Source organism: Manis pentadactyla, chromosome 12 (assembly GCF_030020395.1).
Source record: "Manis pentadactyla isolate mManPen7 chromosome 12, mManPen7.hap1, whole genome shotgun sequence".
Classification (NCBI taxonomy): Eukaryota; Metazoa; Chordata; class Mammalia; order Pholidota; family Manidae; genus Manis; species Manis pentadactyla.
The window spans coordinates 3,933,467-4,061,927 of NC_080030.1; the positions used below are offsets into that span (position 1 = coordinate 3,933,467).

Consider the following 128,461-nt stretch of genomic DNA (forward strand, 5'->3'; position numbering starts at 1 on the left):
GAGATGAAAGGTGGGGACTAGGGCCAGGTTTCCTTCCAAAGGCGTCTAGGGGCCTTGGGAGTTTGGGAAAAGGGGAGCGCCCTTGGGGCCTCACTGCCTGTTCTCAGTGGTGGTGGCTGTGCCCAGGTGACACAGAATCAGGGAAGAGCTTGGAACTGGTCCTGGCTGGGCAGGGCTCAGCCAACTTACCCTCCCAGCCTCACCTTACCTGTTTGTAAAATGGGCCACTTGACCCTGCCACTTGCCTCCCTGCCTACTTGAGGGGGTTGGGGCAGCCACCACCAGTGTGGGGCCCAGAAGTGTGTGAGTCACTGGAAAGGATTTCCCGCACCCCCACCTTCTCTAGTCCCTTTGGGTCCTGACACCCCCCGAGGACCAGGAGGGTGCCATGTGAGGAGGCTGAGTCTTCCCTCACATGAAGGGTTGCACAGTTGTGCCAAGGCTTCTGGCTTAGGAGAGTGCTGAGTGACAGTCGCCTTGGCAGGGGCCTGGAGGTGCTGGTGGGATGGACACCTGGCCTGAGGCACCTGAGCCTTGGCTGCCTCTCTATCAAGGACATCACAGCCCTGAACCCTGCGAGGCCCCAAGTTCAGCTATGAGGAGGCCAGGGAGGTATGCCCCTGGGAGGGGTGGGGAAGCTGAAGAGCGGACCTTGTGGGCTACTAGCAGAGCAGGGTCTTTACCCAGTGAACTGTGGGAGCTACCGAAGGGTACTAGTTGGGGCAGGAACATAACCCCAAGAGACAGGTTTCCAGGGGTGTTCAGGCAGGGTGGGGAGGGCAGCAGGTGAAACGTACTGAGGGCTGGCTACCAACACCATATGGGGCTTCCACACCCAGGGGGCTTGGCCTGCTGGCTCCTGGTGACAGTAGGACTGGGACAACAGTGTGGCACGAGATTTCGAGCCCTTACCCTGGCCCTACTGCCCATGAAGGAAGACTGAGATGGGAGAGGGGTGAGGATGGGGGGAGCCCAGGCTTGGCAGGGCTGGCCTTGAACCCTGTCTTCCACAGAATGGGGACAGCAGGAGAAGCCCAAGCAGGCAGCTGACAATGAGGCCTGAGCTCTCAACCTGCCCTGGCACCACCCAACTGCTGGGGCTGTCCCACCATCCTGTCACCCTGTGAGTCGGCACCGGCCCCAGGACCTGGGGGACCCCAGCCTGGCCAGCCCCAGCACGGTCAGGCTGGACTCCTTAAAACACTAAGTTTTAAGGAACTTTAACATACATTTCTCCTCCCATCTGGCTTCTGAGACAGGACAGTAGATGCCAGCTGACCCGCCCACAGCTGAGTGGGGTGGCACCGAGCTGAAGACCCAACTGGGCCCCAGTGTCGAGGTGACAGGGGAGGTGGCATACAGGTGCAGTGAAGGGAGGCCCGGCGCCCTCTGCGTGGGAGCGTCCCAGGACTGCTAGAGCGCCCGCTACGCACAGGAGGGGCGAGGGATCCAGACACAGCTCAGGCTGGCTCATGGCGCCTCCTTTATTGACCCCCGCCCCTCAATCTCAGGACCCCCTAAAATTACAAAACTACTCACACCCCCACACACACCCTCCCCCAGCGCGCCGGGGTTCAGAGTGGCGAGAAAACCGGACAGTCCCCATCTGACAGCAGCGACGACACCGTAGGTGCAAGCGGGGCCGGGTCTGCGAAGGGCAGAGGAGGGGGCGCCTGAGCCTCGGCCCCGCCCCCCGCCTCGGGCCACCCCCCCCCTGCCCGTGCGCTGCTCGGCCTTACCCGCCGGCGCGTCGCGGCGCGGCTGCGCCAGCACCGGGGCCACGGGGGCGCCAGGGCGGTGGTCCTCCAGGTGGAGTGTCATGGCGGGCCGCGAAGCCGTGGAGAAGGCGCACTGCATGCACGAGTAGCGGCCGCGCGTGTGCTCCCACACGATGCGGCTCGGGGCCGCGTGCCCTGTGGGCAGGCGGGACCCCGTCAGTGTCGGGCCGCAGGCCGGAGGGTGCTGGGCGAGGTAGGGGCGGCCCCTTCCCCGCCTCCCCTTGAGCTCCTGGGCGCCGGTGTTCCGGCCGGGCTGATCCGCTCCCTCAGGCGCGGTCCCCCTTGTAACTGCGGGCACTAAACGGTTCTCATCTCCCACTCCCAGTCCTGCAGCCACCGCAGGGGTTAGACCTCGCCAACCGGGCGCGAGTTTTATGCGGAAACGCCGGCGCAGACGAAGGCGCAGGGGCCAGTAAGTTTTAAGGCAAAATCCTGTATTTCGGGCATGGCGTTTCTGGCCATCTGCGAAGGAGGCGGGCACCGCTGTTGCCAGCATCCCGGGCCCGGCTGGGCGCAGGACGGAAATCCCCTCCATCCCTCCCTGGTGGTCACCTGCACGCACCTGAGGGCGCGTCGGAGCCGCCCTGGGGTCTTCGAGGGCTGCCGCCGGCACCTGCGGCAAACCGGCGGTCAAGGCCAGAGTCGAAGGCAGCCCAGCCTCTCCGCCAGAGGCCCCGGCCCCGCACTCACCGTGGCTCTTCTTCCAGACGGCGGCGCTGGAGGCGGGTGGCCCGGGCGCGGCAGCCAGGAAGGGGCGCAGGCGTGGGGGGCTGAGGCCAAAGGGCGCGGGGTTCAAGTACGGCAGGAAAGGCCCGCTGGGGGCGGGGGCTGGGGTCGTGAAGGGCTCGAGCAGCGGGAACTGCAGGCCGGACGCCGACGCAGGGTCGGACTCCGGGGGGCGCTCGGGCGCAGGAGGCTCCTTGTAGAGGGCGGGGGGTGGCGGCGGGGCTGGGCTCTGCGCATGCTCGGCGCAAACATGCAGATGCTTGAAGAGCGAGCGGTGCGTGCGGAAGCGCAGGAGGCAGTTCTCACACCTGGGGGCAGGTACAGAGCTGGGCTGGTCTTTCCGGGGACCAGGGCGGGGTCTATCTGACGCCAATTGGGGAGCCGCCGCGCGGGGGTTGTAAGGGAGCCTGGGCCCAAATCACAGCTCACCCCTACCGTGGCCGCGACCCTTACAGACCCCAACGGGGCGAACCCTGGGAAAACGAGGAAGAGGTCTCAATTTTGACTTGGGCGGTCTGTTTTCCTCTTGGGAGGTAAGGAGGGGCTGGGAGGGGCCGCCACGTGTGCCCCGCCCCCTTTGAGCTCCTCTCCATGGGTCCCTAGGACTTGTTCCAGCAACCAGCCCCTCTTCCGGGCAGTTAAAGGCAGGGCTTGCCCGAGGCCACGCCCACGTCCCAGACTGGGAAAGGAGAAAGGCCCGGACCCCAGTTAGTGGCTATCAAACCAGAGCCTGGCAGAGCTGCTCTGGGGCCTGTTCACCGAACACCGGTGGAGGTCAGAGTGCTCAGGGTCTCACTTGAAGTAGCGATTGGGTTTGTAGTGCAGCTTGCCGTGTGCCACCAGCTCCTGCATGCTGGGGAAGGTCTCCGTGCAGCTCAGGGTGGAGCATCGGAAGAGCTTGCCTGACAGGTCGGGGATGAAGGGCGGAGCAGTGGAGTGGCCAAGGCTGGCCCGGAGGCTCTGCCTGCCTTCCACCCTAACCGGCCTCGCCACCACCTACCCTGGCCCTACCTTCCAGGGACTGTGTGGGTGGGCAGTGGGTACGCAGATGCTGCGCCAGGTCGCGAACGCTGGGGAAACTGAGGCAGCAGCCAGGGCTGGAGCAGGGTATCTGTTTCCCTGCAGGACACACAGAAGGGGGGTCACCTGTCCCTTTCCCATCCACACTGTCCAGAACTCTGCCCCAGAAAGGCATATATATAGGAGGCTGGAATTACTCCGGTAGTCTCCCTCTGCCTCCCCCATCAGCCTGAGCTGCCAGAGGGCAGGGGCTGAGCTGGGCTCGTCAGTGTAGTCATAGCCTGGAATACATCTGGTAGTCAGTGACTGGTGATTCTCTTTAGATGGGACTCTACTTTGGAAATACTCTGTACACCTCCTTGCTATTGTTCTAAGGCCTGTGACTGCCTTACCAGAGCCCCCTACCCTCGCCTAGAAGGCCCCATCATAGGTCACCTGGTGGTAGGCGTCGTCTGGGAGGCCTCAGGTCCTCGCTGGTCCCGGAGACTGTGCTGGTTGGGCGAATGCTGGGTCCAGGGCCGGGCTGGCCACTATCTGGGGCTATGGGTGTGGCTGCCCGGGCAGGGCCTGGTTCCTCCGCCATGGAAGAGAAGGTCGCTGCAGCAGCCGTAACAGGAGAGAACACCTCCTTGTCCGTGTCACTGAAGCTGGGCTCTGCAGAGGCCGGCATGTCCGGGTTGGGCAAAGGGGGTTCCTCCTCCTGGTGGAAGGAAGTGGTGGGGAGAACTCTGGGCCCACGGTCTGCCTGGGCCAGCCAGGGGAACCCCTCCCACCCTGCCAAGGCCACTGGGCATTCCTGAAGCATCAATCACGTGGCAACCCCCATCCTAAGGAGTCACCATCAAGGGAAGGCAGGGGGTGAGGGCCGACTGAGCTCGGCCTCCGGTGTTTCCATGCTCTGGGAGGGAGGGAGGTGTCCCAAACGCATAAAGAGCTACCTGCCGGATTACCCATATGAAAGAAGTATCCTCCCGGTAAGGTGGGCGGCCCCCAACGCGGCAGGGCGTGGCCTAAGGAGAGTGGGCAGGACAAAGGCTACGAAGGCGGGGCTCTGAATAAGGCGCGGCCAGGAAAATGCTGGAGGGGCCTGAAGCAGCCAAGTGGACTGTTTGCAGACGGAGATAGACACCCGCCCGGCTCCAATGGCGCAGGCAAACCCGGAGGCGCTGGGTGCCCGGATGTGTAAGGATCAGGGGCGGGACTCGAGTCCTATGGGCGGGGCCTAGTCGTAGCCAGGCCCGGAAGTGCGGGATAGGGAGCTCCCCGAGTGACAGCCAGCGGCAGGCGAGGACCCGGATATGGGGGCGGGGCCGACCGGAGGGTGTGTGCGCGACAGAGCTGCTCCCTGCCAGTTCCCGTTGGTTCGCCGCGTCCGCGCTCCCGGCGCCGCACTCACCATCCTCGCCACAGCTCGGCCTTTTGCTCCCACGGTTCCGACGGCTCCTGCTGAGTTTGCGGCAACTCCCTGAGCAGCCGCGGGCTCGCGCTCACGTCGTCGCCATTTTCCGTCTCCCAGCTCTCGCGAGAGCAGGGACGGGGCCTGAGCGCGGGGCTCCGCGAGGGGGCGGGGCCTAAGATCTCGCGGCCTCCTGGACCCCCCCGGGCAGAAGCGGATACAGGTTTAGGAGCGCGTGTCTGTGCGTAGAGATCCGGGATTAAAATATTCCCGGGCTTCTGTGTTCTCGTCTGCAAAATGGGCATCTTCACCCATCTCGTCCCGTCCCATCACCAGCCCTCTAAGGGGGATAAACCACGCTTCTCCTTTTTGAAGAGGTCGTGTTTATTGGACAGCCTCTCTTTGGAGGAAAATTGGCAATGATAGTCAAAATTTTCAGTGCACTTAGTTCTGAAGTTGAAATGGGTCTGTTGTGATAGCCAAGGGCAGGAAGCAAGTTAAATAATAAAAGGGTGTAGACCAAGGTTGGAGAGAGGAGTGTCTCCAGGAGGATGGATGGCTTGGAATGAGTCACCTATCCAACACCTATTGCTCGAGTGTCTACTGGGTGCTAGACGCACAGAACCCAGAAGTGGAGAGGGCAGACTGCCCTCAGGGGCCACTCACATTTTAAAATGGGGAAACCCAATGAATCAAACGCAGAAAACTATCTTAGGTTAAGCCTCTCTGTGAGGTGACTTCTGAGCTGTCACCTGATGGTCAGGAAAGAAAGTGAACGGAAGGTCAGCAGGTGCAAATGTCCTGAGGCCCAGAGGGACAAGCTTGTCTCTTTCGAGAAACAGCAAGGAGATGAGCGCATTGCTGGAGCAGAGTGGAGGTGGGGGGCTGAGATCAGAAAGTGAACATGGCACAGGGGGGTCATGCAGTGCCTCGTGAACCATGGAGAGAGGGAGTATGGTTTCTGTTCTAGCACTGATGAGGTTTTAGCAAGGCAAGGTCCACCATCAGGTCCCTGGTTGTCGCTCAGAGGACAGGCTATTGTGGGGACAGCTCTTTGCTCTCAGATCTCTATAATACATCATTTAACCATCTGAGAGGTGTTTGTTGAATTCTGGGCAAGTGTAGACTTTTGTGTGTAATATATTTCCATCTGTGTGCTTAAGATGTTTCTATGTGTCTTTATATGCAGACAATACCATAAGAAGGAGACAATGAAAAACTGAGCGGAACAGGGATTTTCGAGTGAGGGAGAGCCAGACTTTTCACTTTTCTGCCGTTTACTTAAAGAAATTTTCTCTTGATTATCATTAATACAGTTAAAAACTCATTAATTTAAAAAACAAAAAGATTATGTTGATGCAGCGTGGAGAGTAGGTGCGTGTGTGCTGGGAGGTCAGTGCAGCTCGGGGCAGGGTGAGGCGAGGCCTCAGAAATGACAGGGACCCAAGGAAGGGCCAGACTTAAGAAATTTTGTAAGAGTCAACAGGATGTGGGCTGTGGAGCGGGCAGAGCCAAGGTGACTCTCAAGTTTGCCGTCTGAGGTCGCCGTAACCTAGATGTGAAGCGCAGAAGGCCCTACTTCCTGAAAATGGGGTGCCTGCTACAGTCACAGGGCTGTACCCCAAAGGGTCAGGAGGGGGGCGGCAGGCTGGTTGGTGAGTTCAGGGACAGAGAAGGGAGACAGAAGCCCTCCCTGGTTACTCTTGAGCACCAGGAAATACCTGGCTGATGAGGCTGGTGGCCCATGTCGACCTACAGAGCCTGGCCTCACATCTGTCTTGCAGAGAGAGACGCGCCCAGTGGTGGCTGGGCAGTGAAGTGGCAAAAATCGGAGACAGGTGGGAACCAGCAACAGTCAAAGGACTGGGTAAATGCTTTTGTATAATGACTGGCTAATAAAAGGGCCAGTTGAGACCCAGTTGCAACCTTGGGATTTTCTTTCCGGCCACACTCAGCTTCCTAAATTAGGTGCAGAAGAGACGGTATGGGTCCTGCAGCAGGCTTTGCTGGCCAGTGTTTCTTTGACTCCTCACCTCCCATCCTCCAGTTGGGTAGGTGTCCTCTTGCCTAGAGGGCTCCAGTCACAGCACAGATCACTCTATCTGCATCGAGACCCGCTGACACAGGCACATCTCATTCTCAGCTCCTCTCGCAATGCGCTCGCCCTCTCTCTGTATCTTCTCCCCTGCCCCAGGCCCTGTTCCTTCTCTGTCCCCAAGTGCTGACCCCGGCAGTCTGGCTGATCTTTGAGGGACTGAGCACGGAGGGATATTTATTTGGAACGTCTTAGACCATGGCAGGACTCCCATCCAGTTCCAGGTGCACCTGCAGGGCATTCCGAAAGGCTCAGACTATAGCACCGGTTTGGAGACAGCCGGGGAGACCAGTAGTCAGGCTGACGCGTTTCAGTAGGGACAATAAACTCAGAAAGCCAGGGCCCTCGAAGTATGAGAACCAGTTCTGAGCCCAGGTGAGTAAATGCTAAGAAGGTCAGACATGCTGTGGTGAGCAGGGGCTGGGGGTGGCCCAGGGTGGATTGTGGGAGGCCATGTGGGCTTTGACTCCTTCTTAGTGTCTAGTTAGGTTTCTGATGGGTTTGGGGGCTGCAGATTCAAAGCTGACAGGACCTACTGGCCTATTTTCTGCAGGAAAGCTAGGATGCAAATGGCTAGGAGTGGGTGAGCTGTCAAGTGAGACAAACTGACTCTTTGGGTGACATGGGGCGGGGGCAAAAATGGTTCTGTGGAATCTTGGGCAAGTAACAAAACTCCTCCGAGCCTCTAGTTTTCTACCTGTGAAATGGGGCATTTGCCGCCCCTACATCGCAGGGTTTTGAGAAGCTAGTCCTTGTTTGCTCTCAGTAAAGTCATCCATGCCTTCACCCGGCAAACATTTATTGCCTCGGTGATGTGAGAAGGAGGGAAGTCATGCTTGTCAAGCCCCCCACCCCCACCCTCTACTGTGCCCACACTCTGTCGACAGGACACGATTCATGTTGTATTCACAAGGCATCTGGGAGGTAGGTTCTGCTGTTAGCCCTGTCTGATACAGGAGGAAATGGGTATGGCATGAGGGACACCAGAGCCCCGGGGTGGCTGCAGTGGTGACTCCCAGACCCAGGGCCTGGGCTGGGCAGGGCTGGAGGCCCCGGGACTGGACCTCTGGGCCAATGCAACCAAGGAAAGAGAGACCCCCCCCCCCCACCAGCAGGGCCAGGCTGCCCGGCAGAGTCAGGCAGGCGGGCAGAATCCTGTGTCCCCCTCAGATCTTCTCCACGTAGTTTCCCGGGAAGAGGCCCTCTTGGCCATGCAGCCGGCCTTTCCACCAGCCTGAGGAATCTGCAGGAGAGACGGGAGTGTGAGGCAGCACCTCGTACTGGCTCTGTATCTGACTCATCACCACCAGCCTGGCAGATGGCAGAGGCTAAGAGATGTCAGCAAGTGGAAGGGAGGATGGACAGACGGACACTTGGCTTTTTCTTGCCACAGACTAATACTTTGTGACTTTCTAGACCATTTTCTTGTGCTCTTCTCTCAACATGTCCTAAAGGCACCTCTCCACTGTCCCCAGGAATGACCCCTTTGGGGCACCCCCATCCACCTGCAGAAGGTGCTGTTGATCCCAGACCCCTCTGGGGGCAGCCCAGGGGACTAAGGTAGGAGGTGGTCTGGGCTATGCCGATGTGACCCATTTCCTACTCACAAAGTGTCCCTGGGGTAGGTTCTGTTATTAGCCCCGTGCTTGACTGGGGAGCAAAATGGGGTACTCTGCATGAGGCTGGGAGGCCAGGCCCCCGGGGTGGCTTAGGAGGTGACCTCCACACCCAAGGCTTCCAGCCTGTGTAGCCACTGGCAAGGAAGAGGGTCTCTCTGGTGGGGTCTGGGAGCGGGTTGCCTGGGCTCTCTTCTGCAAGTGTTGGGGGCTGGGTTGCTGGGCCGCGGCTGGGTCTGACTCCTCCCACCTCTGCCCTGGACACACACCTTCCAGGAGGATCTCAATGACCTCGTTCACATTGAAGCTCAGCTCGTCCACATCTTGGCCCACATACTGGTACAGTGCCCGGCACCGTGGGCCATGCATTCGAGGCTGGGGTTTGGGTCGGCCCACCCCGGGCACAGGTCGCTGCCCCACGCTGCGCTTCCTCTGCATGCTGTGGGTATGGGGGCAGTTGTCACAGCCCTGGACGCTACCCCCCACACACCCCCACCCCGTGCGCCTCCTGGGGCTGTCCTCTTTTCCCTGCCTACCCTGCTGCGCCCTGGTCTGGCACGTTGAGGAATTCTGTGTTGTGCTCTGAAGGGGGCCGTGCCCGCGGACGTCTGCTGGCCCTTAGGGCAGAGGATGGAGGGCCTTGGGGGGGCCTCTGTGAGCGCCCTCCAGATATGATCTCCATGGGCAGGGGCCCCTTTCTGGCAGAGGGGGGCACCCCATTGCGGTCCAGGCCTGGGGCAGGAACAAAGATGGGGTCATTTCTCGGTGATGTTAAGAGGATTGGAGGGAAGCCTTGGCTCAAGTTCGTGGTCTGAGGTAGGAGGCAGGCACACGCTCAACCCAGTATATAAGAACTGGCCCAGAGGGAGCAAACCGGCCGCTAGAAGGGCCTAGAGGGAGGCTCTACAGGGGTAAGATTTTCCCCTAGTCTCTTCTATAGGAGGGCTTTTGTGGGTAGGTCTTGGAGGATGAATAGGAGCTTGAATTTGGGAATTTGGGAGACCAGAGGAGCAAACAGCCCAAGCAAAGGTGCTGAGGTAAGAACAAATTTGGTAAGCTGGCAAAATAAGATGTAGTTTGCATGAGAGGAGTGTAAGATGCAGGGAGAGAAGAGGGTAGTGGTTAGCTAGGGTGGGATTCTGGATGGCTTTGAATACTAAACTAAGATTAGCCTGTATTCTGCAGGACATGGGGAGCTACAGAGAGTTCTGGGCAGAGAAGGGGAAAGTGTGGTCAACACTGCTTGTTAGATTCGGCAGACAGGAGGCCTGGCTTAGGTCATGGAGCCCACAGGAGGCAAGGGAAGACGTGTCTCCTCACCTCTGGGCACCCCGGGGAGTGCTCGGGTGGGGGCCTGGGGTGACCTTCGAGGTTTTCCGTGGGGCTTTCCCTTCCGTGTAGGCTCTGAAACGGGCAAGGAGGTAGGGATTTGAGTGGCGGCCCCGCCCGACCAGGTCATTGGCCCCGCCCCTAATTAAACTTGGCTCCGCCCAGGCCCCCCGCCCCCCGCGCCAGGCTCACTGGCTCTGCCATCAGCACCGCCCCCTAGTTGCCGGAACTCCGGCAGTTCTGCCCAGTAATTGGCCCCGCCCCTCAAGGGCCCACCTCTCATTGGCCCGGCTCTCTGGGCCTGCCCATTCCACGGCTCGCGCTCATTCCTTGGCCAGCACACGGTTGGCCTGCCTGACCACGCCCCCTCCACATTCAGGCCCATTCATTGGTCGCCTTGTGGCCTTGCCCTCTTCTTGGCCTTGTCTTCTACTCTCCAGGCCCACCCACTAGGGACCTCACTCATCTACTCTTGGCCCTCCTCACTGGCTGCGCTCCCCGAGCCTTGATTGGTCCCCCTCTCAAGGGATTCCACAGGGCCCGCCCCTTCCCGGACGTCTTGGCCCCGCCCTCCGTTCTGCGCAGACTCACTGGAACTTTTGGGCATCCCGTCGCCCACGCTGACGGTGAGGGTCCGACCCGTAGCCTTGAGCACCGCCACCTCGCCGGAGCCACGGGAGAAAGTGACGCTGCGGGTACCACCTCCGCCCCAGCCCTCCTTCTTCACCCGGAACTGTAGTCTGTGGGGAGGGGAGGAAGCTGTGCGGGCGCCCATACCCCCAGCGGGGGTGCCCTCCCCGCTGCATCCTTGCCGGCCCGGCAGGGGTGGGGAGGAGCCCGTGGTCGGCCCCGCGGGAGACGGCGGGGCGGCCGTACGTGTCGCCGAAGGTGAGGGGCAGGGGCCTCCGCGTTGCCTCCTCGAAGCGCTTGCACAGGAGGCTGACGAACTCGGTCTTGAAGACGCTCTCCAGGAAGCTGTCGGCCACGTCCTCTTGGAGAATGAAAAAGTCGTCCTGCCGCGTGCTGTGGGGGCGGGAGGGGGGGACAGGTGAGGGAGGCCGAGGACTGACACGTGGGTGCGACAGGGGAGGCGGGGAGGCTGGGGAGGGGTGAGGCGCGGGGGGCCGGGGGAGGCGGAACGGAGAAGGCTAGGGAGATAGCGGGGGCCCCTGGCAACCAAGGATCCCGAGTGTTGGGCAGGGCAGGTGTCAGGCAGGGCCAAGAGAGGGCCCAGGCAGAGCAACAGGGGTGACCGATGGGGCACAAGCGCGAGGGCAGCCGAACAGGACCAGGGGCAGGGAGGGGCCTGGCCTCACCTGAGGGAAACTCCCCGCAAGGTCTGGATCTCCAACTGCTTCTTCAGGACCTCCCGAACCTGGCCCTTCTCGGGCCCCTTCTTCACCTTCTCCCGCCCGATCACGTACACACGCTTGGGCGTCAGGATCAAGTCCCTCTTGATGGGCTGTGGGGATGCGGGACTGGAACTGGTGGCCGGTGCCCTGGGCGTAGGCAGCCTGGCCCCAGGGGATCGGCCCGAGGCAGAGAGGGGTGCTGCTGGCAGCTCAGGTCCAGGACGGGTGGGGGAGTTCTCCCACATGAAGGTACAGGAGTGGTCATATTATATAAAACATAAGGGTTTATTGGCTAGAAAAGGGTGTCTGGGCCAGTGAACCGGTTTGGACATGGGTGCCCAGGCCAGTTGAGACTTTACCTGTGTACAGGTGTATCTGGGCCAGGTGAACCTGTCTAATTGGCAGGTCTATCTAGACCGGGTGACGGTGTACCTAACACATAGGTGTGTCCAGGACAACAGGGTAGCCCTATGGTCAGGGCTTCTGGGTGAGTTAAGTGTGTGATTGTAGGCAGATGTGTCTGGCCAGTTGATGTATGGGATGGACAGGTGTGTCTAGGTCAGGTGAGGTTGTACCTATGATGGGACAGGTGTGTCCAGGCTGGGTGAATATATACCTGTGGACAGGTGTGTGGGCCAGGTGAGGGTGTATGGTCCGGCCGTGCCCACCTGCTAGGCGCTCACCTTGAAGCGGCGGTCGTACTTGGTGACCGAGTCGGCAAAGTCCACGCGCTCCCTCTTGCCCAGGAACTGACGCAGCTCCGGCCGCTCCTCCAGCCCCAGGTAGTCGCCGACGAAGTTCCGATTGATGCTGTTCCGTCTCCGCTCCTTCTTGTTCAGCAGGATGTTGGACGCTGTGGGGACACGGGGTGGGGGGCAGAGGTAGTGACTTGGCCCCACCAGGCCCATCTCCACTCTGAGCCTCCCGCTCGCAGCCTCTCACCTTCCTCCCGCATCTCCTCGTACTTCCGGACCGCCACGTGGCGCCGCCAGGCCTTCTGGATGGTGCGGGCAAAGCCATCGAACTTGCGCTCTCGCATTTCCTCCAGGAGGAAGAGCTGGGCGAGAGGAAGGGTGGTGGGTCCTGGGTCTCCCCGGGGGCCGCAGTCTCTGGTTTTCCCCCGCCCCGACCCCACAGACATCCTCCTGTTTACAGGCATCTGCACACATGCACATACACCGTAGCAAAAACATATTTCCTCCTTTCTAATAGGACCCAGAGTTCCCTTCCAGTATGGGGCACAAGCCCGACATTAAATTATAACTGTGGGTTTGCCTTGTGTTCAAATCTCAGCTCAGCCTCCTACCAGCTGTGTGATCTTGCCAGAAATGGTCGAACGTCACGATTTCTCACACTACTAATTAAGCTATGATGTGTCCTGCATGTGAGACACAGAGATGTTAGAAACGTGAATTGATGTACAGCTTAGAAAACCAACAAAATACGGTATCTATGGAAACCTGTTGTGGAGGACTGTGATGTGACTGGCCACTGTGTAGTTGTGTAGTGGTCGACCTGCACAGCCGTCCATGGTAGCCCTGGAGAGGAAGCTTTTGCAGAGAGCAATCTTCTTTTAGGAGTCTCAGCTAGAGGGGACTTAGCAAATAAATCTGCTAAAGCAAGTTAGAGGGGAAATGCTACGGACGTCTCTTCATTTGGAATAGTAAGTGAAGGTATCCAGGGGAATAACCCACCAGATACGAAAAGTTGTAAATTGGCAGTAATAAAAACAATGGGGTTCTGGTCAAAGAATAAAACAGCCAGTTGGAACTGGACACATGTGTTTGCATGGCTGGGAAACTTCATCATTCGAACAAATTTAGTGATAAAAGGGACCTCATTATCAATCAGTGAAGACGGGGAAATACTGCAAATAAAATTGGGCTTTATTTAGAAAAATAATTAGCACTTCACCCAGAGAGGCTTCTCAAATGCACAAATAATTGCCTCACTGCTAAAATCCTGGCTGCCCGAGGTGGCTGACGTCTCCTAGAAGCCGCAGTGTTCCCTGTGAGGACTAGAAGGATTTTGTGGATACTTGGTTCAAACACATTTTAAAACGTGTGTTGGAGGACTTTGGAACTGTTCATAATAGGTGGGAGGTCTTCTCTCCAGGAAGAAAAAAACCCCAACATTAGTAGTTTCACAGGCTGCAGGATTTAATTGCTTAATTTTTGGTGCAGCACAGTTAGGCTGTCCCATGTTTTCTCTGTTTCCATTTTACTAAAATTCTCATCAGAATCAGTTTTTCTTCTGTACAAATTTTCAGGTTTTTTTTCTTAGAAAATGTTCCCACCAAACTTTTGCCTTGGTGAGTTTCCAACCACCGCAAAATGTGCAGGTTGAAAATTTTTTTTTGGCCAAAATCTGATTTCACCTCACAGAGTCTCAGCTAGTGCTAGCTTTCTTTTGCCTGTTTGTTTTTTTTTCCAGTGTCAATTTGTGTCTGTTTCAAAATCACATTTTGCAGTCTGCCAGTAACCAGCCAGAAGGATTCCCTTTCTCTTTTTTCCTCCCAGTCCTCTTTTTTCTTTATTAACTGTTGCAAATCAAATGGTTCTGGGTGCAGTTTTAGCCAGGGACAATTTTGGTTTGTGATGAATTTCTGTCAGGAAAAATACCTACTTCAAATGCAATTCCCAACTGTTTTTCTTTGTTGGAGCAAAGTGCACCAATAGGAAAAAGCTGTAGAGGCAGATGCAGACAAATTTGGGGCCGGGGGTTGGGTGGGTAGAAGAATCTTGATTTCCCCAAAGACTATTTTGATAGCTGTACAATCTCCATAGAGTCTCCACCCCACTGCGTTGTGTGTCTGGTTGGTGAGGCAAGTTGCTTGTAAGTTACAGTAATGTCAAGGGAATCACCTCAACAGTCTCCTTGTTGTCCCAAGTCCCTGAGCTGCTATTAGAGCAGAGGCCCCGATTCTGCAGGTGATGAGGCCCCGTCCCCAGCACCTTTCCCCAGTTCCTCAGCTGGTCCTGGGCTGGGAGGCCAGGAATTGCCTGGAGTCTGGGGCCCTAGCATAGTTCCTTGAGCCGGCCGCCTCCCTCCGGTATGCTTCCCATTCACCGAATAGAAGCAGGTGGCCGGGCAGGCGCTCTGGGGATTCCTTGCCTTGGCTTTTTGTTCTTGTCATTGTTGCTTTTTAAACATAACCCCCCGCCGTGCCCTCCACCCCCGCGCCCCGCCCACTGCACCTGCCAGCTTTATTGAGCTCTAATTGACATAACATTGTGTAAGTTTAAGGTGCCCACCAGTTGATTTGATACCCGGATGTATTGCAAAATGCTAACAACCAGAGCTTCAGCGAACACCGCCATCTCCTCATGTAATTACCATTTCTTTTTTGGGGTGGAAACATTTAAGATCTACTGGCTTAGCAGCTTTCGAGTACATAATAGAGTTGTCAACTGTGGTCATCACGCTGTGCTTTTGGTCCCCAGAACGTATTTGTCCCTGTCACTTGTTTTTGTTTTGTTTGCCCCCAAAACAGAGGCAATATAAAGTAGGGGATGTTTCCAGCCTTTTGATTTAAAGGCCAAGAGCTGATGTTAGCCTGTCAGGAGGGACGATTTGTACGTAGGAGGACGTGGAATGAGGCTTGGCCTTGATGTATCAGGGGCAGGTCTTGGAAAAAGGAAATCGCTGCTTTGGCATGAGTTTCAGGCCCGGGGATTCAGTGCATTTGTGAATGAAGGGATGAAGGCAGAAAAGAGGAAAGAGGAAGGACAGAAAGAAAAAAACATGGGACAAAAGTTGTTCTGGGTAAGCTGGGAGTCCTGATCCCTCGGAAGGGGTTTGTTCCCACAGGCAGCATTCGATTCTCCACTTGCTTCCTGGCCACCCAGGGTTGTCCGGCTAAGTCAGGTGTTTCTGGCACCTGCTACGTGCCAGGCCCTGTGCCCTGGACTCCCTCTTGCGGCTCACCCTCTCCCCGTCCTGCAGGGTGGCCACTGCTCCCGGATGGAGAAACAGCCTCCGGAGGTGGGGAGGACACGCGCCCAAGGTCACACGGGGTCTGAGGAGCAGGACCCGCGTGCACTGGGATGCAGGCGTCTTTCTCTGTCACACCCACACTTACCGACTCGGGGTTCTTGACGAAGACTTTTGTGCTCCCCATCTGGTACTGGTCTGGCTCCATGTTGACCGCCCGGAGCAGGTGCTGGACCCCCTGACGCTCGTCCCCACGCCACTGTGGCCACGTCTCGGGGGTCAGGATGGCGTATCTGGAGGCAGCGTGGCAGGGTTTGGAGGGGCTGGCTGGGCTGGGGGTGCTTCTGCAGGGTGGCGGTCAGGGTGGGGCCGATGGGGTGTCTCACCTCTGCAGGAACTTGGCGAACTGGCGGCGGTAGGCGAAACCCGCCCGGCGCACTCGAATGTTCTCCTTCAGGCCCAGGTACTCCACCTGGTGCTTGACCCTAGGGGGAAGGCAGTGTGAGTCCCCTGGGGCTTGTGGGCACTGCCCAGGGGGCCAGGAAGGGAGGCCCGGGCCTGGGGGGTCTGGTCTGGTGAGGTCTGGGAAGGGGGCCAGTTCTGGAGGGTGGGGAGCAGGTCTGGGTGCTGTGGTCAGTTTCAGGTCGCTCCTAGAGGGAATGGTGCTGCCCCCTGGGTCATGCGGCAGCCAGTCTGGGGTCCTCCCGGCGAGCCCGGGTGTCTTGGTCAGCTCTCGGTGTAACCCCAGTGCCCTGAGGAGTTCTGTGCTGGTCCTAGGGGTCAGCCTGGGTGGGCTCTGGAGGGAGGGTCAGCTGGGCACGGGCCGTGGGGTTGGGGCCAGCCGGGAAGGGCACGGGCACCTGCTCTCCTCCCAGTCCCGGGGCCTCTTGGTCTCGTTGGGTTTGATGCAGCGGATGTAGTGGGGTGTGCATCGCTTCAGCGTGGCCACCAGGTCGTTGGCCTGTTTCTGAGGTGGAGGAGAAAGCAGGGCGGGGCGCACAGATGGGACTCCGGGGCCAGCCCCTCCTGCCCTGATCCAGACCCGAGAGGGACGCTAGGGGTGGGGGTGGGCGTGCCTGGTCCTGCACACCTGCGCCTGCCCCACCCTGGAACCCGAGATTAGAAGCTCGGTCTGCAGCCCTCACCACTTAGCCTGGCACAGAGGAGGTGCTCAGCAAATGTTTGTTGACGGAGTAATGGAGCCCTGGGGAGAACTCATTGCCCAGATCACTTCTGCCTGGCCTTTGGGGGTCCGGGGCTTTTTAAGTAGGGAACCCACGTGTGTGCCTGAGAGGCCAGCCTTGGATTGTGCATCTCAGACCCTCAGGGGAGACTAGAAAGGCAGTGGTTCCGCAGGGGGCTTGGAGGGGGCAGCAGGAGAGACCCCATCGTGGGTGGTGGCTCTGCTGTGTGACCTGGACCAGTGACCCTGCCCCTGTGAGCCTTGCTGTCTGTCCGCACCTGCCAAGTAGGACTAGTCTCACTGGTAAAGAAACCTGTGTTTGCTGCTGGCATTGACACGGTTATTAAAATATTATCAGGACAAGACACCCATGTTCACAGCAGCATTATTTGCAACAGCCAAAAGGTAAAAACAACCCAAATGTCCATCCAAGGAGGAAGGGATAAGAGAAAGTGGTCCACACACACACTGGAATATTAGCCTTAAAAGGGAGGGACACCTTGACACCTGCCACAGTGTGAGTGGACCTTGAGGACATGGTGCTCAGTGACACAAGCCAGACACAAAGGACAGATCCTGTCTAATCCCACTCCCAGGAGGTTCCTACAGAAGCCCCAACCACAGAGACAGGGGACGGTGGGCCAGGGGCTGGGGGAGGGCATGGGTGTTAGTGTTTCGCAGGAACAGAGCTTCAGTTTGAGAAGATGGAACGTTCTGGAGATGGAGGGTGGGGACGGCTGCAGAATACTGCGAATATGGGTAATGCCAATGAACTGTACACTTAACAAGGGCTAAGGTGGTGCATTTTATGTTATGTGTATTTTACCACGATTTTTAAGAAAGGGCAAATGACCAAAAGACCAAAAAAATAATAAATTGTTAGGATGGTGGTTCCCTCCTGCATTTAGGGAGTTAGGGGGACATCAAAGAAGCTGGTCCAAGCCCCTAATAATGAAGAGCTGGAAGAAGCCCCCGTGGTCACAGGACGCAGAGCGAGGGGTAGGGGCCCTGGGAGGGGCCAGATCCCCCGGTGCCCAGCCCCTGCTCACCTGCCCCAAACCCACCTTGATCTTGGAACCAGCGGTGCTGGGCCGGCCCTTCTTGTCTACATCCAGCTTCTCGGGAAAGAGCATCCGGAGAAAGGCCCTGGGCAGGGGAATTGCCCAGGTCAGAGGTGCAGCTGGACCTCAGGAGACCCCTCCCAGAGGCGGGGTGCCTAGGTGCCTGGGACCTTGCATAGCTCTAGATTCAGGAAACTCAAACTCTAAAGTGTACACGGGCCCTGGGGAGGGGTGGGAGGGAGATTTTGGTAAAATGCAGATCCGGGTCCCTCTGGGCTGTGAGGACCTGGGGAGTGTGCATTAGGCGCCAGCCCAGAGGACACCCGCTGCTGGCCCAGGAATTGTGTCCCCCCCCCGCCCTCTCAGGACTAACTGTTGGTGACTTTCACCCGATGCTATATTCTTTCTGCCTTATTTTCTCTAGCTCAACACATTTTTGAGGTTCAAAAGGCAAAAGATGGAACTGGTGTGCAGCTGTGGCCACGGAGATGGATGTGTGCATCTTAACATGGAAACATGCAGAGAGGAGTGCGTTTTCACGGTGTCAAAAAGAAACTGTCCCCATCCTGTGCGATGGCGGTTTTGCAGAGGGCAGCGCCAGAGGGGCGGTGAGAACGGCCCTCTTAGGGGTTTCCTTTATTCTCCCTGTGGACCCAAGGCTACCCTTCAATCAGAACCAGTCACTAGAGACACCGTCTGGGCCACACAGCCACAGCTGCAAAATCCAGGTGTGGTGGGGGCTCTGGGGGAACACGGGGCCTCCCCCACCCCATTGGGGGGGCCTTCCCGGAGGCGCCCAAGCCCGGGGCCACTCACTGCTCACTGGTCTGCATCAGCTCTATGAGGTCAGTGAAGAGGACATCGCGGTTCCGCTCGCAGAAGCCATTGACGTCGTAGGAGACCTGGAGGGAGGTGGTATTGGGGGAGTGAGGGGCTGAGGCCTGCGTGGGGGTGCAGACAGCTGAGTGCCCAGGGGCCCTGGGGGGCCTGCTCTGGGGTGAGAGGAGAGTGGAGTAGCTATGGTCCAGAACAGGGAGTGGGAGGCTGTGGTCTGGACCCGTGCCCTCCGGAGGTTTGCTATTTAATTTGGAGTCAAAGGCAAGACTGAGTGTCTGTATTGTGGCTGATGGGGGCCCAGGGGGCCGTGAGGGGCTTCAGCCAGCTTGTGGGTGGGTCTGCCATCCGAGGTAGGGGTTCTGCGTCATCCTGGTCAGGTCTGTTTCCTGGCTGAGGGCGCCCAGGAGCTCCAGTCACCTTAGGGGCCCGCGGTCTGCTGCATGGCCAGGAGGTCTCTGGGGACATCTGCGGCCCGTGTTAAGGTCAAGGGGAGAGTCTGTGGCCCTGTCAACTGGGGAAGGGGCCCTGGCCAGTGGACCTCTCTAGCCTTGGGCAGGGGCCTGAGGGGGCGCTCCAGCTCATTTTGGAGGGTGGTGGCCTGCAGCATGGCCTGGGGGTCTCTACATCAGGGTCAGAAGGTGGGGGGGCTGTGTTCTGGGCCAAGGAGTTGGTGGGGCATAATAGCTTGGATTGGTCTGGGGGTTTGCTGCCCAACGCGTGGCCAGTGGGAGGTAGTTCCTGTCCTGTTGGGGGGAGCTGTGGCCTTGATCAGGGGTCAGTGGGTTTCTGCAGCCCTGGCTGACAGGGTAGGGGGCCCGGGCCAGTTCCTGGGGGTCAGTGGGTGGGGGTCCATGGGTCTGGCCGGTAGGAGGAGGCCTGGAGACGGGGGTCGGTGGAGTTCAGCAGCCCTGGCTGGGGGGCCCAGGGTGGGGGGTGGGCTCCTTCCCTTAGGAGGTCGGGAGGCTGTGACCTGGAGTCCCCGGGGCCTGTGAGGGGGTGCGCACCTTGCCAGCATAGTGGTGGATGACAAAGCCGGCACTCCAGCTGTTGAAGTGCTCGTGGGCGCCCACGGCCGCCTGCAGCTTCTGCAGCAGCGTCTGGTCTGCGCCTCCGCCCGTGGCGTGCATGGTGGCGCACACATCGTCCAGGACGCTCATGATGCCTGGGGGGCTCTGTGGACGGGTGAGGCGCAGTGGCTCAAAGGGGAGGGATGGGGGGCCTCCAAATGCAAGAGCAAAAGATGGTGATGGGGGCCAGGTATGTGTGGGATGCTGTGGGGTGCTGGCTGGGGTGAGGCCCCCTGCCCTGAGGGATCCATGCCTCTTTCCCTTCCCGGGACAGAAACGGCTGTCAGCATGGACCCTGCTGTCCCTGCCTGGGGGAATGTTTGTTGAGTGAATAAGTGAAAGACAAGCAGTGGGGAAGACTGAACGGACGAGGTGGCTGATGGGATATTTCAGCCATGCTCCATCTGCCCCAAGCAGAAGCACGACTAGAAAAAGGCCCCCTCCCAACCCTGCCAGGTTTCCCAGGACCAGCCGAGACCACCCGTGAATGCTGGCTCGGCCCTCACCAGCTTGTTTTCGATGAGGTCACAGACGATTTTGTTGTTGAAGTACTGGATGGGGGTCCAGCGAATGCCCTCCTGCACATACTCCTCCTGGGGGCATCAAAGGCAGCCAAGAATGCACACCCCACAAGGGTGGATGAAGGAGGTGCGGTGGGTGTCCCTCTTATCTGCTCATCTCATCACTTAGGACTGTTTTCAGTAACAAAACAGTGCAGGGCAGCCAGGAAATGCCACCCCTAAGCCACAGCCACCTCTGAGGTCAGCTCTGGGAAGTTCCCCCTGGGGCCACCCCCAGAATAGAGCCCCAGTTGCCTACAGCAAAACCTGCTCAGCAACACACCCTGTTTGGGCTCTTTTTTTAAAATCCCTCTCTCACTTCTTCACCCTTCTCCTAGTATTTGTCCTGAATCCTTGCCTCAGGCTCTGCTTCTGAAGGACAGGGGAGACAGAAAACAGAAGGGGTTTTTGTCCATCTTGTTCATGGCCAGGTGGCCTCCCCAGCACCAGAAACAATGCCTGGCACATAGCAGGTGCTCAATAAATAATCATTGGAGGAATTAACAAAATGGCTATGCCTCAGCCCTTGTCAAATCTTTAGAGGTGGAAAACCTCTTCTGAAGGAAATCTCACAGTGCAGCCTGGACAGGTCAGCAGAGAGCAGTGAGGCTGGGGGGCTGAGAAGCCCCCCTGGTTGCTCAGTGACCTTTGTGGTCCTGCCCCAGACCCCAGTGTCCCTTGTCCCCTGGCCACTTGGCTGACCCTGCGTACCTGCTCAGCCTTCAGGGTGAGTTCGATAAAGATCTGCTGCAGCTTCTCATTGACGAAGTTGATGCAGAACTGCTCAAAGCCATTTTTCTGAAGAGAGAGGAGGGTGCTGCCCTCAGTGGGCTGATGCTGGAGGCTCCTGGGGCCACTGGGGCACCCCACGGGGCACAGGGAGGGCAGGGCATGGGCTGGGGAGAAGCCAAACCTGGAAGATCTCAAAGCCGTAGATGTCAAGCACACCAATACTGTAGTCCTCCTGGGGCTTCTGCATGGCACGGTTGATGGCCTGTGATGCGAGTGGGGACAGCCATGCTCTTACCCGTTCCCAGGCGGTGTCCCCTCCTGCCAGGTTCTCTCCTGCCTGCCTCAGCTCTGTGCACCACCACCCCTGCTCCCTCGTCACCCACATGAGAAGCCCACGCGTTAGAAGGTCAGAGCTCCTGCTTCGGGATCTGGCTCGACCCCTTCACCACACCACACCTCTCTTTTCTCATCTTTAAAATGGGTTCATAATGACAACTACCTTACAGAGCCTTGGAAAGGAATGAAATAAGTTAATGCATATAAAACACCTGGAACAGTACCTGGCACACACAGGTGCCACACCCTGTTGGCTATTCTTGGCATCCTTCCCGGCCTTGACACATCCTGTTCCCGTCAGGGCCGTCACTTTGTCCTCTGACAGCCTCTCCATCCCCACAGCCCCATCCTAGCCCAGGCCTGGATGGTTCCAGCAGCTCCACGCCACAGCCAGAGGGACTGAGTCTTCCGTCTGACCACTTCCTGCCCTGCTTGATGTCCCCCCAGGCTGGGAATTATGATGGTCTTGCTTGCATCCCTGCTTGGCTTGTCCAAGCCCAGGGCCTTTGCCGCCCCCAACCCTCACCCCGGCCCAGGCCCCACTCACCTCCACAAGAAAGTCAAAGAGGCGGGCATAGAGCCCCTTGGCCAGGGCGTCGCGGGTGTAGGCCGCCTGCTCCACGTTGAGGGTCACGTCGATGGACTCGGTGCGCCCGCCCCAGCGGCTGTCCATCTTGCGGCTGGTCAGCTTCTCCTGCAGCCGCCTGCTGTCAATGCCCAGAAGGTAGGCAGGAAAGGCCAGGACTGCAAGGCCAGGGAGAGGGGTTAGCTGGTTAAGTTCGGGGGCCCCCCGTAGACCTTCCATCAGTCCCTGCTTTTCCCAGCGATGCCAGTGTTACCTCCCGGGTCTGCACTTGGAGGAAGCAGTTCACATGCATGCACGCCGGCCTCCACCTGGCCCTCCCCAGCCCCACACTCACGGTCCACACTTTCCACCCGGGCATAGTTGCTGTCTTCACAGAAGCTGATGTTCCCCAAGTGCAAGATTCCCGCCACGAGCTGCAGGACCAGTTGTTGGATGTTGGGCGGGATTCCGATGATCTGCATGGCACTCTGTGGGCACAGCAGGCACAGAGCCTGCACAATGGGTCCCGACCTCCACCCTGTCCCTCCGGGCACACAGCATGGACACGGAATCAGAACACTTTGGTCCCTGTCCTTCCTCTTCCACCTGCTTGCTGTGTGACCTTGGGCAAGTCCCTGCCCCTTTCTGGGCCTCTGTTTCCTGATTGGTAACACGAGAGAGTTCCCGGGGCTGCTGCTCACCAGGGTCTCACTGAAATCGCTGCTGTCATCAGTGCCATCCACCTTGTAGGTGTCTGATTGGAGGTAGTAGTAGTAGTCGGGGGTCATGAGTCCCAGGTTCTGCCGCTGCTCCTGGGAGGCCCCTTCCAGCAGCTGCAGGGCGAGCGATACTCATGCTCCTGGCCCTTGTGGTCCCCCGGTCCTCACTGTCCTGGGCTCCTGGACACCGACCCTCCCATCAGCTCCCCTTGGGCTCCCCTGCCCCGGCCTCACAGCCCCTTTCCTTGCACCTGGTAGTAGATGTGGAAATTCCTCTCGTTTTCGTTCTGCATGACCACGCGGGATTTCTCCAGCAGGAAGTTGGAGATCTTGCCCCCGTCTGGCTCCCCGCCTCGGCTGAACTGGATCTCGAAGTACTTGCCCTGAACCCAAGAGCATCATGTCAACCCCCAGGCTCCCAGGGGTGCAGCTCGGGGAAGGATTGGAGTTGGGTCCTGCGAGCCTGACCTCTTTCCCCTTCTTCCCCAGGTGACCTTAGCTCGCTTTTCTCTCCCCGTCTTGTTGACTGCCTGCCCTTTCCAGCAGCTTCTTCCCGCCAGCCTTTGCCTAAGCTGTGTCCTGAGCCAGGAACGCCTTTTCCTCCCTCTCTGATGACTCAAGCCCTCACTTGGGCGTCCAGCCCTGTGCCTGGCACACAGGAGTGTCCCATCTTATTGAGAAGTCCCCCAGTGCCTCCAAAACAACATGGAGGCCTCCTTGTCCCTGTGGATGCTACTGGTTCCAGTGATCCTGGGTGTCTCCCACAGGTCCCCGAGCCCAAAGCAAAGGCCCCACGAGCCCCCTCTTGGGTCTCTGACACATGTGCGTCCTGCTCTGGCTGGAGGCTGAAGGGCAGAGAAGCCTCCTTCCTTCTCTTCCTGCCACTTCCATCTAATAACAACACAAATGACATCCTCTTACTACACAAATGCCTGTAATACATGACATTCTATTGCACAATAAAATTATATGAAGTAAAATGTCTTCGTAGGTTTTAAAAATCCACATGTTTGTGTGTATCAATAGTCCAAAAACACAGTGTGATTCCATTTATATAAAGTTCTAGAACAGCTGAGACTAATCTATGATAAAAAAACAGAGGAGTGGTTGTTTCTGAGGCAAGGTGGGAGTAAGACTGACTAGAAAGGGACAAAGGGAAACTTTCTGGAATGATGGTAATGTCCTCATAGGGGTTTGGTTTCCACAAGTGTCTGCATTTCCCCAAACTCAGTCAATGACCCGCCTTGGATGCATGCACTTTGCTCTTTGCAAACTTGACTTTTAAAGAAATAAAAGAATTGCAAATTTGTATTGGGCTATAACGAATGATCTATATGCTGAAATGTTTTGAGGAGGGAAAAGCATAGTATCTGTCGCTGACTTTTTAGTGCATCAGAAAAATTAGAGGGGTGGATGAAGAGGCAATAAAGCAAGAATCGTAAAACGTTAGTGATAGAGTTTAGGACATGGGTGTGCTGGTGTGCACTGTGCTGTTCTTCCAACGATTCTGTGTACTTGAAACTTTTAAAAATAAATGTTGGGGAGAATACTTAAAATATAATTATGTGATAAAATATATTAGACTATTAAAATATGACTAATAATATTTAGGGAAACAACATTTTATTAGTGTATGGAATTTATTCAGCCATTTCCACACACAGGCATTGTACTGAATGGTTCAGGTCTGCAAGATGGATATTGATATTATCCCCATTTTATGGATGAGAAAATAGGCGCCTGAGGAGGTTACATCACTTTTTGTTGTTGTTGTTCAAGCCACAAATCTAAATAGTGACAGAATCAGACCATAAATTCAGATCTGCTTATCTAGTCTGTCTTACATTAGGGCCAGCATAGCACCTGACACAACAGAAATGAAGAACTATTAGTGGAGCGAAAGAATGAATGAGGGGCTAGACAGGACCTCACATGTGACTAGGAACTGATGTAATGTGGTTGCAGCTAGGGGAATACTTAAGAAGGTTACACACACATATCATGGCCTCCACAGTTCTGCTGAAGGGGGACTCTTTTTCAGATGGACCAAAAGCAGGAAGTGAGTCTCCCAGCTAGGAACAGGTGTTCCCTGTATTTTTGGAAATACAGGTGTGCATGTGTGTGTGTATGTATAGGTCAGTGTAGAAGGAGCAATTGCTCTAAAGCAGTGCTGTAGACTCACAAAGCGACTGGAGTTGTTGTTGCGCACAGTCTTGGCATTGCCGAAGGCCTCGAGCAGTGGGTTGGATTGTAGGATGATATCCTTCACGTGCTGGGGGGAGAGGCAGGTGGGGGTGGGAAGGGGTCAGACTGAGGCAGGCGGTGGGGGGTGAAATACCACGTAGTCGGGGTGACCCAGTCCATCCTTCTGTTCTTGCCTCACCTGGACCTTCTCTCCGCCACCGGACACTTTGGAGATGTAGCCCATGATGTACTTGGCCGCCACTGTCTTCCCGGCCCCACTCTCGCCACTGGGGGCAGGTGAGGGAAGGAGTGATCAGCAGCCAGGGGTCAGGGGACGTGCCCTTTTGAGTGCCTGATCATTCATTCATTCATTCGTTCAGTACATGCTGTTCACCAGGCAATGGGGCCTGGGCAGGAGGGTCTGGGGTCCCCCCTTGGTACCTGAGGATCATTCATTCATTCGTTAGATACATGTTGTGTGCCAGGCAATGGGGCCTGGGCAGGAGGGTCTGAGGCCACCCCTTGGTACCTGAGGATCATTCATTCATTCGTTAGGTACATGCTGTGCACCAGGCAATGGGGCCTGGGCAGGAGGGTCTGAGGCCCCCCCTTGGTACCTGAGGATCATTCATTCATTCGTTAGGTACATGCTGTGCGCCAGGCAATGGGGCCTGGGCAGGAGGGTCTGGGGCCCCCCCTTGGTACCTGAGGATCATTCATTCATTCGTTAGGTACACTGTGTGCCAGGCAATGGGGCCTGGGCAGGAGGGTCTGGGGCCCCCCCTTGGTACCTGAGGATCATTCATTCATTCGTTCAGTACATGCTGTGTGCCAGGCAAACCTCCCTGGGGTGGTGATGCTGTTGGAATGGGGCCTGGGCAGGACAGTCTGGGGCCCCCACTTGGTACCTGATGATGACACACTGGTTCTCACAGTCGATGAGCATGTTCCGGTACATGTTGTCCGTGAGGGCGTAGATGTGGGGGGGATTCTCGTACTGGGCCTGATTGGGGAGGTGAGGTCTCAGCCCAGAGCTGGGACCTGGGGGTCCTAGGGCTCTACCTCCCACCCAGCCCTGGTCTCACCGCGCCCTGGTAGAGGTCGATCTCGCGGTCAGTGAAGTAAGGCATCTGCTTGAAGGGGTTCACGGAGATGAGCACAGAGCCGATGTAGGTCTGGGAGGCGGTTAAGGGCCGTGTGGTGTCCTGGCTAGCCTTGTTCCTCAGGGGCCCTGCCCTCTCATCCCACTCCCTGGGGGCCCCCAGTGCCCCACTGCTCAGGGGGAAGAGTTGGAGATACTGAAATGTGTTCCAGGTCCCTTGGGGAAAGGCGGGGCTGGGGCAAGAGTTGGGGAGATGGGGTGCATGGTGGCTGAGCCACTCCAGAGCAGAGGGAGCCGCGAGGGCCAGTCACCCGCAGCCAGAGCCCTGCTGCCCCTGCCTCTGTCCCCTGTCCTGCCTCTGGCTCTCCCTGCCCATCCCTCCCTCCGTCCACTTGATCGGATATCTGTCTGTCCCGTCTGTGCTGCAGGCCCTCTGCCGTCTCCCCTGCATTCACCCACACCCTCCCAACATCGGTGGGTATCATCCGCCTGTCCCTCTGTCCACCCGCCTGCCCCTGCCCGTGCCCAGGGTACGAAGATGTAGTCGTCCATGAAGCGCTTGCGTAGGTTGCCCACGATGGCATCTTCGGTGATCTGGGGCAGCAGCACCATGTCGTCCACACCACTCTGCTTCACGTTGTGGCTCTGCCAGTGGAAGCGCTCCTTGCTGCCCTGGGGGGATGGCAGGATGAGGAGGTCAGCCCCTGCGGGAGGCGGCAGAACTGGTGCCTCAGGGCCCCCACCTGGCTCCCCTGTCACCTGCTTCTGATTCTGCCCTGCTTCCAGCACCTCCCTGTCTCCTTCCCCACTGGGGACACCGGGAGAGGTGGGCGAGGTCCAGTCCAGGCTCCCCGCTCTAAAGGAGGAGGCACTGCCCCCCCATCCCTCCCCTTTGCACCCCGCCACCGTGAAGGATGCAGTGATGCCAGGCCGTGAGGGCGGAGTATGCAGGGGTGGCAGGCTGTGAGAGGGGACGAGGGAGCTGGGGCAGGCTTGCTGGGGACCCGCCGCCCTCCTCACTTCCTGTTCAGGCTCCCTGCCCCTCACCTCCCCTTGACCCTGCCCAGGCCCAGGCTGAGTCCCTGACTTTTCTGTGGCATTTGACCCACTGCCTGCCCCTTCCACTTTGAGTTGGCCTCCGTCATTCAGCTCTCCTCCTCTGAGGGCACTATGCATCCAGCCCATTCGTCTGAGACCCTCTCAGCCGCCACACGGCTGTGACCTCAGCAATCCTGCCCGCTGTGCTCCTGACCCTCTGCTCCCCCGGCCTTCCTGCCACCGTGCCATGGTCTTCTCCGTCCTCAGAGCCTTTGCCCTTCTCCTCACCAGCTCTGGCACCTTCCCAGATGACACTTTCCTTAGGACCCGAAAGACTTAGACTTTCCTTAGGCCACTTAGATTCAGACATAGGCTTCCCCAAAAGACCCCCTCCTCCAGGAAGCCTGCTTAGCATGTTTGCTCCTTTGAGCCTGACTCAACTTGTGCAGTGCCATAGTCACTAAAACACACTGGCTTTCTCAGGCCCACCCTGACTCCATCCGGGGTACCCCTGCCACAGAGGGTCTGGCAAATGGGAGTAATGGCGGCCTGGAGTGCCCCCTTGCGCAAAGAAGGAAACACACTTTAGAGGAAACCCCCCCAGAGCAAACAAAGGATGCTGGAACCCAACTCATGTCTTCCAAGATAACCAGAGTCAGCCGGGCCGATTCCCAGGAACAGAGATGCACTGCTGGGCAGAGGGGATTCCTGCAGGGATCAAGCTGGGGGCCCCCAAAAAGCCACGGGAAGCTCCTGAGCAGAGGAGGTGTCAGGCCAGATTCCAGACACGCCGACAACCAGTGGGGGCTCACTGGGGACTGCCTGTGGGTGTTAAATGAGCCCAGGTTTTTGTGCGTGACTAGATCCGGGCTCTAATCCTGGCTGGGTGACCTAACACTGCTTCAAGCCTCGGGCTTAATCTGTAAAATGGGAGAATCGACGTTTGCCAAGCATCTATGATGTGCCTGGTGCTGGTGGGAAGGGGTGTTGCCAGTATCATCAGCCCACATGTGGGCTTGGAGGGAAACTGAGGCTCAAGAAGTGCTCACACTTGACTAAGGACACAGCTAAGTTATCTGCAAGGGTGTGGGATTCGAGTCTGGGTCCGTTAAAGGCCAGGCTCTCGCATCTACGTGCACAGTGACCGGGACTCAGGGGTGTCTGGGCTGGGACTTGAAAGCAGAGGGGGGGTTTGATCCGGAACAGGGAGAACAGGCTCACCCAGGCTGAGTGAGCTCCCTGGGAAAGATGCAGCACGGTGGCTGAAGCGGGAACAGAGAACGGGGGAGGGAGTGTGGGGGCAGAGGGCTGAGCCCCTCGAACTGCTTCCAACCTGAGTAGCCAGAGCGTTTCCGGTGGCAAATCCGATCTCCTCTGTGCTGAAGCCGTGGCTTCCTATCACCCTCCCGTTCGTCCATTCCACAAAAAATTCTTAAGCACCTGCTATGTGCCAGGAACGTCGGCCTTCAGGAAGAACTCTTTCAGTTCCAAACTGTGTGGCTTCTAAGGCCCTGTGGCTCAGAACACCCTTCCTGCCTGGCTAATGCCCACCTATGCCTTAAGACTCAGGGGACACCCCCTCCGAGAAGCTGTCCCTGACTCCTCCCTTTGGGTCCCCACTGACCCGTCTACATCCAGGACATTGTACATATTTGGTGGTCCCAGAGATGGGGACCTGGTTGGCATTTTAAGGGAGTCACTGGCACCAAATCTGCGCACAAATAAACATCCTGCTGCAGCCCCCCCACCCTAACTGGCAGATGTCCATTGAAGGGGCAAAGTTGTTTATCATCCCTGGAATCTAGAATCAAATCCTATTTTATGTATCAACAGAAAAGCTGTGTGTTTTTTGCAAGGCTGACACCCACTGCATTTTCCAGAATGTGACTCCCCTGTGTCAAGGGACAGTTTAGTTTCTTTCCGATCTGACTGATGTGTTCAGCATTTGGAAGCTCCCTGCTCAGCTGACGGTGTTAACTGTGGTCTACGCTTTGCACAGCCTCAGTCTGTGCGTGCTGTCGGCTCACGGGGACACACCCGTGTCCAGGTGTGAGCACCTGGCGGCTCTGGTGCCCTTCCTGGGCCTCAGCTTTGCACACACATTTATTCGTGATGACTTTCTCCTCCCCGTCACAGGGGGGTCACAGTGATTACATTACACGGTGGGAGCCTGTGCCTGTCAACGTCTGTGAATTTCATTTCAGGCTCTCGAGGGGCCTGCCAAGATGGGTGCTGGGTGTGATGCGCTAGGAGCCCCAGAATTCATGGGAAGGGCAGTGGGTGGGGGACAAATTTGTGGGACCAGCATCGTGGAGAGGTGGGAGAGGGTGCCCACAGCAGAGGCTCCACAGGGGTTCAGCTGGGAGGTGGGAGGCAGCCGGGCCTGGGGGTGGCCTGGAGGTGACAAGGGCCAGCTGGGAGAAGCAGGAAGCCATCCATCCACCCGACCCCACACCACTGAAGTGTCAGAGCTCACCAGAGACCTAGAGGGACTCTGGAGAGCGTTGGTGGCCCTAGGGTCAGAAGTAGGATCGGGAGGTCAGGAGGTGTAGACAGGCATTGAGGACACCGTGCACAGAGTCTGGCCCAGACCGGGGAGGAAGGAAGGAGGTTGCAGAAGAGGGGGTTGGGGGCATATTTCCTGTTCTCCAGATGGGAAGGCCGGGCTGTGTTGGTTAGAAAAGGCAACGGAATTTAGGGTCATTTCTGGACCCATGGGTCAGGAGTGGGGTTGGGAGGGAAGCCCTCTGGGCACTCGGGGGGCTGGGGGGTAGAGGGGATACAGGAAGTGGATCCTCTCTCTGTAAGTCCTGGAGGGGTGCGGCTTTGGGCGTAACTATGGTAACCACCCCCAACAACGGCAGTAATTAACACCCTTGCCCTTAAACCGTGCCAGACCCTGGTCTCAGCTTTTCCCGTGAATTACCCCCTTGAATCCTTTCCACACGCTGAGGTCAGTACCATGATTAGGGCCACTTTGTGGAAGAGAAAAGGCGTGGGTTGGAGGCGGCTGGGCTTGGTGCTTCAGGCCAGGGGAGGACGGGGCGGAGACGAGACTGGTCCTGTCCCGGGTTCCCCCTTTGGGGTCAGCTGGGTCTCCGCGCTCTTGGGCCCCTCAGGCTGAGCTGAGACTTCCTTTCTCTGAGGTTGGAGGCCTCCAGGCTGGCTGAGCCCAGCTGTTCTCCTGGCCCCAAGGACTTGGTTCCTCTTCCTGTCCCTGCCCTCCTCCTGCGCCCAGCGGCGAGACCCCCTGCCTCGGGCAGCCCCTGGCATTCGCGCCCTCTGTGTCCCGCCCGTCTTCCAAATGCACTCCTAGCTCCACGCCGGGGAGAGGGCTATGCCCAAGTGGGCACGGTGGGTAGAAGGGCAGTCAAGTGTTTTGGCATGGGCCCCGGCCTTGGTTGTGAGGCCTGACTCGACGGTTGACTGTGTAACCCCGAGTAGGCCATTTCACTCCTCCACGGGTTTGCAGAGAGCAGTGAATGATCCGGGGCAGAGACAAGATGCACTGGGGTGCCTCAGGAAATGGCAGACCCCAAGGGCACTTAGTGGAAGCCATGACAGAGGATGTGTGAGCCGCTGAGTATGTACTGGTCAGGAATGAATGAAGTGCCACAGGGATGGAACTGCTCCCTGCCTGTGTCATGGGTACCCATCTCTGTGGCCCTCAAGTGTCCATGGGTCAAGGTGAAGCTGTTTCTAAGTCCTTTCCTTGGGGGTGGGGGTGCAATGAAGAGGTTGTGGTCACAGTTGACCACAGGCCGAGTATGACTCAATCTGCTAGGGTTCTTGGGAAAGACAGTCAGGGCTGGGCTGGGAGGAGGAGGTAACTTCTAACTTTAGGTCTCCACAGAGGCACCCAAGGCAGAGGGCATGGGGGTGGGGCTTCCCTGGTGCCCAAGGAGGGAGATGATCTTCCTGTAGAGCCGGGGCCTTGAGCCCTGTAGTGAACACACTTCCTGAACCCCTCCTGTGAAAGGAGGTAGGTGGGGACCAGGCCTAGACTGTGCTCTTAGGAAGCTCCCTGTACCCAGAGTGGGTGAAGCAAGTTGCTCCAAGGAGACTGTGGGTCCATGTCGGATGGTGCTAAGGAGAGGCAGGGTGATCACTGAGGGCTTCCTGTAGGAGGCAGGCCTTGCAACATGAACTTTGCAAGCAGAGTTTGGTGGTAGCAGCAAGAGCCAGGGGCCAGAAGGCGTTGGGTGGGGGGGGACATCAGGATGCCAGTTTCTACCCCAGGTGGCTTCTCACCTTGTAAGAGGAGAGGGAGGTTGTAGGTCAAAGTGACTGTTTAAGTATATGGTGTCTGGGCTCTCCGAGTTGAAATCCTTTGCCGCTTCTGGGTTGTATAGCAGCTCACTTAACCTTCCTGCCTCAGTTTCTTCATCTGGAACATGGGAACATCTAGGGTTCCCGACTTCAGGGGGCAGTAGTGCAGATTCAAGGAGGCGAAGCCTGTCAAGCGGGGACCCTAGCCTTCGTCAGCTCAAGCTGGCCTGGAACTGGCCCGTCCTACAGGTGTGGGTGCAGGGCCAGCAGGAAGGGCTGGACTAGGGGGCTTTTGCAATTTGCCAACTGCTGTGGCCTTCCTGCTCCTGGGTGGCGACGAGCAGAGCCCCAGACGGGGCAGAGCAATGAAACAGCCACTTCCTTCCCCCGTCGGGTCCTGTGAGCTGCGGTTGCCCACTGGGAGACAAATGTGAAGCTGCTGCGCGGCCGCCGGAGCCAAGCCCCCAGCCCCCGCCCGCGGCCCCGGAGCCCCGGGAGCCTCCTCCACCTCTCCCAGCTCAGTGAGGTTCTGCGGCCAGCCCCCGCAGCCCTACACCGTGCAAACAACATCCTCGCCCCCAGTCTCCCGAGGTCTCCCCCTCTCTGGGGAGGGGACTCAATTTTCTGCCCTCCGACTTGGCTTTTCTGAGGGCCCCTCCTAAGTCTTTCCCGTCCATCCCCGTGGCAGCTGCCCGTGGACCAAGCAGCCGCGTCGCTGGTCTTCCTGGCTTATGTCTGTACATTACCAACAGCCACCGCTGTTCTCACGTCACCACCACCCGAGGACAGCCAGTCGCTGCCTTCACCGCCCCGCCACCAGAGTCAAACAAAAACTACTGATAACCTCAACGTCGCCCCGCCAGCCAACATCAAACAGAAAGACAGCAGGGGACCCCAGCCCACAGCTCCCTCCCATTACCGGCCGCACACGCCCCACTGAGGAGCAGTCAGCCACACCTCTTTCAAAAGCCTCTTCCCGAGACTGTCACCAGAAACCCAGGGACAGCCAACAGCAAATGAATGCCACCGTCACCCCCCAGCTCTGACAGCGACCACCCCTGGCCCCCAAGCCGGGGTCCCACCTCCAGCCGAAACCAACCACCGATGCTTCACACGCAGCCCACCCACAGACCCACGGCTGCCTCCTGCCCGCAGCCTGCACAGGGACTGGCAGCGCCACGCCACAGCCAGGGATGTCACTGCCGCCGTCCATCACCAGCCCTGGCCTCGAAGGCGCGTCTCTCACAGCGCTGGCTGCTGTGTACTGAGCGTATGGTACATGCTCCGTAAAGCACTCTACAAACATGGATCGGTTGAATCCTCCACCACTGCTCCTGGCGCCCATCGCCCCTCCAGGAGGAGGCCAGGGCCCCTAGACAGAGGGGTTGGCCTCATGGGTGGCTTCCACTCTGTTTTCCCTCCACGGTCCTCCTGGGTGAGTCTCCCCTTTCCCACCCGCACTCCACTAAGCACTTCTCAGGGCTTCTCGGAGGAGTTGCTCCCCTCTCCACTTGCATATCACTTCCTGTGTCCTTCTGATCAAATCTGCCCAGCTGAGCTCCCGAGCCTTCCTGGCCTGGCACCTTGGACGCATTGCCACCCTGAGCCCAGAGCTCCAGCTGATGGCCTGGTGTGTGAATCACACAGAGGGGGCCCGGTTTATCCCTGGGTGTGTAAGGGGTTCCCTCAGACTAACACGCTCTCTGTGCCTGACCCCCCGCCCGGCCTCTGCTTCGGTCGGCCGTCCGCTGCAGCTGTAAGGAACACTGCAGTTGTCACCACCGGCTAGGTGACAGTCCCAGCTGCACACACTCATTGACAGAATGACAAAAAATGAAAGCTGGAGTGGCCTGCAGAAGCACAGAGCTGCGAGGATTACTTTTGCAGCCCGCCCAGCGACTCCCTTGTGTGTGTTACGATGCTGCTGGGTGTAGACCCACGAAGGGGACAGTCTTCCTAACCCTGTCACACAGACGTCATCACACCTCAACCTCAGCAGGTGGGGACGTCCCTGGCCGCAGTGTCCCCCCTGCCGTCCTTGCACTGAAGGGGGCCACTGAAGCTGGGTCTTACCATCTCCTCCTTCTGTGATTATTGTAGCCAGACCACCGGTCACCCGCACAGGCATGCAGCCGCTGTACTGTCCCCGCACCCCGCATCTGCTTGTTTGACATGGCGTCCCCTCCCCTCCCAGCTGGCCAAACCCACAGACACCTCTGAAGTTCCGACGGAGAGGTCCCCGAAACACCTTCCACATCTTGACCGACATCCAAATATGACATGTGAGAACTGAGGCCCAGAGAGGGGAAGTGACTTGCCCAAGGCCACACGGGGAGACGAGGGACCAAGCTGGGCTGGGAAGTGGGTTTTCTAAGCCCCAAGGGAGGCATATGTCCCTGTCCCCACATGGCGACCCTCAGGGCTTCCTCCTGCCCTCAAGTTACTGCTACACCTTTGGCCCCCACAATCTGGCATCCTGTCCACCATCAGATAGGGGAGCTTGGTCCCTGGTGAGGGGTGCGGGGACACCTGAGCTGCACTGCGGGACCCCAAAGGGTCCACCGGGCTTCTCCCCATTGCCCCATCTTTCGATGGTGGCCACAGGGCTGGTGCCCTCCACCCCTGCACGCCAGGGCTGGCCCTTGAAGGACTTACCATGGTGGGGTGACGTCAGGACCTCTGGGGGTGCCCAAATGGGTCGTGGCAGGGGTGCAGGTCAGGGGGCCCTGGGGGACAGCTCGGGCATGGCCCTGCTCCCGCTCCTTCACCGGACTCCCAGCCCTAGTTCCTCTTGCAAACAGCCCCCCTCCCACTTCCTTTGGCGGGAGGGGCCGCTGCAACGGGGGAGGGAAGCTGAGCCAGGGGGGCGGGGAGAGGCCCGCAGCTGAGGCAGGGCTGAGGGAACTGGCTGTTCGGGGCTCCGAGCCTGCAGGATTGATGGTGGCAGCTGCCAGACCCCAAAAGGCCCCTTCTCCAACTCCTCTGGGACGGGGCTGCAGCACACCGCACGCAGGTCAGCTGGCTGCAGGACTGACGGCTCTTCTCAGGGTGACCCCAGGAAGCATCTGGGCTGCTCAGGTCTTTTCAAAACCGCTTCAGATGTGTGTCCGCTCCAGGCATGGCAGAGCATGTGTGTGCGTGTGGGGAGGGCTATGGGAGTGGAGGTTGCCAGGAGCCAGGGACTTCTGGAAGGTTCCAGACCTTGGATGTCAGCTCCAGATTTAAGCACCCCCAGGGCTGCTACCTCCGGGGTCCCCCATTTTCACAGTAAAACTGGTGCGGGCCCTCTCAGCAGCATCTGGCACCCCTAGCATCCACCAAGTATGGGCCTGTGGCCTGATCTTTGGGAGCCCAGGAGGCCACGCCCTGGTCTCTTGACATTGGAAGTAATGGCAGCTCCAAGAGGCTGTCACCTCCCTGAGGCACACAGCGGGGAGGTGGCCGAGGCACCTGAGAGGGTCTCCCCTGCGCTCCCGGCGGGCACACAGCACCCCGGCCGAGGGGTTGGCGGGACGCGGCGCCCCCTAGTGGCCACATCTGGGGAGGGCCCGTCTCCGCCCCGTCCCCCGACGGCGGAATTTGGCGCCTTTGCCCAAAGGACTGGCTTGGGGCCTGCAAGGCCTCCAGGCACTGAGCGAATGGGCAGGCAGGACCCCCACCTTACGGAGGGCGACAGGGAAGGCTTCTGGGAGGAGGCGACGTTCATGCTGAGACTGAAGTGTGAGCTGGAGGTAGCCTGGTGGACAAGAAGCGGAGGGCGCACCTGGCAGAGGAAGCCGCTCTAGCAAAGGCCCCAAAATGGAAACGTGGGCGAGACTACCGGAGTTCCAGGAGGCGGGAGGCTGGAGCCCACGGAGAGCCCGGAGTGTGGCGGCCGGGGGATGGCAGGTGCCAGGCCGTGTGGCTTTGAGAGCCTCCTTTGAGAACCTGTAAAATCCCCGGGCTCTGGCCTGTGTCAGTAAAAGCCCCCTTCAGGCTGCTGGGGGGCCACCCGCGGGGAGCAGGAGGCTGAGGCTGCATCCACTCGGGGGTGGGGGATAAATGTGACGCAGGCTCCCTGGCACAGCCACAGCCACGCGCGGAAATCTACACAAGGCAGAACTTTATTGATGTCGGGCTTCCTGGCGAGGGGTGTATGGCCCCCAGGGCAGAGCCTGTAGCATCATGATGGGGGCAGCCTGGACGTTGGGGTCCCCCTGGGGCAGGCAGGGCAGAGGCTGGGCTGGATCTGCCCAGCTCTGCCTCACCCCTGTAGCTGGTCTGGTCCGGGGCAGGGTGTCAGGGAAGTGGTGCTAACCCCCCTCCCCCATAGCGGCGTGAGGCCCCCGCCCCAGCTCAGAGCGGAGGGACAGGGCAGTGCTGGGGGCAGGGCACCGGCATCCCCGCTCTTCACAGTACGTATTCCGATCAAAGTGGGGGCAGTGTTGGGACTCCCTTGGGGGTGGGTGGGTAAAAAGGGCACTAGGGCGAGCAGTTGTCCCCTCCTCAAACCCACCCTGGAGGGGTTCTCCCCATTAACTGGGAGAAGGGATGATGATGAGCCCTGGGGGCGGCCAGCCCCTCTCCATCCCCCGGTCAGAGGCCCTGCAGGGGTTCCCAATAAATAACTCTCGGCTCCATCTCACCCTTTACTGCCAGCTCCCGCCCGCTCGACTCCTGAAGCCTGGCGGGCGGCAGGCCGGGGCACCCCGCCCCCCAGCCGGCGCCCAGCTGTGATTCCGGGGGCACTGCGCGCCCCCTAGCGGCCCTGGCATGTTTTGCAGCACATCTGGCGGAAGTAGGCTCGGCTGCAGAACTGGAATTTGAGCACCAGGGGGCAGTAGGCGACCTTGTTCACGTCCTTGCACTCTGCAGAGGGTGGGAGAAACCGGGGTTCAGGTCCCAGCCCTCTCACAGCGCTTCCTAGCTTCTCTGGGCTTCTGTTTCCTCACCTCTCAAAGGGGCCTTATAATAGTAACTGTCATTAGGCTGGAGATTTCGAGAATGTGGGGTCTGGAGCTTGGACACAATATTAAATTCCTAGAAAAGTCTTCCTTTCCCATTTCTCCTTTGGACCCTCTCGGGGCCGTGATCCGTGCTCATTCCCCTTTGTAGCAGGGTGAGAACCTTGAGCTCCAGCGGGTATTTGTGTATTCTGTGTCCGTGGTAATGGACAGTCCGTTCATGACAATGGATGAGGGCTCCCACTTGATGTAGGACAGGTCTGATGTTGGTGAAGGGGCTTCACGTGGATTATCTGACTTCATCTCCCTCATATACAATAATTGGGCACCCCCCGGGAGTGAACATATCACCTAGCCCCCTTGACAGATGAGTAAACAGGGGCACAGAGGTGGAAGGTAAACCTAGCTGGTTTGGGCCTGTGCCCTGCGGAAGCAGCATTTTGCTAAGAAAAATCAGTTTACTTAGGTAGGAACAAAACGGGGCATATTTAAATAGGTGGCTCTCAAGGGGATGCCATTTTGCCCCCAGGGGACAGTTGGCGATGCCTGGAGGCATTTTTGGTTTTATCAGTGCGGATGGGCAGAGGTGCTATTGGCATCTAGCAGGTAGAGGCTCACGATCCTGCCGCATACCCTACAGTGCGCCCGGCAGCCCCCCACGACCAAGGACCATCCGGCCCCAAATGTCAATGGGGCCTGAGGTTCAGAAACTCTGATTTAAGGGAAAAATATTAAGCAACTGGAGATGAATAGGGCAAAGGTCATGAAGTGGCTGGGGAATGACCCCAGAAGGATCAGGGGACAACGCTTGGCACACAGTGGCACTTAATAAATGCTGGGTGGGGGGCGATGGTGGAAGTTGGCCTTTTGGTGGCTGGAGAAGCTCTAGGGCTGATGGTCAGGGCTCCTGTGCTCTCCTGCGGCTTCCTCTGGACAGGGCCCTCCTGGTGCCCCCGCCCCCCGGCCTCCCGCCCCCCGTACCTTCCGGGCCGTCCCCAGGGGGCGCGCTGTCGCACTTGGCCTCGCACTGCTGCGTGGCGGGCGGCCGCAGAGCCTCGGCGCACTCGCGCGACGGCTGGCCGGTGTGGCCGGAGCAGCGCACCGTGCGCTGTTGCTGCCCGAAGCCGCACTGCGCGGAACACTGCGGGGAGTCGTCGCTGAGCCGCCACTAGGTCGCCCCCTGTCCCCGCCCCCACCCCCCAGACCACCCACCTACCTCGCCCCACTCGCCCGCCACCCAGCGAGCCGGGGGGCAGCGGCGCAAGTTGCAGCGCATGGTGGCGGGCGGCTTGGCTGCGGGCGGGCAGTGCCCCGGGGGCAGCGTGGCGCGGTGGTCGGAGCTCTTGCACAGGACGATGCGATGGCGGAGGCCGGGCCCACAGCTGGGGGTGCACTGCAATTGGACGGGGCGTTGCAGGCTTAGTGGGTGCCCCGGCCCTGCCCGCGCCCAAGGCGTGGCAGGGATGCTGGTCCGGTGGGAGGCGGGGGGTGTGGCGGCTGACCTCGGACCAGTCGAGGGCGGCCCACTCGGGCGGGCAGGCGGGGCCGTGGCAGGCTTCCAGGACCGGCGGGCGCGGCTGCCGGCACGCGCTGTCGTCCAGCGCCTTCTCCTCGGCGGCCGACACGCGACGCTGGCACACGACAGAGCGGCTGCGCACGCCCGCGTCACAGCTGCGGCTGCAGCGCGACCAGTTCCCCACCACCCAGCTGTGGGGAGGGGGCGGCGGTCAGAGGGCATGCGGGGCGGGGCCTACTCGGGGCGCGGGCGTGGCCTCCTCCTCCGCAGCAACCGGCGTGATTCTGGAAACTGGCACCTGCAGGCGCCAGCACCCCGAACCCCGCGCTTGGAACATCAGCACCCTTAACCACATGGGTACCCAGGACGGCCCCCAGGCCTTGACTTAGGGAGCGTCACGGCTCTGCCTCGGACTCCAGGGGAGCCCCCACCCCACGCGGGCAGGGCCGGGGCGGTCGCCCCGTCCCGGGGGCACTCACTCAGGCGGGCAGGGCTCCGTGTTGCAGGCTCGCTGTCTCCTGGGCAGCTTGCTGTGGGCGCTGCAGTGGTGGGGCGCTACGGCCGAGCTGCTCGACTGACTGCGGCACTCCACGGCCTGCACCTGGCTGCCTGCAGGCGGCGAGAGGCCCGCTCAGCCCTGCCCGGCCCAGCCGGTCAGCCCGTGCCCAGAGCCCGCCCCGTCCGCCGCCCCCGGCCTCACCGCCCGCACACTGGGCCGAGCACTTGGTCCAGGGCGCGTAGTGCCAGGAGTAGGGAGGCAGCGCCTCACGGGCGATGGGCGCGTTGAAGCGGAAGCGGACGGCGGGCAGCTCTGTCTGGGACAGTACCTGACAGCGGTGGAGAGGGCGCGGGGCGTCAAACAGAAGTCAAGCTCCAGTCCCTACCAGGGTGCCCATATCCTCCTGCCCCTTGCCGTCAGCCTCGCCATTACCATGACGACGAGAGACGCATTAATGGGTCCCAGGGCTTCTAGGCTCTGCGAATGATCCGGCCCCTGTCGCAGCTGAAAGGTGGTCCCGGCCAGGGGCAGGCGGTGGGGCTGTGGAGTCCCGGGCAGCCCCTCCAGCAGCAGGGACTCCTGGTCTCCCTTCAGGGCTGGGGGACAGCGCAGGGGTGAGAAGCCCGGCCTGCTGACCGCCCTGCTGCCCCCGAGGCCTCATTCCCCCGGCCGGCTCACCAAGGTGACTGAGGGAGAGGTTCAGGTCCTGGATGAAGATGTGGACGGAGCCTTTGGGGATCCAGACGACTTCCTCATACCCTGGACAGCGGCGGTCAGATGTCAGGCCCTTGAGTGGTCCCCCCACCCTGCCCACGTCCCCCATTCCTGGCTCCTGATGATGACAGCTAGCCATTACTGCACTCAGTGCTTACAGGGACATCCCACTGTGTCCCCAGCTCTGGCCCTGGGAAGACAGATGTCATCACATCCATTTTACACATGGAAAACTGGGGCTCCGAGAAGCTAAGCAACTCTCCTAGGTTTGACAGCTAGGACGTAGCTGGGCTCGGATTTAACCCAAACTTTCCTATGACTTTTAAAACCAAAATGATCTGATCCATCTCCCTACCCACGTGGGCTGGGTCCTGGTTGATTTGCCGGGACCTCTAAACTGTCCCCTGAGCTCCCCACTTGGGTCTCAGTCTGTGTCTGGTCCCACAGCCCACCTTCCCACCCGCTGCCCCCTGGGGTCTCCGTCCTCGGGAAGCATGTTCAGTATCACCCCCTTACTCAGCCTTTTATCTCCTGCAGGGCCCCCTCAGTTCCCCTGGCTCCCAGACCGTGGAGTATGATTCTCTGCACCCCGCAGACCAGGCTTGACGCCCCCAGGTAGGGGAGGGGAGAGGCTTAGGTTCCCACCCCTGGGGCACGTTAATTGCCAAGGTGTTATGCACCAGAGCCTTGATCCGGGCATCACTGTGCCCCCAGGACTCTCTGGGGTCCCTGCTGGGGTCTGAGGATGTGCTGATCTCAGCCTCTGTCATGAGGCCAGCCCCACACCCCCAGCCACCAAGCAGGAGGGTGAGGGAAGAGGGGGGTATCTCACCCGCCCCGGGTGAGGCTGGGCTGAAGACCCCCTCGATGGTTCTACACGCACTGCCGTCACCACCACACACTCGGCACTTGTCCTCTCGAAGGTCAGAGCCCAGGACCCGGTCACAGCCCACGTGCTGGGGAGCGCCACGGCGGTGGGCGTGTCAGTGATGCACGCAGCGCCCCACCTCTGCCGCCCCCTCCCCTCCATCTCTCTGGGGATCCCCTTGACCTTGCACTCGCCGCTGACACAAATGTCCACCGTGTCCGGGCGGCATGGGGTCCCGTCCACCACGGCTGCCGCCCTCTCCGTGTAGAAGTTGAAGCCGTCTGCTAGGCACGTGAGTGAGCAGGCCTTCACGCCCCCTGGGGGGCACGGCCCCCTCAGACCAAGGGCCAGGCCACCCTGAGACTCCCTGCCCGGAGTACTCCCTGGGGATGCGAGGCCGAGAGGGGGGCCGCGGGCCCAGCAACGCAGGGCAGGCTGGGCAGTGGGAGTAAGGGGTTCCCAGCATCCTGGAGGCCACGTCGAGCCATGTGTCCGGCACTCTGGCCCCTTGAGGGAGGGGAGGGTTCGGGGCAGACCCCATTGCCTCAGCCACCTGCAGCTGCCCTCCACCGTCCCACGGCCCGCTGAGGCCCCTACTCACCTCCTCGGTAGGTCTTCCACGTGTAGAATTTTCCACGGAAGGGGACGCTGTCAAACTCCGAGCACTGCATTTCTCGGAAGTCCTGGGAGCCTGGGGGACAGTCCTGCGTGACAGGAGAGAGGAGGCCAGGGAGGAAGCTGGGAAGGTCCAGGTGTGACTGGACTGTGGCCTGGAGGGACAGGGGCGTCTGAGATGGGAGTGGTTGACCCATCAGTGTTTGGAGCAAGCTGGGGTTGACGCCGGCTTTTCTGGTTTCAGACCATGGGGCCTGTTTCCAGAGAGCCGAGGAAGGCCCACTCTTCATGTGTGCCTGGCATGCGGTCTTTCTGGAGACAGGAGGCCCCAGTGGGGGCTAGGAAGGCCACCTCTCCCCACATGCTGTCCCTGCGCCCCGAAACATCCCCCTCCCTTCAGGTAAGCCCCTTGTTGATTGGGAGTGTCCATAAAAGGCTCCTTTACACCCAGGACTCAGCTACGGGGAGCCCCGACATGGAGAACAGGGGCAGCAGCTGAGAAAAGGACAGAAGGAGCAGCTCAGAGGGGCTGGGCGTGCAGGGCTCCGGCGAGGCCCGCCAGGCCCGAGTTTTGCCCCAGGTGCTGTGGTCCAAGGTCAGAAGGGAGCCAAACAAGAGGACTCGGGGCTGGTGACAGGGAGCTCGGGACAACTTTGGGGCAGAGGCGGGGCTCTTCGGGGAAATGCGGCTGTGAAGGGAGGGGCGGGGCGCACTACAGCAGGAGGGGTTTGTGGGGTCAAGCACTTATTTCAAAGGAGGAGACTACTGGGGAAGTTGGAAGGAGCCAGACGCCCGGGGAGGTGGAGGGACGGGAACCGGGATGCAGGGGCAGGCGGGGGAGGGGCAGGGAACGGAGGGGGTGGCCGCGCGGGGTCCCCAGGAGATGGTACGCAGCCGGCTGAGGCTCGGTGGAAGCTGAACCGAGCGTAAGGGGGCCGAGGGGCTCGGCTGGGGTCCCGGGGACACTCACGTCGGTGTTGCAGGAGCGGTGCCGCCGTCTTTCGCCCAGGCAGTACTTGCCACCAATCGTTGGCCTGGAAGGGACGCGGGGACAGGAAACAGATGGAGCAAGGGGCGCTGGGGGCGGGGGCCAGCCCGCTCTCCGTACTGGGGTTCCGAGGGCTGACCTGGGGCTGTCGCAGTGGCGGCTGGAGGAGGACACGCCGCCGCCGCACGTCCGGCTGCAGTCGCCCCACGGGGTCCACGGGCCCCAGGCCCCGTCCACGCCCTCCGGCCGCGACCCGAAGGGTACACACACCCGCTTGTAGCACCACTGCGCGCGGAGGGGAGGGGTGAGTCCGCCCCCGCGTGCTGTCGGGGACCCCTCGCTCCTACCTCCTCTGAGCTGGAGGCCTCAGCCTCCTGGGATGGGGCGCGAGGGGGCCGCAGGTGCGGTCTGGGGGCCGGGATACAGTCTGGTCCCGTAGGGGCGTGGCCTAAATATAGGGTCGGAGGGCGGGGGCGGGGCCCCGAAGGCAGTGGGCGCGGCCTGAAGCGGCGGCGAAATACCCGTGCCGCACGGGCGGGCGTGGCTCCAGGACCGGGGCTGCGCGCTCACCCCCTTGTCGATGGTGTGCGTCTGGCACAGCGTGCCCTCGGCGGCTGGGATGCTGTTCGTGATGCACCGATTGCTCTTGCTCAGGCACCACAGCTCGCTGCAGACCTCCTGCGGGCCAAGGCGCCCGCTCAGGCTCGCCCCCCTCCCTCCTCCCTGGGGCAGGTGACCCCCTCACTGCTGCCTGGCAGTGGGGCCCCGGCGCTCCTTTACTGGGTCTCAAGCGAGCCTTCTTGGGTCCCCTTGCGAGGCATGGACTGGGACCACATTCTCTGCCTGTAAAGCTGCACTTATCCAATGCCTACCTGTGCCAAAACTCCCGTAGGCATTGTTACCCCCTTTTTACTGTGAGACTGCCAAGGCTCAGACAGGTCAAGTCACTTGCTAGAGGTCACACAGCTATTAAGAGGGAGCCCGGATTCTAACCCAGACCTTTGACGGGAGGGTCTTGATCTAATCACTCGGGAGCCTCCTGAGTTTCTAGAAGGAAGCTTGGACCTGCTGAGGAATAGAGAAGGATTCGGGATTCTTTTCTGGGATGCGTGAAGCAGCCCAGGGAAGGGGAGTGGTTCTGAAAAATCATGCCTGCAAAATAGCTCAGATCAAGGGCCCCATCTCTAACTTTTTCCAGCTGGTTGTTCTTCTCGTTCCTCCCACCTAAACTGAGGAAGCTCCCAAAGCTTTCAATCTATGGAGGGCTGGGAGAGTACAAGGCTGGGCTGGTCCTCTACTTCCCCCAGTAAAAAATCAGCCCATTTTCTTCCTGCTTGAATCCTGGTTGGGCTGCACCAGGCCCCGGCAGCAGGTTCTGTCCATGTCAAGAAGCTGAACCAGTCCCAGGAAGTCACTCTGAACCTTTAGGTCCAGGTTACTATCCCTGGACAAGCCCCACTGAGTTCAAGTGTGGCTAAATCTCAGACCCTCTAGCCTACATCCTTCTGTCCCCTTTTTATATTCACATGTAATCCCCTCTTTGAACGTTATTCTTCTAAGCTTTAAGATTAGGGACCAGATCAATCAATGACTTGATAGGAAGGGACCTTTTCTGGGTCAGCCTCTTAGAGACACCTGCACACACATGAGAGATTTGGAGGGTTGTCCTCAAACCTGCTCCCTCAAATGTCCTTCAGAAGACATCTCTCACCTCAGCTAAAAACCCAGTCTAGTTTTCTGGCTTCGTTTGACTTGTGTCCTTCTGGCCATTTGTAAAAATATCATGCACTCCAATCCCACTTTTGACACCTCTTAAAGAGAAGAGCCTATTCCAGTTCTGCTCTTTCTCCTCTGCACAAGGAGGTGCTGTGGTACAGATGAATAAATTCAGGACCACTCTGGGCCTCAGTTTCCTCATCTACAAGATGGGCCTTACCTAAATAAAAGGCAGAGAGGCATGTGACAGAGTAGATGTAAAACATTTGCATAAGCACCCTGTTACTACGTATCAGTGACCACAGCTATCTCTGGACCAGCAACTAGTCCAGCCCTTTACACATATTGAGCAATTTACATGTAGTTAATAATTTCTTCCTTTGCCAAGTGGGCCAGAATATTCCTTGGAAAAATAAAAGGAAGAATCAATTTGATGTTCAGCCAGCACTGGCCCATGCTTGATATCCTGGTACTTCCTCTCTCCCCCACTTCCTTATAAAATTTGGAGTTGTAGACAGACCTGGATTCAAATCTCACCTCTGACATGTTCTCGAATTGTGACCTTGCATAAGGCACCCTCCCTATGCCTCAGTCCCTTCATCTGTAAATTGGGGTTAATAGGATTGTCAAGAGTTTAAATGAGATGATATATGTCATATGCTTAGTACAGAGTGAATACTCAGTAAATATCAGCTTGTTGTCATCATTGTTGGGGTATCTGGGACACAGGAGATACTCAAGGGCAGCTTCTGAATTCTTTAGAAATTCATTAGAGGGTGCTGTAGTAACCAGCCACATTCGGGGTGGTGGTGGTGTGGGCAGGAATGGGTTAAATAGAAATAATTCCAGCATCTGTGTTCTTGTCTTGCAAGGGAAGAAGGTGAGGGCAGGTTAACAGCTGCCTGGTCCTGTTACAGGTTAGCCGTGGCCATGCAAACTGCGATCTTTTGAGTCTTGAGGGCATGGAGGACTGGCATTAGGCCTGGGCTCCTAGGGCTGAGGTGGTGAGGAGGCATCGAGGGAGCCGGGCAGTGGTGGGGCAGACCTCACTCAGGGGGCAGCCCCTGGTGGCTGTAGCAGGAAGCCAGCAGGTCTCCACCTTCCTGGGGGCAGCTGGGAGTGGGGCCCCCAGCTTGCGTCTCTGTGAGGATGGGGCTTTGGGAACGGAATCTAAACCTTAGGAAGAGTGAGAGGTGGTCAAGAGACGCAGAGCTCCTCCAGCCAAGGCCTGGGGCCAGGAGATTTTGTGGACCAGCTCGTGGAGGATGTAGAGAGCAGACAGGATGTCCCTGGAGGGCTCTGCCCAGTTTTCTGCCAAGTGGGGAAGATGGTTCACCTCCAGGGAAATGATTTCCACCAAATTTGGATGTTTGGTTAAAAACTGCCCCTTTAGGGTTCTTGGGAGTTTAGCCCAGCTGCAGCCCACAGGTGGCCTGACATGCTGGACAGAGGGTAGTGCCCAAGCTCTCCCCCAGTTCATCCTCCACATCACGGGGCTGGGGGACCAGGAGATCCCATTCTTGTTCCCGGTCCATGTCTGATTGTTTGAGACATTTATCCACCCCACGCGCCTCTGTGCCTCTAGCCCCCTCGGTCCTGACTCTCCCAGCCCCACTGCCCGGGGGGGTGCCGGTGTGGAGTTGCCCACCCCCTGCGGCCCCTACACTGGTGGTCTTGGCCCCCTCCCCTCCCAGGAAGGAAAGCAGGAAGGCTCTCTCTACCCCGTATTTACACTGACGCGATTTGACTCCATGCTGGAAGCGGCACTGTTCATCTGCGTCATAGGCCTGGCCGGGTGCCACCGTTGGGTACACGAAGTCTTGTCTGGGGGGCCGGTTGTTCAGGCAGAGCCCCAGGCCCAAGCTGTAGGAAGAAGAAAGCAGCCGTCATGCTGGGGGGCTGCAGGCCAAGAGCTCAAGGTGGGGGTCCCGGCAAACAGCCCTGATTTCCAGACACCTTTGGCCCCAGGGTGCATGTGAGTATGGGTGGGACAGGGGGACAGTGCTCACTCCAGAAAGCTGGTGATGTAGTCACGGCTGCAGGATGACCACACGAACGGGTTAGTCTTCATGGTAATGTGGGCGGCCATGAGCTTTGCTGGGTCCTGGCCACGGGCCCCGCAGCTGTTCCCCACGCCATCATGGTTCATGCCAAACCTGGGAGAGAAAATGTCAGCTCTGCCAGGGGCTGAGAGACCTGCCCGGCCTCTCCCATCCTTCCCTCCTGCGTCCCCTGGCCTCACGTGTGGCCAATCTCATGGGCGATGGTGAACGCTGTGGCCAGGCCGATGTCCTCATTAATGCTGCAACTTCTCTCTCGCTCGCACATCCCGCCCACGGGGGCCAGTCCTGGGAAATGGGCACGTGGGGGGGGGCTGGGGGCTCAGGGCTGTGTTGGCTGGCCCTCGTACACACTGCCAGGTCCCCGCCCCTGCCAGGGCCGGGGTCAACCAGCCCACTGCCTTCAGGGGAGCTCGAAGCCTATGGGGTATGATTACCTAGCGTGCCACAAGGTTTGTTCTTGTAGATGCAGATGTCATAGCTGTGGAAGGAGTGGGGGATCGTGAGGGGCTGGACACCCTCCCTAAGCCCTGTGGATGCCACTACACCCATCTCTGGGGGTTAAACTCTACCTGGGAGTCACTATTTGCCTCTCCCCTTAAGAGGGTGCTCTGCCCCCAGTGGCCTTGGGGATGCTGGGGGTGCATAAGTCACTTACTGAATGAATGAATGAGAATGAATGAGGGCATCTGTGCCTGTACAGCCCGCACTCCTTCCCACAATCTCAGTTTCCCAACAGCCCTGCTCTATCCCTGGCTCCCCAAAGCTGGCAGCTGGATAGCTTCCCAGCAGATAGGATCCCCTGCCTGGACATGGATGGTCCCCTGGATCACATGTTCCCCCAGCCCAAGCCTGGAGCCCTCCCCGCCCCTCACCGCGTGATGAGCACCGCTGTGTCATGGTTGGCCACACCATTCTCCGGAATGGCATTGCCATGGCCGCTGTGGTTCACAATGGATTTCTGCCACTTACAGAAGCTGTCCAGGGACTTCCCGGCATGGTGGGTGATCTCCAGGGTGGGCTGGGGATGGACAGAGTGAGGTGAATGGGCACCAGCCGCCCTGGGTTGGGGCGGGCAGTGCTGGTGTACAGGGGAAGGTGGTCGGCCCCCCGCACCTGGTCCTCCGTGAGCAGGATGAGGCGTGTTACCAGGATATTAACGATGTTTCCCAGACTTGAGTCCTGGAAAAGTTTGGCAACCTGACCTCCAAGAAACAAGAGAGACCGAGTCTTAAGAGGGGCCCAGAGCAGAAGACGGAAGGCAGAACAATGACAAAAGCTCACTTTAATCAAGTAGCTGCTGTGTGCCAGGCCTCAGGCTAAGCCCTCTGCAAACATCTGTGTATGAGTAGGTACTATTACCATTCCCATTTTACAGATGGGCAAACTGATCCAGAGAGGTTAGGACACACAACCGGTAGGTGTCATAAGTGGGGTTCAAGTCCATGTAAACCTGCCTTCAAAGGACTGGTTGCTTATCAGTACATTTCCTTTGACTCCTGTTCAGCTTGTCTATTTGTCCTCCATCCCTCCCCACCCTGCCCACCCCTTGGCTGCCTCAAGTGTCTCTGCTCAGAGGTGGCCTGAGGAATCTGTGTATCTGGCCTCATTCTACATCTGTCTGAAGGTACCAATCTGAGCATCACGCAGGAAGAGGGAACTGTGGGGAAGCTCTGGAGACAGAGATCAGAGGGAAGGAGAAAGCAGTCTGTGGGTAACTGGGCACAGATGGAGGCCACACTGTGCAGTGACCTAGGAGCCTCGGGTCATCACTATCCTAGGTGCAAAGCCACAGAAACCCCGGCAGGTTTTAGGAAACTTTGAAAGCCTACGGGAGGGGCAGAACATAGTGGTATCAGACACGTTATGCCAACATCCATCCGTCTGTCTGCTACACTCTCTCTTCCCTTTTTGCTTCAATGAAACAATGAGGACCACTCATTAGGCCCTTACTGTGCACCAAGTGCTTTGCTTGGCTTCCCTTTGGCCAATTCTTATCCTCTGCCATATATGCTATTATAGGTGGAGACGGAGGCTCAGATAGGTCCAGAGTCGGGACCGAGATCTGGTTTGGGCACTGAATGTATCTGAGAGTGGGTCAGCGAGGTCACTGAATTTAAAGGTAGCGTGTGAATGAGAACTCATGTGTGCATGAGGTTGTGTTCCCACATGTGTACTATGAAGGTCAACAAGTAACTGCAAGCTATGTGCTTATTTTTATATTATAAACATTTATGTGACACCTACCATGTGCCCAGAGCTGTTCTAAGAGTTTTATCAATTCAGTGAATTCACCTTAGCCACAGGAAGAAGGTACTATTATAATCTCCATTTTACAGATGGGCCAACCAAGGCACAGAGGTGGAGTGACTTGTCTGAGGGCACACAGCTAAAAAAGTGGCAGAGCTGAGATTTCCGCCCAGACCAACTGGCTCCAGTGGCCATGCTCCTAGTCCCTTGCACCTCTCTCCATTTTGTTGCTCTGGATTAGTTCAGACATTGGGGGTGGGGTGGTGACACTCCTTTTCCTGGCCTCTGGAGGCTGACCCAGGTTCTGGGGGCTCTATGCCAGGCAGGGGGAGGCACTTACAATGTTCATGATGGCTAGCACATACTGTTCCACATCTCGGCGCCCATGGTAGGCCACCATCATCTTGTCTGCCACCACCAGGGTCTCCACGTAGCGCTCTCGGCTGACTGAGCGCTTCAGGCCTGGCTGGCCACGTTCCGTTTCATTCCGCAGAGGCCTGGCAGGAGGTGGCTTCAAGGTGCGCAGCCACCAGGGCCGCCCCTTCCATGGTTTCTCATCTGCATGGACAAGTTCTGGTCATTCTGATGCTCACCCTTATTGTCCAGCTACCTGTCTGATGGTCCCTCTGCCCAACAGGCTGTCAAACACCTCATTTGTTTGCTACTGGGTATTCTGGTTGTTCAATGCTTCGTTACCCACATGTGTGGGTCCACAATGATGTGGCTGCCCCACAGCCAAACTGAGTTGCCAAATAGCTGCCTACTCTGTGACAATCAGCACGACTGTACAATCTCATTGCTGGAACTGTATGCTTGTATGACTTCTTAGCCAGACCATGCAACTTTCTCAGCAATGCACTGCTCAACAATGTGGCTGCAGAACAACCCAACCACCTGATGTTCTTGCTTCCTGACTGTCCTCTAGCCTGACTGTCCCACTGGCCATCCGACAGTGACAGCATCCACTTTTCTGCTGTATAACCCACTGTGGTTGTATGCCTGCCACAGCGTCCTGTCAGGTCACTTAATTTCCCAGACCTCTGCATTCCCACCAGACAGCAATCTGGTTTTCTAGCTCATTGTCCTGGTAAATATTTTGTTCCCAACTAGCTTTCTACCCTTTCATCCCCTAAAAGTCCAATCGTACACCTGTCCTCTGACCTGAATGGTGGGTGAGCTCTTCTCGGGCCTGGTGTTTTCATGTGCAACTACAGCCACACTGCTGCTTAACTGTCTGATTGGACACTAATTCTAGGGATGAATGGATTTATGCCTGAGTGCTTATCTAGCCGCCCAACTGCCTGTCTCACTCTCTGGGCCATCAGACTATGACAGTGGTGGGTGCGCTGTTCCACTGACTCACTGCCCAGATGTCTACCTGCTATTTCTCCCTGCATGTGGCTGCCTGCTGGGCTTCCGGATGGAGAGACACTGCCGCCTACTTCTGCCTCAAGGAAAAGATGTGCGGCCCTTTTGTCCCTTCCCAGAAAGATAGATGTACCTCTCACTCCACAGGCTGTGTCCAGGTGGGGGTGACGCAGAGAAGATCGCTTATACACTACATGGGGGCCGCTCTCCTCTGGGCCCTGGGCTCCCTTAGGTCCACCTTGCAGGGGTTCAATCAAGTATTCTTCCTCATCTGCCACAATTAGGCCATGCTGGGAGGTGGGGAGTGGGACAGACAGCCTGAATCAAGTTCTGGTTCCCAGGATCCCTGGAACCCTAACTCTTGTCTTTATGGTTTCATTTCCTTCTATCTTCCTGGGTTTATGTTACTAATCTTTAAAAAATTTCTTGAGATGAATGTGGAGCTCATTACTTTACAGCCTGACCAAAGGCTATACATTTTCCTCTAAGTTCTGCTTTAGCTGCATCTTAAAATTGTTAACCCTTTTGGTTAACTCAAAACCCTTTCCAAACTTCCACTAAGATCCCTTCTCTGACGTACATTCAGTTACCTTTTTCTTAACTCCCAAACTTGTGGGCATCTCCCCCCTGCTCCCCAAATCCTCCACTCACCAGGCCCCCACAGGTGCTGATAGCCACATGGGAGCTGCCAGCCTGGCCCTGCAGGTGGCCAGCATAGAGGCAGTGGGGCCGGGCAGCCCTCTGCCAGGCCAGGCCCTCCCGTGTCCAGTACTCCACGGAGACATGCCCTGCCAGAAGGCGAGGGCTACGGGTCAGGTTCAGCAGGAAGTGGGTGCTGGGTGCGGCCACCTTATAGAAGAGGCGGGACTCCGCCGCAGGCCCCGTGCCCCGACGCTGCCTCCGGGGGACCGGGGGCGAGAAGGCCAGCAGTGCCCCATTGTGGTCCACGCGTGTGGGGAAGGCGATCTCATAGCTCTCCAGGCTGGACAGGAACTCATCTGTGGGCGAGGGTCAGAGGCCTGGGGTGGGCCCTAGGAGGGTGACCTCTGCGTCCTGGTTGTTGGGCTGCGTGGCACATGATGCTGGCCTCACTGGTTCCTGAATCCAGGTTCCTGGCTTCAAGACCTTGGGCCTCAGTGGCCCCAGGGCCCTCCCCCCACCCTCGATGGCCATTATTCACACCATACTGACCGCTCCCTCTGCAGCTCCTTGTTCATTCCCCTACCTTGAGACTGGAAGGCGTACGTGACTTCGAACGTGAGGCCCAGCCCCAGGGCGAGGGCCCAGTGGAGGATCTGGCAGGCGGGAGCCATAGAGGCCACGTGTCCTCATGTCTCTCTCCAGCCCTGGTGGCCGGCAGCCCCCACAGTGCCACCTGCTGTGTTCACTGCCTGAGTAGCATCGCCGGGCTCCTGGGAGGGAGGTGCTTGGTCTTAGCCACTGCCAAGACCCCTTGCCAGGCTTATGGGGGACCCGAGGCCCCTCACTCGCAGCCCCAAGGATGCCCAGGGCATTTCCTCACTCAGTAGCCCTCCACTTCCAATCCACTCCCTCTCAAGCCCCCTATATTCAAGATACACAAGGATTTCGGCTCTGAGAGTGCCTACTATGTGCTGGCTAGCAGCCTGAGCATTTCTACACTGTTTCATTTCATTTCCACAGTAACCGAGAGGATGCGTCTGTCAGGGCACGACTATGGCCCTGTAGGGCCCAGTCCCCTGGGAGCGAGGTGGAAGAGAGTTCAGACTGTGATGTGTTCTCTAGAAGAAATATCCGGGTTGCCCAGAAGCGGACGTGCAAAGGACAAGAAGAAACGGATCACATGAAGAGACAGAAGGAGGTGCAGAGGAGCCGCAGGGTCAAAGGCCTTGAGGCTTAGTGCAGACCCAGGCCCACAAGGGCCAGCCTGGTGGAGGGGGGGCAGAGTGACCTGGGGGTGGGGGCAGCAGGCAGCAAAGGGAAGCTGGCACGGACACCCTTGAAGGTTGTGTTGGTCACTGAATTTTCAGCCTGGATTAAAGTGGAGGCCAGCGGCCGGCCCCTCCCTGCCTCCCGCCCCGACCCAGGCCCCGCCCTCGGATCCTCTGCCGTGGGCAGCCTGTGGACCCAGCCAGCGGGGCTGGAAGCCCCTGCCTCCTGGTCTCTGTCCCTGAGGTCCCCCCTCCACCCTGCATTTCCAGCCTGGCCCCGGCCTGCCCGCTTTCGCTCGCCGATTCTTCCTCCTTAAAGCTCCAGGCTGCCCAGCAGGTCCCGGTTCCTCTGGCATCTGCCCCAGGCCAGCCTGCCACGGACGCCACTTGGGGCCAGACCTGTGCCAAGCCCTCCTCCTGCCTCCGCCCTCTCCCTGCCCCCTCGGTGCAATTTCCCCCTTAATCACACACTGTCTTGTTTTCTTTGCGGCCTGGCCAAGTCTGAGAGCTGATCCCCAAACAGGGCAGTTCAGCTCCTGAGGGAGGGAGCCAGGTTTTCCACAAGATGCCGACTCAGAAGCTGACATTTCCCGCTTCTGCTCGGAGCCCTCCAGCAATGGGAAGCTCACTCCCGGGTGCTGTGACCCTGTGATTCCCTTCAGCTGGGTTAATTTCACCCCTTGGTTTTGAGTTTTCTTCCTTTTTTATTTTAACCTTTTGGGGGAGTCAGTCTGTGGCTTGGACCCTGATGGACAAGCCTCTGTGGGCCTCAGGGTCTCTTCTTGGGGCCTGAACGGGGAGGAGGCCAGGAGGGGGAGCTGGGCTGGGTCTGGGGCTCAGGGGTCACAGAGCAAACGCGGCCCCTCGCCCCAGCCCTGGAGGACCTCCTCTGCGATTTCATGCGTGCTCTGCTCCTGGCCACCCTCAGCTCCCTCTGACACCCATGCCCACCTGCGTCTCTCCCACTATTCCCGATCCGCAGAGACCTTGACCAGCTCTGGATTAAACCCCTTCCTGGTGGGCTCCTCTACCTCCCGCCTGTAGCCACCCTTCCCCCCCACCCCGTGCCAGGGTGACAGCGTTCTCCTTGCTGGGGTGGCTGGAACTCCTGCCCGCTTCCTGCCCTGCCAGGCCTGGAGCAGCGCCCTCCTACTGTGGCTGAGGCTCTGGTCCTGGCTGCAAGGTCTCTGGTTTGTCCCCCCCACCCCCGACCCCGCAGCCCCCAAGTCCTCATCACTGTCCTCTGAGGCTGGGCCCCGCCCCCTGACGGCCTAGCCTCACAGGGCCTCCTGTGCTTCCAGCTCAGGGGTGTGGGGGACAGTGGGCAAGGACCCAGAATGAGTGGGTGGGGACGGGGAGGGGAGGGGTCTGCCCCGGCGAGGCAGGGAAGGGCATCTGGGACCGGGGCGCAGCCTGCGGCGTGGTGGGGAGGTGAGACCTGCCCAGGGCACTGGGTGGGGGTGGGGAGAGGATGAGGCTGGGGGAGGTGGGTTAGGGGGGTCCAGGGCCTGGGCCTGGCTGGGCGCCATAGGCTGTCGGCGGAGGACCCACAGTGTGTGTACGCACCAGTCCAGGCCGTTCCCCAGCCCCTCCTCCCTGAAGGCAGGAGGGAGGAGGCCAGCGTGGGGGAGGGCGCCGGAGCTCTAGAAGGAAATGCCGGGGAAACGGCCCGGAAACGGAGGAGGCTCCATCCCATCCCGGGGATCCTGGAAGGACCCTCAGCCCAGCTGGGGGCACGGGGCCTGCGACCGCGCTGCCCGGCCTCTCGGTGGAGGCCAAGGCCCTGTCTGCCCAGGCAGAGGCCGGCCTCCCCCGGGCGCTGCACATCTGGCCGGGCAGGCGGGAGGCAGACAAAGGCCCCGCGCGGCCTGCCGGAGGAGAAGGGCCGGCGGGTTTCCCCTGCCAGCCGCTAATTAAAGGTCCAACGCCCAGGCAATGGAGACACCCCGGAGGGCTGTGGCCCGGGTGACCGGCGCAGGGGAAGTGGGTGGCGCCGCTCTCACACCAGCCACACAAAAACTGGCAGCGCGGCGCACACACTCGGGGGCGACCACACCTGCGGAGCCAGGCCCCGACAAGCGGACACCGCGGACTCACAAAGGACCCCCACCCCACAACACCCAGCACATACTCACCCTCCCAAGGCAAACGCAAGACACACTCCCCAGACCTGTGTGCACACACTCACACACACAGCAACCCAGACGCAAGCACACGCTCGGCCTACAGGCACAGACACCCACACACGCATCCGCACACTCACGCCCGACCGGGGCCAAACTCACAAGATGCCCCAGACCTTGACACACACAGCAGATGCACTTAACAGGCATTTGCACATTCAGGACACTCAGACACACCCGGGGCACCACACACTCCCCTAGACGTTCACACACAGCACTTAGCCGTGTACACACATAACCCACAGGCCGACACACAACACCGCCTAGGATCACACGCCGATTCAAACACACCCAGACGCTCATGCACACACAGCGGCGGATGCACCGACGTGGACGCCCACACGCACCCCACACACGCACACGCACCCAGCCGGCCCAGACAGGAGCTCGCTCCCAAGATCTCGGTGCCCCCCCCCCGCTCAGGGTCATCACACCGGGCCCCCCACCCCCGCGGCCCCACGCACACGGGCGCGCGGCCCCCCGGCGCGACGCGGCCACGCAGGGCCCCCCGGGTCGCGGCCGCGCGCCCCACGCCCTCACCTGGGCCGCCCGCCCGCCGGGCCTGCGCGCCGTCCCCGCCGAGTCGCCGCCCCGCGCGCGCAGGAAGGGAGGGAGCGAGCGCGGCGGCGTGGCCGGGGGAGGGGGCGCGGGGACGGCGCTTCCTGAGCCGCCGGCCAGGGTTATAAAAAACCCCCAGACCGCGCGCGGCCAGAACCCCGCCCGCCGCCGCCGCCGCCGCCGCCGCCCGGCCTGGGCCGCGGGCTGGACCCCAGCCAGGGCCCCGGAGCGGCCCCGTCGCGGGGGCTGGAGGGCCTCGGCCGAGGCGGGCGGGGGGGGATGGCGTGGGGTGGGGAGCCCGACCTGGGCCGAGCGGGAGGGGGGAGACCTGGATGGGGGTAAGGGGCTCGGGGGGCGATTGAATGGGAAGGGGCGGGGGAGGGGAGAGCCCACCCCCTCGCCGGCTCGGACGGCGTCGGCCACAGCTGTTATTTATTGAGGGCTAGTCCTGCTCAAACAAGCATATTTATGGAGCGCCTCCCGTGTGCCAGGCACGGTGCCCAGGGCGGCCGAATAAATCTCAACTGGCCCCGCCCTTCCAGAGCTCCCCTCTGGGGGTCTGACCTTCGGCCTGGCTGGTCCCGTTTCCCCGAAGAGCGAACTAAGGCCAGAGAGGAGAGAGCGGGACCCTGTGGATTTCAGCCACCCCTGGATCAGTGCTCAGCAGATGTGGCGCTAACGCACCAGCGGGGGTGACCTGGACACTCAGGACAGCGGGAGACGAGGGCTCAAGGGGGTGGCTGCCCCACAGCCCCACAGGTCTCTGGGTGCCTGGCCGGGGGCCGGGACCCAGAGGGAGGCAGGGCGGGGGCCCCTAGGCCTCGCCGTTCCAGGCATCTTCCAGGCTTGGCTCCCAGGGAGCTGGGCTGAGCCTGGCCTGGCCTTGGCCTTTTCCAGGGCCGCTCAGGGATGGAGTCATTCAACAGCGAGTAGTTATGCTGAACTTAGAAGGACATTCGGGGCTCCTGCACACAAGCAGGTACTCAAATTCCGGACTCGTCCTGCAACTCCCACAGGGCTACAGCTCCACCCCTCACCCCAGGCCAGACCAGATTGGGGGGGGGGCTGGGTTTGCTACGCCCCCGTGGATTGGCTGATTGGCTAGCCACTCACCCCAGGGTCTCTGGAGCTCCCATTGGAGAAACAAGTCTAAGTAAGCCCTCTCGGACCCTTGCCTCCCCTCTATTCCCTGGGGGCCTTCTGGGAGCCCACCCTGAACTGCCTTCCATTTACCTCTTTTTCCGGCAGACCGCTTTGCTTTCTTAGTCTGCCCTAACTCTAAAAGTCCCACCTTCTGCACATGGGCTGCCCAGCCAGCAACCAGTTCTTAGTCTGGTGATGGGTGGCCAGGAGACAGCACTGGGAATTTCAGGGCTACTTTGAGCCAGGCGGTCCCAGGCGCTGCTGTTCACTACTTGCAAACCTCCTAAATTGTTCTCTGAAACTGGCTCTTTGCATCCATTTCCCCTCCCGGCCATGCCACAGCCCCACACATCCTTGGAGTCGTCTCTCCCCTTTGGGTGTGGTCTGAGTAGGGCACGTGACTTGGCCCTAAGCCACACCCACAACCCATGATTGAGTGGGGGATGGGCATGTTGGGTCTTCTGCAGGGAGTCCTGGGAAACAGACTTGTGTGTCGGGGAGGGGGGGAACCCTGAGGGGTCCTGGGATCATTGTGCTCAGTCCCAGTCCTCTTGGAAGGGGAAGGAGGGTAAGGGTCCCAGGACCATCATTTCAGCCTTGAACAAGCTGTTCCTGAAGCCCATAGCTGGGCTTTCATTCACGCAGTAACCGTAATACCTAGAGCAGGGTCTGGCGCACGGTTGATGCTCAGTATTGAATAAATCGGGAGGCTGCAGAAGGTTCCGTCCCTGGGGAGGTGGCACTAACATTGTGGTTTGAATGTTAAGGAGGCAGAGGAGTGAGGGTGGTCTAGGAGGGGGGCACAGCAACTACAAAGGCTGCTATGGCCAGTACATTCTCTTTTGACTGAAACCAGCTTGGACTGACTTGAAAAAAAAAAGTATTTTTTTTTTAACTTGCAACCTTTAGAATCCAGAGTGATGTAATGACTTGCGCCTGGAGGGGTGCAGTACTCGGCGCTGCCACAGGAGGGCGCAACGGAATCCCGTTGTTGCCCGTGGACCGTAAAATCGGGAAAAAACAAACTGATAACGCCGATGGCGCTGATGACGGAGCACTTGCTTGGAGGCCTGTTTTAACTTCACATCAGCCCTAGGGCGTAGACCCCATTATCGCAGCCATTTCCCAAATGAGAAAACAGGCACAGAAAGGCTGAGTGACTGGTTCAAGGTCGCTCAGCCAGGAGCGGCAGAACCAGAAGATAATAACCGAGAAAAAAGTCCCCCGGTACCTGATCACCCAGAGGGAAGGTGGGTGAGCTTGGGGTTGAAGAGCCCTCCCGGGTGCAAGGGTGTCCCGGAGGGGTCCTGGGATCATTGTGCTGGGGGGCTGAAGCCCCCGTCTCTAGCCCAGATGTTTTCCCGCCGGGGAGTTGGTGTCCCCTTGAATGCTGAGACCACTCACGCCTGCCCAAGGCCAGGTGTAATCAGCGAGAGGCCCCACTTTCTCAGTTTGGGGCTCAGGGAAGGCTCCCCAGAGAAAGCCACGTTTAATGGGCGATCTGGAGGGTGATGTGAGATGAGGGAGTTTCGGGCTGAGGGCACAGCCTGGGCAGAGGCCTGGGGTGAGAGGGTCCTGAACACGCGGTCAGCTAATCTGGGATTCCTCCGGGGTCTGGCAGATCAGAGGGACGGGCCCTGGGGAGGGCCGGGTCTGGCAGAGTGGGGCAGAGCATTAACTAGCTGGAATTTCTGGCACCAGACTCTTCTGGGGGCTGCAGCAGGCGGACCTCTCCATGCTGACCATGCCCAGCCCCATCCCAAAGGGTAGGGGCACCCGGCAATGTCTGGAGAATTTTTGTCACCATGAGGGGGAGGTGCCACCGGCCAGGGGCGCCGCTCAAGATCCTAAATACACAGGACCTCCCGTTACACAGAACAGTCCGGCCTCAAGGCACACAGCAGAGAGGTGGGGAGACCCGGGTTAGGGGGCCGTGTGGAGTCACAGCCTCTACTGCCTGGCCCTGGGTGAGGTGACTTAAGCTCTCAGGACTCGAGGTGAGTGCAGAGGGCAGAGAAGGACCCGGATCCACAAAGCTGTCGCTGGCATCTGGCTTTGCTATTTACCAGCTGTGTGACTTTGGGCCAGTTACTTAACCTCTCTGAAAATGGGAGCAAGCATAGGACCCACCTTACAAAGGGGGACATATGAGTATAAAATGGCCAATGTGGATAAAGCACTTAGAACAGGACTTGGTACCCAGGACATGCACAACAGGTCTGATCAAGATGACCTGTTGGTGAAGCAGAGCGGGTACTGCGGGGAGGGCAGGGAGGGGCTTGGCAGGTCATGCAGGGACTCGTGGGCCTCTGAGAGGACTTGGCCTTGACCCCAAGGGTGGCAGGAGCCCTGGAGGGCTGTGTGGGCAGAGGAGGGACAGAATAGCACAGCAGCAGGCCAGACCCAGGTTCCCACAACCACCCAGTGAGTGACAGACGCATTCTCTGGGCCTGAACTTGCTGCGCTGGGATCGTACAACTTCTGATCCACGATTTGAACCCACACCTGTCCGCCGTCGTGGCGTCAGGAATAGTACACACAGGTGACCTCATCACAGTGGCCTCACTATGCCTGGGACGGCTCTGGGGGCATTCGAGGTCGTAGGTGGAGGGCTGGGGGTGGCTGGAAAGCCAGCAGTAGGGAAGAGCCAGGTGGTGGCCTGAGCTGAGTCCCCTTCCATTGTCTTGGGGACTTTTCTGATCTCTGAGGGGGCACATGGGGCTCCTAGGCCTGGCTTGTGCCCCCCTCCTCTCCTCCCTCTGGGTGCCGTCAAGCGGACACTCCCTGCAGCCTGACTGTCCCCATCGCCCCTCTGGGCTGTCACAGTGGGCATTTAATCGGGGCCTTGGGTGCATGGAGTGTGTTTCGTGGAACTGTGGCCAAGTGTGGAGCTTAAGTAAAGCCACATGCGGGCATTCTGTGCAGGTCTTCTCAGAGCATTTCATTCACTTGCCTGCATCCGGGGCTTTCCAGAGCGTGTCTGCCCCCAGGGTCCTAGGGGTTTCGGGGACAGATAAAGGAACCCCTGCCTTAACCCAAGGGAAGCTGCATGGTGCGATTTCAGGCAGAGTCCTGGCTGAGGATCAGAGCCCCCTCCTCCTCCTCCTCCTCCCAGGACCTGGGCTTGGAGAACAAGGCTGGCATCCTGCCGTTCTCTCTGGAGGTGGCCCAGTGGGGATGCCAACTCCCAGCAGCCAAATGAGGAGCTCCGGATGACGCTGCCTGGGGTCAGCGCGGGCGGGGTGGGGCTGGGCCGGCCGGGTGAACAGCCTAGAGGCAGGATTCCCGAACGGATGGTGTGCCTTCCTCTCTGGGGGTTCTGCCCAGAGTTTAGCTCAGGAGAGAAACCTGTGACCCGCTCCCTGGAGTGGAGGGTCACAGCGGGAGGCGGCACAGTGGCTCTGCTCTTCCGAAGGTAAACAGACGCAGCTGGCCTGGCTTCCTGCTTCCCCTGGGACCAGCTGCCAGGCCGAGCAGAGGCCCAGCCCCTTTCAGGGGGCCTCCAGCACCCCCTCGGGCTCTCCTGCCCCCCACCCCCGACCTCTCTCAGCATCTCTGGCTGGGCTGGCCCTGGGGACCTGTCACCTCACCCTCACCCCATGCATCCCTGATGGGCGCGGTCTAGCGAGGCAGGGGGAATGGAGGTAGCGCGGGGCCGGCCGCTCCTGGGCCACAGCCTGCGCTGCAGCCTCGTTATAATTATTGTTGTCGATATTGTCAGTGAGACGGGGAAACGGGGGCAGAATTGAGAAAGCGGAGGAAATGCATCGTTTTCAGGACATCTTGACTTTGGACATCTTGTCCCCCTGCCACTGTCCCCACATCACCCGCCTCTGCTACCGGAGCTGTCCCTGCGGCCACCATCGGGAGGAGCTCCTCAGACACGTGGAGGATGGTTTCCTGCCCCAAGAGCTGCCCCCTCGTCCCTTCCTTGCCCGGGGACAAGCGCCCACCTGGCTGCGTCGCCCTGATTCTCTGGGGCACCAGCTGTATAAGTCTCCAAGGCAGGGCCGGTCCCCGGGGGAGACAGGAGCGGAGACGGCCCGCCGGGTGGGGCCACAGCCCAGGTAAAGGTGAGGAGCCCGGGCCTGCTGGAGAAGGGGGCTGAGGAGTTCAGATCTGGTGAAGGAGGCAGGAGGGAGCCACGGCGGGGGCTTGTTTTGGTTCTAATTGTGGTAAAACTCACGTCACGGAATTTACCATTGTAGCCACGAAGGGCACACAGAGTTCAGTGGCTTTAAGCACATTCACACAGTCACGCAGCCCATCCTCACCCTCCGTCTCCAGAACTTTCCATCTTCCCAAACTGAAGCTCTGTCCCCACGAAACACTAAGCCCCCACCGCCTCCCCAGCCCGTGGCCCCACCATCCGCTCTCTGTCTCTGTGAACGTGGCTCCTCTGGGGGCCTCCCAGGAGTCTGTCCTGTGTCTGGCTTATGTCCCTGAGCAGTATCCTCAAGGCCCACCCACGTTGTAGCAGGTGTCAGAATGTCCTTCTTGTTAATATTCCAATGTGTGCATGGACCACATTGTGTGTATTCCTCCATCTGTGGAGGGACACGTGGGTTGTTTCCACCTTTTGGCCATTGTGGGTAATGCTGCTGTGATCAGCAGTGTACACCTATCTAGTCCAGTCCCTGCTTTCCGTTCCTTTGGGTACAGACTTAGGAGTGGGATTGCTGGGTCACAAGGTAACTCAGTTTTTTTTTTTGAAGAACTGCCTGTCTTCTCCAGCGGCTGGTTCCCTTTTCCATTCCTACCAGCAGTGCATGAGGATTCCAGTCCCTCCACGTTCTCACCAACACTTGATATTTTTTGTTTGTGCAAGAGATGAATGGCTCCAGGAGCTGGGGCCTGGGGGACCAGTGGGGGTGTCCGGGCGCTCAGGACAAGGTTGCTGAAAAGTCAGAGGGGGTTTGGAGGTCCCCAGGCTGAGCTCAGTAGCGGGGTTCCTCTCCAAGTCACCTCTGGCTTAAAGCAGACTGTCTCCCACCCTCACTCCCAGCTCTGAGGATGTCCTGCTACTTCCGCACCCGATGGCAGAGTTCAGGGAGGAGATCTGAGGGCGCTCGCTGACAGCGCTCCTCCCGCTACCTGGCATGTGCCTGTGCCATGCCCACGGTGCCCACGCCATGGGGGGGAGCTGCTGGGGACAGTGCGGGGGCCCGGGCTGGGCCGGGGCCTTGGCTGGACCAGAGTCTGGGGGCGTCTGGAGCAGCTGAACGGCAGGAGAGGCCAGTGGGGGCTGAAGGGACCTTGATGGCTGCAGGCACTGGCTTCTGTGCCCGCATTCATGGCGCTGTAGTGCGCCGCCGTGTGCACTGCCCTGGGAAGCCCGAGGGGAGGGGGTGGAACCCACGGGGGTCAGGGCGCATCCCTACTGGGGCCCAGGGGTGGAGCCCCGACTGAGGGCGGGGCTGGGGGAGGCCTAGGAGGCCTTGTCTCAAAGGTGTGGTGGGGCTTCTCCTGCAGCCCCAGAGAGGCCTTGGTGCTGACGCCGGGCACCCTCCCCGGGGCCAGGCGCTGGGCCTCGCCGCCGTTGATCTGGGCCCCAGGTGAGCGCCTAGTTGCCGTGGCCGCCCAGGAGCGGAAGCCCAGGTTCCACACCAGCCTGGCGCATGGGGAGGCTGGGTGCAGATGGCTCAGGGATGCAGAGCTAGGGCCAGCTCCTGCCTGGGCCGTTGTGGACGAGGGCTGCAGCCAGGAGCCTGGGAGCAGAGGGTGGCATTCAGTGCGGAGTGCACCTGTGCCAAGTCTGAGGGGATGCTCCTGGCTGCGCGTAGTTGGGTGCGTTTGTGAGTGTGCACGTGTGTGAGCCGCTGTGTGCACTTGGGAGTGTGTAAAGGGATGTTTTTGGGAGAAGGAGCTCAGTGGTTAGGAAGCCTGCTGCGTTGGACTGCCTGGGTTCAAATCCGGCTTCTGCTACTTAGGGGAGCCCCGGTGGGCTGACCTCGCCCTGCCTCCAAGCCCTTTCATTGTGGGTTCATGCATCCACAAATATCTCCTGAGCACCTACTGTGTGCTAGGCAGTGTTCCAGGCATGGGGGTGTCTCCCAGCAGTGACCAAAAATAGGCACGAATTCCTGCTCTGTCTGGCCAGGCCAACACTAAAGTCAAAGAAAGTATACAGTATGGCCAGTGGTGAGAAGCGCTGCGTGTGCGTACGTGGGGAGGGGCTGCAGTTTTAGACTGAGAGGCCTCCCTGAGGAGGGTTAGGAGTTGGAGGTGAGGAGTGAGTTTTTGGGGGTAGGGGTGGGGAAGGGAAAGAGCCTCCTGGGCAGAGGGAAGAGCCTGTGCAAAGGCCCTGGGGCAGCACCAGGTCAGCCTGTGGAAGGAAGAGCCTGTGGCTGGAGCAGAGTGAGAGGCACAGAGAGGGAGAAGAGGAGGGGAGGGAGGAGATGGTGGGTCTTGCGAGGCCTGCAAGGCTGGGATGGGGTATCTTGGGCTTCCACCCTGGGGGTCCGTTTGAAGCAGCTTCCTCTGGCTGCTGTGTGGATGAGAATAGCCTTTACCCCAAGGCATTGTTATAGGAATCATACAAATTAATATGTGTAAAGTGATAGTACAGGTTCTGCTGCATACTAAACATGCATTGAATACTGAGTTACTACTACCCGTCATGGCCGTGTGCGTCTTGGGGTGTGTCTGAGCTGGAGCTGAACCGGGCGGCTGGTAGTGAGTTAGTTGTGAAAGAATTTCTCCAAAGCTATTTAAAAAACGCTGCTGGGTGTTGGAAAGCCCTGCTGGGCTCCTGCTTTCTGGCTGGGTCAGGCTCTTTTGTGCACCAGATGTTATCCAGATGTCATCTGGGGTCACTCTGAGATTTGGCGCCTGCCTCTCTCCCATGACCTGCACCCTCCCCGCCATGTCTGCAAATTCCCAGGGCCTGCGCTCTCAGGGCTGCTTCTTGGCCGGAGTTCCTGCCCCTCAAACCCTTGATCTCAGCCGCCTCTGGGGCCAGCCCTTTGGGGGAAACAGTTGCTGTTTTCTTGCCTCCCCCAAACCACCTGCACACAATCTTTGTATTGATACCTGACTGCCCAAAGCCAGCCCCCCAGCCCCCCGCAAGACGTGGCACTTCTCCTGAGACTCTGCCTCGAGGGTTTTAACGCTGTGCTCGCACTTGCAGCGAGCTTCTGTAGGATGTTTTTTGACAAAAATTCTGCCACCCAAAGGAAAAGTTTGCACGCTCCTTGCACAACCCAGTAGTTTATGGCCAGCTTAGAGTGCAGAGAGGAGGATGCCCAAGGCCGATCAACGGCAGCGAGCAGCTTCTGGGGCTCTTGAAGACTCGGAGGCAGGTAGGGGCATCCCAGTATTGGCTGCGGGAAGCCGAGGCAGGGGGAGAGAGGAGCTGGCACAGAGCCGGAGGACGGGCTGAGCGGCTTGGAAAGAGCAGCAACCCAGTCTTACCACGAGGCCGACTCCTGGGAAATCAGGCAAGACCCGCTTCGGATAAAATCTGCTGTGGATTCTTCCGGCAGCCCCTGTAATAATCACCAATGTTTTCTTGGGGTGTGGCTAGTCAGAGCTCAGAGTTCGAAGCTGTTGCAATCAAGCCTTGCACGGGACAGGGGTGGTAAGAACCTCCCTGGGCAGGGCGTGTTGGAAACATGCATGACACTCAAGCCTGGAATGGAGAACGGGGTCATGCTGACCTTGACCGCAGTTCAGCACTTCTGTGACAAGGACCAAATTGTGCCTAAGTCTGTTCTGTAAGTCTTGCTTGGTCTCTGTGTAACTCACTGTACCACTGGGTGTCCGCTTGACTAGTAACCTGACCCCGGGAATGGACTTTGAAGAGCATATTGTCCAGTGTTCCTTAACCGTTTCTGAATCACAGGCTCATTTGGGGATCTAACTGAATCTAGAGACCACTTCTGACCCACGCCCCCAAATAGATTAACCCGCATGGTATTTTAGATAGTTCTGTGGTGTCATGGTTGCCCAGTCCAGGTTAAGAATCTCTGAATGTAGGTCGGCTGTCTCATTTTACCCGAGAGGAAGCGGTCGCAGGAGACTTGCTCAGAGTTCCACAGAGAATCTGTGACGGAGTTGGGCGTCAGTCCAATGTAACAGTAACTGTAGAACTGGATGCAGACCTCGGTTCCATCCCTTGCCAGCAAGACCGGTAATTGCCCCATGCCTCAGTTTCCTCATCTGCAAAACTGAGATAAAAATAATAGTTGTTGTATTTGTTAAAAAGTGAGACAAGCTGATTCCTCAGCTTGCAAATTTCTAGCTTAATTGGAAGGTTGAACCAAAGAATCCCGCCACCTAGTGGTTCTGTGGTGAATAAAATGGAATGAGTGGCCCTGACACATGCGCTGCCCAGGCTGGCGTCTCAAGTCTGTGTGGTTATTGTCAGGGCATAGTGGCTGCTTGTGTCTGAGCACCGTGTGTCTTCTTCCCAAGACAGTGTGTTTGGACATTGTATCTGTTTGCCTTTGCTGTGTAACAAACTACGCTAAAATGTGCTGGCTTCAAACAATGGTCACTTATTAGCTCTTGATTCTGTGGGTTGGAATTGGGGCTGAGTTTAGCTGGGTGTTGTTTTTTTTTTGCTGACCTTGCTTAGGGCCACTCCCAGGACTGCAGTTAGCCGGTGGCTTGGCCGGGGCTCAGCCGTCTGGGAGGCTTCATGCACACATCTGCAGGCTGCTTTGCTGCAAGGGGCAGGGTGGTGAGAGGTGCTAGGGATTCGACCTGCTGCCCTGGGCTTTGGAGATGAGGAAGGGGCCTCGAGCCAAGGAATGTGGGTGCCCCTAGAAGCTGGGAATGGCCCTCAGTTGAGAGCCAGCCAGGAAACGGGGACCTTAGTCCTATGACCGAGAAGAACTGAAATCTGCCGGCAACCCTAGTGAGCAAGGAAATAAATCTTTCCCCGGACCCTCCAGAAAGGAGCTCCAGAAAGATGCCTTCCAGCCACACAGGTGAGCCCTGCATGGGGCTTCTGAGCTCCAGGCCTGGAGGCTGTACATTTGGGTTGTTTAAGCTGCCAGGTGTGTAGGGACTTGTCATGGCGGTCACAGGAAAGTAATATCTCCCTTTCCCCAGGACAATAGTTTCACGGCCACCTGTTGAAGGTGGTAGGTCCCTCTGTGAGTGGCTGAGGGTCCACGTGGATGGTGAGTGGCTGCCATGGGCACATGAGGGTTTTCCCGGAGGTCTGGAGGTTGGGTGAGGCCTGCCCTGCCTCCGCCAGTCTCTGCTGCTTCTCCACAAAGCTTTGGTGTGCAGAGCCCACGGGTATACTTGGGAAACTGAGGCCCAGAACGGGGCACCACAGGAGGGGTCCAGGTGGCTGTGGTGGTTACCCCGCCCCCACAGACTGAGGCCCCAGAGAGAGCAGGACGTGCATGCTCTGTCCCTGCTCTATGGGAACGCTTCACCAGCCAGGAGCAGGTGGCCACATACTGTGGTCCCGAGGGGCTGAGCTTCATGTTGCCTTGTCTGCCCTGTGCTGGGGGCACAGGGGGTGAGGGTCCTCGTGCTGGTGGAGAGGAGCTCCTGCCCTGGGTCCCCTGCCCCTAGAGGGTAGGAGCCTGCTCAGTGCCAGGTGACTGGGGAGCAGGGGGGCTGGGGAAGGGCCCTGGGCCCCACCTGTCACTGCCCCTCTCATGCTCCCAGCCCCGCCATCCACGGTGGTCCTATGGGTGGGGTGGGCATCTCAAAGGTGTGGGCTCAGGGATGGAGCTGGGAGGGCATGGTGGGGGTCTGTTCTGCAGCCAAAGGGGGTCCCCTCCCAGCACTGTCTCCGTGGAGTCCTCAAAAGAATGGGAGTCGCATAAAAGCCACAGGGGGCTCCCAGCTGGGACCCTCCAGACCCCGTGACTTTCGGCTTCAGAGATGGATGGATACCCTCAACTCTGATGGAAGAGCTGCCCCTGAACCAGGTGAGCTGGTGGAAGTGGGGTGCGGTTCCTGGGCCCAGGGTCTGGGGGGAAGGGATGGGGGCCCGGCCAAGCTTGTGTTGACTTGCTTTGCCTCCGTATGCACACCACGCCTTCAGGTGGGCATACAGGTGTGTGGGTAAATGCTGTCACACAGGCAAGGGCACCTAGCACAGACATGCACAGATTGAACACCTACGGGGTGCCAGCCACTTTCCAAGCCCCCCACTGTGCGCCCATTGACTGTGATGGCTGTCTTCACTTTACAGATGAGGAACTTGAGGCCCCAGGGGTGCAGGCAACTTGCTGGGTCCCACCAGCTGGGCAGGGGTGGGGTTGGGATCCGACCGCAGGCGGCTGGGTGTGCTCTAGACACCAGGGACGCAGAGGGGAGCTGCCGCTGACCTCCAGGGCCGGGGTGCTGATGGCAGTCAGGGAGGTCAGTAAGGAAGGAGGTGGGAGGTATGCGGTAGGTCCCTGAATTCATGCAAAGCCAAAGGAGAAGGAGAGGGGGTGTGCATGGTTCCTTCACCCACAGGGCCAGAGGAGGCCTTTCTGGGGAGGAGACTTGGAAGAAGAGGTCTGGAGGAGAATTCCTTCTTCTCCGGGCAACTGTCGGTTTTGCCCTTGAGGCCTCTGACGGACTGGACGAGGCCCACTCACGGTGTGGCCGCTTTACTCCACGGCAACTGGCTCACGGTGCGGCCCACATCTGCCAAGAGCCTTTCCAGCGACGCTTAGGCCAAGCACCGTGCTGGGCTGAATGATGGCGCACTGGTGGGCACCAGCCTTCACGCCCCCCCTGCCGCCCACTCCGGCTGGGGGGGCGCCCGCCGAGGATGGGTCCTCTCGGCCTCAGGCTAGGATCCCGGGGTGTCTCCAAAGCTGAGGAAGCCCCCTCACTCTGGCCACTGGAGGAAGAAGACTCCGGCAGTCCCCAGGCAGCAAGTCCCACGCAGCGGGAATAAACTCAGCTGCTCTCCTGTGGGAACTGCCTCATCCCTCCGAGGCAGGGGGAGGTGGGGGGAGCCCGGGACGGCAGGGAAGTCATCAAGGGTGCCCATGAAAGGAAATCCTGAAAGTGATGCTTGGGAGACCGGTTTCCTCACTTCTCTGCTCTGAAACCAACTTGATGTGGCACGTGGGGGGAAACTGAGGCAAGGAGGGTGACTCTCTCAAAACCTCTCAGCCCAGGTGCCCTGGAGCTAGGACCCTGCGCCCCTGCATGTCTTTTCTGGCCACGCTCTCCCCCATCCTCGCCTGGGATTGGCTGCACACCCAGCCCCCAGCCACTACATCCTCTTTCTGGCCACAGCAATTCGTTCAGGAGTGGACATATAACGCACTCAGAGCCAAGGAGCGGTAAGAAAACTTACCGACAATTCTGGGGAAGCACGCTTGTTTTTTATTTCTTTCCTTTCTTTAGGGCAACTGGAAGAGACCCCCAGTCTGGCCCTAGTCGGTGTGGTTGAGGGTTGGAGAAACGGCAAGGCTTGTTCGTGGACGACAGGGTTGGGGCTGGGGCTGTAGCTGCTGTGCGGAGCCAGCACATCAAGTGCAGGCATATGTGACGGCAGAGGGAAGGCACCTTGGTGAGGGCATTTGAGCCCCTGGATCAAACCTTACCTGAAGCTGTCTACTTTCAGTTATGTGAGCCCATATTTATTGTGATGATGAAGATAATACTATGTGACATTATGTAGCCCTTACTACTTGCCAGACCCTTGTTCTAACCCCTTGACATGTATTGACCTATTTAATTTTCCCAACCACCCTCAGATATAGGTACTATTACTCTCCCATTGTACAGATGAGAAAACTGATGCATAGACAGGTTAAGCAACTTCCCCAAGGCCGCAGAGCTGGGGTGGGCAGAGCCAGGATGCCTGGACCCCTCTTCCTGTGTGAGATCTCACCTCCTGTTTCTGTTGTTTACACCCAAGGAGCCCTGACTGATTCTAGGGGGTGCCAGGGGATTACAACAGGAGACAGGATGTTAGAGTCACTCCTTCACTGCCTGGAACCCCTTTAGTGGGTCCCTGGGGCCCTGCATGATGCGGGCCCCGCTGTCAGCTCCCACTGCTGTCCCTGCCTCACTCAGCTCCAGGCCTACGGGCCTCCTCTCAGTTCCTCCAAATCACCAAACTTATTCCTGCCTCAGGGCCTTTGCCCTGCTATTCCCTCTGCCTAAAATGCCCTTCCTCTACTTCTGGTTAACCGAGCCATGTCTTCAGGAAAAGGGGCCCCACCCATCCTTGCCCTGACCCAGTCTAGGTCAGTAGAGCCCAGAATTCATGAACACAAGCCCTGCAGGCAGTTGGCCTGTGTTCAAATTCCATTCCATCCCTTCCTTGCTGTGTGACCTTGGGTCATTACCTGACCTCTCTGTGCCTCAGTTCCATTATCTGTAAAATGGGCTGAAATCATATCTGTCTCACAGGTTAGGGTGAGAAATAAAGGAGGCTATTATGTTAAAGTGATTAGAACAGTTAGACACTCGTTAGTCATTCAGGCAGTAAATAATAATGATAGTTATTACCATCATTATATTATATGTTATATACAATAACCATTATGATGTATATTAAATTAATAGTGTATATTATATACATGATAATAATAATTAGATAGTATATAATATTATATATTATATATCTGGTATATTCTTCTTCTTCTTCTTAGATACTTTTCTGTGACCACCTGGTGATTTTGTGTTTATTAAAACAGCAAATGTTGCAATCCATGAGATACAGTGTTTTCTGTTGACAAGTGTAAATAATATTCATACATCAACTATAGTGCTGAGTTTGAATACTATCTTTAAAATGGAAGCTTTTTCTTTTTCTTTTATGCCTTCAGCTTTCTTGCAGTATGATCGATGAATAAAATGTAAGTCATATTTAAAGTGCACAAAACGTATTCTTTTAGAATTGTTCTTTGCTTTAACACTAAAGAATGAATAAAAAATATAAGGGTGCACAGCAGAACAAAAAGGCATCTGACAGTATGGGAGAATATATTTGTAAATGACAGATCCAACAAGGGGTTAACATCCAAAGTATATAAAGAACTCACATGCCTCAACACCCAAAAAGCAAATAAATGATTAAAAAATGTGTGGAGGATATGAACAGACAATTCTCCAAAGAAATTCAGATGGCCAACAGGCACATGAAAAGATGCTCCACATCGCTAATTCTCAGGGAAATGCAAATTAAAACCACAATGAGATATCACCTCACACCTGTTAGGATGGCCAACATAGAAAAGACAAGGAACAACAAATGCTGGTGAGGATGTGGAGAAAGGGGAACCCTCCTACACTGCTGGTGGGAATGTAAACTAGTTCAACCATTGTGGAAAGCAGTATGGAGGTTCCTCAAAAAAATAAAAATAGAAATACTGTTTGACCCGGGAATTCCCCTCCTAGGAATTTAGCCAAAGAAAACAACCTCTCAGATTAAAAAAGACATATGCACCCCTATGTTTATCGCAGCTCTATTTACAATAGCCAAGATATGGAAGCAACCTAAATGTCCATCAGTAGATGAATGGATAAAGAAGATGTGGTACATATACACAATGGAATATTATCCAGCCATAAGAAAGAAACAAATCCTACCATTTGCAACAACATGGATGGAGCTAGAGGGTATTATGCTCAGTGAAATAAGCCAGGCGGAGAAAGACAAGTACCAAATGATTTCACTCATATGTGGAATATAACAAAGAAGCAAAACTGAAGGAACAAAATAGCAGCAGACTCACAGACTCCAAGAAGGGACTAGCAGTTACCAAAAGGGAGGGGTGGGGAGGGCAGGTGGGTAGGGAGGGAGAAGGGGATTGAGGGGTATCATGATTGGTGCACATGGTGTGTGGGGCTCATGGGGAAGACAGTGTAGCTCAGAGAAGGCAAATAGTGACTCTCTGGCATCTTACCACACTGATGGGCAGTGACTGCAATGGGGTGTGGGGGGGATTCGATAATAAGGGGGAATGTAATAACCACATTGTTTTTCTTGTGAAACCTTCATAAGAGTGTATATCAATTGTACCTTAATAAAAAAAAATGAATATAAGGGTGCATCAGTGGTACGACTTAGTGGCTGTTTGCTGATATTTCAGTTTTGTTAAAATTCACTTAGTTCCTGGACGATTTCTACTTAGAAGATTATTATATCAGCATTTATCAAATTTGCACCGTCTGTATTTCTTCTATGGCCACTCATTTGTTTCATTGCGTGATTCTTGATGAAGATGGATTTATTTCACAGGTGGTGAACATGCCTGGAACGCGCCTATTGAGCGAACCCACGTAGGAGGGTGCAGTTCCGCGGCGCGCACACCAGGTGCCGCTGTTCCCAAATCCAGGCCTCCTCGGAATCCCTCAAATCCGCCCCGGCTCGGGGTCTGGGGTTCCCAGCACAGGACGTGGCCTCAGGCTGGTCCCCGCCTCGAGGCCCCCATCCTGCCCCTGCTGTCTGTTCACCCTGGGGTCCACGCGTGGGGTCTTCCCTGCAAGCAGTTGACTGTCCCTCCACCTCCTTCCAGGGGTCCCCGGATATATCCATGCTGATCCTTACCTCTGAGCCTTCGTATGTGCTGTTCCCTCTGCCTGGAATACCTTCCATGCCCGTTTAGTGATGCCCACCCAGAGATCTCATCCTGAAGTTCAAGATTTGGCTTCACTTTCTCCTGGGGGCAAGTTACATAACTGTCTGTGTGGGTTTCCTCTGAGAGAGGGTATGTCCAGGGCAAGTGGTTAGAAAATCTGAGAGGCACTGGGGAGCCACAGAAGGTGTTTGAGCAGGAGGGTGTCCTCACATGTAAGGACAGAAGTGGCCTCCTCGCTTGGGCCCCCTCTGATCTTTCTAGAAGGCTCTTAGGGAGTTAGAATGAGAGATTCTAGCTTTGGCCAGCTTAGACCCCTCCCCCCTTCTTGGGCCCCCAGGGGCTAGGCCAGCAGGACCCCCTCCTGGTGGGGCTGGTGACTCCCCAGTGCCCCCCCACCGAGTCTGAGCCAGCCTGCAGCACCTGCTCTCTGGGCAGAGGCCAGGTGGGCGGCCAGCGCAGCAGGGAAAGCCACGAGCTACTGTCTGGGGGCTGGGGTGTCACCTCTACGGAAGCGCCGGTGACTCCCTGCACCGCGGAGGGCTTTGGAGGCCTCACGCGGCTGCTGCGGCCCACACAGGACCCACGCCGGGGGAGCAGCGGCCCGGGAGGTGAGGCCCGCGTGCAGTAGAGGCCGGCCGGGCCGGCCAGCGTCCAGGGGGCAGGGGCCTCTCCGCCCCTCTCGGCTCCTCTCTCTGCCCCTCCGGGCAGGGTCCCTTCCCTCTCTTTGTCTCCATCCGAGTCCTCCCCCCCATCTGTGTCCCTCTCCCTGCCTTCGGTCTTACTGTCCCCTTCTGGGTCTCTGGCTCTCTTTGGGCTGCTCTGCGGGGCTCTCACCCCGTGTGTGCGTCCCCGCCTCTGTCACCCCTGGGATGAGGCGGGAACACGGGAAGGGGGCGTGCCTGGGAAAGGGGCCAAGAGGGCTGGCTGGGGAGGGGGTCCGGGGCCAGGCCCCGAGGGGCTGAGGCCTCAGAGCCTGACGCTGTCATCCTTTTTGGGGGGCCCCTCCTACAGCAGCCACCTTCCCTCGGCAGCCCGCCTTCCCGCTTCTCTCCTTGCCCTGTGTTGTCGCCAGGCTCCTGACCTCCTCTGCTGTCTCTCTGCTCTGCGTGGGGGTGGGGGCCCCCCATCCAGTCCCTGTTGCCCACACGGGGCAGCTGTGAAAGGCTGACGTCCGACCAGCTGTCGCGTGTCAGCACTGATGGAATGAAAAGCAGAGGGTCCATGCAAACTCGGGAAAGGATCCAGTGGCTTCGGTCCTAGTGGGTGGCAGGGGTGCGGGTGGGGCTCGAGGTCTTAGAAGATGGCTCAGAGGGACAGGGAGGGTCTGCTGTTGTGTGGCTAGGGGCCTGGCTGTCCGGGAGGGCTGGGTTTGTCCCTGGGGAGCCCGACTGCGTTCTAGGGGGGCCCAGCTGCCGTACAGACCCCCAGACATTTGTGCTTGAGGTCCGAGCATTGTGGGGTCTGACTACTGTGGGGATCCAGTTGTAAAGATCTGGGGTCGTTGGAGTTTGGCACAACTGCTCTGAGCGTTCAGTGGCCGAGGAGGACGGACACGAGCGCTTGCTGCCGACAGTGACACGGACCTCAGACTGTTGGCTGGCGTCTCGTGTGAGTGAGATGCTGCCTTGGTGGGTGAGTGGCGATCATCTCTTCCTCCTTCTGCCTGCCTCCACCTCTGCTTCCCTCTCCACCCGTCCTGCGTTTTCTGTTTCTTTCTCTCTCTCTTGATCTCCTTTCTGTCTCTCTGCAGGGTGGAAATCCCTGGTTCACTTGGAACAAACAGTGGGGTGTTTGTGTCTCAGAGGCCACTCCCTGCTAGGGCCAGGCCTGTTCCCCAAACTTCCAGTCTGAGATGCAGGGGATTGGGGCAGGGGTTGGGGGTTTAGGGACTCTGTCCTGGGTGAGCAGAGAGGGTTATGGGCATTGAGAGAGGGGGCCAGCCATGCAAGTATTGGAATGGATGAGGGTTTCAGGCAGAGGGCACAGCTGTGCAAAGGTCCTGGGGCAGGACTGGACCTGGTGTGTGGGAGGAACAAGAAGGAGACCCGTGCGGCTGGAGCAGAGTGAGCAATGGGGAGAGGGAGGTTGGGAGGGCAGAGAGGGGACAGGCAGATGGTGAGGGGCGTGGTGGACTGTGGGAGGACTTTGGCTTTGACCCTGAGCGAGGTGGGAGCCAGTGGGACTGGATGCATGTGGGGGTCTGCAGACATGCTAGCCATGCTCCGGGTGGGGCTGCCAGTTCCATGGTTCACCACATTTTGTCCCCCCAATTTTTTATTGTGGTAAAATACACATAACATAAAATTTGCGTCTTAACAATCTGAATGTACAATTCAGTGGCATCAAATAAACCGTAATGCTGTGCAGCCATCCTCACCCTCCATCTCCAGAAATTCCCATCTCCCCAGACTGAAACTCCATTCCCTGAGATACTAACCCCCCACTGCCTCCCCAGTCCCTGTCCCCACCACCCACTTTCTGTCTCTGGGGACGGGGCTCCTCTGGTGACCTCCTAGGAGTGGGATCGGACAGGGTCTGTCCTTTGGGTCTGGCTTATGTCCCTGAGCACAGTGTCCTCGAGGCCCACCCACACTGTAGCAGGTGTCAGGGTGTCCTTCCTTTTCACAGCTGAGTAATATTCCAGGCGTGGATAGGCCACATTGTGTGTGTCCATTCACCAGCTGATGGACACTTAAGTGGCTTCTGCATTTTAGCTGTCATGAATTGGGCTGCCGTGAACATGGGTGTGCGAGTATCTCTTCGAGACCCTGCCTGGAGTTCTTTGGGGTAGATACCTAGAAGTCGAGTTGCTGGGTCATAGGGTAATTCACATTCAGTTTTTCTGCAGAGCCTCAGACTGCTTTCTGCAGTGGCTGCTCCATTTTCCATTCCCCCCAACAGTACACACGGGTTCCCATTTCTCCACATCCTTGCCAACGTTTGGGTGTTTTCTGCCCTTTTGATAGCAGCCTTCCTAGCGGCTGGGAGGTGATGTTTCCTTGTGGTTTTGACTGGTATTTCCCTCAGGATGGGTTGAGCATCTTTTCATGTGGCCATTTTTCTACCTAACTGGGAGAAATGACTATTCAAGCCTGGTCTTTGTAAGTCAGGCCAGGAGGTGGGCACTTCCCCAAAGGCAGGGCTTCCCCACCGCATGTCACTGACCGCTGGGGCTGGATAATCCTCTGTCCTGGGCGTTCTAGGGAGCTGCACCGCACACCTGGTCCCCACCCACTCCATGCCCTCCGCTCGTCATGACAAACATATGTCCCCAGATATTGACAGACACCCCCTGGGTTCAGAGCCACTGCCTTGAAACTGGAGGGTGGGCGTCTCACTCATGCCTTCAAGTATTTATCAATCACCTACTCTGTGCTCGGCCCTGGGGTGGGGAGCTGCTGGGGAGAAGAAACACAGGCCCGGCCCTCACGGGAGAAAGAGAGTTTAGTCAATTAATTACTAGTGAATAGGCGAAGGTACATCGATAGTAAATGCTACGCGGCAGAAGCACACGGTGTTCAGCAAGTGCACAGGGGAGGCACCGGTCTGTCCTGGGAGGTCAGGGAGGGCTTCTCAGAGGAGGAGTGGCAATCAAAGGATGGGAACATGGAAACTAGGGGAAGGGAGGAGGAGCATCCAGGCAGCAGGGCCGCACGGGCAGAGGCCCCACAGCGTCTGGGCGGTTGGAAGGCCAGGGTGCTTGGAGCACGGAGGGGACAGGCTCCATCCGGACTGTGCGGGGGCCCCGTGGGTGGGGCAAGGGAGTGTGGTGTTGATCTGTGTAGGGTTTGAAGCTGGAAAGTGGCACAATCTGATTTGTGAGGTGGAAAGATCCCTCCGGCAGATTGTGTCTGTGAAATGCTCAGCTCTGTAAAGGGCGGGCACCCGAAAAGGGCTTGGATGACGCCAGTGGGTACTTCCGGGACCCAGAGATGCCACAGGCCCAGTTTCTGACCCCAGGATCCTCTGGGGCACAGCTCTGGCCCGTCTCTGGGATCCATGGCATATCCTGGGCTTGGGGTGGGGTGCCCCTGTTTCATGTGCAGTTCTGGAGATGGCAGAGGGACAGCCTCCCCTGGGGGTTGGGCAGGGCTCCTGGCCCATTTCACAGAAGGGAGACTGAGGCCCAGGGCTCCACGTGGTCACCAAGTGCTGAGCCAGGAGCCTTCAGGCCCTGCTGCGCCTCTGGCTCTATCTCAGGGCTTGAGGTAGGCGGCTCTGGGGTCCAGCTGTCCAGGTGCCAGACCCACCTGTGACGGGCTGTGTGACCTTGGGCAAGACACTGTACCTCTCTGAGCTTCCGTGGCAAAGAAGTAGAGACCCTGTCTCCTGGGAAGTTATGGGACTACATTGTTCATATTCCTTCACTCAACAAAGAGTTAGGAAGCACCCACTGGGTGCCAGGTGCTGTTTTAAGCCCTGGGGACATAGAGGGAGCAGACCCTGTCCACAGGCTGGGGTTCTAGTGGCAGAGACAGACATGAAGCGAATGAGTTAGTTTGTAGCTAAAAAGTATGGGAATGGTGTGTGAATAAATCCAAAGCTGGACAAGAAGGAGAGAAAATGACCACGGGGTGTGTGCCCACCTCCAGGCTTCAAGCTCCCGCCAGGCAGCTGCCTGGGTACCCCTGAGCTGGTCTCCTCTTGTTTTGGAGGTTCTGGGTTGAGCTGGGGAGAGGGGTCCCGTCTGCAGGGGCCAAGGGCCTAAGGTTCCTGAGATGAATTTTGCTCCGTGTGAGTTTCAGGAGGTAAGACGTGGTGGGACATGGCCCTGCCGGGATCAGACCCTCGATGCCCTGGGGCCTCCTGGAAGCTCACGGTGGTGGTTCAGGAATGGGACGCTGACTACGTTTGGGGACTAAGCTTGTGCCTGGGTTGCTTACCAGCCCAGGCAACGCTCTTGAACCCATTTGACTGTTGAAAAGACCGAGTCTCAGAGACCAGCCGGCGCTTGTCTACGGTCATGCGATGTGCCATCGGTGCAGCAGGGCTGGATGGCTCCAGGCACCCGGCCCGCATCACCCCCCGCCCCCCGCCGGGCCCTTCCTGCCCATCAGCCTGCTCCTGGCCCTGGGGACTCTCGCTGGCCTTGGGGGTTGGGCACAGAGGTACCAAGGGCAGATTCCGGCCTCTCCATGGGCCCCAGGAGGGGTCCAAGGGCAGTGGAGGGCCCTCTGCACTCCCAGAATGCCTTGCATTTTCCCCTTGAAATCTGAGATCTTTCAGAGGGTTCTCGGTTTTAGAAGTTGGTTTCACCGGAGGCTTTCATGAGGCAAGGGTTTGCTCACAGTGAGAGCACAGGGCCCGCAGGCTGCGCCGGGTTCCCTGAACCCGTGAGAGTGTAGTGTCCCGGGACTACATACCCTTTCTGAGGAAAGGGCTGGGCTGTACCAGGGCCTGTGGGAACAGCCTCTCCGGCCCCGGGTCATTCTGAGTCCGAGGAGGGTCACTCTTCATGTCAAATCCACGAATCTGGGCAGAGAGGGGTGAAGAAGCCAGAGGGAAGGACCAACAGAAGTAGTTTCCTACCCCCTGCTTGCATACCTCCTGTGACAGGGAACTCATTATCTTTCAAGGCACCTTTGCTGGGTTATTAGTGAGTTGTACTTCATAGAACATTCTTTCAGCTGCTGGCCCCAAGCTGCTCAGCCCTCTGGGACCACACAGAGCACACCCCCAATTTGCCAATTGAATATTTACCAAATATTCATTCCCCCTATATTTATCAGAGATCTGTGGTCATAGTGATGGTGGAAATCTTTTCCAGTAGAAGCTCCTGGCCTAGTTGAGAGGGGACAATCTGGTGGGCTTCCTGTAGGAGGTTGCAGGAAACATCTAAAGCTAAGTTCTGCAGGATGAGTAAGATTTGGCTGGGGAACAGGTAAGGGAAGAGGAAGAATGTTTTAGGTAAAAGGAGAAGCATGTGGAGGGGAGAGAATAACTGTTCAGGAAATAAAAGAGGTTCTGAGTGGCTGGAATAGTGTGTCTGAGGGGGGATTTCAGGGCTGCTGAGGCCAGAATAGAGAGATGTCAGGAGCCGTGATCCAGGTGGGAGGGAAGGGACACCATTATTCCTCAAACAGGGCATGAGTTTCAATGTCATTTCACATCACCTGGCTGCTTTACCAGGAAGCAATTTACACCTCCACGTTCCAGGTACACGAGTGCCCGTCTCACCACATCCTTGCTAGCATGAGATTTTATCGTTTTTAAATCTTTGCCAATTTGAGCCAGGAAAAAACTGGTATCTCACTGTGTCAACGAAAACAAATGAGCATTTCTGTTTTAAGGGATGGGGGTGAACAGTTTTTCCAAAAGTGTGTTGGCCACACAAATGCCACCTCTTGCTTGTAAGTCTTACACCCACTGGAGAGTCTGTGGTCATTTCTAGCTCCCCTCAGCCCGGAGCGAAGGGAAAGCTTGTGGGCTGCCCTCCGGCCACGTGGGTGGGGAATTTGTGAGGCAGCCTACCTTTTCTCCTTTGATTCATTTTTTTTCCACTTTTTTTTTTGTCCTTTAACAATTTTAAATTGTTTTCTCCTCTGTTGGTGGCTGAGTCCTGAGGTGACTGTAGCTTTGTTCTCCTGTAGGCATTTTTGGGCTCAAAGAAAAGGGTTACTGATTACCAAGAAGGTGTTCCTTGGAGTCCACCCAGATACATCAGGAGCCTTGTGCACACAACTTACTATTTAATTCTCAAAATGTCTGTGTGTGGCCAGGACCCCCGTAAAACCCATTTTACAGGTGAGGAATCTGTTTTTGTTTCATAACCTTCTGTTCTTGTTTTATGACCATTATTCATTCCTTTATCTTTTTGAATCACTCATTCTGTTCACCCTAAAAGTCTTTGAAGATGGCACCAATAATCTCAATTTCCTCTGATGTAAATTGTTTCAGGTCATGAAGTGGGTATGAATATCTCTTTGGGATATTATTTCCTGGTCAGTCTCCCGACAGTCTGTGCTCTTGACCTCATACGTTCGGGAGACCTGCCCTCGCACGGATGGGGCACCCTTGTCACTGGGCACTTCTTCTTTGGTCTGTAGTTCAATGTTGTATTTTCCTGTCATTTTTGTGTTTGCGGAGGAATGGGTAGGCCTCAGGGTGTATTTGATCCATGGTCTTGAAAGGAAGTCCAATTTCATCATCTGTCAACTGATACAATTGTGTTGCTTGGTCTCTGAGGGTTCTCATAGGTATTTTCAACACACATAACCGCAGGAGCCAGGCAGCAGAAGCCAAGCAGGAGAGGGTCTAACACCACCACCGCCGCCAGAGAGTAGCCGTGTGGGTCACTTACTATTATTACGTACCAGCTCTCAGTGTGATCTCATTTACTCTTTATGTAACCAACAAACTGAGATGACTATTATCCTCATTTTAGATGAGACCGTGGACGCTTGTAGAGGTCACGTGACTTGCCCAAACACGCCCGGCTAGGAAGGAGAATTTGAACCCTAGTGGCTTCAGCTCTTACCTCTGTCCATTCATCGCATCACCCCAGTCCTGCCCCCTCCTTAGCTCTGTGTTTTCAGGAATTTTTCCCTCTGTGGACACACCAACCTCTACCCTTCAAAGGTGCAAATGAACTCAGAACTATTCCTCTGTGGAAGAATCAGAAAAAGCCGGGAAGGTTGAACCTGGTGTGTTGGGAAAGGTGGGGGCTCCGGAGCGTGCTGGATTCTGGCTGTGCTGATGCAGGAAGGTCACAAGCCCTCTCGGATCCTGTCTTTTCATCTGTCAAATGAGGATAATGATGGAACTTTTCTCTCTGAGTGGCGGTGAGCACAAAGGGAGACATTGCTCGTGCCTGGCCCATAGTAGATATGCACTAAACATTATTGCATTCCTTGGAGGAAAGTGGACCAGATGAGGGGTGGTGGAATGTGACTGCCAATCCATCAAATCCTCCAGTGGGAGGAGAAGGTCTCCAGGGGCACACAGAGAGAAAGAATTTTAACAGACAAAGGTCCAGTGAAGGTGGATTTTAGCTCCATTCCAGGAGCACTCACCCAGGCTGAGAGCAGCTGACTTTGGAGTGAATGAGCTCCCCGTCACTCAGGGCAACCAAGAGGAGCTTTGATTGCTGCTGGTCAGGGGGGCTGCAGAGGCTGATGGGGCTCGGGAGGGGTTGGTCTGGGCCATCTCTGAGGGAGACCCTCATCCGGTTCCCTCATCCCCACCGCAGGCACTCACGCTGGCTCACCATGTCACCGCCCTTCCTTAGCGCTTCCCTCTGCGACCACAGGAAGGCCCGGCCCAGCCCTGGCTGCGTCTTCTCTAAATAAAGTCAGGTGGCTGAACTATCTGCGGCCCCATCTCCCCTTGGGTTCCTGCGGAGGTGTGGGAGCTGGTGTTTAGGGGGGACCCAGGCCAAGCCACACGCAGGCAGGGGGCCTCACAGGGACGCTAGCCCTCGTGTAGCTCACCGGCTTGGCGTGAGAGCCGCCTGCCCCTCCTCTGTCCGACTACCAGCCTTCACTCAGCTTCTTCGTTAGGCATCCCTGGTTTAGACGGGCCCTTTGGGGACGCCTGGGCCGTGTCCCCTCCCTTTCCAGCCCAGCTGCCCCTGGCCCAGCCATCTCCGGGCTTGCTGCCACCCCCATCCATCTCCCCCAGAGCCAGGGTAGTGCCTTCTGGACGCTGGCTTCAGGGCCTTAGAATGTGCCATTGACCTGGGTGCTCAGCAGCTCTCGGGCTCCTGTGAGCACCCTTGAAGCTGGAATGGGGTCAGCACCCTGTCTGAGGCCCCGGGATGGGCCCAGGTGGGCAGCAGAAGGAGGTTCCGGCCCCTGGGGCAAAGGACCTTAGCAGGGAATCTGTTCTCTTGTCCCCGGTGGGGCGATGAGCGATCTGGGCAGTGGGAGACCCAGGCCCGGCCCTTTATGGGGGAGAGAGGACCCCTTAGGGCTTACTGTGCCCCCCTCTCAGGGCCTCCACCCCTGAAGCATTACTTCATCTGCTTATTTGTTCATTCACTCACATTTCACTCATGCTTTGATTTTTTCAAATACTCACGCATTTATCGGTTCGTCCCCCAAACATGCACACGCTCGTTGGTTTATTCCTAAGAACATCCACGACGGAGGGGGTCTGGGGAGGCGCCAGCCCTGTTAGCAGGGGTCTAAGATGCTCACACTTTCATAAGCCTCCCCAGAGGTTTTTAAGCTCTGGATAAATGGGATTTTTGAGGACTACTCCTCTGGACTGGCGGTGGATTTGGGGGGACAGGGAAGGAGGCTTGTTGGGGCCCAGGTGGGCCGGAGATCCTAGGCTTGGGGCCAGGGCTACGGGGAGGTGGGGAGGGGTCCGTGCAAGTGTGGAAGGGGTACCTGGGGGGGCGTGAGGAGAGTGGGCCAGGGGAGGACGCCAGGAGTGTCAATCATCGGCTCTGGGCCAGTCAGTGGTGGCGCTCGCCACACTGGGAGGACAGGATGCGGGGGTTGGGGGGGGTGGCGTTGGGGGGGGAGATTACTTTGGGGATCTCCAGGCATCCCTGGGCCAGCCGCTCATGGTCTTCTGTAGGCAGGGCCATCGCACTCCCGAGGATATGGTGGCCTCAGGTGTCCCACAGGGGGCAGTGAACTTGAGCCCTGCAGCAGGGGTCTGTGAGTTGATCGGGCTGCCCACACAACGCCCAGATGGCACCAGCAGACAGGTGCAAATCTAGGGCTCCCCACCTGGCCTCTGCGGACCTGGGCGCACCACCTGCATGCTGCCCCAGCCTGTGGATGTGGGGCATCTCAGGGCGGGAGACCCCCAGGGACCAGCAGTTCCCCGCGGGGGGGCCCGGGCCCTGGAGTCTCTCTAGGAATTTGGATTCCTTGCTGACTTAGGTGACCGCAGGGCACCACAAGGCTTTCCCGCCACACGCCCAGCCGGGCCCGCCAGACACGGCAGCGCCTCCGAGCCGCGAGCGGGCCCCGGGGGTGGCGGAACGGAGCCGCACCTCCGACAAACTGGCTTCAGATCCTGGTCCCGCTTATGGACAGGTGGTCACAGTTCAGATGGGCAATGGCTTGGCCGCGCTGAACTGCAAGGGCGCCCGTCCTTCCTTCTAGGCACCTTCCCTTCGGGTCTCCGAGCACCTCTCCCTGGAGCGCAGGCTGAACCGAGCCCTTGGCCTGTCTGCTGACCTCCTCAGGGGTAAGAACGCAGGCAGGAGCCTCCCTCCCCCCGGGGGGCAGTGCCAGTCCCCGGCCTCCAGCCCAGGGCCCCTGCACCCGCGGTCCTGCCCACTGGGGATGCAGGGGCCTCCTGCCTCCTGGCTCAGACTTGCCCCCTGTTGCCAGGTGCCCCATGGACCTGCGTCTCCCGGGCCTGCCCGCGGAGCCTCAGGGTCCCGGGAAGGACCTGCGGGCAGCGCGCGGCCAGGGCGCCGCTGGGCGTCGGCAGCGGGAGTTCGTGCCCGCCGAGAGGAAGGACGCCGCCTACTGGCAGAAGCGGAGGGAGAACAACGCGGCGGCCCGGAGGTCCCGGGAGAAGCGGCGGCTCGGCGACGCGGCCCTGGGGCGCAGGCTGGCGGCCCTGCTGGAGGAGAACGCCCGGCTCCGGGCCGAGCTCTGCGCGCTCCGCCCGCGCTGCGGCCCCCCGCCCCCGCCCCCGCCGGCCGCGCTGCAGGGGGAGCCCCCCTGGGCCGGAGCCCCCCAGCCTGGGGCCGGGCCTCCCCCTTCTCTGCGTGGCCCCCACGGCTGCCTCCTGAGGCCGTGCTCCCTGGACGCTGGGCTGCCGGGGTGCGGGGGCTGCCTGGTGGCTCGCGGGTGGGTCGGCCTGGCCACTTGGCCCGGGTCCCTCCAGGACCCCGTCCCCGCTGTCCCCAGGAGAACGGACATGGCCTTGCAGCCTGCCCCCCCAGCTGCCTTCTTCAGCTGTCACCTCGTGGGTGGGCGTGGGGGGCCCAGGCCCTGCTGGGGTCTGTGGCCACATGTGTCCCCTGATTACCAAGCTTCAGGGCCCTCAGGTGTGCTGGGGACGCCCACTGCTGATCCCATGTGGCTGCCTCCCAGGGTGGCCTGTCCTGAGCCAGGGAATGGTCCCGAGGGTCTGACTCAGGACACCCTGCCCCATAAACGGCGCACCCCATCCCCAGCCTTGGGTGGGGTACCTCTACGGGGGGAGGCTGGCCGGGGTGCCCTCTGAGGGCTTCCCTGGGGCAGGGACAGCCTGAAGGGGGATGGCTGGGACTCGGTGTGCGTTTGTCTGGGGGGAGATGAGCGGCTTGGGTTTGAAACGGCCCCCATAAGCTGGGCAAGGTTTGTGGGAAGCTGGGGCAGGGACCCTGACTGGGGGTTCACTTCTCAGTGTCTAGGCCTCTAGGACGAGGGAATAGGGTTCCATCTGGGATCATACCAGGGCTCCCATCCTGCCTAAAACAGTTACTTTTCTTCCTTCCTTCTATCCACCCATCCACCCATCCACTCAGCCATCTATCTACCCACCCACCAACCCACCCATCCATTCATCCATCCACCCACCCATCCAACTATTCATTCATTTATTTGTGTAGCCACTCATTCATGTGCTCATTTGGTCATCATTCATTCATTCTCCCACTCATTCATTTATTTACAATTCCCTTGCCCCCTCACCCACCCACTCATGGTCCTTGGACTCTCCCTCTGTGCTCACCTTGGTGACAAGTGTGTGGCCACCCTGCCGACTCCAGGGCTCCTATTTTGGAGGTGAAGGTCTGGGTTTGGGGGCAGACACTCCGAAGGAGGAGGTAACACCTCGGGATATTGGAATTCTCATTTCTGGGGGTCTCCTTGGGGGCCTGCTTACCCCCCAGTTTGGGGGTCAGTGTCACCCAGCTGGGATGGCTGCCTCTGTGTCTCGGTCAGGGCCCTGAGCCACTGGAACAGGTCAGCAGTGGGTGCAGCTGGGGGGCGGTCAGTTCCTCTTGCTCCCTGGCTGCTCACTGCCCCTGACGACCTCTCAGCCCCAACACACACACTCCCAGCTGGGCAGGAGGGGGTGCACTCTGTGAGGGGGGGTCTCCAAGGACCCTGGAGACCGGGGCTTGTCAAAGCCTCTCTCCTCAGTGTTCCACTGAGGCCTGTCTTTTAAAAATACCATTTCAGAGCTTTTATTAAGTCCTGGATGAAAAGACCCCAACTCCTATTGTAGGGAGAACTGTGGGAGCAGGGGGTCTCCTGCCAGCTGATGCAGCCAATGGGGCCCCAGATGCCCTGGCCACGCAGGGCATGGGCCTCAGGCATCCCCCCTCACCCCACCGGGCTCAGGGGCTGGGCTAGTTCTCAGCCACCCAGCCTGTCTCTCCCCAACACAGCTGGGAGGGGGTAGACGGGCCTGCAGAGGAGCCGAACCCAATGCAGAGGTGTGGCTGGTCCTCTAATGCAGCCCTGGCTCTGACTGAGGAATGTTAAAAAATGCTCAAGAGAGAGGGAAGGAGGCGGTGGGTGCTGTGCAGAGTCCTGCGGCTGGAGACGTAGGTGGCTTTGTGCTTCCTCATGGTGATGCCCCCTGGCTGGTGTGTCCAGAGGTGCCCAAGGTATCCGGGACCAGCTCGCTCATGCCCTGTGGACTCAGGGGAGTCAGGGCCAGTCACCCTTGGGTCACACAGGTCCCTTTAACCTCAGCCCCAGTTGGAAAAGCCCAGAGAAGGATCTGCCTAAAGCACATCATAGAATTTCCACATCAGGAGGGGCCCTCAGGGTCTACTGTGTGGTCATCCAGTCTTTACTTGAATACCTCTAGGGATGGAGAACTCACTTCCTCCAAAACCCTACCACCACCCTAGAGTCAAAACCTGCTTCCTGCAAACATCAACCTCTGGTCCTACCACAGGGGCCACTGTTCCCCTCCCTCTGCTTGGAGGGTGCTGGTGTGGTGGAAGGGGTGTCTCATTTCTCCTCTCTAAAGTAGAGACCGCCACACCTACCTCATATGGTTGGAGATTAAATCTCAGTTATTGTGTGCATAGCACTTCATACATAGCAAGTGTTCAACGAATGTTAACTCCCCTCGCTTTATTTCCTTTTTAGAATGCTCTGTTCTCAGCCCTAGAGTAGTGCTGTCTTCAGGGGAAATGTTCTGTAATTCTTCAAAATCCTTTCCCTTCATCCTGGTCTGGCTTTTTTTTTTGTCAATGCTATTTACATATGATGGCTCTTGGAACTGAAGTATGAATTATTTCTTCATCAAATACATATGTTTTTCTCAACAAATATTTTTTGAGCCCCCACCATGTGCCAAACAGGAACTGGAAAAGAGAAAGAGTCCTCCAGACTGAGGAGTTTGCAGGAGGAAGTTTGCACAAATGTCTAGAACGTTCATCCGAGGCATTTTGATCACTCTTCTGTGCTGGGCTCTGGGACCATACGTGTGACCTTTACCCTCTGAGAGCAAATGGACAACTGGCAACTTCCACATGGCTGCCTGGAAGCTGCTGCTATAAGAACTTAAGTGCCACATCCCACCCTGGGGTGTCCACTGGCTTCTCAGTTTGTCTGTCACCCTCACGAGTGACTTGGGGAGCTGAATTTCAGGAATTTTTGCAACCACATGCTACATTTCCTCTTCCACCCATCCTTGAAGGCTGGTGAGATCTCTTTGGCTATGAATGCGTCTAAGTCCCTTCCTGCTTTATGTATGACTGGCCCATGTTGAGTATGCCACAAACACTGAAGGAAAGTTTCTGCCCACTCAGTTAGTGATCGCGAGGGGCAGAGATAAAATGAGTTGCAGATGCTGACGAGGCTGCCTTTCTCTGCCTTGTCTACAAGGATTCACAGACACATCCTGGCTGAACCCTGTTACCTGGACCCTCGATACTGTGGCTCATGGACCAGCAGCATCTGAATGATCCAGAAGCTTGCTAGAAACGCAAAGTCCCAGACCCCTCCCAGAACCACTGAATAAGACCCTGCATTTTGACCAGATCCCCTGGAGATCCCCAGCACATTAAATTTTGACAAGCATTGATCCAGAGCAGAGGTTGGCAAACGTTTTTTGTACAGGGCCAGAGAGTAAATGCTTTTGGCTTTGTGCTCAGACAGCTGTGGTTGCATCTACTCCACTCTGTCTCTGCAGCGTGAAAGAAGCCATAGACAATATGTAAGCAAATGGATGTAGTTATATTCCAATAAAACTTTATTTCCCAAAACTGGTGTGGCCAGATTGGGCCTATGGGCCATAGTTTGCTGATGGTGTATACCCAGGAGTGGAATTGTGGGTCCTAGGGGTGCTTGTCTTCAAACTTGATATTGCCAAGGTGTTCTGCAGAGTGGTATCTCCTACTTGCAGACTGCTGCATGGAAAGGAAGTTTGTGTTCTACTAATATTTGGTTCTGGTGGGCTGCTTGGTTTTTGCCAATCTGGTGGGTATGAAATTGTTTTAGCCCACATCCCTCTGTTGAATGTCTTTGCCAAAATCTGTTGGCCACTTGGGTTTCCTCTTCTATGAATTGCCTGTTGGGACATTTATCTTTTTCTTATTGATTTCTCAAAGCTCTTTATATATTCTAGATATACATCCTTTGTCACATATGAAAATCACAGACTTCTCCTGTGACTTGTCTTCTTATTTTATTCCTAGAGTATTTCATTCCAACAAAAGTTACAAATTCAATGTAGTCAAACTTATCAATCTTTTCTAGTCTGTACATTTTTGTCTTAAGAATCCTCCCATGTCTCAAGGTCATAAAGATAATCTCTTAAATGTTCCTATAAACATTTTCAAGTTTTGCTTTTCACATTTAGGTATTTAACCCAGCCTCTTTCTTTCTTCCATTGTGTTGCATAAGTGCCATTACTTAATATTTCTTGATTTAAAAAATCACCTAGAGGTGCTTGTTTACAGATCTCTTGAATCTAACTTTCTAGGAGACAGGCCTTGGAATCTGTACTTTTTACTAGCAGCCAGATGATTCTTATAATCAGACCAGTTTTGGGAAAGCTGACTTAGTGTGAGAAGATGAATTTGGGCTGGGAAAGACCAGCATCCTATCCTGGCTGGGTGGGCTCATTCATATTACTGAGCTTCCCTTGCTTATCTGTAAATGGAGATTCTAAATGAGCTCCTCCAGCAGGGACTTGTGAAGATTAAATGAGAAGAACTACATAAATGGCTTGGCACAGGGCTTTTGCCTAGGAACTAGATTGTTTTATCCTCATGGAGAATGTAACTAATTTCCAATTTCCCTTTTTGCATTGGCCACCAGGGGACTCAGGGCTAAACTTAGGGCTCAACCATAATAACTGTTTGTTTATACATTAATTTAAAGCATTTATTTACTCACTTGTGAAACACTTGTTTACTCACTCTCTCACTTGTGTGTTGACCACATAGCACATTCCAGGCATGGGAGAGATCAGTGAACACAACAGATGTGGTTCCTGACTCCGTGGTGCCGGCAGCCTCGTGGGGGAGACAGATAAAAAAATAAACAAGGAAAGGAAGATCCATGGCAGTTAAGTATCATGGGGAAAAGAAAAAGAGGTAGGGGGCTTGGGAGATGTAGCAGTGGGTGGGGAATAATAATTGAAATAGAGAGGTTGGGAAGGGCCTTGCTGAGAAGGTGACATTCGAGCAGAGACTTAAGAAGCCATACATGTATTGGAGGAAGGTTGCTCCCTAGGCAGAGGGCACAGCCTGTGCAAAGGCCCTGGGGCAGGACTTTGCCTTGTGAGTAAGAGGAACAGCAAAGAGTCCCATGTGTCTGGAGCAGAGTGGAGGAGGCGGAGAGGGAGGTGAGGACAGGGAGGGGAGAGGGCAGGTCATGCAGGGCCTGTGGGTCGTGGCTTCCTCTGTAGTGAGATGGGGGTGCTGGGGAGTTTCTGAGCATATTTCTGCTATAACTGTTCTTCTACTCCTCCATCCTGTGGTGTGTGAGGCTGAGTGAAGATAAATAAACCTGCCATATAAGTGCAGGGGAGCTGGCTCATTGTCTGAGAGAGGGGGTGACTGACTGCAGTGATGCTGCACCTCATCAGCCCACAGCAGTCATGTGACCCTTTCCCTCAGAGCCAGTAGCGCTTCCCATCCCTGTTTCTGGCCCTTTCTGCCAGGAGGGGCAGTGCAGGTAAAGCTGTTCCATGAGGCGGATTCATGGGAGGGAAATGAGCGTGTTTCTCTTTTCTTCTTTATAAAGCTGCCTTCCACTAAATAACCATTTTGGACAAGTGTGGGAGAGTGGGCTGTCAGGCGCACATGGTGGACGCCGGAAGGACAAAGGCCAGAGGAGGAAGCGACTAGAAATAGTCAAGGCTGGGAAGCTGGAAGAGCAGGAGATAATCTGGATGTAAGGGGGCTCCACCCAGCCCCAGTGGGGAGGACACCCATGCAAGACCAGGGGTAGGAAGAAGGTAGAGTTTTACACCTGCCCCACAATAACTGTGACCCCATAGGGTCTGCTACCCAGAATAAGGGGTTTATTTCCTGGTGTCTTGGCCTCAGCCAGTACCCTGAATTTTGTCTCACCCTTTGCAAAAGGCTTATTATTATTATCATTACTAACAGATGGGGAAGTTGAGGCTCAGAGAAGCTACCCACCCTTCCTAACATTGCACAGCTGGGGGAGAATGGGCTGCCTCTCCCTCATCACCGCCGGCGTCATCTGCCAACTCTCTCTTCCTTGACGTCCTTTTTTGCCTCATGTCCCGGCCCTTGCTGTTCCCTAAGCCACAATGCGTTTCCCTGTATCTTTAAATGATTCCTTTTCCATCATCAGGTCTGGGCTCCAGGGCTGCTTTCTCAGGGACGGGTTTCCTGAATACTTCCAATATGTGTGTTGACTCTATACACATTAGGTGTTCAATAAATATATGTTGAATGAGTAAACAATTTGGACAGGAGAAGTTGATTCTCCTAGGAACAACTTTGGGTGCAGATAGATCCTGGGTCACCGGGTTTGACGGTCTGTTGCTGCCCCGGGGATAAAGGCACCACAGAGGCACAGGGCACCTGTCTGCTGTGCTCACTGCAGGAGCCCCAACTTGGGACAGGACCTGCCACACAGTGGGTGCACGATAAATACTGTTGAAGTGAATCCAAGGTTTGACAAGGACTCAGGCGTCACGTTAGGGGCCCTTTGGAGCCCGTGCTTTGGAGGAGATGGACACCCTCTGAGGGCAGAAACAGATGGTCAGGATTATGTCAGAGGTGCCTGAGGGTGGAGGGCTGGTGAGCAGGGATTGGGGAAGTCAGAGAAGGCCTCTGGGAGGAGGTGACATTTGAACTGAGATTGGAAAGCAAGAGTTTCCACAAGAAGCCATCCTTAAAGGCCACATGTGGCATGGTTTCTCAATCATTTAAAGATACAGGGAAAGGCATTGTGGCTGAGAAATATTTGAAACAGACAAATTCACGGGACAGAGAGCAGGGTGGTGACTGCTGGGACCAGGGTAGGGGGTCGGGAGTGACCGGTCTTGGGGTCGGGGTTTCCCTTTGGGGTCATGGAAAGGTTTTGGAGCTAGATGGGGGTGGTGTTTGCACAAAAGCCACTAAGTGCATTTTTGAACTGTTTGCTTTAAAATGTAAATTTTATGTTATGTGAATGTCACCTCAATTAAAACAGGAAAAGGGGGTGCCATGCATGGAGGACAGATGGGCGGCTGAGGGCAGAGGGGGTGTGGAAGGAGGTGGCCCAGGTGGGTCCCAGCCTGGACACATGGCCCCCAGAGAGCAGGGGCAGGGGACTCTGCCGCCCTGGCTTTGTGGGCTGTGTGTGTGTTGGGGTGGGGGGCAGATGACTACATGTGCGTGTGTGTGCATGCACACACACACACACACACACACACACTCCTGAGTGAGCATGTGTGATGAGACCCATGTGCACATGTATGTGTGCCCGTGGCCTGAGCATGCATGTGTGTGCTAGAGCCTGGGTGTGTGAGCTCATCCCCCCATATGCGGTCCCCCCATGCCTTGTTGGGAGGGCTGAAGGCTCAAAGACACGGGGGATCGGAGGACAAGGAGGCCCCCGCCATTAGGCCACGGCTGTCGGGGCAGAGGTCTGAGCTGGGCCCCCAGCGCCCCTCACTCCCTGCTACTGCCAGGCCCTGGGGGTGGCCCCAGTCCCCCTGCCTCCATCATACTGTAAATTCTGAGAACTCTTGTCAGCGGTTCGGCCTGGCCCCTTCCCTGGCCCCCAGCAGGGCTGTCCTGGCCGCTGCCTTCCTGTCTTGGGGCCTGGCTCAGGGGCCAGAAGCGGTGCAGGCTAGGAACTGCCCCCCTCCCAGCCCTGGTCCCCGGACAGAGGGGAGAGGGCTCTGCACAGCTTCTGGGGCCTTCGTGTGCGTCTCTGGGCCTCAGTTTCCCCTTCTGTAGAATAGAGATAAAACAGTTCCTGCCTCGGAGGGGGAAGCGAAGGAGGTAACACCTCCCAGGGGCCACGCAGCGTCCGGCATTTAGGAAGGACACGATGCGCGCCAGGTGCCGTTATCACCCACGCCCTGCTTCCTGCTTCCTGCTCCCCCTCGCTCCGCCTTCCGCACCCGTACTTCGCTGGTCCCCCGCCCAGAAGCCCCGGCCCCACCCCCTCTTCAAACCCAGGGATTTTCAGTCTCGGTTCCTGAGGAAACGGGACAGCAGCAGGGCCAGCCGGGTCTGGGAGGCGGGGACCCTGAGTCCGAATCCTGCCTCTGCCATAGACATGCTGGACGGCCCTGGAAGGGTCACTAAGCAGCTCTGTGCCTCAATTTCCCCAGTCAGGGGCCTAGAGGAAGAAGGGGAGGAACTTATTCAAGCTTAACAAGCATTTTGTTCTGATTGCTCAGTGGGGACGAGCCGTCCAGCTAATCACGTAGGAGGCAAAGAACGGGAATTCGGAGGGTCTGCATCTGGTGTTGTCGGAGGTAAACAAGGAAATCTGTGTTAGGATTCTGCGGACAGGCAGAATCACTGGGATGTATGTATGCACGTGTCATCTATCAATCATCTGTCACCTATCTATAGTTCTCTCTACTGCTCTCTCTCTATAACTATTAAATATATATGTCATATAATATAAATATATAGATATATATCTTAAATTATTATATTATAAATATGTAATCTAGTATCTATAGCTCTATAGAGATGTATCTCTATAGCATCCTATATCTATAGAGTCTATATATTATATATCTCTAGATGAAGATAGAGAACTATTAATATCTATCTAAAAACCTGCCTGTCTATCTAGATATATATCAATAGCCTGGCATATATATTGGTTACGAGGATTTGGTTCATGTGATTTTGGAGGCTGCCACGTCCCGAGATCTGCAGGGTGAGTCTAGAGGCCCAAGGCCCAGGAGGAGCTGATGGGTCAGCTCAAGCCCAAGGGCCAGATCGAGGGCTGTCGTTCAGAGGAGGGTCAGGGTTTTGGTTCTGGCCAGGCCTTTGACTGATCGGGGGAGGCCCACCCACCGTCGGGAGGGCAATCTGCTTTACTCAGTCCGCGGATTCAAATGTTGACCCCATCCCAAGATACCCTCACAGACACACCCAGAATACTGTTTGACCAAGCCTCTGGGCGCCCCGTGGTCCAGGTAAGCTGGCACAGAAAATTACCCGTCACAGTGGCGCCTGTGAGTCTCAGGCAAGTCACAGGGAGGGTGGTTTTGTGCAGCAAACAGTTCCCTGGGGCACAAAGGGTCGGGGGTGTCTGCAGCTTCACTGTTTCCTGCCCCGTGGGCCACTGTGTTCCTCAAACCTGACAAGCTGGTCCTGCTGCCCGGCCTCTGCCCTGTGGCTCCCCCGGCCCAGGGTGTCCCTCCCCCATGTTCTCTGATCCCCAGTCACACCACCTGTTTAATTTTCTCAAGGGCATTTCTCACCATCTGAATTCTTACCTCTTTTCATGCGTGTTGTCTGACTGTTGCGTGTTCCCCCTCCCTGACTGTTTCTCCTGCTGGGTGGCAAGCTCTGAAATCATCAATAAGTGAGAGTTGGTTGAGGACCTAGTAGGTGCCAGTTCCCAGATGGGGCGGCTGGATACCTCCTGGAAGTCACAGTCTTCTCGGGGAGGCTGACTTGGGTGGGGTCCTCCATGCAGAAAGAATGTTAGGTTGGGCTGAGTCCAGGTGCTGGTGGGCCTGACCCACCTGGGTGATCACACAGGGCTTCCCAGAGGTCAGATGTGGAGTGGGGAAAGGCATTTATAGGCAAAGACGGGGTGGGGGGGACAGAGGGAGGGAACAGCTCGTGCAAAGGTCCTGAGGTGGGAGGGACAGTGCCGAGTTCAAGGAAAGGGAAGAGGCTGTGGGCATAGAGAGCAGAGGGCAAGGGGAGGCCACAGGGGGCTAGCAGGGCTTCAGTGCAGCCAGCATCAGAGGGATTCTGGGAGACTCGATGAGCCCCTGATCTTGAACCCTATCCTCCAGCCCAGCCCTGCCTCCCTTTTCTTCCCCACGTGTGGCAGCCACCTCTGTGCATGAACAGTTTCAGGAGGCCCCAGGTGACAGCGAAGAGTGAGGGTCTAGGAGTGTGTGTGTGTGTGTGTGAATGATCTGCTACAACCGGAATCCTTGTCTGTGTGGACTTAGACCTTCCCTCCCCAGGTCGGGCTTAAAGCCAAGGTGCTGGCCCCACCCCTCTTGCTCCTGGGGCAGTGGGCCTGGCATCTGCAGGTGCCCTGCTCTGGGTGGGGGCCGTGGGGACCGCGATTTCTTGGTTTCTGTAGGAAGCAGGCCCTGAGGCTTTGCCTTTTGACAAGCCCCTCCATTGGTCTCCCGTTCCTGGGCCAGCCTCACGCAAACAGTCTGTCAGAGACTCACTACCTGCCTCCCAGTGCCTTGGTCCAGGGGGCTGGCAAGGCATGTGAGGTGTCCCCTGAGCAAAATTTAAGGGGATACCCCAAATCTCAGTAATCAAAGTAAATTGTATTTCCTTTTTCAATTGAAATATGCTTGCCATATAACACTGTGTCCATTTAAGGTGTGCCACTGGTAACGATGATACATTTCTACATTGTAGCATGACTGCCACTGTAGCTAGTGATATTTAGCACCTCTATCCTGTTTCATAATCATCAATTATCATTTCTTTTCAGTGGCTGGAATCATCTGACGATACAATACAATATTGGTGTCTATATTCCCTATACCATGCCTCAGATCTTGAGGGCTTATAAAATGAATTACATTTCAATGCACTGTTATTGATCAAGATTGTCTCATCTAAAAACATGCAATCCACCCTTGGAAAATGTATAACCTGGTGGCAGGTGGGAAATTGGTAAGGTTGAGCCACTACCACCTCTAATTTCACAAGTTCCATCGTCCCCAAAGAAGCCACACTCATGGGCAGGCACTCCCCACCCCGTCCTCCCCCAGCCCCTGGCGTCCATGACATATATTCAAAAATCAAATGAATGCAAAAAAACAAAAACAAAAACAAAACCCATTGAACAAGCTGTTGTGTTTTAAAACAAAGATGCTCTGACATGTTTTGGCTCTGCAGCCTGCTCCTCACCTGTATCTCCACTGGGCTTGCGAATTGCTGGGAGAGAGGAGCTCACCTCGGTCCCCAAAAGATGGGCGGTCTGGACCTGTGGTCCATCTCTCTGCTCAAACCCTGCGAGGAGGGTGTCCAGGCCCTTGGTGGCCAGCTGGCTGGCTGGGGGACTCTGGCCAAAACAGTAGCCTTGTCACTATCTATGTAGCACTTACTGTATACTAAGCTTGCAAAATCCATTTTATGCATTACTCAAAATGGTTTTAAGAAATTACTTCTATGCATTTGCATGCAGTTTATTGTAAAACATTCAAACAATACATTAATATACAGAGTACATGTGACGGCCCCCTTTCCCCTGTGACCCGCCACAGTCCCGAAGGCAAGGGCAGTCTGAGATGTGTCCTTCCATACTCCTGTATGTCCTGCGTTATACTTCATCCTCAAGAGCACCCCTGAAATGAGTACTGATACCACCCTCATTTTACAGGTGTGTTGAGTGAGGCTCAAAGAGGGCAGGTTACTTGTCTAAGGTCACAAAGCAAGTGAAGAGGCACGACTCGAATCCATGACTGTCTGACTTCAGTGCTGAGGAAAAGAGGAAGCGAGGCCCCAGCATAGGGGGATACCTCTGAACTCAGCCATAGTTGTGGCCCGTTCATTCAGTCATTCAACAAGCATTTTTTGGGCATGAGTGTGTGCTTGGTGAATGGTACACATGGGGCCCCTGCCTTCCCAGAACTGATGGCCAAAGTGGGAGTCAGCATCCATTAACGAAGAATCAAACAGAAGTGAGATGATCGCAGCCAGGGAGAGAGGAAAGAAAATGCAGCTCCCTGAGGGACACCACCAGGTTTCTTATAAAATCTGGAGATACTCTATGCATTTCCAAGGAAGTATCTCCATACTGGTTTACTCCTGTTTTTCCATAATAAAAACAGGACCTTTTTTTTTTTTACCAGTTAAAATAATCTTGGCGATTATTCCACGGCAGTGAGCACAGCTTGCTGCTTCCTTTTTCACAGTCGCATAGTATTCTGCTGCATTTGCACACAGTTTATTGATCCCGTTCCCGTGGAAAGTCTCGGAACGTTAGAAACATGATGTTTCTGATGTTTGCCACCATAAACTGCCACCATGGTAATGGATATCTGCATTTACGTCACTTTGCATATGAATGATTGTATCTGAAGGAGAAATTCCTGGAAATGCAATATAGCTGGGTCAGGAGATATGTTTTAAGTAGATACTGCAACTTGCCCTGCATAAGGGTTGTACTAGTTTCCTTTCTTGTTATCAAGGTAAGAGAGTTCCAGTTTCCCCATGTCTCATCAACATGGGGTGTTATCAAACCCCTTGATCTTTGCCAGTCTGATAGGTTAAACTGGTATCACAGTACAGATTTAATGCTCATTTCCCTAATGAGGTTGACTGTCTTGCCCTGTGTCTAAGAACCATTTGTCTTTCATTCTCTGGGAACTCAAGGCACATATCCTTTGCTAACTTTTCTGTGCACTGTTGTAGTATTTCTTATTTTTTTCCCCAAAGCTCTTTATATAGGATGGGCATTATCCTTTTGTATTATAAGTTATAGTTTTCTCTATGTGTCATTTTTTAATGATTTATGTTATTTAATTAAAAATATTGTCATTTATCCTGACTTTGTTCAGAGTAATTTTTACTTTGCAGAGTGTTTTTGTTTTTGGAGGTTTACATGAAGTCAACTGTTTTAATCGTTCCTCTTATGGTATCTGGGCTTTGTGCCATCCTGGGGAAGGTAGTTATTTTTGATAGGGTGCAGGTGGGAAGAAATATTTTGAGTACAGGTATAGCAAGTGCAAAGGTGCCAAGGTGGGACGGGGGCTTGGCATGCATATTAGTCAGGTTTTCCAGAGAAACAACCATTGAGATGCTCGGGGTCCCTGCTCCTCATTTTGTTCCTGTAGCACCTAGTGGGAGAGGAAGGTGCACAGCAAGCCAGGATGGAGCCCCTGATTCAGAGAGACTCCAGGGGTGCGTGTGGGCAGGGGCTTGGGGATCAGGGTCTCTGGTGCTCCTAGTGTTCTGGGTGGCAGTGGTGGGGGTGGGGACAGGAAGAGTTGGCTGAGGCTTACTAGACTCCTGGAAGGAGGTGAGACTTCTAACAGTATGCTTGAGGTAGTGAGCTCCCCATCCACTGGAGTGTGCAAATGGAAGGGACACTGCAAATGAAAGATGGCAGAGGAAATTTCTTCCCCAGGGAAGTTTTGGAGTTGGAAGACCTTAATCTGGTCTAAATGAGAGTCCACCCGGCCATCCAGGGCTGGCAGGGATCCTGCGTCCTCACTTCTCTAGCCTCAGACTCAGCCTGGCCCACACCTCCTCTGAGTGTGGGGCTGGCAGCGCCCCGACACGGCGGTGTGGGGTGAGTCTCACTCCAGTCCCTAGATAACTGGTCTGCTGCCAGCCACTGTGGTTCGGAAAGGGAGGCCACTCCCAGCGCCTTGAGCTTGGAGCCGCTGCCCCCTGGTGGGCAGAATAAGTTCCCCTAAGCTCGCCTGTCCCATCCTGGGGGTTCTTGCCCATTCTACAGATCGGTTGCCTGCCTGGTGGGCAGATGAGGAAGAGGGGCCCAACCCTGCATGTCTGTGATCTGGAGACCTTGGCCTGACTGTGGCGCCACCTGCTGGCGAGGGATAGGACTGGAGCACCTGCCCAGTCCCCAGCCCCTGGACACAGTGGGACACGGGGTGGGGATAGCCAGGCCCCACTGTCTGATGGCAGAGGCAGGGGAGGGTGGGATAGTCTCCGCGCTCCACAAATGAAGGAGCTTCCACTCTGGAAAATTTCTGCACAAGAACAGTGCTGGCAGGTGAGCCAGAGAGAAGCACATCAAAACCCCAGACAGAGACGCGGAAAGATTCCGAGAATGAAATGGATTGGCTGATTTTGCCGACTGAGCGAGAAGGGGACCCGGTGTGGATATGGCTAAGCCCTGGCAGCTGCCGCTAATTTTGATAAGCTGGGGGGACGTTTTCCCAGGGGCAGGCTGGGGTCCTGACCTTCCTGGGGCTGGACGGTGTGAAGGTAGAGGGTCCTGCCTCCAGCAGGGGCCCAGGTGGAGGGAGAAGGGACCAGATGGGAAAATGCCCAGCCTCCCGGACCTGAGAGGCAGGTGGGAGAGGCTGGAGGGGGCACCCTCAAGGCAGGTGGCAGAGAAGGTCCTGGGGTGGCGGCACCGGAATAGGCTGAGGTCTGGGGAGGTGGAATAAGGGAGATGGGCATGGATGGTCCAGTACAGGTGGCCTCAAGGGACAGGCACGGGGGGTGGGAGGGAGCCAGGGTCCACGTGGATGCCCACTCCGCCCCTCGGGGATCTGCCTGGGGTGGGGGTGGGGCACAGTGGACTGGGCAGCCCTCGGGATCATCGCTGCCTGTTGGGGGTTTCCGTGGGATGCGCCCCAGTCGGTGCTCATGCGGGTAGGTTCCAGGAAGTCTGAAAACCTCAGTGTGAGGGGTCCTGGGGGTTCATCCCAGGCCAGTCCTGGGAGAGTGTCTTTGGAGAGGGTCTGTGGGGAGGGGGCTGGGGAGTCGGGGCACAGAGGAGGGCCTGGGGAATTAGTGGGGGTCATCAAGTCTTCCCAGGAGGATTTGCAGGGCTGAGGAAATGGGGTCAGGAGGGGGTCCTGCAAGACCAGGAAGGAGTATTTCTGCGGAGACGCAGAGCAGGGGGGAAGCTGGGAGCTGGGGTTTGGGCTTGGTGGTGTTAGGGGGTGCGGGGGTGGGGGGTGGTGGGAGAGCCTGGATGGAAGGAAGGAGCGGGGGCGGGGGAACAAGTGCAGGGGAAAGGGCAGAATTTGGGGGGATGGGCTTTGGACACTGGGGATCCTTTAGTGGGCCATTGTGGGGCAGACCCTGGAGGGTCAGAACTGGTCTTTGTGCTGGGTGTGGGGGTTCAGCACTTTTGGGGGTGCTCAGAATATCGGGACATAGGAGGACTTGGATAATCAGACTGGGGGGGCACCGAGGGAGTGGATTTGGGGTGCTCGGAGCCGGGGACGTCGCGGGAGGCAGTTCTGGGTGGGGTGTGTCTGAGGGGGTCAGAACCTGGGGCGAGTCTGGGCGGAGCGGCCGGGGGTCCCTGGGAGGAAGGCAGGACAGCGCCCAGCGGGGAGGAAGCTTTATTGCCCGCCCCGCCCGCGTCAGGAGCATTGGCGGTACACGACGTGGGGACCCCGCTCCTCGTACTGCTCGCGCGGGACCCAGCAGGACTGGAAGGCGCGCAGCGAGGCCAGGATGGAGCCGCCGGTCCACACCGAGAAGCTCCTGCTGGGCTGCGCGGTCACCACCACGCGGGGCTCCGGCGGCAGCTCTCGCAGCAGCTCGGCTCGGAAGCGGCCCTCGAACCCCGCGAAGAGCGAGGAGCCCCCGCAGAGCAGCACGTTCCGGGCCACGTCCGCCCGCACCTCCGGGGGCGCCTTGTGCAGACTCCGCGCGGCCATGGCGGGGACACCCACCGGCGACAGCCCTGGGGTCTCCGGGGGCGCGAAGAGCAGCTCGGGGCACCGGAACAGCTCCTCGCCCAGCGTGACCGTCCGTCCGTCCGGCAGCCTCAGGGTCTGCCGGTCCTCCTGCTCCGGCCGCGCCAGGTCCTCGCGGACGTCGGCGGCCACGTAGCAGCAGCGCCGCTTAATACTCTCCGCCAAGTCCAGGTCCGGCTGCTGCCCCAGCGGCCAGCCCGCGCGGCGCAGCGCCTCCTCCAGGAAGGCCGTCAGGTGGCTGCCCGCCAGGTCCAGGCGCTCCAGGGCGTGCGGCAGGTTGTAGCCCTGGAAGACGGGCACCGTGTAGGTGACCCCGTGGCCCGTGTCCACCACCAGCCCGCTGACCCGCCCGTGCGCGTAGGCGGACAACACGGACTGGGAAGCCACGTACATGGCCGGGCAGCGCAGCGACTCGAAGGCCACCTCCGCCAGCTTCTCGCGGTTGGTGGCGGGGCTAAAGGGCGGGTCGGAGAAAAGCAGCGGGTGGTCCCGGGTGGCCACGCGCAGGTCGTGTTCCAGCATGTGTCGCCAGATGAGCTCGGCTGCCTCCCAGTCCACCACGATGCCATTGCGTACGGGCTGCACCAGCGTCAGCTCCGGGCGTGAGCGTGCGGCCTCGCCGAGGAATGTCTCTAGCACCGGCTGCCCCCCGGTGGCAGACTTCTTGGGCTGGCAGCCCACGATGGTGGCCATGGTGTAGGTGGGCAGGGTCTGCCCCGCGAAGCCCACCTTACAGCTGCCTGTGCCCATGTCGATGACCACCGCCCTGTTCTTTTGTGGCAGTCTGTCGCTCGCCGTGCTGGGGGGCTTCTGCTGCACGGTCTGGTTCACCAGGACTGGCCTGAGGCTCAGGCCAGGCTTGGGGGCCTTTGGGGAGCGCAGGGGGTCCTGGGGGTTGAAGTGACTTGCATCCATGGCTGCAGCGGCCGGGTGGGCTGCTTGGCGAGGCTGACCACTTTCCTCTGGGGTGTGGGGAGAAAAGGCTGAGGACAAGGTGGGGGGGGGTGGGGGCAGGTAGAGGCAGGGAGGGTGGGGCAGGGTCTGTGACATCATCTTGCTTGCTGCCCCCTTCAGGAGACTTCACAATTCAGGGGTCGGGTGGGGAACCCGGTTCACCCTCCCTGCCCCTCCCTGCCCCTCTCTGCCCCAGAAAGCTCCCAGGGTCCCCATCTATTCTGGATTCCCCCCAAAGTTTGGAGAAAGAAGAGCACAGTGGACCCCCAGCTCCCCGATCCAGAACCCAGAAAAACCCTGGAATTCTCTTACTGCCTTGTCTTGAGGTTAAAGCATCAAAACTATATATGTATGGGAGAGCTGGTCACTGGCCTCCTCAGAATATTAAGATAGCAATCCTTAGAATACTAATCAGAAGGTGGCTCACGAGGGTGGCTTTCTGGTTTCCTAAAGGAAACATAAGTCAGCCCAGGGTGGGGCGCAACGAGAGGCACTGACACCCCCATATAAGTTCCTTGACTCTTCTATTCTTCCCACTGCCTGGAAGAGCCTCCCTGACCCCTTCCTGCTGAGCAGAAATTTGCCTCTTCAAATCTCAGTGGGACACCACCTCCTCCTGGAAGACTGCTCTGATTTTCCCATCCTTTCTCTACTACAGGATGGTGGTGGTGGGTGTCTGCTTCTCTCTGGGGACTTCCTCTGGTCCCCTTGGTGGAGAGAGGAGCAAAAAGGGGCTTTCAGTCTAGACTAAAAGGGGGTGCATTTCAGAGGAAGGGATTGTCTCAGTAAGGACAGAAGGCTCCAAAGGATCAAGAGAGTTGCTTTGAAACCTGTTTTTGGCAGTGTTAGGTGTTCACCTGTTAGTTAAAACAACTGAAGCTAGAGACGCTTAATTTTCTAGTTGTGTTTAGATTTGTAACTGGCCAAAGAGTGAGGTTGAGTTTCTATTAAATGAATCAGCAATGTAATTATGTTTGTGTGTGGTCTAATACATGCTTTTGGAAACATTTCACTCAACTATTTATGGAGAGTGCATGCACTCCTGGCCTCCTTTATTGAGATGTAAGTGACATATAACACTGTGTGAATTTAAGATTATATATAAGGTGTTGATTTGATACACTTGCTTCAAAGCCCCAGAGGTAGTTTGCTTTCCAAGTGGTCTTTAATTAAGGTATATGGTACATGCAAAGGTAATTTATAAAATTTGTACCAAAAAAGAAATGGATTTCCAATATCCTTGAGTTTTGAATAACCTTGACAACAATTGGTATAAGAACACCAGGAAAACGATTTTTGTCCCATTTCACAGGCACATCTAGATAGAATTATTCTATGTATCCTGGTAGCTAATGGAATCCAATGGGTATTAAAAAGAAAGAAGAACTTTTTATGATAATGTTAAGATTTGCACCTGGGTCCAAAGACTGGAGGAAAAGTAGAAATTCTGTGATTGCTTTTTGGGTAGATTCTCCCAAGCATTTAACTTAGAGATGATTCCATTTCTATAAAAACTCTTCTCAATTTATTCGTGAAGCTAATGTTATTACTTGACATCAAACCTATTAAAGACATTAGAAGAGAAGAAAACCCCTAATAAAGATAGACACAATAATTCATAACAGAATTTTAGCAAACCAGATCCCGTAATATCTAAAAAGGATCATGCATTGTGACCCAGTGAGCATTTATCCCATTAATTCCAGATTTTTGTAACATTTGAACAGCAATCAATGTAACTCACCCTTTTAGCAAACTAAGAAAAATCCTATGATCATCCCAGTAGATGTATAAAAAACTCTTTAGAAAATCCCAAATGCCTTACTGAACAGACCCTTAACAAATTAAGACAGAAGGGAAATTCCTCAACGTGATAAAGAGTATCTACAAAAACCCTACATTATACTGATGGGCGAAGAGGGAATGCCTTTCCCTTAAGGCCCAATGATACAGGGACAGCCATTCTCAATCTTCATTATCCACATTTGCTGTAAATTCCATAAAGTGAAGTAAAAGGAGAAAAATAAGTGAATGTAATCCAGATTGGAACAGAATAAGTAAATTGCATTTACTCATAGAGGAGAAAATCACCTATGTAGAAAATCAGATGAAAATACACACATGAAAAAAGCACAACTAATAAGTGAGTTGAGCAAAATTGCACGATGCCAGAGCAACACAGAAAAACCACTTGCATTTCTGTAAACTGGCAAATAATCCCTATACAATGAAATGTAAAATGAAGTAAAGTTATTATTTTTAAGTTTGGTGGTACATTTACTTTACTTATGATTCGATTAAATATTACATTACTTAACTTATTACATTTTTAAGTGAGAATTTAATTATTCTCTTTAAAATTGAATACAAATATGAGACATTTGCAGATACACTGATAAAAGGTGGGAAAGTCTTGCAACACTGAAAAGCACAAAATAATGCCTAAAGTAATTAAGGAAGACTTTAAGATGTAGACATATATTTTATTTACGTTTTTGCAGGTTCAACATTGTTAAGATGTCAATGCTTCCCAAAGATATTTATTAAATTCATTGTAATTCCGATCACAATCATGGTATTTGTTTCTTGGCATAAACTGCACTGCCCATTCTAAAATCAATGTAAGAATGCAAGGGACCTAGAAGAGAAAATTGTTTCAAATTGAACAACGAATTTAGAGCAATAACCTTGCAAACAATAAGGGTTTTCAAGTCATTTTATGCAAATAGAGGAATAAAGGTTTGTTTTCATAGAGTTAAACAAACGCATCAGTGAAAGAATGCAGTACAGAGAGAGATCACACTACTGGAATTCAACAAAGCTGAAAGTGTAGATTTGTGGACAAGGAAGGCTTTTCAACAACAGTGCTGGGACAGTTGATACTGATGTGTAAAAAAATTAACTTTAATTCACAACTTGCAGTGTATACAAATATTAATGCAAAATTTCTAATAGACCTAACCAGAAATATCAAATATCAAATGACTAGAAGAAAGCATAGCAGAAAGACTGTGGATTATGCAAAGGTTTCTTTGATACCACACCAAAAACGCAACTCAAAAAGAAAGAAAGAAAGAAAGATAACTTGGACTTCCTGAAAATTAAGAATTTCTACCCTTTGAAAGACACTCTTAAGAGAACAAAAAACTAGTCACATACTGGAAGTAAATATCTGCAACTCATATATCTGATAAATAATTCCTTGTACCCAGAAGACATAAAGAACCCTCAAAACTTAATAATAAGAAAATAAATGATCAGTTTTTTTAAATGGGCAAAATATTTGAACTGAAACTTCACCAAAGAGAATACACAGATTTGGTAAAGCACATGAAAAATTGTTCAGCATCTTTTCACAGCTGAAAGGCAGATTAAAAGCAGTGTTTAATTATATATTTGAATTATAATCATTTACTAAATCTAATTATAAACCATTATACATTTACTGAATGAATAAAATTTTAAAAGACTGACCATATTATTCAGCTCTTCTTGAAGACACAGGGGAACTAATCTTAGGTGCCCTGCTGAGGTACCTCTTCTTGGAAAAATATTTTGGCAATTTCTTCAAAGTTAAATATGTACCTACCATATGATCGAAACATTACATTCTTGGGTATTTATCCAAAATGAATGAAAGCATATGAACAGACTTATAGATAAATGTTTATAGCAACTTTATGTGTAATAATAAAAAAACCCTGGAAACAACCCAGATATCTGCCAATAGATGAATTGGGTGAACAAACTGTTGTATTTTCATTCAATGGAATACTGTTCAGTAATTAACATGAATTAACTTTTGATACATGCAACGATATGGATATGTCTTATAGTTACTGCATCAAATAAAGGAAGCCAGACAAAAATGTGTACATACAATAGGATTCTAGAAGTTCCAATTAATCTATAGTGTCAGGAATGTTTGTTTTTTGGTAATGGGGGGCCATAGACGGGGCACAGGAAACAATTAGGGTGGATGAAAATGATAATTTCATATCATGTTTAATTTCATGATTGTATCTGCATTGTGCTTCTGGCTTCATGGGTGTGTAAGTACCTCAATTTGAATTGCATACTTAATAATGTGCAGCTTTCTTTATGTTACTTATGCCCCGATAAAACTATTAAAAAACTCCACATGTGCTGATAGTTTATATCATATTGTTCAGGCTGGTGGATCTCAGAAACCCGTGAGTAGTCACAGGTGCACATCTCAATAATGCCTTTCTCAGTAATGAGAACCTAGACTGAACCTTTTTGTCCTGACTTGACCTCAGGTCAAGGGTATCAGTGTCTCAGGATGCTTGCATGGCCCACACTCTGGTCACTAAGAGAGGACTGGGGTTCCAGCAATAGGACCTGGAGGTGATTTTTCTGCCCCTCTTTGATCCTTCAGGGAATGACCATGGTATCAGATCAAAGGAAAGACCGAGAGAAGGGAGGGTGGTCCGTGAAGGAAGCTGATTTCTGTCTTTTCTCTCTCTCAAAGGATTTGGGAAGAAAAAGGGAAAATTAAAGTAATAGAAGAATAAAGAAGAGACAGAGCATTCAGAATTCATCCGTCTTTTCTGCTATTGCTATGCATGCACACGTTCGAGAACTCCCAAGAGAGGGTTCAACACAAACAGGAAGTCACACATATACATACACTCATAACCCTGACATACCTACGACTGAGAACTTATATATAACAACACTTTCTGGTTGAGTTTGGTTTGGGTTGAGCAGAAAGCCAAGCTAGTGTGTTTCTGGAATCCTGAACAAGATGTAGAAGGAGGTCAAAAACTGAGTCTATGCTGGGTCCCTATCCCTGTGTACACCGGTCTTTAGGAACACTTTTGAAAAATCCATATTGCACAGAATGAATAAAGGTGGCAGATTCAGAAGCACATAGATCAGAGAGAATAAAATGGCAGGGTTTGCCCCAAAGAGCAAAATATTCTTGCCTCTCCGGTGAGCCAGGGAGATGCAGGAGGTGGAGGAGACCGCAGATGCAGTTCTAAGCAGGGAATGTTTCTCCCTGTGAGGGGTGCAGCATATACCCACGGTTGTTCTGCCCTCATCCTGAGGGAACAGGGGGGCATGTGCCCGGCTGATGCCCAGGATCAGGGCACAGCTGGGAGCAGTGGTAAATAGAAAAGTGTACTTATAATGGGAGTCACAGCGCTGAGACTTGATGCTCTATGACACCGGGATCAAAGCAACCTTCAGGTTTCCCTTCTTTTCCCCAGTTGGGTCCTCCTCAGAGCTCTGGGGATCCCTCTGCACCTGCCCTTCTCTGTGTTCACACTGGGGAAAAATATTTGGAAAAATATGTTTTGATCCTCGTCTCCCCTGGCATCTAGGAGTTCCTCAGGTTCTGTGCCCAGCTAGGCTCCAGAGCCCACTGAGACCAGAGACAAGTGGTTCTACAATCCTGTGCACATCCCTGCAAGCAACTGGGAGATACTGTGGCATAAGACAGCTCTGAAGGGTTTGGCAGGGTTACAAAGGAGGAAGGGAGGCAATGAGCACACGCAGGTGGACATCCAGACTACATGTCCAAGTGCTGTTCCAATTCCTGCGGAGAACCGACATTGGGCCTCTTGGACCCGGCTGTGGAAACGCCATCGGTACTGAGGCTGGGCACCCACAGAGATTCAGTCTGGGAGATGCTCCCACGGCCTGAAGCAATGAGAAGAGACAGGGAAACAGTGAGATCTTGAGGGGGAATATGTGGGGGTGTTGTGAGAGCAGCGAAGCCAGCAGATGAGTCAGCAAGCTGTGATGGGATTGGATGGCCCTGGTCTAGATAACGGAGCCAGCTAAGGAGGAGGCTAGGGGATAAGTCAGTCCCTAAGGGGAGAATGGAATCAAGAAAAGCCTCACACCACCACAAAGTCTCCAATCTCGTCAGTTTGCTGACTCAGCCCCCGTTGTATAGATATTTCATAACAAAACTTCACCGAGTGCTTGACCCTAGTTATGCAGTCAATGAAAGAATACATATTTGTTTGTTTATAACAAAACATACATTAACATCCAAATGGCTTTTTACATAGACAAAGTATATTTATAAAAAGAATATGACAGGGAATGATAGCTACCAATTATTGTACTCCTAAGAGAATGGAAGCACAGGGAAATGAAAGTGACATCATGACAGAATTTGTGGCTGGATAGCCACCGAATTGTCCAAACAAATGGATTCTGGCTGCCTTTTCTGAGAGCAACAAAGTATTCGGTGAGAAGCTTCTTGGCCTTTGAGAAGTTGAGAGTGAAATTCAGTGTTGACCTGAGGCCAGTTTGGATTGGGTTTGTGAATGTGCCTACATAGTAGGGAAGGAGGCAGGGGTGTCACTGTGAGTGTGTGTGTGTGTGTGTGTCTGTTCTCAGGGCGGGGGGGTCACAGAACCTGGGCAAGGTGAGCCGACCTTCCCTTGGGAACTCGTCCCTGACTCTTGTGGACTCAGCCGTCTTTGCCTTAGCTCAGCCAAATCCAGTAAAAAAGGAAGACACGCGGTCATTCATTTCCAGATTTCAAGCAAACACGTGAAAAAAAAAATCGCCATCCACTTCGCGGCATTTACATTTTTTATATTTAGTTAAATACATTTATACAATGTTCATTGAGCTCAGGAAAGCCGACGTGACCCTCTGAAGAGTCACCCACACCAGCAGGACGGGCGGGTCTTGGGTGGATACACCCAGAAGCAGCGGGCGGGCGCTCGGGTCCGGTGCGCTCAGAAGAGCCGTCTGCGGGCCTTGCAGGGGGGCCTGCGCCGCGCCGCGCGGCAGAGCCTGGGCCCCGGGCTGGGGGAGGGAGGCAGGGGCCTGAGCGCCGAGCTGGGCCAGGGCCCCGGACCGCCGAGGTCCAGGCTGAAGTCGGCGGGCAGCGGGCGCCTCCCCGGGCGGGGCCCATGCACAGGGGAGGCGCGCCGGGGGCCCGCGGCCCTGCAGAGGGGCTTCAGGAGGAGGGTGCGCGGGCAAGGGGGGCTGCAGCGCGGGTCGCGGGGCGCCCGTGGGGCTCTCTGGCGCCCTGCGCTCCGGGCCGCAACGCATCCGTCTCCCAGGTGGATTTGCCACGTGGCGTCGGGGTCGGCGGGGTGGAGCCACCGGGCGTGGGCGGGGAAGCAGAGCCCCTCGGGCGACCTCAGCAGCTGCGCGGGGACCACGACGACCACAAGGTCGGGGAGCGTGAGCTGCAGGGCTGCCTGCGGGGCCAGGACCAGCACCTCGTCGCCCAGGCGCAGCTCCAGGTCTGTTCCTGGCTCCAAGACCACGACGATCATACCGGGGGTGCCGGGAATATGCTGGCCCTGCAGGGGGGACTGGAGCTCTGAGCGCTGCCCTCCAAGGGAGGCCTGTACACGGCTGCAGGGAGGCACCTGCCAGCCCCTCCACCCTCCCCAGCCCGAACTGTGCCCCGCCACCCAGAAGCTGCCCTGCCCTGACCCGACCCCACCTGGGAGGACAACTTCGCGGACCACCCTAGGGGCCCGGAGCCCGGGCAGCACCGTCCCTCGCGTCACCCCCCGAGGGCCCAGGGTCTTACCTGGGTCGGGTCCAGGGCCACTGGCGGATCAGGACTCCAAGTTGGGTGCACTGCGGCTGCTTGTGCTCCTGCGGATGGAGCAGAGGGGGGAGTGAATGGTCTCCCGTGCAGGGCGGACTGGAGCGTCCAGCGTGTGGCTGCAGGAAGAGGTTCCCCGCCAGCGCGGACCAGGCGCAGGCAGCTGCCCCTGAGATCAGAGACAGTGCCCCAGACCTTCTGGATGAGGCACCCGCCCCTTCCATGACAGGACTCTCACCGGTGTAGGTGGCAGCTGACTTTTACAAAGGCTGTGAAAGCCCCTCACCTGCCCTGGGCTGCTGCTCTGTCCACCGACAGCTTGCTGGGTTCTGCTGGGTGGCGGCCCACCTGCAAGGTAGGGATGCACCCGGTGAGACTTGCGCACGGTGCCCCCGCTGCCCCAGCCCTCTCGCGGTGTCCACACCGAAGTACCCGATCCTCCGCCTGCTCTCCACCCACACCCACCCTTAAAGCCCAAGGTCAGCCTCTCGTGGAAACCAGAGGACCGCGTCTGCCAATGGGTCCCAACGCCCTCCCGTCGGCGCCCTTTCCACCCACTCTGTAAGGCGTCCCCTTAGCTGGGAGTAGGGAGGGAGGGAGTTGTGACGCTGACAGGAAAGACTTCGCCCTTTCGAGGGCTTTTAAAGGGAGGCATCTGTCCTTGGGCCCGAGAACTGGGTGACAGGTGGTGTCATGCCTGAAATGGGTGTGTAGGTAAGAGATGCAGGCGGACTGGGGGGAGCACCTGGAGAGATGCGGGGCCTGCGCCCTTTTTTTTTTTTTTTTTTGTAGATAATTATTTTTTATTGAAGGGTAGTTGACACACAGTATTACATTACATTAGTTTCAGGTGTACAACATAGTGATTCAACATTTATATACATGATCATTCTAGGTACCAGCTATCACCATACCAAGTTGTTACAATATCTTGACTATATTCCTTATGCTATACATTACATCCCGGTTACTTATTTATTTTACCATTGGAAGTGTGTACTTTTTTTTTTTAATTTGTGAGGGCATCTCTCATATTTATTGATCAAATGGTTGTTAACAACAATAAAATTCTGTATAGGGGGGTCAATGCTCAATGCACAATCATTAATCCACCCCAAGCCTAGTTTTCGTCAGTCTCCAATCTTCTGAGGCATAACAAACAAGTTCTTACATGGAGAACAAATTCTTACATAGTGAATAAGTTACATGGTGAACATTACAAGGGCAGTCATCACAGAAGCTTTCGGTTTTGCTCATGCATTATGAACTCTAAACAGTCAGTTCAAATATGAATACTCATTTGATTTTTATACTTGATTTATATGTGGATACCACATTTCTCTCTTTATTATTATTATTTTTAATAAAATGCTGAAGTGGTAGGTAGATACAAGATAAAGGTAGAAAACATAGTTTAGTGTTGTAAGAGAGCAAATGTAGATGATCAGGTGTGTGCCTGTAGACTATGTGTTAATCCAAGCTAGACCAGGGCAGTAAAACATCCACGTATGCAGAAGATTTCTCTCAGAACAGGGGGGGGTGAGGTTCTAAGCCTCACCTCTGTTGATCCCCAATTTCTCACCTGATGGCCCCCCTGCGACTGTGCCTGTCTTAGGTTGTTCCTCCCTTGAGGAATCTTACCCGTCTCTGGCTAACCAGTCATCTTCCGGGGCCATACAGGGAAATGTGAAGTTGGTAAGTGAGAGAGAAGCCTTATTGTTTGAAATGGTTAGCTTTTTATTTCTTTGCGTATTTATGCCCTGTAGCTTCTATGCCCAGCATTTGTCTTGAGGTGTCTTTACCACTTGGAAGAATTATGATACTCGGTAAATTTGATATGAGGCACGAATCCTATTTAAGGGTTGTAATTAGGAAGGAAGAAGAAAAGCTATAGAAGTAGCAGGCGGCAGAAAACCTGGGAAGATTGATTATTTCTTTGACGTATCTTCTTGTAGAGTAACTTCAGCATGGATAGGTTTTAAGCTACTACTTAAATTGCCTGCGTCCTTTCTTGGTGAGTGGGGGTGGAGTCCTAGGAGACTGCCCTGTCACAGCGGTCTGGGCATATGGGGGAGACCCCTCCATGCAGAGCACGTGGGGTCTGTAAGGAAAGCGGAGCCCACCCGAGACAGGTGAACTGACGGCTTCTCCACCTGACCCCCCGGGTGAGCCCTCTGGTCCACATGCCTGCCTCGTCCTTCAATTTCTAAACGTCCCAGATCCTGGGGGGCCAGGGACCCCAAGTCCCCCTAGTCTGTCCGCTGACAAGCCTTCCCCTCTTCCCCCCACATCACCCGACGTGCCCTTCACGCTCCCAAACATTTACCCAGGTACCTGCTCTGTGCCGCGTTGGCGGCCTTCCGTTCTGTCTGGGGCTCACTGGGGCTTCTGGGGCGCCGACGCCTGTCCATAGTCAGGGTCCCCTGCCTCCTGAGTGAGGTGGAGCCCCAGTCCTGGGCCTGTCCCCTGCCAGTCGGAGCGGCCAGCCCTGCGGCGTTGCGCTCTCCCGAGGGCCGGGTGTCGGTCCAAAGCCGGGGCTCCCCCAGCGGGAGTTCGGGCAGGTGTCCCTCCGGCCCCAGGCAGCGGGGTGCGGATCTGGGATCTGAGGGGTGGTGTGCTGCAGCCTGCAGGTTTTGTCCATGGGGGCGTGGTATGGGGGTGGTGGGAGGGGGCTGGGCGGGCGTGAGCCCCGGTTGGTGCCATCACTGTCCGGGCTTTCCTAGAAGGTCTAATGTGATTTGTTCACCCCGGTCTAAATAATAGGCGGGTCCAGCTAGGGCAATAATAGTGGGGATCAGCCATCCCTACGAGGGTATGTAATTTCAATCTGTCTCAGTCCACCAAATTGCAGGATTTCCTTTTGTCTGTGTGCAGTGATGTCTTCCTGCTGGCTGGCTGCTCTGTCCTTTAGAGCCCTCAGTGTATTAATCCTAGTTGCTCAATATTCCCTGTGTGGTCAGTCCCAACATCCGTGCCGTGTCTTGTTCTGATGCCCGTGTTCTTTCTTCTAACTGTGCTTTTGCCTTTTAATATGCCTTGTAATTTTTTCTTTGTAGCCAGAGAACGCACACTGGGTAAAGGCACTGCTGTAAATAAGCTTTTAGTAATTTACAGGTGACGGGCGACGGTTGGGAAGCTTTCTGTAATGCTGTGATGCGGGCTCAGGCGTATCGTCCACCTGTGCTTTTGGACTGCGGAAACCGCCATTCCTTATCAGTTTTTTCTCCCCCTTTGGGAGGGATAAGATGGCTATAGTGGGCAGCAGCTGAGTATTTTGCTTCTACTTGGACAGCTAGGGCTGACCGAAGTTGGTTATTTACCTTCCCCCAGGTTAATTAGGTTCCAGTAAAACCGCAGCTGGTTGGTTCCAGCTAACTGGTTTCTTAGGAGGGTGGGTGTTGTGAGGAAGAAGGGATGCTCTTGTGTATTTCCAGAGGGCCTCTTTGTCTCTCCCTGTGTCTAAAGCACAAGGGAATCTTCCACCCATGTTTACTGTGAGAATCTGGTCAACTGCCTTCAGGCAAAGCTCACAAAATCACGGGGCCATTCCTGTGATTGGGGCCCCCCTGAGTTGTTACCTCTGGGACTGGTGCCTAGGGAGCCTCCAGCGGCTTGTCAGTTACAATCCGGGATTTCCTGTCCGGGCACTTGTTCCCAGGCAGTTTGGGGCTGCAGTGTATTGTGGTTCTCTGTACCTGCCTGCAAGTCTGTCCAGTTTTGGGGACAGCAGTTTGCCGTGTGATCTCACTTCTCTTATCCATCTAAGAAGAGCTGGTGACTTTTCAGTGTTCGGGTTTTTACTTGTTAGGACGGATTGAAAATTTCTAAACTCCTTGCATGAGAAACCAGAAACTGGACATATCCCTTAGCTGGTTTTATTTATGTTTTTCTGTGTATGTGTTTTATAATCAACTCTGTGAAAATGGGTGTATATATGTGTGTGTGTGGATAAACATTATAGGTATAAATATATAAATACATCAATCTAGCAGGAAATGCAAAAAAGTCATGAAAGTAGTTATTCTGGTTAGAGGGATGCAGTATAGCTTCTCTCTTTTCTGGAAATATTTACTACATATATTAAAGTGAATAGTTGTTTCCATAATAATCAAGTTAAAATAACAAGAGGCTTTGAAAAGTCATTTGTTTTTTATTTTAAGGAGAAAGTGTTTTTGTACTTTTTTTTTCCCCCCAAGTTACATTTAAACATTTATGCAGACTCTCAACAGGATTAATGGCAAGGTCCTGATTAATAAGCCCTCTTTTTCAACATTCTAATCTTAAATGGATGTATTCTATTACCTCTCCTTATTTCTCTAACGGTATTACTGTAGTCAGCACACATATCACTCAGTGCACATATTTCAAACTTGTTTTTACTCAGTTGCTAATGAACTTTACATTCCAGCATTTCTTCAGTGTTTTTCCATCATATTATATATTTTTTCTTTTTTACGTTTTTTTGTTTTGGTATCATTAATCTACAATTACATGAGGAACATTATGTTTACTAGACTCCCCCATCACCAAGTCCCCCCCACAAACCACATTACAGTCACTGTCCATCAGCTGTAGTAAGATGCTGTGGAGTCACTACTTGTCTTCTCTGTGTTGCACAGCCCTCCCTGTGCCCCCCCTACATTATGTATGTCTGCTAATAGTAATGCCCCCCTTTCTTTTTCCACCTTATCCCTCCCTTCCCACCCATCCTCCCCAGTCCCTTTCCCTTTGGTAACTGTTAGTCCATTCTTGGGTTCTGTGATTCTGCTGCTGTTTTGTTCCTTCAGTTTTTGCTTTGTTCTTATGCTCCACAGATGAATGAAATCATTTGATACTTGTCTTTCTCCGCCTGGCTTATTTCACCCTCCAGCTCCGTCCATGTTGTTGCAAATGGTAGGATTTGTTTTCTTCTTATGGCTGAATAATATTCCATTGTGTATATGTACCACGTCTTCTGTATTCATTCATCTATTGAAGGACACTTAAGTTGCTTCCATTTCTTGGCTGTTGTAAGTAGTGCTGTGATAAACATAGGGGTGCATCTGTCTTTTTCAAACCGGGCTGCTGCATTCTTAGGGTAAATTCCTAGGAGTGGAATTCCTGGGTCAGATGGTATTTCTATTTTTAGTTTTTTGAGGAACCACCATACTGCTTGAAAAGTCATTCCTTTTTATGTGTTAATTACTCACATTCTAGGAATTGTGTCCTTACAATGGGCAGAGATATATACAAAGGTTTCTATGCAAAGAAAAAAAAAAAAAAAGGAATTGGCCCACACCGTTATAGGGGCTGAGAAGACCCACAATTTGCCATCTGCAAACTGATGAACCAGTAAAGCTGGTGGTATAATTCAGTCCAAGTCCAAAAGAGCTCTGATGCTCAAGGGAAGGAAAAGATGCACCTCCCAGCTCAGGAAGACAGCAATTCACCTTTTTCTTTTTTGTTCCATTCAGGCTCTCAAAAGATTGGATGATTCCCATCCACACTGGTGAGCGCAGATCTCTTTCCCTAGTCTACAGACTCAAATGCTAATCTCTCCTAGAAATACCCTCATGGACACACCCAGAAATAATGCTTAACCAGCTCTGCAGGTGTCCCTGAGCCCTGACTAATGGATACATAAAATTAACCATCACACAACAGTTTTATCAAGCCAAGATCGATAGAAACACAAAGACGTGTCCTATGTAATTTACAATGTTCTAGAACACATCTAAAAGTAAGTAGACACAAATGGATGAACTGGTTTTTATAACATTTGTATTTAACCTGAGACATCTAAATGTCATCATTTCAAAGTGGAGTCCATTGAGGACAGTGAAAAAGATAAATTATGTCCTTTTCTTCTTCCTGAGGGTGTATCCTCAGACTGGGCTTGGGCAGCGGGCAGCAGCCCTTGGGGACAGTGGCCCTGCAGACAGGTATGAGGAAGAGGGTGTTCAGGAAGGGGAGTGCTGGACCCCTGAAGGTGGTTGGCTGAGGGTCCCTCGGGAGCTGGGGGAGAAAAGCTCTGAGTCCTCAGCCTCTAAGGGAGGCCCAAATGGTGAGGAGGCTGCTAGCTGTTTCAGCCTTCCAAGCAAAACTGTGCCTGGCCATCTGCACGTTGCTATCACTCCGACAACTATCTGGAATGGCAACTCCTGGATGTCCCCTGAGGCCTGGATATTGAATACCAATATCCCACCATTGCTTTACAAGGTCACAGAGGACTTTCCTGGGGTGGTTTGGGGAGCAGCCTTGAATCACCATTGCGAGCTTGCCATCCTGGGGCCATTTCCACATCTGTGTGTAGCTCAACATTAGATCTGTGAGATCCATCCTTACTCTCTGTCATGGGTACTTGGGAATTCCTCTTGCTGGGTGGACTTCCGTTGGGTTAAGAATCCCCAGGGTATTTCCATCCCCCTGTTGACAAGCTCTGGTTAATAAGGAGTTATTTCAAGGCCATTTGTTGGGACCGAACCAGCACATCTGCTGTGGACACACACACACACACACACACACACACGCACACACACACACACACACATTGTTGGGGATGTCTGAGTACAGGGAACGTGTATACAGTTTTAGTAGCTGCTTCCCATTTTCCAAAGTGGTTCTACTCCTGTGAACTCGGAGGAGCCCTGCCTGGGTGATCTGGTTGCCCCACAGCCTTGGTAGCGTGTGGCACGACCACATTCTTCATTTCAGCTAAACTGATGTCTGTATTAGAGTCTCTCACTATGACTTTCATTAGGGTTTCCCTGAATCTAAATAGGTTCAATATTTTTTTTACATTTCAGTTGAGTATTTGTTTATCCTCTTTTAGGGAGTGCCTGTTCTCCAGTCTGACCCATTTTTAGCAAGTTTTCAGTACTTTGCATCATTTGACAGAAGTATTTACATAATCTGGCTTGATGTACTTTCCCGGATGTAGGTAATGCAAATCTCTCCTCCCCCTCTGGTTTATCCACTCCTGTCTTATTGTAAATTTTGATGAATAGTGGCTCTTCATAGATCTTAATATGGTCCAAGTTATAATTTTCTCCTACTTATTTGAGTTTCATTGTAGTAAAATAAAAATATCTTCTTATTTTGTGAAACTGCCTTGCTATCTTTTTAAAAATGTAAGCTATGTATTATGTGTATGTTCACACTGAAATTAAGATTTTTAAGTTATTAAGAAGGGATTGATTCCAGCAAAAGCCTGGATTACTTAGCTGCAAGATGGGTGGAGAACAAATCTCCCAACAAAACCACAGGGTGTACAAAGTTGGAAAGCTCAGGGCTGAGTTAAAATAGAAGTGGGGTGTAATTAAGAAGGGAACAGACAGAACGTGGAGAAGAGCTGATGTCAGAATGCAAATACACAAGCATTTTCCAAACTGATGAAAGACATCAATACACAGATGAAATTAATTCAACATTTCCTAAGCACAGTAAATACATAGGAAACAATAAGAAGTCAACCATTGTGCTAAAACCAAAGTTAACGTGACAGATTTTAGAGAATACAGAGGCCAAATAAACAAACAAACAAAAAAGGTTAGTTGGTGACATTCAAACAAAGATTAAATAAGATAGACATTAACAGGGCACCACTTAAAAATTGCTGGAAAAAAAATACTCATGTCAAGCCAGATTTTTATACAAACAGCAATATTGTCCATAATAAAGATGTCTTAAGAAAAAGCTTAAAATGAAACATTTTGCTGTTAGCTGACTTGAATTAGGAAAAATACTAGAGTGCATTATTAAGGAAAATAATTCCAGATCAAAAACCAGGAATGCAGGAAGAAATGAAAAGAGAAGGAAAGGAAATACAAATTAACTTTGTTTTAGGAGAAAATTCTAGAAATCTCTTATGGAGATGAAAATATTTGTAGTAAGAATGCAAAAGTTGGGAAGGTTAAAAATAGAATTGAAAGTGTTTCAGGTATTAACATGTGGGGGAGGTGGTAAAAGTAATTGATTAGATGCTGTTAAGTGAAGGATACATAATTAAGTCATTAATGTGACTACACAAGGATTTGTATATGATTGTAGCTGACAAGTTTATAGAGGGAACAATGAAAAAATGAGTTAAATCAAAGGCAGTGAAGTAAATAGAGTAAAGGAACACTAACTTCAGGTCAAAGGACAGGGAAAGGTAAAGTTGAAATGATCTTGAATTTACCAGGAATTAGCTAACATGTAAATGTACAAAATATTAATTTTAAAAATGTCTGTGTAATATATTCTATAGACTTTCAATAAATAGTTTGGATATTCTGTCATCAATTTATTTAAAATAAAAATTTAATTCTTTCCTAATTAAACACAAATTGTATGGAAATTTTTGTGCATAGAAGCACCCATCCTATTTTTATAGACTGTATCCATGGTGGGAGAAAAAGGACACATTAAAACACGATAGAAATTGCAAATACAGATAGCATTAACTTTTTCAGCTACAACAGTATCTGACAGTGTCAATGCCCCATATTTTTGTGTTGCTGTGTAAAGACTGAGGAGTCTCTCAAATCCCATTGCCAGGGGATAGAATGTCTCCTCTGGATTATTCACTGATTGGATTATCCACTCCTTTCCTCTATAAAAGGGGAGTGGGAGGCAGAATTCATTGCATTTTCCAGCAAGCTGCAGGCTGTCTGCATCTCAGGAGAGGGGTCAGAACTGTGACTCTGCAGCCGTAGGGGAACCTGCATTGGCTTACCTGCAGAGCCAACCTATTCTGGTGAGTACAGAATCCACATTGACAACAGGAGTGTCCCTTGTATACTTTTTCGTTCTGTAACACTTATTTTAAAGTAGCAGATAGTGGATCTGAACCTACAAGACATCTGATTGAAAGTTATTCCCTCGTGTTAAAGTTTAAGGAATAGTCAGGTGTTGTATGTTGCTGTATATGAGGCTTTTTGGGATAACACACTAATAACTAACAATAAAATAGAGCAATTATAACACACTGTAATAAAAGTTATGTGAATGTGGTCTCTCTCTCTCTCTCAAAATATCTTGTGCTGCATTCACCCTTCTGGCGATGACATGAGATTATAAAAAGCCCACGTGATCAGATGAAGTGAGGTGAGTAACCGGGGTATTGTGGGAGGGGAAATGGTCTGGAATTGACACTAGGTAATGATCTTGAACTTTCTGTCCTTGACTTATGTCTGCTGCATGCTGTCCCAAGATCTCACTCTGAAATTGCAGTGTCCATACTGGCAGAAATGCACATTCTTAGTCCCCGGACAAGACCTACCTGGGTGAAGGTCCAGAAATCCCGGGTTTTAACAACCCCGCAGGCAATCATGATGCATAGTGCAATTCCAGACCCGTCCCTCCAGGGAGACAGGAGGGTGGACGATCCCAGTGAGCTGAGAGCTCTCTCTGGGCCGGCAGTCCTCATCTCCCATTTTATTCACACTCCCCATTTCCTTCTGTTTTCAAAAGGGGATGCTCCAGAGAAAGATGCTGCCCCAGGCGTCCGAGAAGAAAAGACAAGTCCGTTTGGCGAGGACCAGGCAGAAGCATCATCAAAGGTCTGCACTCCCTATAAGATTGACCAGCTGCATTTTTGAAAGGCCAGTCACGAGGGTAACATCCCATCCGGGCAACAAGGTGAAGCGTAGTCCCCAGAAAGACAGCCTGGAGAAGCCTGAGCAAATCTGTGCCTACAGGAGGCTGCAGGGACTCCACGCCTGTAGCAGGGAAGGAGAACTTTGCAGTACTTTGGACTTTGCAAATATCTTAAAAGTAACCACCCCGGGCGGTCCGGGGCAACCCCTGGGACATGCTGGTACAAAGTCTGTAGGCACCAGCCCTGAGCCCACGGCGGCAACGCCTTTAGGTTGGGCAGAGATGATCCCCGGAGTGGGGCTCCGTCTCCCCCTTCCCGGCTGCAGAGAATGGGTGACACCTGCAGATATCAGGAGGCAGACCCTGAGGGTGAAGAAGGCCAGAGAGAGGCTGGCAACAGCCCTGAGGGAAGACGGGCTTGCCAGGGGCCAAGAAGGACGTTCCCAGGAGTAGGTGACGAATCCGAGAAGGTCGTGTGGGAGAAGCCGGGTGCTGTGACCTGGAGGAAGTGGACACTGTGAGGCAGCTGTCACTTTTACTTGCCCATTTCAGTGTCAGTCCTGTTTCTTGCTCTGGACTGTGATGCTTTATCATATAGAATTTGTAGTTTATTAAAATAAACTCTTTTGAGAGCACAAATGCAGAGTAACGGTTTTGTGCTTGAGACAGGGTGTCACGTGATAAGGTACTTTCCTCGTCCTTGGAGAAATTTTACTTGTCCTCGTAACGTCAATTCTATTTACTACAATTTTTATTCATTTTTATCTTGAATTCTACAGAGGTGACCTAGCCTGAGGGATTATTTAGGGTTTTTAGTTTAATATGGACCCTCAAGAAAAAGATGCTTACTCTGAAAGAGGTTATTGTTCTTAATGTCAAATTAATTTGACTCTGTTAATATCCCATTCTATTTAGCTCACTTTCACATCTCATTTTAACATAAGTTGTATCTTTTTTTCCTCCCAAATGCTAATTCAGGACATAAGACAGTTTTATATAATTTAATTAATCCATATTTGCCTCTTGCATCCTTGTTACCTAAAAATTACCTGGGTGATTTTTTAAAAATGACCTTACAGACGGCTGGTTAGCCAGAGACGGGTAAGATTCCTCAAGGGAGGAACAACCTAAGACAGGCACAGTCGCAGGGGGGCCATCAGGTGAGAAATTGGGGATCAACAGAGGTGAGACTTAGAACCTCACCCCCCTGTTTTGAGATAAATCTTCTGCATCCGTGAATGTTTTGTTGCCCTTGTCTAGCTTGGATTAACACTTAGTCTACAGGCACACACCTGATCATCTACATTTGCCCTCTTACAGCACTAAACTATGTTTTCTACCTTTATCTTGCATCTACCTACCACTTCAGCATTTTATTAAAAAAAAATAAGGGAGAAATGTGGGATTCACATATAAATCAAGTATAAAAATGAAACGAATATTCATACTTGACCTGATTGTTTATAGTTCATGATGTGTGATCAAAACCGAAAGTTTCTGTGATGACTGCCCTTGCACTGTTCACCATGTAAGAACTTATTCACTATGTAAGAATTTGTTCACCATGTAAGAACTTGCTCGTTATGCTTCAGAAGATTGGAGACTGTTGAGAATTAGGCTTGGGGTGGATTAATGATTGTGCATTGAGTCCCCTATACAGAATTTTATTGTTGTTAACAACCATTTGATCAATAAATATGAGAGATGTCCTCTCAAAAAAAAAATGACCATAGATTCTTAAGAAGGGAAATGTGGGGAACATTTTACACTGAGGAAGACTTGCCAGGAGCCTTCACCCTGAGGTAGGTCCTGGGTCAATGAACTTGTCCCCCTCACAGCTGAGGACACGTTGTAATTATCCAACAAATGTGAGTGACGTTCCTAATGGCCAGTGCCCAGAGGGGGGAAAAAACAGCAGACATTTTTGGGGCACATGGGGATCTTGAGCTCATGGTCACCTCCCCCTTCAGACATTTGTCGAACTCTGAATTTTGTTTTTCAGAATACCAATAACATTTGGAGACCTGCCACGGGGAGGAGCAGCAGAAGGCGTACTCGGATGTTAGATTAAAGCCCTGTAATTCAGCACCGGGCATACAGACAATCATATTGTAATAACTTTATACAGTGACAGATGGTAACTAGATTTATTATTGCAAGTATTTCGTCATGTATTTCACTGTCAAGTCACTGAGTTGTACACCTGACTGCATATTCATTATGATGTTGTATATAAGTATATTTCAATAATAAAAAACAAACAAACCCTGTAGACTCAAGGCAGAACTCTAGAGGCAGAGGATGAGGGGTAGAGCCCAGCACAGTCCCCGGTTGACTGAAAATGAGAAGACACTGCTTTGTAAAAGGGGGAACCGTTTCTGATTAAGGATGCTTTCACCTGGGCTCCTACAGAATTTCATGACACAGTGACTGACATCCAACAGGGCGTGGCTAGATAGGCCAAACGACAAAACCGTTATCACTGAACCAATAGTTAAACAAAGAGAAGAAAGAAAAATAAGAAGCCGCCACAATGAGATGTTTGCAGTTACCCAATAAGGAGTTTTAAATATGAACCATACATAGAAGAAATGGAGAACAAGATGGAACAAATAGAGATGATGAAAAATTCCACCAGGAAATTGCAATCTGTAAAATGGCTCACCTGGGCACCCTAGGATCCCCCCTCAACCGAATACTATAAAATTACAGCTGCATTAGATTTAATAGCAATTAGAGACTGAACAGCACAGGAAGTAAAAAATATCCAAAACTGATACAGTAACAAAGTCAAATGGAAATTACAGGAAAAGGAGCGTTAGAGACATGTGCCATAAACGGAAGCTCTGGATCTAAAATATTAAATACTGTGGGATATGACAAAGTCGAATCAGAGACGTGAGGGGCCATGCACCCAAAACTAACACCTCACAGAAAAATTAAAGAAGATATACATGAGTGGAGAAATGTACCAACTTCATGCATTGCTAGACTCCCTTTTTTCATTTGTTCATTCACTGTTTTACTGAAGTATAGTTGACCTACAATATAATATCGGTTTCAGGTATACAACATAGCACAACAAACTATATACATTATGAGATGCTCACCATGGTAATATAGCTACCGTCTGTCACCATGCAGTTATTACAATATTATTGACCATATTTGCCATGTTCTTTCATCTCATGATTTACTTATTTTATAACCAGAAGTTTGTACCTCTTGACCCCTGTCACCTATTCCCACGTCCCCTCTGGCCCCTGGTCCCCTCTGGCAACCAGCGATTTGTTCTCTGTGTTTATGGGTCTATTTCTATTTTGTTTGTTTTATTTTTTTACTTTGCACATAAGAGTGCAATCACAGGGTATCACTTCAACCTGACGTCCAAATAAAAATTACTGAGATGGTCTATGTTTACCTTTTCATTGAAAGCTGTGGAAACACATTGTGTATTCCACACTCACAACACATCACAATGTAGACTGAGCACGTTTGAAATGTTCAAAAGTGACATGTGGCCGTTGGCTACCAAATTGGAAAAACTTTTTTTTTTAATGAACAGATGTTAATTTTCTTTTTTTGAGAGGGCATATCTTATATTTATTGATCAAATGGTTGTTAACAACAATAAAATTCTGTATAGGGGACTCAATGCACAATCATTAATCAACCCCAAGCCTAATTCTCAACAGTCTCCAATCTTCTGAAGCATAACGAACAAGTTCTTACATGGTGAACAAATTCTTACATAGTGAATAAGTTCTTACTTGGTGAACAGTGCAAGGGCAGTCATCACAGAAACTTTCGGTTTTGATCACGCATTATGAACTATAAACAATCAGGTCAAATATGAATATTCGTTTGATTTTTATACTTGATTTATATGTGGATCCCACATTTCTCCCTTTATTATTATTATTATTATTATTTTTAATAAAATGCTGAAGTGGTAGGTAGATGTAAGATAAAGGTAGAAAACTTTGTTTAGTGTTGTAAGAGAGCAAATATAGATGATCAGGTGTGTGCCTGTAGACTATGTGTTAATCCAAGCTAGACAAGGGCAATAAAACATCCACGGATGCAGCAGATTTCTCTCAAAACAAGGGGGGAGAGGTTCTAAGCCTCACCACAGATGTTAATTTTTTAGAGCACGTTTAGGTTTACAGAAAAATTGAGTTCAAAGTACAGAGGGTTCCCGTATGTTTCTCGCTCTAGACCCCATCCCAGCTGCGGCTCCTTCTTTGTGTTGTACATTCTATGGGTTTTGACAAACGTATTCTGTGCCCACCATTACAGTATCATACAGAATTGTTTTGCAGCCCTAAAAATCCCATTTGTTTTTTTTCTAGAAGGTTCCAGAGCCATTCAGGTTTATAGGTGTGACCCTTATTTAGGGTGGTGGGGAAGATGGGGGGCCTCTCCAGCTAGGATCCTCTGCTCTAAGGTGGGAAATTAAAGGAATCTCCCTCAGCTTCTTGCTCTCACAACAGCATAAATGATGCAGGAGACCCATGTTGTGGGTGTGCAAATGAATCATCAGAATGTGTTTATCCCTGGGATCAGTGTGGCTGGAAGTACTGAGGAATAGGAAAGGAGGCCAGTTTCTGGAAGTAAGAATGCAGCTTTATTTCTGCATTGGCCTTGAGCCGCCGACTTGGGATTTTCTCAATTCAGCGTGACTATTCGCCTCCCCATGTGAGCTTGTGGGTGTTTCTGCACACGTGGTTGGCATGCAGCCTGCATGGGCCACACAGAATGTTCTGCGGCTGCCCTGGGCCCTGGGTGGGTGAGGCTGCCCCTCCCTGTCTTGGACTTTGGAGGGCGTGGTGCTGGAATGTTCTTGGCTGAGCCCTGATCAGGCATGGGCCTTTGGGACCCTTTCGCTGTTCTCCTCACGTCGCCTCCTCGGATGCAGCTCACCTGCAGCACTTCAAAGAGCAGTTTGTGCACGTGGCTCGTTGACACAGGCTTGGAACCCAGCTTCCCAAGAGGAAGTGGTCCCAGGGCTTTGCAATCCATGTGCGTGGATGGCAGCATAGCGCCTAGGGCTGGAGAGGATGAACCCCAATGTATTTCCCCACTTGTGTTTTCCTCCTGGACACAAGACTTCAGCTGCTCAGCTCCGGGGTAGAGAGGCATCCTGATCTCTCCAGGGGAGAGAGAGAGACTTTGTTAAGGTGTCTGGGGCCTCAGAGTTGCTTCTCTAGTCTGACAATAACACACGCATGTGTATATGTGTGTGTGCATAGACATGATATAGGTCTACACCTGCCCAGGCGGCTGGCGCCCCCGCTGTGGTCCACCTGCCTCTCACGTAGCCTTAGGGCTTTGCAGACGCTTCTGAGATGCTCCTTTTGATTTTCCTCTTTCTGCTTTTGCTGTTTCCTCTCCTTGTGCCCAGCTTGGATTACCCCACCTGCTTTTTGAGCATGAAGACCCAGTGCGTGCAAGGATGGCGATGTGGTTATTGGTGGGTTTTTTCCCCCTTTATACAATCTCCCCACCCAGTGGGCTCTGTGAGCCTAGCAACGATGTCCTTTTCCTGCAGTAAGTGTTTTTTTTTTTCCACTTAATTTTCTGCTTGATTATTATGATGAGTGGAGCCCAGGGAATCTGTGGATGGATGGATCGAGGCTTTCTGTCCTGCACCTCTCAGAAGGGTCCATAATTCATTTCACCTCTTCCCCTGACTTAGTTGTTTCCTTCCAAGGAGGGAAGAGAGTTTTCATGTTTCCTGGCCTCCTCTTGGGCTGGAAGCTTAGTGAGAGCACCCTTCACCACCGTACCCACCGTTCCTGCCCTGTGTCCTTCCTGGGATGCCACAGCATCACCTCCCGTGATGTCCCTTAGAAACATAACCCGTTGGCATGAGGTCAGCGCTCAGAGGCTGCAGCAAAGCGTCCCTTCCACAGACCCCCCGGGGCTGCTAACGTCTCTTCTGTCAGGCTTGTAATTGCTGATATTGCTACAGAGAGGTCCCGCGGCCTGTGCCCCACCCGTGTGGGCAGAATGCTCCGGAGGACATCCGGTTACTCTCTGAAATGTCTGATGTCACTGCTGCATGGTGGGTGTTCCTGCCTCCTGGAGCTCAAGCCAGGCCAGCACGAGAGGTCAGTCGTCTGCGATTTTATCCCCTGCAGGTCCATTCTGACCCTCCTGGGCACTCGTACGATTCTGTGTTTGGCTGCTGCCCGTGTCAGTTTTGCATCTTAAGGTCTAATCGATGAACCGAGGAGGCAGCATTTCAGGCAATTCCAGCAGATGGTAATGTTCAAGGTACTGAGTTCATTAATCATTGTGATGGTTGTTTTTGGAAAAACACATTCCCTACTTATTGTTCTGAATTAGTTTCACTGATTTCCTGAATTTTTCCTGCTCCCAGAAAACCTCCAAATTTTGCCATCCCCTTGAAAAAAAATCTTGCCACTTTCAAGTTGTATTATTTTGCTGGTAATAATTATTATAGGAGAGTATTGAAATCTATGGGCCTGTTTTTAATACTTTAATGTTCTTTGGCAGAGTTTAATGGTTTTGTCTGCAAGATCCCATGTCATTTCTCTTAAGTCTATTGTTTTATCATATATAGCTTCCCCATAATGATCTTGTGTTACTGATATTCTACTGAAAAGCCTCATGGTGGTGTATTTATTTAGTAGTTGGCTGGCTACTGGACATCATTGGTTCTAAGATCCTTTCACATTTTCTGTTGGGTTTCCCCGGTGAACAATATCATGCTTTGCAAAATACTCTTGCTGCTTCCTTCACTCCATTCTTTTATTGCCTGTTATTTTTTTTTGCATTATCTCATAAATTAGGAATTTAAAAAAGGTGCCAAATAATTCTGGCACCGGCAGAAATTACTGCTTTGCTCCTGATTTAAGTGGACACCCTTTATGCCACAACACCCCAGGGAGATGACACCCTGTATCGTCAGCCCCGATTCCCAGTGTTGGTAGCTTCAGAGCTGTTGTGCGGGAGGAAACTCCACTGCGCAGAGTGGGGGGGCCCCAGGGCTGTGATCCTCTCTGCCCGCCCCGACCCACCTGCAGTTGAGACTCATTGCCTTTATTTTAAGTAGGATCTAGGTTTTGGTACGAGCAGCATTTTTAGTTTTAATTATTCAGAAAAAAACACATGTTAAGATGATGTCCTCTCAATTCAATATATTATGTCCCATCCAAAATGGACACTGATTTGTGTGAAATGCTTTATATACTTCGGTGAGCGTATTGTTCTCCTGGCAAAGTCTCAGAACAGTAAATGCGAGGACATAGGTTATCTAATTTTCTGATAGTTATGATGCGTGTGTGCTCATATATTCTTTTTGGTGCTGGTAACAGGCTCACATTAACCTCATAGATAACAGAAATGTTTCTACTAATTCTATATTCTGGAAACGTTTCCTAGCAAAGATATCTTCTCAATTTTTAGAAACGACTCTTTGGCAAATACATCCAGTCCTACGGTCTTACAGTATACTTGGAATTTTATTTCTTAAAAACTCTCTTAAGGCCATATCGAGACATTTGTATAATTTCCTGGTTGGTATCTGAGTCAGTGTGGGTAGCTCCATTTGTGCCAAAAAGCAGCTTTTTCACCTGAGATCCCACACGGTATTTCCAGGTGACAACACACAATGTTCTCACGGCGGCTCTAAAACTTCCTCTATGACGTCGCTCATGGCCTTTCCTCTCGCCTCATGCCATTAATGTTTGTCTTCCCCAAATTATTTTTCCTTAGCAAACTTGGGATGATGGCTAGTTTATTATCTTTCCAAAGACTCTGATCTATGGACTCATTTGTCTTTGTTTTTCTTTGGCATTTGTTTTCTGCTTTTACTCTGTTTGGTCCTCCGGTCTCTTAGTCTAACTCATTCTGTGTGCATGTTTTTTCTCTTCTCCCCTTATTTGAGTGGAGCGCTTAACGCCCGCACGTTTGCTCTCCTAGAAGTGCCGTGCAAAGACCCCGTGTGAAAGCACACAACGTCCCACCTCTTTCTCTCCCCTGGGCTCCTTGATCGGCCTGCTCATGGCGGATTTGAGTTCCTCTTTGACCTGAGAGTGATTGGCAAGAGGGAGCATTGGTTTGCAAGCTTTCTCATTTGTTTACGCCATTATGGTAGCTCATGAGGATGTTTCTGTGCGTGACCAAATCAACCAGATGTCAGATCTACCTGCTCATCTCAGGAGTTACCGAATCAGAATTTCTGTGGTTGGCCGATGTGAAAAACCTCGGCTTTCCTCTCTCAAACAATCACATGTGTGTAATAATAGAATATTTGAAAACCCAATTAGTAAGTCTGATTTATTGGACATACATAGAACCCTCCACCCAGCAACAGAAGAATGCCTATTCTCAAGTACCCAGGGACCGCTAAGCAGTGAGCTTGAACTAGGCTACTAGTCAAGCCACACGAGATGGAAACCTTGAAATAAGCATAAGGGACTACTCTGTTGTATTCTTGCTGGAATTAGAGGTCCCAGGCACTAGAAATGCAGAGAATTTTCTTTGCCCTGGCAGACTATTTGTGTGCAAGTCTGTAGAAAAGTTGAAGGGAACAGGGTCTATTTGGAATAGGTACCGCTAAAGATGTTGATTTTTAGCCATGACATTATCGTTGTATTTTTAAAATAAGAAATAGATGATAAACTTTTTAAACTTTCCAGGGCTGTGTGTCTAACTCTTCTCAGTCCCTTGCATCCCTTCATGCTTCCCCCAAATGCCCCTGCCTTCTCACGATCCCTTTTTCTTTGGAGTTTCCGCTGTAGCCCTCTTAACCCACAGGTGCATGCCTCTCTGCCTGGCCCCTACCCTCCAAGAGGATTCTTCTTCTCTCCGGGGCTATCTCCAATCTCATGGCAATATCGGTGCTGTTCTATGAAGCAGTTAACAATGTGTCTGTCAGCTTTTTCATTCCTGAACCAAAGAACCGTTTACAAAACCCACTCTGAATGTGGCCACCTTCACTTAAAAAAAAAAATTATTACAATAAAATATACATAACATAAAATTGGCCATCTTAACCAGGTTTAAGTTCAGTGGCATTAAGTACATTTGTGTGTCGTGCAGCCATCTCCGCCCTCCGTCTCCAGAACTTTCCATCCTCCCAAATGGAAGCTCAGTTCCCATGAAACGCTAACCCCCAGCCCCTCCCCCAGCCCCAGACCCCACCACCCACTTTCTGTCTCTGAGGATGGGGCTCCCCTAGGGACCTCCTCGGAGGGGGATCAGATGGGATCCGCCCTTCTGTGTCTGGCTTATGTCACTGAGCACCGTGCCCTCAAGGTCCACCCACATTGGAGCAGGTGTCAGGGTGTCCTTCCTTTTTAAGACTGAGTAATAGTCCAGCACGTGGATGGCCCATATTATGTTTATCCATTCATCTGTCAGTGGACACTCAGGTCGCTTACACCTCTTGGCCCGTGTGAGTGATGAATGCTCTTACGGACATGGGTGTGCAAAGCTCTCAGGGTCTGCAAAGCCTTGCTTTCAATTCCTTCGAGTATAGACCCAGAAGTGGAGTTGCTGGATCATATGGTCATTCTGTGTTTAATTTTTCTGAGGAATTGCCAACAAATCCCACAGTGGCCGCACCATTTTCCGTTCCCACCGGCAGTGCCCAGAGTTAACATTTCCCCACATCCTTGCTGACGCTGGTTACGTCCTGGCTTTTGATGATAGCCACTCTGGCGGTGCCCTTTGCTTCCTAACCCAGCATTGACTGCAGGCCAGGAAGGGGAGGCAGAGCAGAAAGAACCATTTCCAAACCAGCAAGGGAGGCACTGCCTTCAAAATGATGGCGGGAACCATTTCCGTTCAAGAGCCACTTCCTCGTGAATTTCCTCATCTGTAGGATGGGGTTGGTACTATCAGTGACTGCCTCAGGGAATCACCATAGGATTAAAGGAACTCAGTGCACACATACCTTCTGGGCACCTGTTATGAGCAGAGACAGGATCCGAAGCTGCCAGACTTGCAGAAAATTTGCACTGTTGGGTATAGCTCCCCTGGGCTTTTCTACCAGTGCACACTCCACGCCAAGGGGAAAGCGTGCATTCAGTGCCTCCTTTCCGGACCCCTAGATTAGGGTCAGTGGCCCTCCATACCAGGCTTCAGCACCAGAGGCCTCCATGTGGCTACTGTGAATAAGGCCACTATAAACATTCATGAACAGGCTTTGTGTGGATGCGTCTTCTCTTGGGTATATATTTAGGAGTGGAATTGTTGGAACATATGGTAATTCTCTGTTTAAACGTTTGAGGAACTGGCAGATGTTTACCAAAGCAGCTACATTATTTCTCTTTCCCTCAGTCAGTGGATACAGGTGGCAATGTGTCCGTGTCCCCACATGTTGACTATAGCCTTGTTAGAGGCACTTCAGCGGAGCACGTAGTGAAGGACCCCCTGGATTCCGAACACGTAGGAATTTGGAGATAACAAATGTAGTTTAAGCCACTAAGTTTTGGAGTAACTTGTTACGCAGCAATATATAACTAATACATTGTACTTGGCAATGAAATATCACACTTCATACTGCACTGGTCTATTTTGAGGATGACCTCTTTCCAGATGACTTTGGTCCAAGCAGGGTACAAAACCATGAACTTGAAAACCTCACCTGCTTCTTGCAATCATGTAAAACTAGATCATTCCTCCCGAGGTGAAAGCAGATAGTTTTGTCGGCTTCTAGGACAGAAAAGAGGTAAAGACTGGCTAACGACAGAGGTTCGTCACAGGAAAGAAGGTGCTGTGTCTACTTTAACTGGGAGACATTCATCTTCATTATCTTTGCAGGATCTCATTTCTCTAAAAATAAAAACCGAGAATACACTTTCACTTTCATTTTTATGTAGTTGGGAAGGTTGTAGCTTGACCCAGCTTGACCCTTACTAGAGCATTTTAACTATAGATTTCATCAGAACAGCGTTGACGTCCTATTTTAGGAATTGTACTATGGTTTTGCACGCTGTTACCATTTAGGGGTTCCGTGAGTCATCCACATGTGAAAACCACCCACAGCGTCAACAGGCAGGCTGAAGTAACACGGCTGAGGTCATAACCGCCGCTGCACATGCATCTCTCAAGGAGTTTATGAGCTAAATGGAATTTCCCCCAGTGCCTGAGAAACAGTAGATTTGCAATAAAATGTTGAGTATCTTTGAGTCTGACATGGAAATGAATGATCCAGAGGCAGGGGTTTTCCACCTCAGCAGTGAATTCTGGGTGGGACGGGCTCTCCTGGGCACTGTGGGGTGGTGGCAGCATCCTTAGCTTCTCCCCAGGAGATGACAGTTACATCCCCCAAGGTGACCACCCAAACTGTCTCCAGACGCTGCCACATGTACCCTGGGGGACAGAAGCATCCCAGGTGAGACCCACTGGTACAAAGTGATGGCGGGTGCAGGCTGACAGAGAACTGAGTGTGTGGTTTAAATATGTAAAGTTATTATCTGATGTCAGATGTGGCTTATTTTTAAAACTGAGTTAATTTCAATACAGTTGGAATTGACTCCTTTAAACAAACACATTTCTCTGACCTGAGTCCCCTGATTGGCAGGTGGCTCGGCGATCACTCCTATTTTACAGATCATACAATTGAGACTTGGAGGATAAGCGATTTTCCCAAAGTTGCACAACTATTTAATTACAGAGTTGAGACGGAGCACAATTTCACCTGCACCCCCAGTTCCTATCCACCTCTCACCTGTACAGAGAAGAGGAATATGACAGGTGAGTAGGAAATCGAAACTCGGCCGCCCGCAGACGCTGATGGCCACCTGCTCTTCCAAGACTGGCACTCTAGCAATAATGAGTTTTTTCACTCTCTCAACAAGCCCAGAATCACACAGCTCTGAGGTGTGTGAGTTCCCCTTTCCTGTGGTGGAGGCACCCCCAGGCTGGCAGGAACCACAGTAGTCTGTTCTACTGTGGACACAGAAAGCAGAAAGCAGAAAGCAGAGTAGGGTTTCTTAAAAACATGCATCTGCCAACAGAAAGAGAAGAATGAGGTGGCTTTGTGGGTTCTCTGTTATTTTGAAATTTTTAAGTTGAAAGATAATTGATATATAATATTATATTGGTTTCAGGTGTACAGCCTTGTGAGTCGACAATTACATACATTACCGAATGCTCACCACTTGTAATGGTGGTTACCATCTGTCACCACGCACACAAAGGTATTACGATATGATGAGTTACGTTCTCTGTGCTGTCCTTCCATTCCTGTGACCAATTAATTTTATTATGGGAAGATTGTACCTGTTTACCCCCTTCACCTATTTTAAGTGATCTAATTCTGCCTCAAGTCCTGTCTCTTAAAGTTAACACAGGACTCGTTTACGAAGTCAGTAGTAAATGACTAAATGACTTGACTCACCTAGTAGTGAGTTAACAAAGAGAAAAAGGTTCACTCTTCCAGGACTGTACCTGTTGAACAGGCAGCTCTCCTTCTCTGCCATCACATGTCTCCCTCTAGATGCGCAAAGACAAGAGACAACAGAGCACGTGTGTCCTTTTCCTGCCCCAAGTGCACAGCCAGACCCCCTTATGAGGAGGCCTCCGACAAGCCCACATGGAAGCGTCTACAATCCCGCTGTCTGGCCCCAGCAGCAACGTCCAAATCCTGAAAAGGAAAGAGGCTGAAGGTAGCTGTTCTCCCTTCCAGGAGGCTGAAGGAACTTAGTCACTAAATACAACGCATCTGAGATTGCAGAATAAATCCCGATGTGACAAAATGCATCACTGGAGCCACTGAAAAAAATTTGACGTGGACTTCGATTAAGTAATAGAATCATATCAATGGTAAATTTCCTGATTGATCGTTCTGCTGTGGTTATGTGAGAATATGTCCTTTTTCTCAGCAGGTACAAGGTAAAGGATTCAGAAGCAGGATTTAGAGGCATGATGACTGCAACTCAGTTTCAAATGGGTTAGCAAAAAATTATTCTATAGAAGTATCTCTCTATGTAATTATATATCACATTATATATCTACATATACCAGAACATAAAAGTTGCAGGTCTATTTGATTTATATTGTGTGGATACCTCTATACGGTTATTTTTGCTAATACATATTGGTGTATATAGAGAGTTGACAGGCAGAAATCAGCAATGTGGCCAAAGTTCTCACTGGAGGATTCCAGGTGAAGAGTAAGGGGGCTGCTCATTTTTCCTACTGTTGCAATATTTGGGTGGATTTAAAACTCCCAACATAACAAGTTGATGAGAGAAACCGTTGTACCGTGTCTTATTAGGAGAGATGATCCTGGTTTGAATTCCACATTCTTCCTGTTTGGGCCCCTACCAGTAAGTGGGGCTCAAAATAAAGGGATGATATTCTGATCTCCACCCATTGTAAATGTTTCCCCAGTTCCACTAGGCACCGGGATGGTTGAAGCATGCGACTGGAGCACGGATTTGGGTCAGAATACCCAGCTGTAGGCATTCTGCTGCCTTAGCTGGGACCTCAGTTGACTTGTGAAATCTCTCCAAGCCTCCTCGGCCCCACCTTTAAAATGAGGGTGTAACTCTGTGGCCATAGATTAGATCAAGCAACTGCCCCATATTACATCATTGTCCGGGTTTTGTTAATTGGTCTGTTGTTACCTAAGAGAATGCCTTTGTTCTTAGAAGAGGCACAGTGAAGTCTTAAGGGACACAGAGGTAGGATAATATTCAATGGAACTAAAAAAACTGCCAGTATCTGACCACTTCTGACCCACAGAAGTGGTGTGGTCACGTGGCGCATCCTGATTAACTGAGTCACAGAGCTCTTGGAAGCAATGTCAGATGCTGCAATTGTCTGTTGAGGCTTTGGAGGCCGGGACCGCACCACAATGGCCTGTCCCCTCTTGCACTGGACATTCCCATTCAAATATCCTGGGCAGCGATTATTAAATAGAGAGCTTGCTTTTGCAGGTATCTTTGCTGGACAGATCGTGGGTCCTCACTGGAGGTACCACAGGGAACTCCCTGAAAATTGACAGGAGGACTTAGCATTTCAGGAATTGTTCTTCAATCCTGCCGTGCGCCTCTGGGCCATGGCCACCCGCCTGACATTGCTCCCAGTGACACACCCTGCTTTACAACACAGAACTTAAGTTTCTTGCCTAGGAAGAAGGGCAGTATGTTAAAACGAGACAAAGCTGTCATTACGTAGAACAGGTTCCTCCTAAGAATGTGGGAATGCATTTTATTAAGTTTTTCATCAGTTCTGTAAAACGAATAAACCTTATCAAACTTAACAAAAAGGTCTCTTTCTGCAGAAGCGGCTGAGCGATTACAGCAAGTTGAAGGTGGCATGGCTGACGGGCCACTTGAATCAGGTCAAAACAAAATAAATGCTTACCACTCATGCAATACTTGAGAGAGAAAAAGTGCGGACAGATCTATCCCAGGATGTGAAAAGTGGTCATTTCCAGGTGCTTTCAATAGTGCTTGCCTGCATTTCCTAGTTTTTCCTGCGGTGCACACGGGCTCCTTATATAGGGACTCAAGAAGTACTACTGTGTCTTCTCCAAAAATATAAAATGATCCCGTAGCAGAGAAGCCGGGAGAGCCCCCCCAAACACCAGCTTTCAAGAAGTATACAACCAGAGCCACCACCACTCCCTGTAATACACAAATCCTGCCTCTGTTGGTGATGCTCACACATTTTCATCAGGGTGGCCACGCATATTTTGAAGACAAAGTTCTGCTTCTTAAGCAAAGAGCTGCATCGTCCTGGCAGCTGAGCCACCCCCTTGTCTCTCGTGGGTGCGTCATTTCTGGTTGTTCTGATGAAGCCCTTAAGACGCAGACAGCGCTCCTATTTCCCAACCCCGCTGGCTCAGCTCTGGGTCACCGTAAGGTTACAGCCCCTGCTCCCAGCAGCCCAGCCAGCAGGGGTCAAAGGACACTCCTGAGAAGCAGCGGGACTCGGGTGGTCGGTGGCGGGGCGCTTCCTGCCGCACTAGGCTTCCTTGCCCAAAAGGAATGGGAGCCGTCTGGCCCCTCCAGAACCCCTGTCTCCTGCCTTTCTCCCCTCGCCCTGCAACTTAACTGGCTTAGATTTTACCAGGAGGAAGGGGAAAGCGAAAATAAGAGGAGGGGGCGACCCACGGCAGAGACAAAGCCCCATGCAGGCTGCAGAAGCATCGCGTCCGTCCTCTCCCAAAGCTGAGGTCTTGGGAGCCTCTGATTCCATCGCAAATGTTTAAGCAGCCTGTCTCATAGCCTTCAAACTCCATAATGGCTCTAAAGCCCAACACCTGAAAACAGAGAGCAGCGTGGTGGCTACCAGAGGCTGCGGGGTGGGGAATGGGGAGAGGGTGGTCGGTCAGAGGGTACAGACTTCCAGTTAGAAGATGACTCAGTTGTGGGGAATCCAACATACCACAGGGCAATTATAGTTCATAAGACCGTATTATAAAATGGAAAGTTGCCCAGAGAGTAAATCTCTTATGTTCCCACCGCAAAAATGAAATGGTGATTGTGTGAGTTGATGGGGGTGCCAGCTAAGCTAGGGCGGTCCCCATATTACACTCCATCAAGGTAGCAAATCAACACACTACACCTTAGACGTACGCCATGTTCTATGTCAATGACAGTGCAATAAAAACGTTGAAAAATTAACTGAAGAAAATAATGATTTTGATGCAGGTAACCACGGTGCAGCGGATGGATGGGGTATATATCCCCACCATCAATAGCCAATGTGGAGCGAGTGTTTCTCCTGATAAGGGCCTTCCGGAAA

General features: G+C 54.2%; 6 protein-coding genes across 12 annotated transcripts; 1 reads left to right on the forward strand and 5 right to left on the reverse strand.

The window, feature by feature from the left end:
* Positions 1 to 1,465: 1,465 nt before the first annotated feature.
* ZNF414 (zinc finger protein 414) lies at positions 1,466 to 5,142 on the reverse strand. 2 transcript variants are annotated; one of them, XM_036890763.2, is made up of 8 exons: positions 4,921 to 5,142; positions 3,960 to 4,224; positions 3,516 to 3,623; positions 3,301 to 3,406; positions 2,469 to 2,812; positions 2,341 to 2,391; positions 1,740 to 1,913; positions 1,466 to 1,648 (listed from the first exon to the last, which is right to left on the reverse strand). In XM_036890763.2, the coding sequence occupies exons 1-8, from the start codon at positions 4,921 to 4,923 to the stop codon at positions 1,575 to 1,577; spliced, it is 1,125 nt and encodes a 374-aa protein (XP_036746658.2). In that variant the 5' UTR covers positions 4,924 to 5,142; the 3' UTR covers positions 1,466 to 1,574. The 2 variants fall into 2 exon arrangements, with proteins under 2 accessions (XP_036746658.2, XP_036746659.2); XM_036890764.2 differs by lacking the exon at positions 4,921 to 5,142 and adding an exon at positions 4,364 to 4,862.
* Positions 5,143 to 7,500: 2,358 nt separating this feature from the next.
* MYO1F (myosin IF) lies at positions 7,501 to 33,700 on the reverse strand. Of its 2 annotated transcripts, XM_036890659.2 has the most exons (28): positions 33,554 to 33,698; positions 26,126 to 26,263; positions 25,575 to 25,664; positions 25,398 to 25,492; positions 24,689 to 24,776; positions 24,488 to 24,577; positions 22,557 to 22,688; positions 22,288 to 22,419; positions 21,942 to 22,074; positions 21,569 to 21,765; positions 20,867 to 20,947; positions 20,665 to 20,751; positions 19,900 to 19,986; positions 19,331 to 19,498; positions 18,306 to 18,391; positions 17,493 to 17,574; positions 16,106 to 16,212; positions 15,632 to 15,730; positions 15,394 to 15,538; positions 12,255 to 12,369; positions 11,996 to 12,165; positions 11,277 to 11,422; positions 10,837 to 10,983; positions 10,552 to 10,700; positions 9,952 to 10,035; positions 9,168 to 9,363; positions 8,901 to 9,070; positions 7,512 to 8,258 (listed from the first exon to the last, which is right to left on the reverse strand). In XM_036890659.2, exons 1-28 carry the CDS (start codon positions 33,554 to 33,556, stop codon positions 8,182 to 8,184), a joined length of 3,294 nt encoding a protein of 1,097 aa, XP_036746554.1. In that variant the 5' UTR covers positions 33,557 to 33,698; the 3' UTR covers positions 7,512 to 8,181. The 2 variants fall into 2 exon arrangements, with proteins under 2 accessions (XP_057345679.1, XP_036746554.1); XM_057489696.1 differs by having other exon boundaries at positions 7,501 to 8,258; positions 10,552 to 10,983; positions 33,554 to 33,700.
* Positions 33,701 to 35,513: 1,813 nt separating this feature from the next.
* ADAMTS10 (ADAM metallopeptidase with thrombospondin type 1 motif 10) lies at positions 35,514 to 53,730 on the reverse strand. 4 transcript variants are annotated; one of them, XM_057489697.1, is made up of 25 exons: positions 53,651 to 53,730; positions 49,661 to 49,847; positions 49,087 to 49,433; positions 48,569 to 48,725; positions 47,408 to 47,625; positions 45,934 to 46,017; positions 45,693 to 45,838; positions 45,255 to 45,298; positions 45,000 to 45,105; positions 44,767 to 44,913; positions 44,479 to 44,620; positions 41,612 to 41,719; positions 41,181 to 41,326; positions 41,024 to 41,087; positions 40,040 to 40,142; positions 39,622 to 39,755; positions 39,403 to 39,526; positions 38,535 to 38,615; positions 38,289 to 38,452; positions 38,058 to 38,184; positions 37,837 to 37,966; positions 37,344 to 37,548; positions 37,058 to 37,234; positions 36,823 to 36,982; positions 35,514 to 35,746 (listed from the first exon to the last, which is right to left on the reverse strand). In XM_057489697.1, the coding sequence occupies exons 2-25, from the start codon at positions 49,746 to 49,748 to the stop codon at positions 35,637 to 35,639; spliced, it is 3,312 nt and encodes a 1,103-aa protein (XP_057345680.1). In that variant the 5' UTR covers positions 49,749 to 49,847; positions 53,651 to 53,730; the 3' UTR covers positions 35,514 to 35,636. The 4 variants fall into 4 exon arrangements, with proteins under 4 accessions (XP_057345680.1, XP_057345681.1, XP_036746551.1 ...); XM_057489698.1 differs by lacking the exon at positions 53,651 to 53,730 and adding an exon at positions 53,069 to 53,210 and having other exon boundaries at positions 38,067 to 38,184; XM_036890656.2 differs by lacking the exon at positions 53,651 to 53,730 and adding an exon at positions 53,069 to 53,210.
* A 15,546-nt stretch (positions 53,731 to 69,276) lies between these two features.
* NFILZ (NFIL3 like basic leucine zipper) lies at positions 69,277 to 79,889 on the forward strand. Of its 2 annotated transcripts, XM_036890834.2 has the most exons (3): positions 69,277 to 69,344; positions 78,798 to 78,882; positions 79,029 to 79,889. In XM_036890834.2, the coding sequence occupies exon 3, from the start codon at positions 79,036 to 79,038 to the stop codon at positions 79,873 to 79,875; it is 840 nt and encodes a 279-aa protein (XP_036746729.2). In that variant the 5' UTR covers positions 69,277 to 69,344; positions 78,798 to 78,882; positions 79,029 to 79,035; the 3' UTR covers positions 79,876 to 79,889. The 2 variants fall into 2 exon arrangements, with proteins under 2 accessions (XP_036746729.2, XP_036746731.2); XM_036890836.2 differs by having other exon boundaries at positions 78,798 to 79,889.
* Positions 79,890 to 94,311: 14,422 nt separating this feature from the next.
* On the reverse strand, positions 94,312 to 95,571 carry ACTL9 (actin like 9). Its single transcript, XM_036890710.2, has one exon. The coding sequence runs from the start codon at positions 95,569 to 95,571 to the stop codon at positions 94,318 to 94,320; it is 1,254 nt and encodes a 417-aa protein (XP_036746605.2). The 3' UTR covers positions 94,312 to 94,317.
* Positions 95,572 to 102,335: 6,764 nt separating this feature from the next.
* On the reverse strand, positions 102,336 to 103,524 carry LOC118915202 (proline-rich protein 23D1-like). Its single transcript, XM_057489542.1, has 2 exons — positions 103,148 to 103,524; positions 102,336 to 102,911 (listed from the first exon to the last, which is right to left on the reverse strand). The coding sequence occupies exon 2, from the start codon at positions 102,882 to 102,884 to the stop codon at positions 102,336 to 102,338; it is 549 nt and encodes a 182-aa protein (XP_057345525.1). The 5' UTR covers positions 102,885 to 102,911; positions 103,148 to 103,524.
* Positions 103,525 to 128,461: the final 24,937 nt, after the last annotated feature.

Excerpts from the sequence above, each read along its gene's own strand:
- ZNF414 (XM_036890763.2), bottom strand. Across the intron at positions 2,813-3,300 it reads AAACCCAATCGCTACTTCAA|GTGTGAGAACTGCCTCCTGC; the intron begins GTGAGACCCTGA and ends ACCTGCCCCCAG. Across the intron at positions 1,914-2,340 it reads CGGCTCCGACGCGCCCTCAG|GGCACGCGGCCCCGAGCCGC; the intron begins GTGCGTGCAGGT and ends GCCTGCCCACAG.
- MYO1F (XM_057489696.1), bottom strand. Across the intron at positions 24,777-25,397 it reads AACCAGTGTGTCATCATCAG|TGGCGAGAGTGGGGCCGGGA; the intron begins GTACCAAGTGGG and ends ACCTGCCCCCAG. Across the intron at positions 20,752-20,866 it reads ACGGCTTTGAGATCTTCCAG|AAAAATGGCTTTGAGCAGTT; the intron begins GTTTGGCTTCTC and ends CTCTCTCTTCAG.
- ADAMTS10 (XM_057489697.1), bottom strand. The coding sequence starts at position 49,748 with ATGGCTCCCGCCTGCCAGATCCTCCACTGGGCCCTCGCCCTGGGGCTG. Across the intron at positions 38,616-39,402 it reads CCCAGCCTCACCCGGGGCGG|GGTATGAGGAAGTCGTCTGG; the intron begins GTGAGATACCCC and ends GCCGCTGTCCAG. Across the intron at positions 37,235-37,343 it reads CCGCCCTCGACTGGTCCGAG|TGCACCCCCAGCTGTGGGCC; the intron begins GTCAGCCGCCAC and ends GTCCAATTGCAG.
- NFILZ (XM_036890836.2), top strand. The coding sequence starts at position 79,036 with ATGGACCTGCGTCTCCCGGGCCTGCCCGCGGAGCCTCAGGGTCCCGGG.
- ACTL9 (XM_036890710.2), bottom strand. The coding sequence starts at position 95,571 with ATGGATGCAAGTCACTTCAACCCCCAGGACCCCCTGCGCTCCCCAAAG.
- LOC118915202 (XM_057489542.1), bottom strand. The coding sequence starts at position 102,884 with ATGATCGTCGTGGTCTTGGAGCCAGGAACAGACCTGGAGCTGCGCCTG.